The sequence below is a fragment of the Haematobia irritans genome, chromosome 3, assembly GCF_050003625.1.
Source record: "Haematobia irritans isolate KBUSLIRL chromosome 3, ASM5000362v1, whole genome shotgun sequence".
In the NCBI taxonomy this organism is placed as follows: domain Eukaryota; kingdom Metazoa; phylum Arthropoda; class Insecta; order Diptera; family Muscidae; genus Haematobia; species Haematobia irritans.
The window spans coordinates 59,304,738-59,448,916 of NC_134399.1; the positions used below are offsets into that span (position 1 = coordinate 59,304,738).

The 144,179-nt window shown below is 35.4% G+C and overlaps 1 protein-coding gene and 4 long non-coding RNA genes across 6 annotated transcripts in view; 3 read left to right on the plus strand and 2 right to left on the minus strand.

Moving 5' to 3' along the window:
- Positions 1-474: 474 nt before the first annotated feature.
- LOC142230124 (uncharacterized) lies at positions 475-74,933 on the minus strand. Its single transcript, XM_075300758.1, has 7 exons — positions 73,361-74,933; positions 24,236-25,710; positions 23,814-24,170; positions 9,557-9,758; positions 9,333-9,496; positions 7,135-9,259; positions 475-3,263 (listed from the first exon to the last, which is right to left on the minus strand). Exons 1-7 carry the CDS (start codon positions 74,830-74,832, stop codon positions 2,255-2,257), a joined length of 6,804 nt encoding a protein of 2,267 aa, XP_075156873.1. The 5' UTR covers positions 74,833-74,933; the 3' UTR covers positions 475-2,254.
- Positions 13,139-13,983, plus strand: LOC142228989 (uncharacterized). Its single transcript, XR_012720297.1, has 2 exons — positions 13,139-13,539; positions 13,599-13,983. It is a non-coding gene; the product is annotated as an uncharacterized LOC142228989 (long non-coding RNA).
- LOC142228990 (uncharacterized) lies at positions 13,561-14,212 on the minus strand. Its single transcript, XR_012720298.1, has 2 exons — positions 14,003-14,212; positions 13,561-13,947 (listed from the first exon to the last, which is right to left on the minus strand). It is a non-coding gene; the product is annotated as an uncharacterized LOC142228990 (long non-coding RNA).
- Positions 74,934-109,812: 34,879 nt separating the features above from the next.
- LOC142230488 (uncharacterized) overlaps positions 109,813-144,179 on the plus strand; it is a 224,281-nt gene continuing 189,914 nt past the window's right edge. For both annotated transcript variants that reach the window (XR_012720706.1, XR_012720705.1), the window contains exons 1-2: positions 109,813-110,206; positions 136,313-136,741. This is a non-coding gene — a long non-coding RNA (uncharacterized LOC142230488). The remainder of the gene's footprint in view (positions 110,207-136,312; positions 136,742-144,179) is intronic.
- LOC142230489 (uncharacterized) lies at positions 110,516-111,058 on the plus strand. The gene is made up of 2 exons (XR_012720707.1): positions 110,516-110,763; positions 110,827-111,058. It is a non-coding gene; the product is annotated as an uncharacterized LOC142230489 (long non-coding RNA).

A 144,179-nucleotide genomic window follows, 5' to 3' on the forward strand; every position in this document is an offset into this window, starting at 1 on the left:
TCTTTTTTTTTTATAAGAACTTGGCACAGTTTTTTTTGTTTTTTTTTTTTTTTGTATATATATTTACTTCTTATTATTACGTTATAACTTATACATTTCATTTTATTTCTATTGTTGTTATTAGTGATAATATTTTACATTATACATATACTTAGAGCACAACACAATGAATTTAATTGAAAATAATAACAAACAAACAAAAAAAAAATAATATTATAGGTTATAGGAAATATATATACAGAATAGATTTATATACGAGTATGACAAAAAAGGAACTAAGATTTTCTAAACGATTTTCATACATTTAATGTTTAACAAAAATTATCTCAAACAATAGGTTTTAAACTATTAATATATTGCAAAATAAATAACACATTTATACTGTCGTCTAAAATTAGACCCTAGATTTCTTGTTTCTTACATGTGAGAAATCAATTATTTTTTTAATCAAAATTTTTTTCTATGCCCAATTAAAACTGTGATTGATACTATTATTTTCGTGATTGAAGACATTTCAATTAAAAAATTAATTGGATCAATTAATTTCGTGATTGAATCAGAAAATTCCTTTTTTGTGTGTATGAAAAGTCCTTAAAGGAATGAAAACAAACCCAATCTCATTGGCTTCTTTTGTTTCCTTTATTGAATTCTTTAATTAGCAAGGACTTGAACAAGTCTTTACCCACGTCAATCAGATTCTTGGATACAGGATTTAAGACCTATAGAGGTTCAGATAAAAATACTATCTGTTATAATTGCGATGAGATTGAAGATGTTGGTAGAATGTCGAGACATGACGAACCATCAAAGGATTATAGTGGGGACCGTGGGTGAAATAGCGGATGCCATAATAATCCATTTTCGTATATCTGAGGTGGCCAATGTTGTCGTGTGTGACATTCTGACGCCAGCGAGATGATCTTGAGAGAATGGGAGCTGCTTCACCGATGGATCCAAGATGGGTGAGAGGACGTGTCTGGGCTAGGTTAGATATAGTGGCTAGGTTAGGTATAGTGGCAGCCCGATATTTCAGGCTCATTTAGACTATTCAGTCCCGAATGCTGCCCGATTCCATGTTAAGCTCAATGACGAGGGACCTCCTTTTTATAGCCGTGTCTGAACGGCGTTCCACATTGCAGTGAAACCACTTAGAGAAGCTTTGAAACCCTCAGAAATATCACCAGCATTACTGAGGTGGGATAATCCACCACTGAAAAACTTGTTGGTGTTTGGTCGAAACTGGGTTTGAACCCACGACCCTGTGTATGCAAGGTGGGCATGCTAACCATTGTACCACGGTGGCTCCCAGGACCCAGATACTGCGATCCTATTCCAATTGCCGAACCACAACACAATTCTGCAGGCAAACGAGCGTACCATAAGGGAATGTGTTAAATGTCTCGAAAATAACACAAGGCCACAAAACGTGAACATTTTCACAATAGCAATAGCACGGGAGATATATAAAGCGATATGGACCTAGGCAACGGTCGGAAGGGCGATGAAAATGGGGTGACCCAGATAGTATAAAGAATAGATAACTACTCAATGAGAGTAGGACGAAATTCAGGAGGAACGTGTGAATAATGACAGTTAAACTAGAATTGAGAGCACATCTCTGCTGAATGGCAGCTGCAGAAGTTGGTGCATGTGAGGCGTGTTTTGAGGATGATTAGACCTTGGACTGCAACCTTTGTTATTGTTCTGCCTTTACTAGACAAAGAGTAGACCATATCGGTGAAGAAGTTATTCAGGACCTGCCCCACCTTGGAAACAGGGACTGGAAGTAAATTAGGGAATTCGTTAGAATTCCTGGAATAAAATCAAAATACAATGTAAAGACGCAGTTAGAGCGACCAACAATCCGAATACTGGTTTAGATGTATGTCAGGCGACATGAGACAGGGCAACCTGAATCCTCTTTTTAACCTAAACTAACGTTTACACTAGACATAAAGTTTGCAATAAAATCTTTTTATAAATCTCAAGTATTAATTTTAGAAAAAAAGTTGAGATTTCATTGTGCACACCCATGCATCTACAATGAAAATAATCACAGGGTTGCAGAAAGTGAGGTGTTAGTACCAAAACCATAGTTATACACGACAGTGTATAATTAAAATTTCTCTAATATGAGAAATTTTCCCCGACTTTAATATTTTTACATGCAGGTTTTGTACAGAGAGACCAAAAATTATTTCTCTGGAAAATCCTCAATTTATATATAGGCCACATTTTCATCTTATATCCTTAACTAATAATAGGCCGGGAATGGATGATAATTAGAGGGATTGGAAGCATGATGATTCGCTGTGGGCAATACAGGAGCCCTTACACCCGGATGATAATTACTTGATGCCACCTGATGATAAGCACCGAAACCTCGAGCCATGTGACGATTTTGTGCAGATTCACCCAATAATCGCGATTGATCTGGTCCACCCAGTAGCCGATTATTTTGTTCCATTAACAAATGGGCAGTAGGATCCACCAATAGACGATGTTGATCGGCAGCATTTGATGCTGCCAATATGCGATGCTGCTCCACCGTTGACAGTAGACGATGATGTTCAAGACTCTCACGACTTTGATGTTGCATCTGTGACGATAGAAATGAGCGATTATTTCCCACTGACATATTTGTATTGGGCGTTAGATCTAATGAGGCCATTCGTAGCATATCATGATGCGGATGGTTGTAGGGCAATTGAGGTGGCGAGGGTACAACATAGTTGGCGGTGCGACTTAAATCCACCGAAGTAGCTTGATCATGATCCTGTTCACTCAACTGATCCGATAGCATACTGTGCATGGCCGATTGATGCTGTTGCATGGCCAATTGGCTGGGATGTTCCTGTTGCTGGTGTTGTGAGGATGCTGAACCACCCGACGATGCCGAATGATGTTGTTGAGTCTGTTGCGATTGCTGATTCTGTTCTCGTTCCGATAGAATATCGTAAATGTGATGATGATAACGACCTATGCCGGGCAAATTAGCTGAGCTATTGCTGGGCAATTGGAAATTGTGATGATAGTTGGATGCACTGACATTTGAACGGGATGACATATCAAGACCTTGTAAATCGGAAATGTCATTCGAACTGGCAGCAGTTGCTGCCGAGTTGGTGTTGCGATACTCCGAGGGTGAATCCATATTTTGATTGTTGTATTTTAAAGCTGTCGAATTGGCCAGACTTTCGTATTTCGAATACATCAAATCCATTTGAGATTGTGGGAATTTCATTCGCATATCTTGGCCAACACTGTGGAGGTGGGAGAGTAAGAAAAATAAGAGGAAAAAGTTAATTTTGTGTGTATTTTAAAATTAATAATACGAATGCATATTATATTGCAATACTACAATTAAAATAATGCATGCATGCGTTACTTGTGGTTAGGGTAATAGATAACCCAAAACCTCGTGTCTACTTTTACACGCAAAGAAAAAATTCGTTCTTCCCATATGAAATTTTAGACAATGGAGAAAAGTTCAAAAAATGTTTTTAATACCTTACAGGAAATTGTTGAAAATTACCACTATCGAACCTACCACTGGGCTGGTGTCAGTTTTCCACTTTGTAGCAATTTTTAATTTTTCTTTTGATTTATTGATTTCTATACTCCCTTGAGTATAGAATGTTGCAATTCGGATGCTGTAAATGAAACACGTTCCTAAAAGTTTGTCCCAGACTGGTTCATGAGGACCCGTCTATGGTGTAGTTCTACTAAGTTGTTCCAGGAGGCGCACTTTGAATTGGGTCCAAGTCATGTTCTAAAGTGTAAATTTACCCCGCCAATGACAAGTCAATGTTAAAGTGATCACTAGGGACAAGTCTCGTATCGGTCCTGGGATTGATCTATTTACCGTAGGTTAAAGACAAGCTTAATTTTTTTTAATATTCCGGTTAATCCTCGCAGAAATGTTGTTTTTTCACCAAACATAAAATGGTTGTCCGAGAAAATTATATGGTTGCGACAAACATGTTCATCATATACAAATAACATTTTGCTCTAGAAGGTGATCAAATACCTTTTCTGTGTGTACCATCACAATTACAAAAAAAAAATATTGTCGTAAGCACAAAGAATTCATGTCTTCAAAATACGTTTGCCATTTTTGCGTAGCATAAAGGGTGATACGGTCAAAATTTGGTCAATATAAACTTGACGTATTTCTTTCAATTTTGCATTTAAAAATCCTGAACACCCCTCATTTGGAAGGTGTGTGTGTAGAATGTTGCTCCTATTTTGATTTTGGAATTCACTCTTCAGTTGTCAAAATGCCGTCCAAGCAAGAAGAGCAGCGTATCAAAATTTAGCTCGCGCATCGTGAAAATCCGAGCTACTCGCACGCAAAGCTGGCATAATCGCTAAAAGTTGCCAAATCAACCGTTACAAATGTAATTAAAGTGTTTGTCGACAGCCAGGAAGTCTGGATCGGGGGGAAATCGAAATCCGGAAGCCGCTGAGACGACAAAGAGAGTTGCCGGTAGTTTCAAGCGAAACCCTAACCTCTCTCTCCGAGATGCCGCAAATATGCTGGGTGTATCGTCTACAACCGTGCATCGAGCCAAAAATCGAGCCGGACTATCAATTTACAAGAAGGTAGTGACTCCAAATCGCGATGATAAACAAAATACGACGGCCAAAGCGCGATCCCGGAGGCTGTACACGACGATGCTGACGAAGTTTGACTGCGTGGTAATGAACGACGAAACCTACGTCAAAGCCGACTACAAGCAGCTTCCGGGACAGGAGTTTTATACGGCAAAAGGAAGGGGAAAGGTAGCAGATACTTTCAAGCACATAAAACTGTCAAAGTTCGCAAAGAAATATCTGGTTTGGCAAGCCATCTGTACCTGTGGCTTGAAAAGCAGCATTTTCATAGCTTCCGGGACTGTCAACCAAGAAATTTACGTGAAAGAGTGTTTGAATAAACGTCTGCTGCCTTTCCTGAAGAAACACGGTTGTTCCGTACTGTTTTGGCCGGATTTGGCATCTTGCCATTACGGTAAAAAGGCCATGGAGTGGTACGCCGCCAACAACGTGCAGGTGGTTCCCAAGGACAAGAACTCTCCCAACACGCCAGAGCTCCGCCCAATTGAGAAATACTGGGCTATTGTCAAGCGAAACCTAAAGAAGACCAAAAAAACTGCTAAGGACGAGCAGCAGTTCAAGGCAAACTGGCTTTCTGCGGCGAAGAAGGTGGACAAGGTGGCTGTACAAAATCTGATGGCAGGTGTCAAGCGTGAGGCCCGGCAATTCGGATTTGGAAAAGCGAAAGCCTAACTGAATATTTTTCCAGAATTTTATACTAATTGAACTTTAAAAAGAAATTTAATTTGATTTTTTAAATAAACGATTTCACCGATTTACACGCGTTTTCCCTTGACCAAATTTTGACCGTATCACCCTTTACACTGAAAGAAGAGATTTCTTAGCTGAGGAACGAAATTCGAGAGATAAGTTGTTGTGAGAATATGTTAAGAAATATTTTGTAAGATAGCAAGAAAGAAAGAAAAATTTAAATAAAATCAACCTTTTCATCAACCTCCAAAAGAGCAGACCTCTTTTTTTCTTTTTTGGTTCTTCGAACCTTTCAAAAGTAATGATGAACCAGCGAAAAGTGTTCTACGTCAAAGAATAAAACGAGCAGATCCCAATCAATCCCACTACGACGAAAAAAGTGGAAAAATGAGAGAGAAAAAGTCAAGTAGGAGCAACGAGAAGAAGACGAACCGAAGCCGAAGAAGATAACGACGAAGAGAAATACGACGAATTGAGAACTAAACTACGAGAAGAAAGAAACGAATTTTCGAAGGTTAGGAGAACGAAACTGAACGAAACATAAAACATACGACACGAAGAGCGAATCAGGGTCGGAGAGACGAAAAAACGACGACCAGAAGTGCGAATTTGCGATAAGAAGAGCGAAGGAAAAATAACGGAGTGTGGAGCGATACTGCTACAAGAGATCAACGGGGAAGAAGTACGAAGAGGGAAACTTTAGGTTGCTATCATTTCTCAACCATTCATTTTATTGTTTATAAGCTTAAATATTTTGATGTGTAGTGTTGAGAAATAAAGTTATTCGTGAGGGAACTCCAGCGTGATAGTGTAATTGCTTTATATTTAGCAGTGTTGCATCGGGTCCAAAAATAAATAAACCGATAACAGCATCATGAATAAAAAAACGATAACAGCACCAGAAATGATAGGAAAAGTGAAAGCCAGATTTGATCGAAATCCACGTCGTGCTCGTGAGCTGATCGAGAGAATGGGTGCAACACATATTGAAAAACGAGCTTGGACTAAAGCCATTGAAGTTCGAAAATGTTAAAGAGCTCACCGATGCACAAAATAGCCAAGCAGAGCCGATGAGAGACCATTCCAAATTAAGCTGTTTGCCAAAAAAAAAATGATGTGGTTCATTTGGCAAAGAGGTTAGCTTAAAATGTACACTTTCGATTGGCTACCAGAACTCAAACGCCGCCGTATCGGCCAATGATCCCTTTTGTTTTAGGTTAGGTTAGGTGGCAGCCCGATGTATCAGGCTCACTTAGACTATTCAGTCCATTGTGATACCACATTGGTGAACTTCTCTCTTATCACTGAGTGCTGCCCGATTCCATGACAAGGGACCTCCTTTTGATAGCCGAGTCCAAACGGCGTTTCAGATTGCAGTGAAACCACTTAGAGAAGCTTTGAAATCCTCAGAAATGTCACCAGCATTACTGAGGTAGGATAATCCACCGCTGAAAAACTTTTTGGTGTTCGGTCGAAGCAGGAATCGAACCCACGACCTTGTGTATGCAAGGCGGGCATGCTAACCATTGCACCACGGTGGCTCCCTTTTATTTTAGACCGTGGGGTAAAAACAAATGCCGAATATTATCGTGAAAATTTCTATAGATAGTATTGAAGCCCTTGGTAGACAAACATTTCGACAGAATGAACAAACATTTCGGCAGGAAATACCAAATTGTCGATAATCTCAAGGCGGTGCTTCGCCGGGAACGGACATCTCAGTCACCCTCCAGAAGCTCAATTGGCGGGTTTATCAATGTATTAATCATAAATCCCATCACTCTCTTAATTAAATGTCATCTAATATCTTTTACATCTGATACTCACCTGTTCTGTGGCATTATACTATTCTCCTCATCACTCGACAGATGATGATGATGATTATGGCCCGTGGCCAAAACATGTCGCCTATCTGTCTCAGAATCTGCTCTGTGTTTATGCCGCATGACATCGCCATTATTGAAATTATAGCGTGGTATTGATGGTGATGATGCAGGTGATATGAGTTCATGTTCCGGATAAACACTACCCACACTGGGTGCATTGCGACGATGGACCATAGCTGCGGGAAGGGGTGATGAGGCTGATATGTTATTCGTACTACTATTGCCTCCCGTACTATTGGCACTGCTATTACTACCCGCCGTACCGGGACCACCGGGTGTGCCTCCATTGGAACCGGGATTATTACCAAACATGCCATAGTCTCGACCCGGCGAAATGGGTTGTGGTGTAGGCGGGGTACGATGCTGGGCAGCGGTGGGAAATCCATCTGTGTCATTGACCGATGAGTTTCCCATGTGCTGGCCACCTGGCGTCGAACCAGCATCCACATCCACTTCATTTTGATTGCTCCGCGGATTGGTAGGCGTCGAAGCACTGGGCGATATGTTACAAGAGTTAAGACTGTTGCCCGAGTTCGGAAACATTGGCAGTGGTGGAATTTGCATGGGGAAATTATTGAGATTTTTCATCATTTTCAATTCACTCTCCAGATTGTCCATTGGATTGGAGGCTGTGAAACGATTGGCTTCGCTGTCCACGTGGGAACTCATGGGACTGTCGGTGTTTATGTTACTCTCGGTGGGTACTTTCATGTCATTGTTCTCATTGTCGATCATATTACCGACCGAATTAAGGGCTGCCTCCACCAGCATGCTGGCCGAAGAAGAAGATCCGGTTGCAGTGCCACTCAGTCTTGCATTCGCATTATTGTAAAAAGAACTCATGAACGCTTGGGATTGTGTTAGAGAACTCATCGACATTGGGTCAGCCTCATTCTGGTTGTTGCCTTGGCCCGTGGGACCGGTTAGACCGGCATTCGGATTGGAGGCCGCAACAGAGGCTGCAGCCGCATTGGCAGCTGCTTCAACGGCCGCAGCATTATTTTGGGCATTATGATGGTATTGGGCCATTTGACCATTCGCCGCAGCATTGTTCGATTCGACTACGTCGAGGAAGGAGGTATTCTCATCTTCTTCTCGGTTATTGCCACCGTGATGATTGTGATTGGGATTGGCGGAGTTGATGAGACGCGATAGGAAATCCCGATTGGAGCCCATCAATTTGGTGGGATCTGGATCTGGATTACTCTGAGGCACAGCAAATGGTGGTAATGGCAGGTCATTGTCACTGCCCATACCACATGGATTGGCATTTGGATTCATGCCAGACGCTGACATTTCGTTCACAGCACAGTCTCTGTTCAAATGACGGTCATCGTCACTTATCCATTTTTTGCTGCCCTTACTCACAACCAAATTCTGACCCATGGCATTCATGCCAGGGTGATGGCGATAGCCGTTATTGTCATGGGTCATCTGAGGTCCTCCATGATGGCCATGGTGGCTTTGGTCATCATCGTCATCGTCTTCCTCATCATCATCCTCGTCGTGGCTCATGCCTCCGCCAGTACTGCCACCTCCCTGCTGCTGCTGCTGCTGTTGATGGTGATGATGGGCGGCAGCCATTCCCATGTGTTGAGGATTTAGTCCTGGCATCATATGCATTTTAGCCGTGGGATCTTCAGTTCCCACACCAGTCATGGCGGATACAGCAGCTGCCGCTGCCACCACCTGCTGCACTTGCTGCTGGGCAGTCAAACGTTGGGCCGTGGTGGTCAAGAAGGTTTCGACTAAACTTAGCTGAGCATTTTGCTTGCGACGCATTTGTTCCATGTGATGCTCTTGTTCCTGTGTGTCCAACAAATGGAAGTCTTTGGGTTTACGGCCACGTTTTCGGGGTGGTGGCTTCTCCCCAAATATACTGGAAATCTTAGAGGAGAGCAGAGAAAGATTGGGCTCATTGCGACACAGATCCTTTATGGATTTGCCAGACTTCTTAATGGCTTCGAAGATATTGTCATCGGAGAATTCGGCATCACTCTGTATGCTGGAACTCATAATGGAATTTTGATCTTCCAAACTCTTGCGTCGTCTGCGAGGAGCTTGTTCTGTAACAAAAATGGGGCAAAAGATAGTTTCATGAGTTGTTGTTTACCTGCTACACATGGATATTAAACTCACCAAGGAAATCAACTTTCATACCACCCGAATAGGCATCAAAGGTATAGGCCACACTACGCTCAATTTTGGGCATTTGTTCTTGGGTATAGTTATGGACCTTCTTGTAGTGGAACTGTAAACATTGTTTTGTGGTGAATGCAGCATTGCATTCCGCTTCAGCACATCTATGGGCGAAACAATGATTATTTCGAGAAATGTTACCACACTCCACAGGAGGAACTTACTTGAATGGCCTAACACCGGAATGAGTCAACATGTGAATCTTAAGATTGCTACGATTCTGAAAGAGCTTCTGACATCGTGGACAACTGACCACTGTGGAATTACGACTATGCACCTCCTTGGTATGACGCTGCAGTGCTGCTCGTGAGCCTAGAAGTTTGGAACATAATTTACACTGAAAATCTCGTAAAGAATCAGCCATATCTAAAATGAAAATTTTGGAATGAAGAAAATGAAATTTTGGATTGTGGTGATTTTGGTGTTGAACGAAATCATAAACTCAAGAGTCGAACGTTACGCTGCTAATGGAATCAACCAAAATAACTGAAGAAGACTTTCGTTTTGTGTTTTTTTTTTTGAGGCAGGTTAGATTAGTTGCGGGGGGTTAGTAGCGGTAGCATTTGGTTAGTTTTTGTTGTTGTTGCTTTTTTACATTATTTACGAATACATCTTCATGCGGTATTAGAAGTCCATTTGCTTCATTCTAAGATCAAAATCAAGAGACAAAAAAAATCGTTGATCCTCAGTTCTTCAAGCTGGGGCATCTGACGAGAACCCATAGAGACAGTCGAATAGCCGGGAAAGATTAGTTAGGTTTTCCATATTGCACTTCTCAGAGGTTACTAGTTTTCCTAAGAACTCTTATGGAGTACCTTTGAAGTTATTGAAACTCTCCCTATATACTCCATAAATATATGTACAAAAAGTCGTTAAAAGTGTTAGTTAAAGTTAATAAAATATTCAAATATTGAATGGACCTAATGCATTTTTTTGTAAAAAAATTCTAAAAACCTTAAGATTAGTAGACCATTTTTTGAAAGTTTTTTATTAATAAACAATTCGAATATTAAAATATTAGTGCCCCAATTCCAACTAACAGAAGCATTGGAAAAAAAAGAGAAATATTTTCGTCCTGCAGACTAATGCGAAATCCCAAGTCTGGATTACAATGAAGAACAGTAAAATATAACGAAAAATATATATAAACTACACTGAAAAAATGTCGTGAAGCCAAAGATTTCATGTCTTTCAAATACGAATGCAAATTTTGCTCAGCATAGAAGATGCATTTCTCGGATATTAAGTATTTTCCCAAAAGGCGATACACTTCCCAATGAATTCAAACTCACTAAGTTTTGTCCTTATTGTTAGGTGATTCGACTTAAAAATGAGCATATTTACATGAAATAAAATTTTGCCAATTTGTTTTTAATAATTCTGAAAAATTCTACTAATAATTATTACGAGATTTTTATAAACATCTTAAAATTTGAACTAAGTGGGCAGAAGTGCGATTAACTAAATTGAAGTTCAAAACTTATTTTAAATTACAAAGACAAAATCTTTGGAATTGGCCATGGTTATTTCAGTGTAACAGGTTGGCTGATTAGTCCGCCGTCTGACACATAGATGGCGTCGCTAGTATTAAATGCATATTATTTTTATATAGTACCAACCTTCAAATGATTCGTGTCAAAATTTGACGTCTGCAAGTCAATTAGTTTGTGAGATGGAGCGTCTTTTGTGAAGCAACTTTTGTTATTGTGAAAAAAATGGAAAAAAAGGAATTTCGTGTTTTGATGAAATACTGTTTTCTGAAGGGAAAAAATACGGTGGAAGCAAAAACTTGGCTTGATAATAAGTTTCCGGACTCTGCCCTAGGGAAATCAACAATAATTGATTAGTATGCAAAATTCAAGCGTGGTGAAATGAGCACGGAGGACGGTGAACGCAGTGGACGCCCGAAAGAGGTGGTTACCGACGAAAACATCAAAAAAACAAAATGATTTTGAATGACCGTAAAATGAAGTTGATCGAGATAGCAGAGGCCTTAAAGATATCAAAGGAACGTGTTGGTCATATCATTCATCAATATTTCGATATGCGGAAGCTCTGTGCAAAATGGGTGCCGCGCGAGCTCACATTTGACCAAAAACAACAATGTGTTGATGATTCTGAGCGGTGTTTGCTGCTGTTAACTCGTAATACACCCGAGTTTTTCCGTCGATATGTGACAATGGATGAAACATGGCTCCATCACTACACTCCTGAGTCCAATCGACAGTCGGCTGAGTGGACAGCGACCGGTGAACCGTGTCCGAAGCGTGGACAGACTCAAAAGTCCGCTGGTAAAGTAATGGCCTCTGTTTTTTGGGATGCGCATGGAATATTTTTTATCGATTATCTTGAGAAGGGAAAAACCATCAACAGTGACTATTATATGGCGTTATTGAAGCGTTTGAAGGTCGAAATCGCGGCAATACGGCCCCATATGAAGAAGAAAAAAGTGTTGTTCCACCAAGACAACGCATCGTACCACAAGTCATTGAGAACGATGGCAAAAATTCATGAATTGGGCTTCGAATTGCTTCCCCACCCACCGTATTCTCCAGATCTGGCCCCCAGCGATTTTTTCATGTTCTCAGACCTCAAAAGGATGCTCGCAGGGAAAAAATTTGGCTGCAATGAAGAGGTGATCGCCGAAACTGAGGCCTATTTTGAGGCAAAACCGAAGGAGTACTACCAAAATGGTATCAAAAAATTGGAAGGTCGTTATAATCGTTGTATCGCTCTTGGAGGGAACTATGTTGAATAATAAAAACGAATTTTGCCAAAAAAATGTGTTTTTCTTTGTTAGACCGGGGGCTTATCAGCCAACCTGTTAAAAATATTTTGAAGAACCTAAATCGCAACCCAATATATATTGAATTATGAAAACAAGTTGTAGTTTTGTTATGGCTGCATTTAGTCTTCACCATTTTAGAAAAATTCCATAAAATGTTAATTCGTCATTTTATGGTATTCTTCTAAGATGGTGAAGACTAAATGCAGCCATAACAAAATTGAGTTGAATTGAAACGACATACAAAGAACCCAACTCTCTCTGATTATTACTTACAATCTTGAAAATTTTCCATTGAATACACTTCTATGAAAGGAATCCTTGCCAACAGAATTGGGAATTATAATAAAGAGCAACGCAATTATACAAATTATCATTGATGATAAGAACAAAAATAAATAAAACCGATTTCTATGGGGTATGGAATAACTCAAAACTTCAAAAATTAATGGCCAATATCTGTGGTGGAGTATTGTATGCTAATGAGATAAGTGCATGAGTATTGGTATCAGGGCATAGAAATAATGAACCAAAAATTGAATGAATGAGCAAATACATGACTGTGATATTTCCAATTGGTCGTGGCTGATATAAATGAATTATCAATTATTGTTAGTAATTTGTTACATATATATATATATATGTTTATGTATATAAATATTAATAATTACATTACATTACAACAACGCAAAATGTTACACATACAATTAATTTATACATTATATACAAGATCTTCTAATTTGTTTATTTGATGCATTCTAATGTACTTAGGATTGCTGTAAAGGGTTAATGAAAAGAAAGTCTAAATGTCTATTCTTCTATTATTTTATAAACACTTAAACCACACTGAAAAAAAGTGAACCCTCCAGGGTATTAAAGCCAATTTATCTCCATTTTAGTACAGTGAAACCTCCCAAAAGTTGACACCCACGGTCGCTTAAATGTTGTCCACTTATCAGGGGGGTTACTCTGTATTGCGATACGAAAGCAAATGCGATGCGATAGTTAAATGCGTTAAGAGTACAATTCGGTACTCTGTATCACTTGCGCAAACGCTTTCGCAAAGTAAACTGAAAATATGGTAACGCTTTAGCAAAATAAAGCGAAAATATGACAACGCTGGCTGCACAATGTAAACAATAACGAAAATGATAAAAAGAAATGTCAAAAAAATTGTAAATAAAAACATTTTAAACAATCTTCCGTTCGGTGCGTGTTCTTTTAAAACTTGCTAATCGTTTATAACAAAAAAGTAATAATTATGGATTCGATAGCGTTATGGTTTGAAGAAAATTAACATGAACGAATTACAAGAAGAATTTTGCGAGATCGGTCAAATATACTCTACCTAAGTGACCACGGGTAAGAAAATGGAAACTCAAATTATGTGACAAACGTTTTCGAATATTTCATTTTTATAGATTTATACAAAATTTTCGTCTTAATAAAGATGCGTTTATGTATGTATTAAACGCTATTAAAGACGACCTCGTCGTTCCAAATAAATCCACAGCCATTCCAACTCCAATAAAAGTGGCCGCTGCTTTGAAATTGCTTGGACAAGGTGGTTATCAACACCAAATCGGCCAAGACCATCTTTTAGGACTATCAGAGCAATCTATGTCGCGCTGCTTAAAAGAAGTTTGCGAGGTGATTGAACGAATACTTTGTCCCAAGCACATACAATTTGAGGTAACTGCGGAAGAGACCATAAAGTCTACCAAAGTTTGGAACTGACGTTGCTGTGTCTGTAACTTTTTTGGTTTTTCCCTAAAACAATAAACAATTTAGATACAAATATAAAAATTTAATTGTGCTTACTTACATATTTGTTACTTTGCGATTGCTATTTTGTTTGCGCACGATTTTTGCGATCAACGAACGAGTTTGACATACGCTTTCGCATTATAGAGTGCGGTGATGCCAGATTTGCGAAAACTAGATGCGCAAGGTAGATACGAAAACGAATTACTGAGTACCAATTACTCGATTCGCGACAATTTTTCTTACGCATCGCAATACAGAGTAACCCCCCAGAGGTTAGTTTTAAAATTGATAATATAGCAAACGTTCATTTTTAAGAGGTCGGCCACCTTTTCAGAGTGCCAAAGTTTTGAGAGGTTTCATTGTACATGGTATGAGAAAATGTCCTTGACATTAATAATTTTTTTGAGTTAAATGAACTAAAAAGCGGAAAAGTTATAAGATTTGTTTGCAAAACAATCTTTAAGAAGTAAAAAAAATAATTATGTCTACTAAATGTTCATGAATTTGTCCAAAAACATTTACTTATTTTTGGGATGGCGGCGTTTGCAATTTACACTTTAGTTAAAATTTTCTAGAAATAACGTACATGATTGTAGTGCAGTGATCCGGAAAAAATCGTAACTGTTATAAAGAAATACTGGATAGGACTGGATAATAAATAAATCATAATCTGATTTAAATCTTCTACATTTACATTAGCGCATCAGTCCAAACTTCAGTATATTGGATTTAAATTTTATTTTAATTTGAATTGGTATTATTTTATTTAATTTATTATAATTTTTTTTTATTTTTTATTTATTTTAATTGTATTCTAATTTAATTTAATTTTGTTCTAATTTAATCTGATTTTATTTGATATTATAACATTGTGACGCAAAATTCTACTTTTTGTCCCCAAACAAAAAATCACTTATCCCAGCCGAAAGTACTCGATGAGAGGAGAAAAGTAATTTCTGGATTTTGCCAGATTAGTTGCCGTTCGTCTTTTATGAGGCACTAAATTTTTGTCGCCAAATTCGATTTTGAGCACTTTTTGCAATTTTCGTATGACCATAGCTCGAAAAATGCTGTGAATTTATTTCAAGAGCTACAACTTTACTGAATACCTCAAAAATAAATAAAGCATGTCCGTCTGTCTGTCTGTCAGTTGTAATCACACTACAGCCTTCAATAATCTTGAAATTTGGCACAGATTCGTTTTTTGTTTGCAGACAGGTCAAGTTCGAAGATGGGCTATATCGGTCCAAGTTTTGATATAAATAGTCCCCATATAAACCGATTTCCCGATTTGGGGTCTTGGGCTTATAAAAATCGTAGTTTTTATCCAATTGAAAATCTAGAGGTACTTGAGGACCATAAAAAGGTTTGCCGAAAATGGTGCCCATCGGTCCAGTTTTGATATAGTCCCCATATAGACCGATCTCCCGATTTTGCTTCTTGGGTTTCTAGAAACTGTATTTACTATTCGATTTTCCTGAAATTGGAAATCTAGATTTATTTTGGAACCATAAAGAGGTGTATCGAAAATGGTCTGTATCGGGCCATGGTTTGGTATAGCCCTCATATAGACCGATCTCCCGATTTTGCTTCTTGGGCGTCTCGAAACTGTATTTGCTATACAATTTGCCTGAAATTGAAAATCTAGAGGTATTTTAGGACCATAAAGAGGTGTGTCCAAAATGGGGGGTATCAGTCCATGTTTTGGTGTAAAGGGTGATACGGTCAAAATTTGGTCAATATAAACTTGGCGTATTTCTTTCAATTTTGCATTTAAACCTGAACACCCCTCATTTTGAAGGTGTGTGTGTGCAGAATGTTGTTCCTATTTTGATTTTGGAATTCACTCTTCAGTTGTCAAAATGCCGTCCAAGCAAGAAGAGCAGCGTATCAAAATTTTGCTTGCGCATCGCGAAAATCCGAGCTACTCCCACGCAAAGCTGGCAAAATCGCTAAAAGTTGCCAAATCAACCGTTACAAATGTAATTAAAGTGTTTGGGAAACGTTTGTCGACAGCCAGGAAGTCTGGATCGGGGGGAAATCGAAAACCGGAAGCCGCTGAGACGACAAAGAGAGTTGCCGGTAGTTTCAAGCGAAACCCTAACGTCTCTCTCCGAGATGCCGCAGATAAGCTGGGTGTATCGTCTACAACCGTGCATCGAGCCAAAAAACGGGCCGGACTATCGACTTACAAGAAGGTAGTGACTCCAAATCGCGATGATATACAAAATACGACGGCCAAAGCGCGATCCCAGTGGCTGTACACGACGATGCTGACGAAGTTTGACTTCGTGGTAATGGACGACGAAACCTACGTCAAAGCCGACTACAAGCAGCTTCCGGGACAGGAGTTTTATACGGCAAAAGGAAGGGGAAAGGTAGCAGATATTTTCAAGCACATAAAACTGTCAAAGTTCGCAAAGAAATATCTGGTTTGGCAAGCCATCTGTACCTGTGGCTTGAAAAGCAGCATTTTCATAGCTTCCGGGACTGTCAACCAAGAAATTAACGTGAAAGAGTGTTTGAATAAACGTCTGCTGCCTTTCCTGAAGAAACACGGTTGTTCCGTACTGTTTTGGCCGGATTTGGCATCTTGCCATTACGGTAAAAAGGCCATAGAGTGGTACGGTGGTTCCCAAGGACAAGAACCTTCCCAATACGCCAGAGCTCCGCCCAATTGAGAAATACTGGACTATTGTCAAGCGGAACCTAAAGAAGACAAAAAAAAAACTGCTAAGGACGAGCAGCAATTCAAGGCAAACTGGCTTTCTGCGGCGAAGAAGGTGGACAAGGTGGCTGTACAAAATCTGATGGCAGGTGTCAAGCGTGAGGCCCGGCAATTCGGATTTGGAAAAGCGAAAGCCTAACTGAATATTTTTCCTGAATTTTATACTAATTGAACTTGAAAAAGAAATTTAATTTGATTTTTTAAATAAACGATTTCACCGATTTACACGCGTTTTCCCTTGACCAAATTTTGACCGTATCACCCTTTAGCTCCCATATAACCGATCTCTTGATTTTACTTCTTGGGCTTATAGAATCCGTAGGTTTAACCCAATTTGCCTGAAATTAGAAATCTAGAGGTATTCTAGGAAAATAAGGAGATGTGCCGAAAATGATGATTATCGGACCATGTTTTGATATAGCCCCCATATAGACCGATCTCCCGAGTTTACTTCTTGGGCTTCTAGAATCCGTAGTTTTTATCCAATTTGCCTGAAATTTTAAATCTAGAGGTATACTAGGACCATAAAGACGTGTGTCGAAAATGGTGAGTACCGGTCCATGTTTTCATATAGACCGATCTCCCGATTTTACTTCTTGGGCTTCTAGAATCCGTAGTTTTTACCCAATTTACCTGAAATTGGAAATCTGGTGGTATTTTCGGAAAATAAAGAGATGTGCCGAAAATGGTGATTATCGGACCATGTTTCGATATAGCCCCCATATGGACCGATCTCCCGATGTTACTTCTTGGGCTTCTAGAATCCGTAGTTTTTATCCAATGTGCCTGATATTGGAAATCTAGAGGTATTCTAGGACCACAAAGAGTGTGCCGAACATATTGTGTATCGGTACAGTTTTTGTTTATAAACCTGCCCTCCGATTTGGGGTCTAGATTCTAAAACTACAATTAGATGAGCTGAATACTGTGTGTATCCTTCTATATTTTGGTATAGCCCCCATTACACCGAACTGCCGATTTAACTCCTAGGATTCTAGAAATTGTAGTTTTTATCCGATTTGCCACAAATTTAAAATATACTAGCATTTTAGACCCACAAAACAGTGTATATGATTTAGTTTTTATCGGTCCATTTGGTAAGGCCTCCATATAGATCGATTTCAGATCTTGAGGGTACAGAAAGTGCATTGATCATGAAATTTGCTTGAAACTGAATGTAAAATTTCTAGATTTTAATTCTCGTAATTAATTAAATAAGTGGGGTAAAAATCTACAGATTTTAGATTTTAAATCAAGGCGTTATTTCATCATTTTCTTGCACACTTACAAAAGATGTTTATGATTCCGCTAAAACTCCAACAAAAAATGGTTCTTATAAATCCAGAATCTGATCAAGTCTTCATAGATAAAATCCTTACATTTATCAGTGGGAAGCGTACTGGTTGAACTGATCTGCTTGGGAAAATATCTGTCATCAAACCCCCAGAAATTTTCAAAGGAAACTATTTTATTTGATTCATGGTGGTGGGTATTTAAGATTCGGCCCGGTCGAACTTACACTGTATATACTTGTTTTTTTTTTATTATTATACACAATCTCAATATTATCCAGCACGTTTGGCACAAAATTGGACGAACAATTTACCAAAAGAGACATTCCAATGTCCAAGAGCTCAAATCATCTATTTTGAGAGCATGGATCAATATGAATCCACAACTTTGCAAAAATCTTGTGTCTTCAATACTAAAAAGACTAGAAGCTGTAATATCTGCTAAAGGATATGCGACAAAATAATAATAATAATAGGATTTTGGAATAATCCGGTTAGATGTGTGGAATGAATTTCATATGTTTTGTTACATTTTTTAAATTTATATATTAAGAGTGACCGTTTTGTGCCTTTTTGCTTTATAATAGAATAACAAACAAAATTTCCTTTATTTTGGTGTAACAGAGATTTGATCAAATTAAACCTAACGTTGGTAGTGTCCGGTTAGACGTGTGAGTCACTGTATTCTAATTTTTGAGTTGTTAGTATCAAAAAAGCCGTTTTCGGTGAAAAAAAAAAAAAAACATAATAATAATCGGTTACTAAATGTTTTTCCACATCAAGCCCGTAACTTTTCTTTTCGAACTGCAATTCTTCGTTGCATATAAAATTGGGATAAATACTTAATACACAACCAATTGCAAATTATATGAATTATAGCTGAATCCTGAGTACATTCGAATGCATTATGTATTAGTTAATATTAAATACTACAGTCACAATTATTGTCCTACTCATACTGCACAAATTCAAATGTTGATATACAAGCTACATATTCTCAGTATGGGAAATTATGAAACATAGTATATGGATGTACTGATACCATTGTGAATTAAAGTTACACTTTAACCCTTTGTAACCGATTAGGTCAAGGAAATAAAATTAAAAATTTATTTCATAAAATTTCTATTTTAAATAAAATTTTCAAAAAAGTAAATCAACTAAGGCAAACATAAATATTAGTAAAATAAATAAAAAAAAAATATTTAATTTACACTTAATTGACATAAATTAAATTAAAGTAATCTATATAAATAAATATAAATTGAAGTAAATTAAATTTATTAAATCTTATTTATAACGTAAACTTATATTATAACCAATATTCCATACAATTCACTGACATTTTAATGACATAATTTGTTTGATATAAGAAGGTTTAATGTTTGTATTAATTATGGTTTTTAATATGGGGATCAGGAAATGTGATTAAAAATAAAATTTCTATTTTAAATTAAAATTTTAAAGAAAATTCTACAAATTAAAACATAAGTAAGCGTAAAATAAACATAAATTCAAATAAATCAATTAGTATTTAATTAAACTGAATTAATTTACATTTAATTAACACAAATTAAATTAAATAAATATAATTTTGAAGTATATAAATAAATATAATTGAAGTAAAAGAAGGTTTAAAGTTTACGTTAACTTTTTTGAATATGGGGATTAGAAAATAAGATTAAAACTTCATTTTATAAAATTTCTATTTTAACTCTATTTTTATACCCTGCGCCACACTGCGAAACTGGGTATTATAAGTTAGTGCATAAAGGGTGATACGGTCAAAATTTGGTCAAGGGAAAACGCGTGTAAATCGGTGAAATCGTTTATTTAAAAAATCAAATTAAATTTCTTTTTCAAGTTCAATTAGTATAAAATTCAGGAAAAATATTCAGTTAGGCTTTCGCTTTTCCAAATCCGAATTGCCGGGCCTCACGCTTGACACCTGCCATCAGATTTTGTACAGCCACCTTGTCCACCTTCTTCGCCGCAGAAAGCCAGTTTGCCTTGAACTGCTGCTCGTCCTTAGCAGTTTTTTTGGTCTTCTTTAGGTTCCGCTTGACAATAGCCCAGTATTTCTCAATTGGGCGGAGCTCTGGCGTGTTGGGAGGGTTCTTGTCCTTGGGAACCACCTGCACGTTGTTGGCGGCGTACCACTCCATGGCCTTTTTACCGTAATGGCAAGATGCCAAATCCGGCCAAAACAGCAGGAAAGGCAGCAGACGTTTATTCAAACACTCTTTCACGTAAATTTCTTGGTTGACAGTCCTGGAAGCTATGAAAATGCTGCTTTTCAAGCCACAGGTACAGATGGCTTGCCAAACCAGATATTTCTTTGCGAACTTTGACAGTTTTATGTGCTTGAAAATATCTGCTACCTTTCCCCTTCCTTTTGCCGTATAAAACTCCTGTCCCGGAAGCTGCTTGTAGTCGGCTTTGACGTAGGTTTCGTCGTCCATTACCACGAAGTCAAACTTCGTCAGCATCGTCGTGTACAGCCACCGGGATCGCGCTTTGGCCGTCGTATTTTGTTTATCATCGCGATTTGGAGTCACTACCTTCTTGTAAGTCGATAGTCCGGCTCGTTTTTTGGCTCGATGCACGGTTTTAGACGATACACCCAGCTTATTTTCGGCATCTCGGAGAGAGAGGTTTGGGTTTCGCTTGAAACTACCGGCAACTCTCTTTGTCGTCTCAGCGGCTTCCGGTTTTCGATTTCCCCCCGATCCAGACTTCCTGGCTTTCGACAAACGTTCTCCAAACACTTTAATTACATTTGTAACGGTTGATTTGGCAACTTTTAGCGATTATGCCAGCTTTGCGTGGGAGTAGCTCGGATTTTCGCGATGCGCGAGCTAAATTTTGATACGCTGCTCTTCTTGCTTGGACGGCATTTTGACAACTGAAGAGTGAATTCCAAAATCAAAATAGGAGCAACATTCTACACACACACCTTCAAAATGAGGGGTGTTCAGGTTTTTTAAATGCAAAATTGAAAGAAATACGTCAAGTTTATATTGACCAAATTTTGACCGTATCACCCTTTATGTTTGCAACACCCAAAAGGAAACGAGATAGACACATGGCGTCTTTACAATAATGCTGAGTCGATCTAGCCATGTCCGTCCGTCTGTGAACACATTTTTGTGATCAAAGTCTAGGTCGTAGTTTAAGTCAAATCGCCTTCAAATTTGGCACCTGTTTTGGGTCAGAATAGAACTCTATTGATTTTGGAAGAAATTGGTTCTGATTTAGATATATAGGAGTACAATTAGTAGTGTAGTCAAGTGTGCTTAATTTTATTGAAATCGGTTCAGATTTAGATATAACTCCCATATATATCTTTCGCCCGATTTTCCGTCACATGACCATAGAGGTGAAAGTTGTAGTCCGATTTACGTGAAATTTTGCACAGGGGGTAGAATTAAAATACTATGTATGCGTGTTAAATGTGGTTGAAATCGGTTCAGATATCTATATATATGTTTTTCCGATTTGGGCAAAAATGACCAAAATACCCACATTTTTCTTATAAAATCGCCTCTGCTAAGTCGAAAACTTGTTAAAGTGACTCAAATTTTCCTTTATTTCTAATACATATCTATCGACCGATAAATCATAAATACACTTTTGCGAAATTCCTCAAAATTGGTTGAGATTAAAATGTTTCCCATATTAATACCACCACTACTGTGGTACAGGGTATAATACGTTTGTGTATTTGTATGTAACGCCGAGAAGCAGTAGTCATAGACCCATCTTTTAATATACAGATCGGCTTAGAATTAAATTCTGAGTCGATATAGCGATGTCCGTCTGTCAGTCTGTCTGTCTGTTGATGTATGTTTGTGTGCAAAGTCCAGCTCGCAGTTTAAGTCCGATCGTCTTCAAATTTGGGATAGGGCTCTTTTTCGCCTCAAAGACGATCCCCATTGATTTTGGAAAAAGTCGGTTCAGATTTAGATATAGCTGCCATATATATTTAGAACCGATCTGGTCATAAATGACGTATTTATCAACCGATCTTCTTCCAATTTCGTATAATCGAATATTTTGTGAGCCTCGTAAATTTTGCAGAATATCAGTCAAATCGGTTCAGATTTAGATATAGCTCCCATATATAGCTTTCTCTCGATTTACACTCCTATGGCCCCTGAGGCCAATATTTTGTTCCGATTTACGTGCAATTTTGAAAAGAGAGTAGAATTAACATTACGAATATGTACACCGGATTCTCATATGACCACAGTGGCCAATTTTTTGCTCCTATTTAGTTGACATTTTGCACAGGGAGTAGAATTAGCATTGTAGCTATGCGTGCCAAATTTGGTTGAAATCGGTTCAGATTTAGATATATCTCCCATATATAGCCTTTGCCCGATTTACACTCATATGACCACAGAGACCAATTTTTAACTCCGATTTAGTTGAAATTTTGCACAGGGAGTAGAATTAGCATTGTAGCTATGCGTGCCAAATTTGGTTGAAATCGGTTTAGATTTAGATATAGCTCACATATATATGTTTTTCTGATTTCGACAAAACTGGTCAAAATACCAACATTTTCCTTGTATAATCGCCACTGCTTAGTCGAAAAGTTGTAAAAATGACTCTAATTTTCCTAAACTTCTAATACATATATATCGAGCGATAAATCATAAATAAACTTTTGCGAAGTTTCCTTAAAATTGCTTCAGATTTAAATGTTTCCCATATTTGTTTACTAACATTGTGTTCCACCCTAGTGCATTGGCCGACTTAAATTTTTAGTCTATAGATTTTGTAGAAGTCTATCAAATTCTGTCCAGATCGAGTGATATTTAAATGTATGTATTTGGGACAAACCTTTATATATAGCCCCCAACACATTTGACGGATGTGATCGAAAATTTATATCTACAAAGTGGTGCAGGGTATAATATAGTCGGTCCCGCCCGACTTTAGACTTTCCTTACTTGTTTTAATAGAATTCAACTAAGTTAAACATAAATAATAGTAAAATAAATATAAATCAATAAACTAAATAAAATAAATTAAATTACATTTAATTAACATGTACTAAATTAAGGTTAACTAGATAAATAAATATAAATTGATGTAAATTAAATTTATTGAAGGTTATTTATAAACAATTTATATATTAATGCACATATTCATAATAATTTACTGACAGTTTTTCGAAGGAATTTTTATGGTAATAATAGGTTTACGTTAACTTTTATGAATACGGGGGTAAGTAAAAAAAACTGAAAACTAAAATTATTAATTCATTGTATAGAATTCTTATTTTAAAATATATTTTTAATTTAAATATAAATAGATTAAATTGAATTATATTAGATAATTGAAGATATAGGCAAACCACAAGTAATTTCACGCAGAAATCCATTCGCCTTAATTTTCACCAAAAATTGAATTGAAATAATTCCGTTATGTTAATGAAAAAGTTTCGTTTACTAAATGTTAATGAACTTTTCTGTGAGTGCAGCATCGTATGACATGTGAGAAAACGAAGCGCATCGTTTTACTTAATCAAACTGTTTTTGTAAAATTTTCTTCTTCTTTCTTTTTGAATTAATTTCCAACCCACAATATTATCAGTACATCCTAATATCCTTAGCCTGCAGTTGCATGTATATTTGTGCATTAGTATGAGGTCCAATGTTAGTTATAATGTCTGATTTGGTCGACTACTACTTCACTATCTATGTCTAATGTTGCATACTGTCTTTTATACAATACGTGCTCTATATATACTATTACAATTACAGTTGTAGTTGTTGTTGCAAATGCAATCATACAATGCAGAAGTAGTAGTTGTTGTTGTTGCATTTGAAAAATCTTACCACTATGCATTCGACGAATGTGGGCTTTGAGTTTTTGTGGCCGATAGTATTTTCGACCACAAAAATCACAAATTGGCCGAGTTCGATTGGGATTGGCCGCACAGCCATAGGTTCGATGCATATCCAGATAGCTGATACGCAGGAAGAACTTGTTGCAAAACTGGCACTGATGGGCACCCTTGCCATCATGCTTCTCGGCAGCATGTTTCATGATGTTATCCTTGCCAAGGACGGCCTCACCACACACCTTACAATGATATTTGCGTATCGTCAGACTCATTGTGGGATCATGGAATATGGAACAGTGGGTACGATAGTACAATGGGTGTTCGAATTTCAAATTACAGCCACCACAATCTGAAACATAGGAGTAATACGGTTATGAACTACTCCCGATCGTTGGGGAAATGTCATCTACTTACTCGTCTTCTCCGCCCAATGTTTCTTACGCCACATGGTATTGCAGTCGTCACTCCAGTACAAGAGCTCCATGCCATTCTTTAGATCTCTACAAGTAACGAAAAATGCCTGAGATTCTATAAAAACCAAATTTACATTACGCTCATCATAGGTGGGGGCCGGTCTAATGTAGCGCAACCAATTCGACGAATTGGGATTGTCGCATAGTAGAAATTGCGATTTCTCTGCACCGGCTTCACAAATCTCAAAGATCCATTTCATGTCACTAGCTTCGCGTATTTCGGTCGCCTGAACCGATTGTCCCCTTAGGGGGCCCAGTTTGGTGAAGGCCCTTACTTCTGTACGAGCAAACACCCCTGTTACATGGGGCTCTACATTGTGCAGTTCAAACTCGGCTGGCACCGAAGCTTCTGCGAATGTTATCAGAGGTTTTGTCTCTAATTCGGAAAGTTGAGAGGACTCATCCATATCCTCGTCATCGTCACCGTGTAGATGTTTGGCCTGACGTTGGGCATCGGCTTTGAGTTTGGCCAGAGCTTCTAGATTTTTCCTTTCCAACCATTCGGCCAAATCGACAGCATCCGTTACCGTACCAATTGCTGTGCGCAGGGGACAAGCCTTGTAGTCATGACCCAGAGAACATTCTCGACATGATTGATGCGAACGGAATGCAATATCCAGTTCATCTTCTTCTTCGACAAAATTCTGTTCATTTTTCATTTCACGAGCCAACGCCTCTTCGTCCAATTCCTCCTCCTCTTCGTCATCTTCACTGCCCTCAAGTCCGCCACCACAGTCCTCATCTTCATCTATGTATGATGAAGGTGGTGGTGGTACGGAATTCTTTGACTTTTTACCTTTGACACGAACATGGAAGTTCGCATTAGGACCATTGTTGAGGCCATCAATACCATCTCCCATCATGGAGGATGTACCAGCGTCGTCTTCGTCATCTTCTTCGTCATCGCCAAAACCATCGCCCTTCTTAAGACACAAGGCCAGGGATTCCTTCGACTGGGATTTCTCCTCCAGTTCACTTTTGATTTTTTCAGCAATTCGGCAATCCAAAACTTCTGGCACCACATCACCCGTAGCATTATCATTGTTGGCTGTCGATGCTACTGCTGCAGCAGCTGCCGCGGCAGCCGCCATTTGTTTTTTCGCTTTTATTGTGAAATTGGTAAAGTTCTTCAGTTTGCTTAAGCCATTTAGGTTATCGTTGAATTGCACTCGCTTTTTGTATTTACGTTTCGTTGGTGGTGGTGCATCACCGGCCACACTGGGAGTCGCACTACTACTGCCACAACCTGCCATTGTGGCAGGCAGACTACTGTTGCTAATGGCCTGAGCGAGTGGACCATTTTCTCCAGTCTGACTATTGGTACTGGCGAAATCTTTGGCACTAAGATTGGGTTCTAGTTTGAAGTTACTATCAAACGATTTCGTTGGAGTTGTCGAAGCCGAGGGTGGTGGTAGGCTGCAAAAGGGCAAAATAGAGAAAATCGATTAGTTGTGCAAATATAGAAACAATTAAATTAGGACTATTGCAATTTAGTGAATAAGCAAAAGTGTTTGGATATATAATTCCGTATAGATAAGAATTTACTATGCAGTTCTTTTGGACCAGTAAGTTATATTGGTAATAATATTTAAAAATCCAAACTGATACTTCAAGGTAAAATATGTTATATTAATATCAAAAAATCTTTAAAACAAAAATGAAAAATCCTTATTGTAATAAACAGTTCCTGATTTTAAAGAAATCTGTCCTTAAGTTGTGTAAATTCCAAGTCCTAAACTCTAGAATGCAAAAGTCAAAGCGATGTTACCCATGGATTGTTTACTAACCCAGCAAAAAAAGCGTCGCCAAAAAAGTAATGAAAATCAAAATCCGGAAGTGGTGCAAAATTGACGCAGAAGCGATTAATTTAACATGGGCTTGTCATAGGACGGAGGTCCTCCATTTCAACAGCCGTTGCACTGAATTTGCATGACTTTTTTAGGTGTGATCCGAATTCAATGTTTTGGATGTAAATTGAAAAATTCTGTGATATTTTGTCAAATAAATAATTTTTATAATTTTGTATAATTTTTAATGGATTCTAACGCTTCTCGGAAACTCTCTGACCTCAAATATTTTCCAAAATTCACATTTTTTTCAGATTGGTTTTAGAATTTTTGCGAAAAAATTCAAATATTTTGTACCATTTTATGAATTCTTACTCTGTTTTTAACCTATTTGAAACAAAAAAAGATAAAATTATCCATTAAAAGTATGAAAAAACCAAGTTATAAAAAATTGAATTAAAAGAACATCCTTGGTAGTTAAAATAAAGAACATCATTGGGAGTGCATCTTCTGGAAGTGCTTTTAAAGTTGTGCCTTTGGAAGAACTTCCAAATTTTTTTGCTGGGAACGCATAGACATAGGAACATCGAGAAATTGGTTCAGCACCTCACCTTGTTATTTTTTCGAAATTTGAAATTCCACTTTCGGCTATTTAAAAGTGTGACAACTTTCAAGTTTAATGAATATTGAAAAGTCGACTTTGAACGTAACGACATTTGACTTTTTCTTGAAGTTTCAGCATAAAAGGAGTTGCATCCGCTTTCTTCTTTTTTTCGACTTTTTGGCACTACAAAAAGTCGATTTTGACTAACAAAAAAAAAAAAAAAATTACAATGGCCACACTGAAAAAAAGCATGCTCGGTTCCAAAGATTTTGTCTTTACACTAATAATTTGGTATTGTTTCCGAGCCAAAGAAGCGGAGAATTGAAGTAAGGATACTTTTAAGACAGAATTCCCTGTTTAAATTTAAGTTCTACGTACGTGTTCCTAGGCAGCAAATTTTAATTTAATAGTTTTTTCAGTTTTTTTCTTCATGTGCAATTAAAGTCTTTTAACCCTTTCACTATCAAATTAAACTTAATGCTAAAAACTTTCATGCTTCCTCTGTTTCTACTTGTACTAAGAGGATGTTGATAAAATATTGCAATTTGGAAGGCCTATCTCAATTATTTAGAAAGCTATATGTGTTTTTTCTGAACATTTAATTCTTGAATTGTGACCAAATGGCCATACGAAACTAAGCGCTATTTAGCCTGTAATATCTGTTGAAGTGTTGAAAAAAAAATCAAGAAAGAATCTGAAATAATTTAGGTTATGGGTTTTATATGAATATCCATTTAATAGAGACGTAAAGTAGAAAAATTGTCTCAAAATTGTTTTTTTTTTTTCGTTTATTGTCAAGAAATGTTATGAAAATACGTTTTAATGCCCAGCAATATGGAAAATATTTATAGCTTAGGTTAGGTTAGGTTATGTGGCAGCCCAATGTATCAGGCTCACTTAGACTATTCAGTCCATTGTGATACCACAGTGGTGAACTTCTCTCTTATCACTGAGTGCTGCCCGATTCCTTGTTAAGCTCAATGACAAGGCACCTCCTTTTTATAGGCGAGTCCGAACGGCGTTCCACATTCCAGTGAAACCACTTAGAGAAACCCTCAGAAATGTCACCAGTATTACTGAGGTGGCATAATTCACCGCTGAAAAACTTTTTGGTGTTCGGTCGTAGCAGGAATCGAACCCACGACCTTGCATACGGTGGGTTCGATCACCAGATTTCACCTCCGGAGCCTCTTGGAAGACCAAAATTCATCTGATTCAGTTGAAATTTGGTACGTGGTGTTAATATATGGCCTCAAACACCCATGCAAAAATTGGTCGAAATCGGTCCATAATTATATATAGCCCCCATATAAACCGATCCCCAGATTTGACCTCCGGAGCCCCTTGGAAGAGCAAAATTCATTCAATTGGGTTGAAATTTGGTACGTGATGTTAGTATATGGTATCCAACAACCATGCAGGAATTGGTTCATATCATGGGCATGCTAACCATTTATAGCTTATTTAGATAAAAGCTTCTACTTTAAAGTATCATCGAGAAATAAATCGAAACTAAGTGGGGAGTTAGAGTTTGGGGTCGTTTTGCGAATGTCCTCTGTAGTGGACATCGGTAGTGAAAGGGTTAAAAACGTGTTAACGGTAATATAAATTTTCAGACTTCACTTCAAGTAGAAATTATGCTATGTTTCAAGTAAAAATCGTCTTTAAAATAAAGTGTTGAAAAATGTCTCCTATTTTTTAAGACAATTTCTTTAATTTTGAAGATTTTTTTCACAATTATTAAAGACAAGTTGACCTTAGCCAAACAAAATTTTCTTTCATTTTAAGATACCTATTTTTAATGTGAATCACATAATTATAAGGAAAAAAACGACTTTATAGAAAAGTTCATCGTCTTTCGGGCAAGGAAAAAAACTTTCTATCAGAGAAATGTGTCTTCTAGGCTAAGCAAAAAACTCATTCGTATTTTAAGGACGTGAGATCTTTGGCCTCTTTGGCTTTTTCCAGTGCTATTACGAGGGATACCTTTTAATTGGCGGGATTGGCAAATCCCAATTTGCCCACTGACAACTCTATTGTTAGTTTTTACAATTTTTGGCTACTCGTACTCTGATCGTTTTGATATAAGAGCGCTATTAGCCAAAAAATGGAATTAAATCGTGAATATTTTTGTGCGATTATTTTTTACAACTTTCGATGTGGATTATGGTGGAATTACATACCATGCGATCATGCGCGCGTACGTTATATGCTTTTGTCAAAAAAAGTTAAAATGTTTGGAACTACAATTGTTTGAGTTACACGACAAAAGTAACGTATGCATATGACGCATAAAGTTGACGAACTTTTAACTTTTCAATGCGTCGGGTGCGTTGACAACATTAAACAACATGTAAACAAATCAAGAAACGAAAATAAATCTAAAATATTAACGAGAGATTATTGATTGAATTTAAAATACGTAATGTCCTATACTTTAAAAAGTGTGTGGAATACAAAAACAACAAAAAGCGCAGAGGCAAGAAATGTAATCAGCAAATTCATTAGTATTCCGACGCATTCTGTGTAACTCAATTGAAGAATCGTATTCGTCAACGCATTCAAATACAATGTACGCACGCATGATCGCATGGTATGTAATTCCACCTTTAGCACAACAGTACATCGGTTGAACTTAATTCAATTTTTTGGCAATGAAGCTCCGTCAAAGGCCAATGTTTAACGATGGTTGCAGTTCGCACCTAAATCAGTTCGCACCTAAAATCAGTTGTTGTTCCGGAAACCATTGATGCTGTGCGCCCACTGATATTGCAATATCGCCATGTGACCTATCGTAAGATTGAGACAACCTTAGGCATTATTGGGACCAGTATACATTCAATATTGTATAAACATTTGACCGTTAAAATAATATGTTCGCGTTGGATCTCACACAATTTGTCAATCGCTCTAAAATTGGATTGTATCGATTGATAGAAAGAAATGTTCCAAAAATACGATCACTGTGCTTCGAAACACGTCTATGACATCGTGACAGGTGATGAATCGTGGATTTACTCATACGAGTCCGAAAATAAACAGAAGTCGAAAATTCGAAGTAGAGTTTGAGACGTTGCAAAAGCGCATCTACAAACGGTTTTGGTGATTAATTTTTGTTTTTGTTCTCCAATACCGAAATATAAACGGCAAAGCTTGTAGACGATTTTGGAAAATACAAAACGTCGACTATGACTTGTGGGCTTATCGACTTTTTCTAGTCGAAACGTTGATTTTCGACTTTGGTATCCCAAAAATGTATCGCCACACGATACTGAAGTGAATGAAAAAGTATAAAGGAGTCTGTATGAAGCAGTTAATTGCAAAGGAAATGTAAATTATATTAAATTTTATACCCTCCACCATAGGATGGGGGTATATTAACTTTGTCATTCCGTTTGTAACACATCGAAATATTGCCCTAAGATCCCATAAAGTATATATATTCTGGGTCGTGGTGAAATTCTGAGTCGATCTGAGCATGTCCGTCCGTCTGTTGAAATCACGCTAACTTCCGAACGAAACAAGGTTAGGTTAGGTTAGGTTATGTGGCAGCCCGATGTATCAGGCTCACTTAGACTATTCAGTCCATTGTGATACCACAGTGGTAAACTTCTCTCTTATCACTGAGTGCTGCCCGATTCCATGTTAAGCTCAATGACAAGGGACTTAACATGGAATCGGGCAGCACTCAGTGATAAGAGAGAAGAACGAAACAAGCTATCGACTTGAAACTTGGCACAAGTATTTGTTATTGATGTAAGTCGGATGGTATTGCAAATGGGCCATATCGGTCCACTTTTACGTATAGCCCCCATATAAACGGACCCCCAAATTTGGCGTGCGGGGACTCTAAAAGAAGCTAATTTAATCCGATCCGGCTGAAATTTGATACATGGTGTAAGTATATGATCTCTAATAACTATGCAAAAATTGGTCAACATCGGTTCATAATTATATATAACCCCCATATAAACCGATCCCCCGATTTTGCTTGCGGAGCCTCTAAGAGAAGCAAATTTCATCCGATCCGGCTGAAATTTGGTACATGGTGTTAGTATATGGTCTCTAATGACCATGCTAAAATTGGTCCACATCGGTCCATAATTATATATAGCCCCCATATAAACCGATCACCAGATTTGACCTCCGGAGCCTCTTGGAAGGCCAAAATTCATCTGATTCAGTTGAAATTTGGTACGTGGTCGAAATCGGTCCATAATTATATATAGCCCCCATATAAACCGATCCCCAGATTTGACCTCCGGAGCCCCTTGGAAGAGCAAAATTCATCCAATTGGGTTGAAATTTGGTACGTGATGTTAGTATATGGTATCCAACAACCATGCAGGAATTGGTTCATATCAGTCCATAATTATATATAGCCCCCATATAAACCGATCCCCAGATTTGACCTACGGTGCCTTTTGGAAAAGCAAAATTCATCCGATCTGGTTGAAAGTTGGTACGTGGTGGTGGTATATGATATTTAACAGCCATGCCAAAAGTGGTCCATATCAGTCCATAATCATATATAGCCCCCATATAAACCAATCCCGAGATTTGGTGTTGGAGCCTCTTGGAGGAGCAAATTTCATCCGAGTCAGTTGAAATTTGGTACATTGTGTATATGGCCGTTAACAACCATGCCTAATTAGGTCCATATCGGTCTATAGTTATATATAGCCCTGAGATAAATCGATCCCCAATCACACAAAAATTGGTCCATATCAAATTCATAATTGTATATAGCCCCCATATAACCGACCCCCATATTTCAATTCTGGCTCCCTACGTACCGTGCAAAAGTCCATATCGATTCGTAATTATTTGTAGACTTACCTACACATACCTTTTTTGTCTAATATATACCACGTATGGACTAACAATATAGAAAACGATTTAAGATACCACAACCCAAGTAATTCGATTGTGGATGATAGTCTTTCGTAGAAGTTTCTACGCAATCCATGGTGGAGGATACATAAGATTCGGCCTGGCCGAACTTACGACCGTATATACTTGTTTTTTAATAATTTTAAAATATATATTTTTGGATTTGTTTTATTTTTTTATTCCTTTTCTTTCTGTGGATTTTCTTTAAATACACTATGGAATCATTTAAGACGCAGTTTACATTTAAATTACTGGGAAACAAGTTTACATTTATGAATATTTACCCCCTTTTTTATTATGTAAAATCACAATCACAGTCACAGCAAAATTGCAATCCATTATGAACATTTCAGTCACAATTGAATACTACAATTTCAAACTCAGCTTCATGTAGAAATTATATCGTGTTTCAAGTAAAAATTGTCTTCAAAATAATAGGCAGACATATCGTATTTTGGAATGTCTATTTATGTTATAGCTAATCATCAAATTTTTAAAGTTAATTTTTATAATAACGGAATTTTCCTTTTCGTACAGATAAGCATCACCTAATTCAAAAAGCCATCTGAAATATTTGGGTTTACTACAATATATTTTTTCAGTGTATTGCAAATATTTTATTTTTCCAGTGCATGTTCAAACGAAAAAAACATCCAGTTGAAAATGCGAGTTTCAGATACAAATACGTATACGAAAAAATCTGGTAAACACAGAAAGACACTTATTCCCCACATTCTCCTATCTTTGCCCATTTTCTTCTATGAGATAAGGACATAGCACACAACAGAACAGAATAGAACAGAATCTTTGACAATAAAACATTACACCCTTGTGAGTGTACATGGATGTATGTCTGTGTATGACTCAAAGTACTCTCGGGCGAATGATGCATTATCAACAAAGACAATACGAATACGCACCCATATGCCCACACAAGCATTAAAGAAAACCAAAAGCAGAACATGTCGCGTTATTTGCGTAAAAAGTTAAGTCGAATTTCGAAGGGGTTTCAGAATAATTTTCTAAAAAGGTACAATTCATAATAAGGATTGTAATCAGAGTCAAAGAGTCGATTTTCGATTTTTTGTAAAGGTGACTTTTCGATTTTCTTAAAATTTCAAAGAGTCGACGTTTTGACCTTTCGACTTTATCAGACAGAATTGGGAAAAAGTCGAGCTTTTGACTTTTTCAATTTTTTGAGAAAGGGTAGAACCCTATACTTTTTCATATTCATATTCCTAGCATGCCTGTACATCCCTATGGGAAATTGGTGCAAATTATCAATGATGTCCCAGGAATGATGCCGATGCAGTAGTCCTTAGTTTATAAAAGTACATATTTATTAATTTCTATACTCTTTTGATATAAAATTCTTATTGGATCTAAAAATTTATTGAACTACGATTGTTTAATAAGGTTGTTGTTTCTTTCTACAAAGAAAATATATCACCAAAATATTTCCAATTAAAATTTTAATTGAAGTTGAAAATTAAAACAATAACAACTAAATTTTTCAAATCAAATTAAAAAATTAATTCAGTTAACATCATGATTGATTTTTTTTACGTTTTTAATTAAATTATCAATAATCTCAATTAAAATGTAAATTAAAAATATTTCCAAAAATCATAATTGAACATTTTATTCGCAAGTAAGTAGTTTATAGATACATATTAGAATCATAAAATTTTTGAAAAGAAAGTGATTTCATGTAAATAATTATTATTAAATAATTAATAATACAATGAATAATTGATTACAGCATTTACAAAATTAATTAGTGTTTGCGACAAAAATCAATTAAATGTTTAATTGGCCGAATTAAAAAATGAATTGAAAATGCCAAGTAAATCAATAAATTTTTTGTCAACAATATTTTTAATTTCCAAAAAGTGCTGTGATTAATATTATCATTTTCGTGGTTGAAACAATTTATTTATTTATTTCCATTTATTTAAGCAATTCAAAGCCTTTAAAAGGCAGATTTAGCGAATAACAATGTTCCAGTCTAATTTTAATTAAAAACTTAATAGAGTCAAGTAATTTCGTGAGTAATTTCGAACAAAAATCTACATAGTGCGATTCAGGCGCTCAAATTAAAAAAGGTTCTAAAGTTGTTGTCCCCATGAACTCGCATATGGAGTGTCCAACTAAAGTGTCCCAGGACGTTTCCTTTGGTATGAGAGCAAGTCGTGTCGGAAAGTGTAAATTTACCCCCTGAATGACAACACCTAGTTGAAGTGGCCGATCCCTTCTCATACGAACTGGACAAGTCCCAGTTCTGGTCAATATGTAATGTGGTGATCCTGGGGTTGATCCATTTTCTGTAGTGTAAAAAGCGTCACTGGTCATGAAAGGTGGCACACTAATATTCTAAGAAAAGTGTCACACTTTTTCAAATAGAAACAAGTAAGGAAAGTCTAAAGTCGAGCGGGGCCGACTATATTATACCTTGCAACACTTTGTGCAAGGTATAATATATACCATATCACATCCGTCAAATGTGTTGGGGGCTATACATAAAGGTTTGTCCCAAATACATACATTTAAATATCACTCGATCTGGACAGAATTTGATAGAGTTCTACAAAATCTATAGACTCAAAATTTAAGTCGGCTAATGCACTAAGGTGGAACACAATGTTAGTAAAAAAAATATTGGAAACATTTAAATCCGAAGCAATTTTAAGGAAACTTCGCAAAAGTTTATTTATGATTTATCGCTCGATATATATGTATTAGAAGTTTAGGAAAATTAGAGTAATTTTTACAACTTTTCAACTAAACAGTGGCGATTTAACAAGGAAAATGTTGGTATTTTGACCATTTTTGTCGAAATCAGAAAAACATATATATGTGAGCTATATCTAAATCTGAACCGATTTCAATCAAATTTGGCACACATGACTATATTACTAATTGTACTCCTAGTGCAAAATTTCAACCAAATTGGGCCAAAACTCTGGCTTCTGGGGCCATATAAGTCCATATCGGGCGAAAAATATATATGGAAGCTATATCTAAATCTGAACCGATTTCAATCAAATTTGGCACACATGACTATACAACCAATTGTATTCCTTGTGCAGAATTTCAAGCTAATCGGGATAAAACTCTGGCTTCTGGGTCCATATAAATGTATATCGGGCGAAAGATATATATGGGAGCTATATCTAAATCTGAATCGATTTCAACCAAATTTGGGACGCATACAATGCTAAATCTACTCCCTGTGCAAAATTTCAACCAAATTGGGCCTAAACTCTGGCTTTTAGGACCATATTAGTCCATAGCGGGCGAAAGATATATATGGGAGCTATATCTAAATCTGAACCGATTTGAATCAAATTTTGCACAATTGACTATACGACTAAGTGTTATGTTTGTACAAAATTTCAAGCAAATCGGTATAAAACTCTGGCTGCTGGGTCCATATTAGTGCATATCGGGCGAAAGATATATATGGGAGCTATATCTAAATCTGAACCGATTTCTTCCAAAATCAATAGGGTTCTATTCTGACCCAAATTAGGAACATGTGTCAAATTTGAAGGCGATTGGACTTAAATTGCGACCTAGACTTTGATCACAAAAATGTGTTCACAGACAGACGGACATGGTTATATCGACTCAGGGACCCACCCTGAGCATTATTGCCAAAGACACCATGTGTCTATCTCGTCTCCTTTTGGGAGTTACAAACATATGCACTAACTTATAATACCCTGTTCCACAGTGTGGCGCAGGGTATAAAAATGACAGTATATCTGTGGTTTATAATGGAATTCTGAAAAAAGTTTCTTTCAGCTTAGATCCTCACAAATCTCACAACGATTTTGTCCCCACTTCATTGAAAATCACTCATTAAAATTTAATATTCAGGAGTAGAGGTGTGCGCGTGAGTGAAATTTCACTCACCCTCACGCATTTTCACGAACCAAAATGTTTATTTACGCACGCTCACACACGATAGATATGTTAGCCACTCACACTCACGCACGACATATTTGTTTCAGTCCCACATTGACGAGAGTTGCTTCAGATTTCGTTCACGACTCATTCACGCGTGTCACGACAATTTTGTGTCATCTCTATACAGGAGTATGAGGTTAGTGTAGAAAATTGTCTGTGCACACTTATATACGGTACATTTATCCACAGTGCGGTAAAACCGAAAATTGCTAACAAATATAATATTCGTCTCGCATACTCCATTATTTGTGAAGACACCGGATAATTTCCGTAATTTTAACGAGATTGTACTAAAAATCCTACAGTATAAATCAGGGCTGTGAGTCGGAGTCGAGCCAATTTTGCTCGACTCCGACTCCGACTCCGACTCCAGCATTTGTCATCAGCTCGACTCCGACTCCGGGTAATATTACTAAATCTAATTTTAATACCACTAATTTGTAGTTATATTGTGGGGGTACCGTAAGTGGATCGATATAAAGTATCGTATTTATTTATGTGTGCAAAAAAGGTCTTAATTTCACATTAGATGCCAATTGAACAGTATATTTCAAATTTAGGGCAATGTTTAATAAATAAAATAATGATATAAATACCCATCATAATATGAGAAGATACCAACAGTATATGTATTTGTGCACCAAAATTATTGATACTATCTCAAATCCTTTAAATTTGTTGCGAGCTATATAAAGGTTTATATTCCCATATGCATGCATTTGAAACTGAATCGATTTAGACAAAATTGTATATAAATACTTCTACAAAATCTATGTTCTTAAAATTTAAATCTAACGTTATGGGACGTAACACAATTTTAACGAAAAATAAAAATGCAAGGAAAGTCTAAATTCAGGCGGGCCGATTATAATATACTATGCAGAACTTTGTATTTAGATCTACATTTTGATAAAATTTCAAATCAGACTTCTACAAAACTCGTGCAATATTTGGGAAATATTTACAATTGTCTGGACAATTTCGCAAAAATGCATTTATGATTCATTCATTGAAAATTTTGAAAATTTGAGTCATTTCTACAAGTTTTCGACTTAGCAGCAATTTTTCCAAAATTGTATGCTCACTGAAAACAATTTTGGAAAAATTTTTGTCTAGTAAATAAAATTTTGCAAAATTTTCTATAGAAATAAAGTTTTGGCAAAATTTTCTATAGAAATCAAATTTTGACCAAATATATAGAAATAAAATGTTGAATAAAATTTTTATAGAAATAAAATTTGGCAAAATTTTTTATAGAAATAAAAGTTTGAAAAAATTATCAATAGAAATACAATAAAAAAAAAATTGTGTAGCAAATAAAATTTTGCAAAATTTTCTATAGAAATAAAATTTTGCAAAATATTCTATAGAAACAAAATTTTGACTAAATTTTCTTTAGAAATAAAATTTTAATTAAATTTTATATAGGAAAAAATATTTCTCTAGTAATAAAATTTTGAATACATTTTTTATAGCAGTGGGTATCAGTGAGCATCAGTACACGCAATAAAATAATTCTTTCCTCCCAAACGAAATTTTAGACAAACAAAGTTCGTTTCTCATTTGCTTTTCGCTGTAAGGATGTGTATTTGGAAGAAAAGTATATACTTTTTGTGATAAACGTTTATTCTTTTTCAGGATGTAAAAACAATTTCATAAAGACAAACTCAAAAAAAAACATTGTATTCTTGCTAATTGCATTTTCCCCCACATCCACGAGGTTTTTTAGTTCTTAACACCTTTTCCTGTAATACCAACAATGTAGAAGAAATTATGCGATTTTATAAATTTTTACAATGTTTTTTACCTTTCGCCTGGAGAATCGAACCGCGGACCATGCACTTTGTAAGCCAACACACTAACCACTGAGCTATGTACCTGTTATGGTCATCAATAGATAAATATCCATATAAGTTATATTTATATAGCATAGCTTGCGGCGCCCACGAACCGAATAAACAAAGTTTATTTAACAGAAACAAACATTTAGTTTGGCACCGTGGAGCAGTGGTGGCTACGTCCGACTTGCATGCCAAGGGTCGTGGGTTCGATCCCTGCTTCGACCAAAGTTTTTTTTGTTTTTTTTTGTTTACATATATTCCAGATATGTTCGGAAGATTCCGAGAAAATGTTCAACATTACATTGTAGTATAATGGACTGTGTTGTTGTTTCAAAAATAACTTTTTTTATTGAAAAAATAAAAATTTTGTAACAAACGAATTTTGTTGGTGATAAAAGTTTAAAATTTTCGAAGCAATTCAAAAAACACTAATAAAAGAAAAACGTTTTCGGTACACGTTTTCCAAACGTTTTTTTTTCGTTGCGTGTAAGAAAAAAAATTTGAGAAAATTTGCTATAGAAATAAAATTTGACAAATTTATCTTATAGAAATAAAATTTTGAAAAATTATCAATAAAATTACAATTTTAGAAAAATGTTCGTGTAGTAAATAAAATTCTGCAAAATATTCTACAGAAACAAAATGTTGACTACATTTTCTATAGAAATAAAATTTTGACCAAATTTTCTAGTAAAAAATCTATTACTATAAAATTAATTTTGACAAAATTTTCTATAAAAAACAACTTTGAAAAAATTTTCTGTCAATATTCCACATGTGTATATGGCCTCAAAATAAAATTAAAATAAAGATAATATCGATTGTTCGAAATATTTCAAATAAATTGATATGGGCATTAAAATGGATCGATCCAGCCCATATGCTAGTCTAACATTCTAGGAAACATAAAAAGATAGCCGTAATTGGAAGTTGATTTTCATTTACAAACATGCTGTACATAGATCGAATGAATAACGCAATGGAAACTAATTTGCGTAAAAACTTGCTTATTTAGTTACAAAAATGTGAAGTGTTTTAAAACAATTTGGTTTAGCCGGAGTCGGAGTCGAGCAAAATTTTTACGACTCCGATTCCAGCAAAATCTTCAGACTTCAGACGTAAAAACTTGCTTAGTTACAAAAATGTGAAGTGTTTTAAAAAAATTGGTTTAGCCGGAGTCGGAGTCGAGCAAAATTTTTACGACTCCGACTCTAGCAAAATCTTCAGACTCCGACTCCAAGACTCCGACTCCAAGACTCCGACTCCGCCTCCACAGCCCTGGTATAAATTAATGTAAATAACAAGTGGCACACGCGTTTAGAATAGTTTTTTTTTTTTTTTTTAAAGTGATATCGACTATACATACTCTTCGATTTACCATAATTCGATTTGGGCCAATATGGAAATTCGATTAGTTGATTTTAAAAAGTTTCAAAATAATGAAGTTAATAAAGACTATTGCTGGCAAAAAACACTGAAATACTCTCTGGGTCGTAACCTTAGTACAACTACAACAAAAACAACACCCGGAGTAACAGTGCCAGTGTGGTGTTTTCATTTTTGACTGCCACAACCATACGTTGTTCATAAAAATGCGTCAACATCGGTGTCCACGATAGCTTGGCATCACATAAATGGAGAAAGAAAAAGCTTAAAAAACACGAAGTATTTTTATTGGGTGGTATTTTACTTTTGTTGGTTTCTGCATCTCGGCTCTCGTATTTATTCGCATTGCAGCTAAACATTAGCATTGAGTGGTGGTAGTAAACCGGCATTTCTACTTATATTTAGTACTTTTCAGTATATTTTTTTTATATTTCTTTCGATTTTTCCAAGTATTTCTCAAAAATATTATGAACTAAACGAAGGTATAAAACACAAAGCATAAAAAAAATCTTCTTACAATTTCTAAAAAATAGTAACTCAGCAAAAACTCCTATCGCCTGTGCAATAATCAGTAACCATTTCGTCACCGCCACAATATGACTTTTAGATGAACATGTCATTGGAGGAAAGTACTTCCGTCGCAAGCATACAAACTCTTCAAAAATAAGAGCCTTATCATAAACATTCTCAAAAAGCATGAGCGTGTTGCTCTCTATCTGTAGTTTTAATTCTCTCTTAAAGTTTTGAATTCTCGGTCTTCTTCTACATCTGGCTTACCCTGAACACTGTTTATACACACAAAATATTATAATTTTTGAACTTACAATAAATTGTTGTTAAAGAAAATTTTTAAGTTCAACATAATTTTCGTTGATATAACAAAATTGGTTACTAATGTGACAAAATATTATTAAAATCGTAATTGTATTTACACATTACGTTATTAGTTAGCTCATATAAATGTAAAGCTGTTATGTTATGTTCTCTTTACCTATTTATTAGAAGAACTCGCGTTAGTCCACTTTGCAATTAATCTACCATTATGTACTTGGGGTATGCTTAAGCTTCTGGCACAGTATGTGTACGCGTTACGCCGAACTAACAAACATCCTAGTGTGTTTGTCATATAACATACACACATATGTATCTCTCACACACTCATACAATTTTCTTGTTTGACATATAAGAGGACCAGCAAAATATCAACAATATAAGAGGGTTAGATGTGTTTATATGCGTACATATGACTACAAATACATGAGTACACAATCGAGGTAAATAAACGAAAAGCAAAGACATTGAAAGTAAACACATACGTGCGTATGAAAATCACAGTAGTTTCAATGAAAACAAGTGAACACGCGACATGTTTATATCTTTGAAGTTTCACAATTCAAAACAACTTAAATTAGGAAATAACCAAAATTTTCAGGACAAGATTATAGAGCTAATATTTCAAGTACCGTGCTCACAAAACAGCGTTTCCGTGAAGATTGCTTGCGAACCAAAAATTCGCCCACTCCTTACATAAAATGCAGGACACTCGCCATTGAGTCATTATACTTCACGCCAATAGTTTTTGCAAAGTAGGTTAGGTTAAGTATAGTGACAACCCGATATTTCAGGCTCACTTAGACTATGCAGTCCATTGTGATACCACAGTGGTGAACTTGCAAAGTAACAGGTTGGCTGATAAGTCCCCGGTCTGACACATAGATGGCGTCGCTAGTATTAAATGCATATTATTTTTATATAGTACCAACCTTCAAATGATTCGTGTCAAAATTTGACGTCTGTAAGTCAATTAGTTTGTGAGATAGAGCGTCTTTTGTGAAGCAACTTTTGTTACTGTTTTCTGAAGGGAAAAAATACGGTGGAAGCAAAAACTTGACTTGATAATGAGTTTCCGGACTCTGCCCCAGGAAAATCAACAATAATTGATTGGTATGCAAAATTCAAGCGTGGTGAAATTAGCACGCAGGACGGTGAACGCAGTGGACGCCCGAAAGAGGTGGGTGCCGCGCGAGCTCACATTTGACCAAAAACAACAACGTGTTGATGATTCTGAGCCGTGTTTGCAGCTGTTAACTCGTAATACACCCGAGTTTTTCCGTCGATATGTGACAATGGATGAAACATGGCTTCATCACTACACTCCTGAGTTCAATCGACAGTCGGCTGAGTGGACAGCGACCGGTGAACCGTCTCCGAAGCGTGGAAAGACTCAAAAGTCCGCTGGCAAAGTAATGGCCTCTGTTTTTTGGGATGCGCATGGAATAATTTTTATCGATTATCTTGAGAAGGGAAAAACCATCAACAGTGACTATTATATGGCGTTATTGGAGCGTTTGAAGGTTGAAATCGCGGCAAAACGGCCCCATATGAAGAAGAAAAAAGTGTTGTTCCACCAAGACAACGCACCGTGCCACAAGTCATTGAGAACGATGGCAAAAATCCATGAATTGGGCTTCGAATTGCTTCCCCACCCACCGTATTCTCAAGATCTGGCCCCCAGCTACTTTTTCTTGTTCTCAGACCTCAAAAGGATGCTCGCAGGGAAAAAATTTGGCTGCAATGAAGAGGTGATCGCCGAAACTGAGGCTTATTTTGAGGCAAAACCGAAGGAGTACTACCAAAATGGTATCAAAAAATTCGAAGGTCGTTATAATCGTTGTATCGCTCTTGAAGGGAACTATGTTGAATAATAAAAACGAATTTTGACAACAAAATGAGATTTTCTTTGTTAGACCGGGGACTTATCAGCCAACCTTAGCTTATTAGGCAGCGACCCGTTAGAGCAGATATCAGGAGTGATATCTGACATCTTGGAAACAACAACATATCTAGTAAGCGGTTTAAGTATAGATGAGGCTTAGTGTCGTTGCAACCTTTGCAATTCTCCCATCGTACATCCGAGTTAAGGAACACAGAGTCCAAGGATTTTATTGGTTTATGCCAGCATTTGTTGGAACATAATGTCTCAGCCAATTTGCCACCTCTGTTATGGCAAATATTTCAGCCTGAAAAAAAAACTGCAGTGATTAGGTAATCGTTTCCAGGTCTTTAAAGTATACTCGGAAATCCAATTGCATATCCAATTTGGAGGCATCGGTGTATAAATCTAATAACGTTTATTCCCCGTCTGAGTCTGCGTGCGCCACGCATCACTGCTGTTTCTCGAAAAGAGATTTCGCCAAAGAGTAATCCACTACGTTTGGCACATATGTCATCGAACTGTGACCATTTGTTTTTCCCGACCACAGCGATAGCTCACGCAACCGCACAGCCATTGTTGTAGCTCACTGTTTGGCTAATATGTCTAAAGGCCATAGATGCAGTATGACATTAAGAAAATCTGTTCCTGTCTTACTGAATGCGCAGAGATGCAGAAGCACGCCATTCGTTGAACTTTATCTAAATTTGTCGGCTGCTGAAGTGACGGCCACCAGACCACAACATCATATAGCATTATAGGTGTAACCACTAGCCACGCTTAACCCTAATACTATGTTGGGGTCATTTGATGACCCAAATCGTATTTTTCAACACCGCATATCTTACTGTTCGAATATAATTAACAATTTCTATCACTCACTGCATTAATTGGTAACATAGGCTGAATTCATGCTGAGTAGTAAGAACTTTTAATTATAATCCAAAAGTAAGAAATTCGATGATGAAAAATACGACCTAATATCCAACGTAGTATAAGGGTTAACATAGCCAGGCTTAACCGTGGTAATTTTGCGTTCTTTGCAGTACATGACTAGTTCTGTCTTTGCAGGATTTACCCCTAGACCATTCTCCTTCACCCATTTCTCAGTAATCCATAGGGCTCTCTGCTCTATGGTGCTCTCTGCTAGGGCCACACCATCTGCGTATGTCACCACTTTTATCCTTTCTTTTTCCAGGGAAACCAAAAGGTTGTTTATAGCAACATTGCAAAGAACATGTGTTAGAACTGCTCCTTGGGGAGTACCTCTGATCACACACCTTTGAATGATTGCTTGGCCTAATGTCTCTTCGTTAGAATTTCGTCTAACAGCTTAAGTATCCCTGGATCAACATGCAGAGTTGTCAATTCATTGAATATTAACAAACGTTCATATAGTAAAGTATTGCTCATTGTTGTTATAAAGGGTGATTCTTTTGAGGTTAGGATTTTCATGCATTAGTATTTGACAGATCACGTGGGATTTCAGACATGGTGTCAAAGAGAAAGATGCTCAGTATGCTTTGACATTTCATCATGAATAGACTTACTAACGAGCCACAACGTCGAATTTTCAGTGAATGGGCCCTAGAAAAGTTGGCAGAAATCCGCTTTTTTATCGACAAATTTTGTTCAGCGATGAGGCTCATTTCTGGTTGAATGGCTACGTAAATAAGCAAAATTGCCGCATTTGGAGTGAAGAGCAACCAGAAGCCGTTCAAGAACTGCCCATGCATCCCGAAAAATGCACTGTTTGGTGTGGTTTGTACGCTGGTGGAATCATTGGACCGTATTTTTTCAAAGATGCTGTTGGACGCAACGTTACGGTGAATGGCGATCGCTATCGTTCGATGCTAACAAACTTTTTGTTGCCAAAAATGGAAGAACTGAACTTGGTTGACATGTGGTTTCAACAAGATGGCGCTACATGCCACACAGCTCGCGATTCTATGGCCATTTTGAGGGAAAACTTCGGAGAACAATTCATCTCAAGAAATGGACCGGTAAGTTGGCCACCAAGATCATGCGATTTGACGCCTTTAGACTATTTTTTGTGGGGCTACGTCAAGTCTAAAGTCTACAGAAATAAGCCAGCAACTATTCCAGCTTTGGAAGACAACATTTCCGAAGAAATTCGGGCTATTCCGGCCGAAATGCTCGAAAAAGTTGCCCAAAATTGGACTTTCCGAATGGACCACCTAAGACGCAGCCGCGGTCAACATTTAAATGAAATTATCTTCAAAAAGTAAATGTCATGGACCAATCTAACGTTTCAAATAAAGAACCGATGAGATTTTGCAAATTTTATGCGTGTTTTAAAAAAAAAAAGTTATCAAGCTCTTTACAAATCACCCTTTATTAAAACAAAAACAGATCAATTCAAAATACAAATTAAGGTCATTAGGGATAAAATACAAATTAAGGTAATTTCCTTTAATTTTATTGAACTGGGATAAGTCAAAGCGCAGTTATTAAAAATTTATTGTATGACCCCGATATTGTTCACTTTTCTCCATATTGTAAACTAAAAACAGTGGAGGTTTATAAAAATAGTGCAGTAATTAAAAGTATCTACACAATTATTCGAAATTCTCATACATATAGACATACATACATACATACATAAACATACCCTATGTACCTATTCAGGGAGATGGAAATTTACGAAAACCACATTGCGTAGGTTTGAAATCATCAGTAACGTGAACTAATCTCCAACATAATACTAAGTCATGTAATAGCATGTGAACAATAAGCTGGGTCGTCAAAGTTGCAGCAAGCTCATATTTCGAATATTATTTGTTTTTATTTTTTTCATTCTTCAGATTTCTAATATTTGCAATTTTTTGGGACTCAAAAATCATTACTAGATCACAGGAAAGTCATTGGTGAAAGTATTATAGTACAAAGAATTAAATTAATATTCTATTCAAGTATATTTTTTATATCCAATCAATTCTGTGATTTGTGGTTTAATTTTCAATTAAAAAATTATTTGGTTCAATTATTTTCGTGATTGAATATGATTTTTTTTCCTTTTTCTGCGTAGATACGAAAATAGTCTTCCATAGATAGGGTTTTGTTTAAGGTGTTCTGTAAAAAGAATTAGTTTTACGAATTACGAATTTTATGGGGGTGAAACAAATTTCGAATAAAATATATGCTAGCATGTTTCACCACATTTGTAAATAGAGATAAAAGAGGCCTGAAAACTATTTCGAAATAAATACAGCAGATGCCTGAAAGAGTATGACATCAACAACTTATGACAATCCCTGAAAATCTAAGTACCTCTGCATCCATTCTTCCCCGAACAAATTTCGATTTTGATGTTATTTGACCAATAAAAGTGACCCTCTGGTTTCGCTATGATAAGGAAGGATACAGAGAGCCCTCCAGATGGCTGAGAAATGGACGAAGAAGAATGGTCTACGGCTACATCTTGCGAAGACAGAACTAGTCATGTGCGGTTAAGTCCATATTTTAGGTGGTATTGAAATTTCCTTTGGTGAGGGTGCAAAACACCTTGGGGTTATATTAGACAGCAGGCTGAACTTTAAGCTTAATATTGCAGAAAGAGCTAGAAGAGCCACTGTAACCTTGTACTCGTGACAATAAAATTAATAGATAATAGGAAAAGAGTGGGGACTACACGTCCATTGGCTATACACGGTACTGGTTAGACCTATAATACTATAAGGTACGGTCGTAGATGTGCCAAGCGTAGTGGATTACACTCTTGCGAAACCGCCTTTCGACAATAAGTTTGAAACTCTAATTCCCAACAGTGAGGCGAGGAGGAGACAGACCTCGGGACAAGTGAGTTTCGGAGTATATTCTAATGTTTCAACATATTCTGACATTAATATATACTCAGACAGTCAAACTGCAATAAAATCCGTGAACGTTGTGTTCGTTAACTCGAAAAGGGGCATATACTGCCACAAATTTCTTAGCGAAATGGCTGAGCACCAACTTCATACTGCGTGAGAATGCTGTTAATATGGCGAATGTCCGATATCTTAGATTAGGTGGCAGCCCGATGTATCAGGCTCACTTAGACTATTCAGTCCATTGTGATACCACATTGGTGAACTTCTATCTTATCACTAAGTGCTGCCCGATTCCATGTTAAGCTCAATGACAAGGGACCTCCTTTTTATAGCCGAGTCCGAACGGCGTTCCACATTGCAGTGAAACCACTTAGAGAAGTTTTGAAACCCTCAGAAAACCAGCGTTGCCAATTTAGCTATTTTCCCGCTAGACTTGGCTTTTTGAAAGTCGTTTAGCGGGCAAAAATGCATTTATTTTTTCTAGCTTTTTTTCATAACCCTTATAGCGATTTTTAGCAGTTTTATTTTCGACATGTTTCCACGTATTTCCAAGCTCAATTGAAACATTAACAATGATTCCCTCCATTATGTGGGACATTTTTGCAGCAAATACACCTTGTTGTAATGTTTTTGACTTGTTTTTGGTGTCCTTATTATGTTATTATAATGTTCTCAAGTTATTATGTTATTACTAAGTTAAAAAATTAGGGGCCAAAGATTTCATGTCCTTAAACTACGAACGCGAATTTTGCTTAGCACAGCATTTGTGCATTTCTCTTATATAAAGTTTTTTCCATGTTCAAAAGCCGATAGACTTGTCAGTGAAGTCGTTTTGTTCTTAAATTTGTGGACTTTTTGTATCTTGACCGCAAAGCAAAAAGGCGTTCAAAAATAGAAGATGCTTTTCAATACTTTAATTTAAAGACATATTTTACTTGATACATAGAATATTTTCTACTTTAATTCGAGTCTGAATTTGAAAATTTAAGGTGTCGTCAGCACGTTTTTAAAGGACTTTGATAGCTCATGAAGAAAAAGCTGAAAAAAAAACAATAAATTCAAATTTGACTCGGAAAAAATGAAGGAAATAAAGATTTGACTATGGTAATATTCTTTTAACATAAAAACTACAATATCGTATTGACAGAATCAAAACATTATAAAACAAATCTGCAGATTGTGAATGGAATGGAATTACATTTACGAAAATTGGACAATAATAGATTTGTTTGCGTAATTTTCCAATAAAAGTTATTCAGTATAAACTTGACATTAAGAATGGGTTTTAATCTCTTGGATATTACACGAAAAGAAAAAAAAAAACGTTTGGAAAACGTGTACCGAAAACGTTTTTCTTTTGTTAGAGTTTTTTGAATTGCTTCGAAAAGTATACACTTTTATCACCAAAGAAAATTTTTATTTTTTCAATAAAAAAAGTAATTTTTTAACCAACAACACGGTCCATTTCGTTTATATCAAACACTGTTATTTTCTGACTTTAGGTCTTTAATAAGACACATTTTACAGTTCATAGTAAAAATTTAATATAGTAGAATGTAATGTTGAAAATTTTTTGGAATCTTCCGACCATATCTGGAATATATTTAAAAAAAAAAAAACTTTGCTCGAAGCAGGGATCGAACCCACGACCCTTGGCATGTAAGTCGGACGTAGCAATCACTGCTCCACGGTGCCCAACTAAATGTATTTTTCTGTTAAATAAACTTTGTTTAATCGAATCGTGGGCGCCGCAAGCTATGCAATATAAATATAACTTATATGGGTAATTGTCTATTGATGACAATAACGGTTACATAGCTCAGTGGATAGTGTGTTGGCTTACCAATTGCATGGTCCGCGGTTCGATTCTCCGTCCAGGCGAAAGGTAAAAAAAAATTTAAATTTATAAAATCGTACAATTTCTTCTACATTGTTTGTATTACAGAAAAAGGGTGCTAAGAACTAAAAAACTTCGTGGAAGTGAGAAAGATGTGAGGGAAAATTCAATTAGCCAGAAAAAAGTTTTTTTGAGTTAGTCTTTATGAAATTGTTTTTACATCCTGGAAAAGAATAAACGTTTATCAAAAAAATATATACTTTTCTTCCAAATACACTTCCTTTCAACGAAAAGCAAATGAGAAACGAACTTTGTTTGTCTAAAATTTCGTTTGGGAGGAAAGAATTATTTTTTTGCGTGTACTAGCAAAAATATAAACGATCACGAATTTGTCATTAAATAACGTGTTTTAAACCCGTGTTTTAAACCAAGCCTATTGATATTTTCTAAAACACTTCTCGTAACATTGTGCAATATATCGCACATTGGATTTGTTTATGATTAAAACCATCTGATAATTATGTGCGACCTCCTACAAGTTTTTATTGGGGGGAAAAAATGTTCTTTTTGGTGTAAACGAAGAACTTCCATTAAAAAATTATGATAGTAATCAAAATTTATCGAGGACGCATACGGAGTTAATATGACTTAGATATTGTTACAGTCTCACAGAATTACAATTAAAATGAATACAATTAAATTAGTTTCAATCAAAAAATGTGACTCTTGAGTTTTTTTCTAGCATTTTTTAGCTATTTTTGGGCAAACCTAGGGGTTTATTCTAAAACAATTCTGGCAACGCTGAACAACACTAAGGAAATAAAACCATATAAACTTAAACCTCACACTAGATGATATATTAGTGTTTTCAAGAAGTCAGATATCACTCCTGATATCTGTTATAACTGGTTGCTGTCTGATGGGCGAGTTTGCAAAAAAAAAAATCGTGAAATATAATGACCACTGCATGAGTGTTGACTAAAGCCGTTGCTTGAAATCGCCAGGTTGGGTCAATAGAACAAAATAATCGTGTTGGATCACCGGCAAAAATAGAAGTGTCTATAGACTGAATAATATAAGTGAGCATGAAATAAATCGGGCTCCCATTTTAACCTTAACCTACATATGTTTGTTTGTTGATTTGACGGTAAATAAGATTTTTTAGTTTTCTACAATGTGGTATTTTCTCAATGCGTATCAAACGTAACTTTGCCCGAATTGATTGTAAATTGTGAATTCACTCTAGTCACTCTAATATATACAAATAGCTATTTCAATGAACATTTCAATTGTATAACTTCACTGTCGCAAACTGAGTTAACTTTAGGTTAATAAATGGCTACATCGGAACTAAGTGAGAATGTTAACTCATTTGCCATGTAAAGACCTATTCATCATTAGCATAAAATGCCTTAATTATTATCACTATTATACTCTTTGATTTTTTCTATGATATCTCCATTTTTATCGAGAAGAATTGAGTATGAACAAAATACAACAGACTGACGATTGCACTGAAGAATTCAGTTAGCTAGGAGTCATGATGATGATCAGTTTGTAAAACATTAGAAATTCCTACAGGGCTACTTTTGCGCTAAAAATGAAATACACGAAATTTAATGCATACTTTCAGGCGTGTACTTAAGCGCTCTATTGCAGATCCCGCAATCTTTGGTGCATGCGTATACATACGTATGTATGTGTGTGTATGTATACACACTTATATGCACTTCATAGCTAATGCTATGAAACTGGATAATGATGTGATTGGGGATAATGATGATGTTGTTGTTGTTGTTCATAGGTTTACCATTTTAGTTGTAGTTGTTGTTGTTTCACTTTTCTTGTTACTAACTATGATTGCTTCTACAGTTACTGTAGCCACCATTGTCGATGATATGAATAACGATGATGACGTCGACAACGATGATGATTTTATTGTGGTAGTGGTTGAGCTGGTTACTTGCATACACTCAGTTTGTTATTGCTGTTGTGGCAGCTTCACTGATGAATTTCCTGTGCCATTCGTTTTTGTTTTTTTTTCTGTTGTTCTTCTAATGCAACGCCATTCTTCTATACGCTTGCATGTATGATTGAGCAGGCATTTGTTAGCGCCTACTATTATGGCACGATGATGTGAAATGAGAACAAGCATGATTTCTGGTCTACTGAGTCTGGTTTATTCTTACTCGTATGTGAAGGTAGAATAGTTAGTGAAACTTTTATTTCAAGTCTACAAGTGGTGCGTCTGAACGAAGCAATCTTTAAAAAGTGATGAGCTGTGATCAATAGGTGAGAACTTAGGTCGCATCAGGAGAACGCCAGGCCAAATACATCGAAAGTAACTACATCTGATAGTCCGCAACTCATCGCTAAAAGTTAGGAGAACTTGTGTTTTATTTTGTCCTGTTTTGCCCACACTCAAAACAGGTGAACCCACCAGCAAAAACTGTAGGCTACCTTTAGAAAATTTAATTAAACAAACGACGATATCACGCCTACATCACAAAAATAAGTAAACATTTTTCGACTAATTCAAGAAAATTGATAAGACATAATTAATATTTTTTCACTTGTTTGAAGGAAGAAATTGAAATTCAAAATTGCAAAAATTTCTTTAGGGTTATTCGTAGATCCAGATGGGTCCATTTGTGATAAAATTTAGAACGGATCCAACACATTTTGAGCTGGGACTAAACTCAAAGAGTGCAAGAGCTCACCGATACAAAAAAAAAACACGTTAGATTGGAGTTGGAGTTGCTGCGCTTGCACCAAAGTGGCCAGTTACTGAATTCGGTTTTCTCCGATAAGAAGCCATCCCACGTTGAGCAATTATTGAACAAACAAAAATTAATTGTACATGCCAAAGAGGTCAGCTGGAAATATACACTTTCGAGTTGTCACCAGAACTCTTGCGCCGTCCATGGTAATTGTTTGGGCCGCCTTAACGGCCGTTGGTCGCTCCCCACTCGAATTCATCGACCGTATGGCCTAGGGATGCCAGATTTTGAAGAGGCAAAAAGAGCACATTCAGCTTATAAAAAGAGCACATACGAAAAAAAGAGCACACTTTTTCAAATAAAATAAAAATATTTAATTCCAATTTATTGAAATATAATTCAGTTAAACATAACAAAAAGGTTCATAACATAAACAAAAAATAACCCACTTTCATCTCAAGCTAATTTTTTTTTTTAATACTTTGGAAGTCATTATACCCATCACCATAGAATGGTGACGGGGGTATAATAAGTTTGTCATTTCGTTTGTAACACATCGAAATATCGATTTCCGACTATATAAAGTATATATATTCTTGATCAGGGAGAAATTCTAAGACGATATAAGCATGTCCGTCTGTCTGTCTGGCTGTCTGTCGGTCTGTTGTAATCACGCTACAGTCTTCAATAATGAAGCAATCGTGCTGAAATTTTGCACATACTCTTTTGTCTGCAGGCAGGTCAAGTTTGAAGATGGGCTATATCGGTCCTGGTTTTGATATAGTCCCCATATAAACCAACCTCCCGATTTGGGGTCTTGGGCTTATAGAAATCGTAGTTTTTATTCAATTTACCTGAAATTGGAAATCTAAAGGTATTGTAGGACCACAAATACGTGTGCCAAAAATTGTGAGTATGGGACCGTATTTTGGTATAGCCCCCATATAGACCGATCTCCCGATTTTACTTCTTGGGCTTATAGAAACCGCAGTATTTATCCAATTTACCTGAAATTGGAAATCGAGAGGTACTTTGGAACCGTAAAGAGGTGTACCAAAAATGGTGAGCATCGGTCCATGGTTTGGTATGGTCCCCATATAAACCGACCTCCCGATTTGAGGTCTTGGACTTATAGAAACCGTTGTTTTTATCCAATTTGCCTGAAATTGTAAATAGTCTGGTATTTTAGGCTCACAAAAACGTGTATCGGATTAAGTTTTTATCGGTCCATTTGGTAATGCCTCCATATAGACCGACTTCACTTCTTGAGGGTGTAGAAGGCGCACTGACCATGAAAATTGCTTGAAACTCAATGTAATATTTCCAGATATTACTTCTCGGGTGAAAATCTACAGATTTCAGATTTCAAATCAAGACGTTATTTTATAATTTTCTTGCACACTTACAAGAGATTTTAATGATTCTTCCAAAACTCAAACAAAAATGGTTCTTATAAATCCAGAATCTGATATAGGTGAAATCTTTAAATTTATCTTTGGGAAGTGTCCTCAAGTCCTCAAGCCCTCCTGAAATTTCAAAGGAAACCCTAATATTTGGTTCATGGTGGTGGGTATTTAAGATTCGGCCCGGCCGAACTTGCTGCGTTATATACTTGTTTTTTGGTATTTTTGTGAAAAATGTTATTGAAATGTTATTGAGTTTGTTTACATTTAGAACAGAGTACAAAGTGAAGAAGCAACATCGGCGTGCTCTTCTTCGACTCTGATATATAAGGTAAAACACTATTTAATTAGAAAATAACGGCATAGGAAAATCTCGTAGTGTGACGTATTTCCAGTTTACTTTTACCATTTATTGAATCACATTGGAGTAATAATTGTTGTGATGCATGAAAAGAGCACAAAAAGAGTACTTAACTAAAAATAGAGCACTTTTGCGTGCTCTTTTGGCATATCTTGTTTTAAAAGCACTCTTTGTAAAAAAGAGCACATGTGCTCTTTAAAAAAGCACGTCTGGCATCCCTACTAGGGTCAAAATAAATGAAATGAAAAGAATATTATCGAAAATTTTCCTAAAGATAGATTTGAAGTCCTGGCAAGCAAATATTTCGGCCGCAGAAAGGAGGTTCCTCGTTTAATTTCTACCGTACAATGGCCCCCAATCAATCCGTTGAGCTTTTCCACTTAGGGCATTTTAGAGAGTAAGGTTGACACTAAAATTGTCGATCAATTCGCCGGGAATGGACCAACAAACCGCAGAGTCACATTCGTGCAGTTTGCGATGGTTTTGTCAGCCAATTGAAGGTTACCGGTAGCCAATGCGAACAAATCTAATCTGACTCTAAAATTTAATGTTATATCCGCAATTTTTTTGCTTTTGATTTGCTGGCCTAAAATTCGGCCATGCCGAATTATTTCCAAAAAAGTGATTTGGAACCACTATGCGGCGTGGATATCGATCAAACCTGGCTCATACTTTTCGCATCATTTCTGGAGTTATGTTTGTTCCATCCAGTAACTGCCCTCACTCTTATTTGCAATATCTGCTGATGGTTCTTCTTGTTCGTTGTACCGTTCCAATCTTTTATTATTCTCCTTGAACATAGGTAATATATTTTATTTCATGACTGCCCAGCGTTTGACCTGTACTCCCATTTCGATATTGTCTCGCCCTAATATTGGCCTCATTTTGAAACCGATTTCATTGAGATTTGTCATGTTACTCGTCCTCGTTTGTTTTGTTGTTTTATCAGTCCTGAAAATGCTTCTCTTTTCTTACATGACAGCGGTCACGGTTAATTGCAATAAGGAGAATGGGTCACATGTTTGTTTCTCGTTTGAGTTCAGAGATGGCTATGCTCATAAAGATTATGAGCAAATTCTATATCCAAATGGGTAGTCGCACGGACATAAAAGTAAACCTTTCCAAGTGAATCTCACCACACACACAAAAAAAAAATTTTCTGATTCAATCACGAAATTAATTGATCCAATTAATTTTTTAATTGAAATGTCTTCAATCACGAAAATGATAGTATCAATCACAGTTTTAATTGGGCATAGAAAAAATTCTTGATTAAAAAATTAATTGATTTCATTACCAAATTTCAATTAATTTTTTAATTGATTCAATTAAAAATTTAATTGATGTTGATTGCAAAACTCAATTAATTTTGTAATTAAAAAAGGTAACTATTTTCAATTACATTCTGAATTGGCTCAGAATTTTTATTTGGATTAACAATTGATTGTTTGAAAAAAAAAACAAATTTAAAAAAATGTTAATCACTTTTTTAACTGACATAGTCATCCGAATTTGAATAAAAGTTAATTGTATCAATTAAATTTTTAATTAAAAATTTTTAAATTTTCAATCATTGACTAAATTAACTTAATGTTTCTATCTTGATTAAAAAGTTAATTGTACCAATTAATTAATTAATTGAAAAAAATTTCAACTTCAATTAACTTTTTAATTGGAAATATTTTGGTGATATTTTTTTCTGTGCAGTAAGTTCTCTTGCATAGTGTTCCACTGTTCTTCGGTTTTAGTCCTTTCGAGCATACGTGGTTATCCTCATTCCCTGAACAATCTTGGGTGCATCAACAAATGTACACATGGACAATCACACTCATACATGGATGGAAATGCATTCATGCCATGAACATTTCACAAATCTCACAATATTTTAGCTATTGCCGATTTAAGATCCCACCACCCTTTCCCACTAGCGAACCGAGAAGGGACTTTTGCATGGCGTTTTCCTTTGCCAAGTAATTGCACTTGAATAATTTTTCACTTTTGGTTGGGTTTTGATTCTTCGTTGCTATCCTCCAATTTCCATCACATCACACCATACACCCCTCATGGGAGGGGGGTCACATAGTGAGCAGTGAGTAGTGAGTACCGTCACCACACTTTCGGCAAAAGAACAACGGACGAACTGATGAAGAAACGTGCAGCGGAACAACAAAAATTACCGAAAATCACAAAGGAAAAGTGTGTACGACGGCAAGCATTTGTTGCATAGGAGTATGTGGCGTTCGCCTGTGTGTGAGTGTGTGTGTTGGTGTTTATTGAAGCAGCAGGAGATGTTGTGCATCAAGGAGTGTGTATGAATGCATGAATGCATATACATGTGGTGCTGCCTCCTCTGGTGTTGTTGCTATTGCATTTGGGAAATGGATAAGGATTTGTTGTGTATTACTCCATGGCCATGGTATGCCAGAGAGGTCCTATGTGTGTGTGTGTGTGTTGGTTATGCACATTGCCACCAAACCCCCCTCATATGTGGGCTGTTGCGGGTGCCTATTTATTTTCCATTTTGACCAATGCAGGTTGCATTCTAGCATAACCCATTCTTTGTTGCCTCCTTTACCTCTTTTCCCGCATTTGAATGAATAATGTCCATGGTTCGTGGTACCACAAACCATGCAGGTGGGGGACTGAAATTTAAACGGGCAAGAATTCCAATATGACTCGGTACCACTATCGCGTACAAATGGTAAATATATGTGAATTTTGTAAAATCACTCACACACACACACACATCCATATCCACGAACACTTCATGTAGCCTTGTTATATGGTAACGTACAATATGTATGCTTCCATGGTGTGTGGATATGTGTGTGAGTGAGAGTGTGTATGTTGGTATATCCTTATCCTGTTTGCGTTGAAAGTGGCATGAAGAACGTTTACTTTGTTGTTATTGCAGGCTGGATGGCTGATGCCATTGCCGTTGTTGTTTTTGTTCACTTCTTTTCAGTGTTCGTTACGTTTGTGTTTTTATTTCCGCTTCCGCTAACATGGCAACATCATCAGTTAGTTGGCAATGCACAGTATGTCCATATCAGGCAAATTTCAAAATGTTGTCATTGGCAACGGCATCGAAGTTAACTTGAAATGTGAATGTCGTAGCCATAAGCAAAACCGTAACGAATGACCAGTGCTCAATCTTTGATTTGAACAGAATGAACAGACTATATGTATGTTTCTTATTGAACTCGACTAAATGTCTTCTTTGAGGTTATTGTCTAATGCCAGATATTGAGTACTTGGGAAGAATTTTTTATACCATTCACTATACACAGAAAAAATGTCCATTGGTAAAACGATGATATATTTAACTTATTTTTATTGAAAAAATTTTTATTTTGAAAAAAAAAAAATATAATAAAATATAATTTTATTATTTTGCAATTTTCGCAATTTTCCATATTCCAAGCATGTCTCCCACTAAACGTCCCAGCAAAAAAAATTGGTAGTTTTTCCTCAGTTACTTTTGAAGTACATCCAAAAATGCTCTTCTAGTGATTGACTTAATCTTATAAATAAAAAGCCATTGTTTAACGCATTTTTACCAATAAAATTAAATTTTATGAAAACTAGAAATTTCCCAAAAATATTGGCTAATATTATTCAAAAAGTCTTTACAATTAAAAATAACTTTAAATAAATAAATAAATTTTATTTTTGTAATTGTGTTTTTAATGAATTCCAAAATACTGAAATAGAATCACATCTGAAGAACTAATACGAAATCAAGCAGTGGATGCTCAAAAAGCTGACTTCCGTCCTATGACAAGCATATGTAAAATTCATTGCTACTTAGCCAATTTTGTACGACTTCCGGATCCAAAAAGAAAATGTTCATTGCTTTGGTGCACCCTCAAAAAAAATCGCTTTTGTAACATATGCCCCAAACACATTTTGCTTCAAGCATATATATTTTCAGGATTGCCCCAAACAAAATATTGTTTGTATCGTTCAAACATATTATGTTTCACATTGAGAATACACTGGTAGAAAAAAGTTTAATGAAATTTTCTTTGTGTGGATATATTTCTAAGGCGCCAATTGGTTACTTCCATTCTTTTACTTGCAGCATACTCTGTAGGTCTCTCTTTCTAAACACATATATGTTTATAGGCTATTTCTAAATTAATATATGTTTGCATTTTATGTCCCAAACATAATATGTTCTAACATATTAACATATATGTTCCAAACACGTTATGCAAGTTTATGAACATTATATGCTTTCACTTAAAAATATTGTGTTAAAAAATTTGAGTTTCAAACATATAATTTTTACACCCAAACATATGAAAAACAGTCTTTTTCGTCCGTGTGGATGCACTTTTTTTTCTGGAGTGGGTATAAAAAAACTAAATACATTTTCATATGATTTTCAAAAAATAATAAAAACAAGTAAGGAAAGTCTAAAGTCGGGCGGGGCCGACTATATTATACCCTTCACCACTTTGTAAGTCCACATTTTCGATACCATATCAAATCCGTCCAATGTGTTGGATGCTATATGAATCCATACACATATATTCTGTATATCTGAGCAGATCTTTACAGAGTTCTGCAATACTTATAGATTTTACATTTAAGTCGGCTAATGCGCTGAGGTGGAACACAATATTAGTAAAAAATATAGGAAACATTTAAATATGAACCAATTTTGAGGCAACTTCGCAAAAGTGTATTTATGATTTATCGGTCGATATATGTGTAATAGCGTAGTAGGAAAATTTGAGTCATTTTGATAAGTTTTCGACTTAGCAGTGGCGATTTGATAAGGAAAATGTAGGTATTTCGGCCAATTTTGCCTAAATAGGGAAAACATATATATGGAATCTATATCGAAATCTGAACCGATTACAATCAAATTTCACATGCATAGTTACTATGTTAAATCTACTCCCTGTGCAAAATTTCACGTAAATCGGATAACAACTTTGACCTCTGTGGTCATATGACGGAAAATCGGGCGAAAGATATATATGGGAGCTGTATCAAAATGTGAACCGATTTCAACCAAAATAAACACGCATATGCAGAACCTTAATTTTACTGCCTGTGCAAAGTTTCAAGTTCAATTCTACTTCCTCTGCAAAATTTTACGTAAATCAGAGAAGCACTTTTGCCTCTGTGGGCATATTAGTCCAAATCGGGCGAATGATATATGGGAGCTATATCTAAATCTGAATCGACTTCAACTAAATTTTGCACAATTAACGATACTATAAAACGTACTCCTTGTGCAAAATTTCAAGCAACTCAGGGCAAAACTCTGGCTTTTGAGGCCATATAAATCCAAATCGGACGAAAGATATATATGGAAGCTATATCTAAATCGGAACCGATTTTAACCAAATTAAGCACACTTAACGATACAATTTAACGTACTTGTTGTGTCAAATTTGAATCAAATCAGGGCAAAACTCTGGCTTTTGAAGCCATATAAGTCAAAATCGGATTAAAGATATATAGGGGAGCTATATCTAAATCTGAACCGATTTCAACTAAATTTGACACAATTAACGATACTATTAAATGTACTCGTTGTGCAAAATTTGAAGCAAATCAGGGCAAAACTCTGGCTTTTGAAGCCATATAAGTCAAAATCGGATGAAAGATATATAGGGGAGCTATATCTAAATCTGAACCGATTTAGCTGATATTTGGCGGTTTTTACGGGACTGACAAAACATTCAGATGTACAAAATTTGAAGAACGTCGGTTCATAAATACGTGAATTATGATCAAATCGGTGATAACTATATATGGCAGCTATATCTAAATCTGAACCGATTTTTTCCAAAATCAATAGCGATTGTCTTCTACCCGAAGAAAGACGTTATGTCAAATTTGAGGATGATCGGACTTAAATTGCGAGCTGTACTTTGTGCACAAAATTACATATACAGACAGACGGACGGACAGACAGACAGACAGACGGACATCGCTAAATCGACTCAGAATTTAATTCTAAGCCGATCGGTATACTAAAAGATGGGTCTATGACAATTATTTCTTGGCATTACATACAAATGTACAAACTTATTATACCCTGTACCACAGTAGTGGTGAAGGGTATAATGAACAGGTTCGAAGATGGGCTATATCAGTCCATGTTTCGATATAACCTCCATATAGACCGATTTTTGTGATTTGATTTACTAAGGCCATCAAAACGTCAATTTGTATACGATTTGCTGGAAATTTAAAATCCATTCGGTATATATTGGTCCATATTTCTATACAACCATCTTATAGACAGATCTCCCGATTTGTCTTGAGGGAATGGAAGCCGCAATTTTTATACGAAATGATTGAAATTTAAAATCTGGAGTTATGGACCCATACACTCAAAAAAAGTTAAAAGTGAGGAAAGAAAATGAAGGTTAATTTTAGAAATTTTTAACTAAACTGTATTACACATGCCGATATGAAAGAAAAGTAAATAGTTTTCGATAAAATTCAAAAAAATTTAGTACACATAATTACTCGTATTATATTTTTGCACTTCCCAGTAAAACAAAAAAATAGAAATGGACATAATTTTTACTTTACCAAAATTTTTAAGGTCATATATAAAAATCAGCAGTTGTACGTAGTTTTTGCTATAAATTTTAATTTTTAAAAATTTTCTGTGTAACACAGTACGGATATGTAACTTCACCAGAATTTTTAAAGGTGATGTATAAAAATTAGCAGTTGTACGTAGTTTTTGCAATAAATTTTAATCGGTATACGTTGAATTTTCTACAAAATATTTGCTAGTATTATTCATAACCTCTCTAAGTAGAGATAAAAGTAAAACAAAAAAAAATTTAAATATATTTGTTTTTTAGTTTTCCTTATTTTTTTTTTAATGAAATCCGAAATACTGAAATAGAATCTCATGACTTCCACCTTATGACAAGCCCATTGTTTTCCTTCAAAATACGACTCCGGAGTCGACTCCAGGTGGTGTATCTAAAACTCATTTTAACAGCATTCCAATTGTAATTTTAAGGTGTAGTGTTCCAAAAATATACCGATATAAGTATTCTATTTTGCCATATGTGTTTATATGTCCAAAAGAACTCTAATTTTAATTTTTGATACGACTCGGCGTCAAATCTCAGCATTTTAGGAATGTAAAGAACTCTACATTTTAATTTCAGGCCAATAAAATAAAATACGACACAAGACTATATAGAGACCACATCAAAACATGGGTAGATAACAACAATTTATAAAAACATATGATTTATAAATATGAATTTATAAAAACACAACATTTCAAAAAATAATTAGGCTTCCAGAAGCTTAAGAAGTAAAATCCTGGTATTGGTCTATATAGGCATTTTATAAAAAATAAATCTATATAAAAGAAGTAAGTAAAGTAGAAAGTCGGGCGGGGACGACTATATCATACCCTAAACCACTATTATAGAATTAGTAATCATAAGCATTTGTGGGGTAACATATAGGTCTGGGAGATAAACCGCAGTTGCATCTTTAAGAAAATTAAGGGGTACATGTCTATGGGTGCTTTGTGTCAATCTGACTATAGCTCATAGTCAATGTTGCCACGGAAAATGTTCGGTTTACCCTACAAGGAAAAAAAAAGTTCCCTAATTTCCCATACATTCCCAAACAATTTTCCCTACTATATTTTTCGTTAAATTTAAAAAAATTTATAAAACAAAAATGGTTCTAAGTACTTTATTATCTTAAAACATGAATATGCAACGTATATAACTTAGAATATAAATTTGTATTGCCACCACGGTTGCCACAGTTGGTAGAATTCTACCCAAATTAGTAATCTTTTTTGTTAAATCTCTATAAAAATAAAATTTTGGAAAAAGTTTCTATAAACAAATTTTTGTGAGAAATTTTTCTATAGAAATAAAATTTTGACAATAAATTCTATAGAAATAAAATTTTGAGAAAAAATTCCACAGAAATAAAATTTTGAGAAAATTTTTTATAGAAATAATATTTTGAAAAAAATTTCTATAGAAATGCAATTTTGACAAAATGTTCTATAGAAATAAACTGTTGACAAAATTTTCTACAGGAATAAAGTTTACCACACATTGTTAAAGATCAAGCCTTGCCGGCTTCTAATTTCCTCCTCTAGAGCCACCAAAATGTAAAAATTATTACAAATTGTGTTGAGTGAAAATGTCCTACATTGTGGCCCTACGTCCCTACAAGACGCTAAATATTAGAAAACCCCTACATATAGTGGATTTCCCCTACTTCTAGCAACACTGGCTGTGTTGATATTGCACCTACGGATTTAGTATGCCACTAATATTGAACCCATTATTAAAAAAGAGAAGATCGTTAAATTAGTGTGGGTAATAAATACAAATTTGTAAAAATCGAGCAATATTCTTATGTAAGAGCTACAAGTACGATCGGCTAGTACATCAAAATTTGAAATTTGAGTACCATTGGTTAATAAATAAGAGTACTATGGTCAAATTTGGGAAAATCGAGCGATGCATATATATGGAAGCTATATCTAAATCTGAACCAATTTGCATAATATTTTGCGGGTTTGATTAATACTACAAAAGGTTACCTTGTGCAAGATTTGAGTAAGATCAATTAAGAAATGAGGCCTGTATGGTCAAACATAAGGTTATTAGGGGCGAAGTTTTCAAAATCGGGTGATACATATATGGGAGCTATATCTACATCTGAACCGATTTCGATGAAATTTTGCACATATAATTAGTACTATAGAGGACTGGATCTAGCCAACTTTTAGCAAGATCGGTTAATAAATAAGGGTTCTATGGCCAAATTTGGGAAAATCGGGCTATACGTATATATGGGAGCTATATCTAAATCTGAACCGATTTCGATGATTTTTTGCACATATAGTTAGTGCTATAGAAGACTAAATTTAGCCAAATTTGGGTAAGATTGGTTGATAAATAAGGGTTTTATGGCCAAATTTAGAAATGAGAGCTATAGCTAAATCTGAACCGATTTCCATGATTTTTTTTGCACATATATTTATTGCTATAGAAGATTATATGTAGCTAACTTTGAGTAAGATCGGTTAATAAATAAAGGTTTTGTGGCCAAATTTGGGAAAATCGGGCGATACATATATATGAGAGTTATATCTAAATCTGAACCGATTTGGATGAAATTTTGCAGACTTGAAGGGCGATGGAAAAGATTACCTTTTGCCAAATTTGGTGACGATCCGTTTGAAAAAACGCGCAACGTGACCCCATTTGTCGAAATCGGGCGATACATATATGGGAGCTATATCTAAATTTGATCCGATTTCTTCCAAATTCAATAGCGTTCGTCCTTGTGCCCAAAAAACTCCCTGTACCAAATTTCATCAAAATCGGTTAATAATTGCGACCGGAATCCTGTGAACAACAAATACATGGACAGACGGACGGACGGACGGACACCAAGCGCTAGATCGACTCAGGGGGTGATTCTGAGTCGATCGGTATATATTTTATGGGGTCTAAAATCAATATTTCTGGTAGGCATATTTTTTGGCCGATCAAACTTATTATACCCTGACCACTATGTGGTTTAGGGTATAAAAACTTTCTATGAACTAACATTGGCTTAAGTTCCCTGGAGGGTTTCTAGTTTCTAAGGGTAGAAACCGAAATTTTCACTTGACTTGCCAAAAAGGGGTTTTTTTTTGGCCATATAAAGACTATTAAACATCAATTATATTTGTATGTATTTTAATGTAGCCCTCATATACTAAACTGCTCGTCTGACAGATGACAATTTTTTCAGTGACAGTTCTTTTTATTGTTTACAAGATTACAAAAGCATTTTGATCTACTGCATTCAGAAATAAAGTTATTCAAGGGTGATAGTGCGAACGCTTTATATTTGCCTGGAAACCCACATGGTCTAATGTGAATAAACCGTTTGTTTCTCGTACCATTGCTGGTTACCGTGGCACTGGTAGTGTTGCATTACATCCAAAAAGTGGACGACAAAAGCTAACAACACCATGTCGCAGTGATAGAAAACTTGCTTGTGAGCTGTATATATCGCGAAAACAGATGTAACACCTATTGAAAAACGAACTTGGACTAAAGTCATTTCAAAATTGCAAGACTTCATCGATGTACAAATATATGGAAAGAGGCAAGGAGTTGCACTAAAGTAGCCACACACTCAAAAAAAAAAATCGATTCTGTAACATATACCCCAAACACATTTAGCTTCAAGCATATATATTTTCAGGATTGGTGTAAATAAAATATTGTTTGTATTGTTCAAACATATGTTATTATGTTAGGGCATACACTGGTAGTAAAAAATGTTCTTTGTGTAGATATACTTTTAAGGCGCCAATTGGATACTTCCATTATTTTACTTGCAGCATACTCTCTAGGTCTATCTTTCTAAACACATATATGTTTATAGGCTATTTCCAAATTAATATATGTTTGTGTATAAGCATATTATATTTACAAACATTTTATGTCCCAAACATAATATGTTCTAATATATTAACATATATGTCCCAAACATGTTATGCTAGTTTGTGAACATTATATGCTTGCACTTCAAAATATTGTGTTAAAAAATTTGAGTTCCAAACATATAATTTTTACACCCAAACATATGAAAAACAGTCTTTTTCGTCCGTGCATCTACCGAATTTGGTTTTCTTTAATAAGACGCCATTCCAAATTGAGTAGTTTGTGAACAAACTATGAGGTTTATGTGGAAGCGTTATTTAAATTTATTTCTAACTTCCTACATTTGGCACGAAAAATGGGTGGATAAAATTACGAAACACCATAGCTACACCCTCAAAAAAATCGCTTCTGTAACATATACCCCAAACACATTTAGATTCAAGCATATTTATTTTCAGGATTGGTGCAAACAAAATATTGTTTGTATTATTCAAACATTACCTTAGGGCATATACTGGTAGAAAAAAAATTTTGAATGCAATTTTCTTTGTGTGGATATATTTTTAAGGCACCAATTGGTTACTTCTATTATTTTACTTGCAGCATACTCTCTTGGTCTCTCTTTCTAAACACATATATGTTAATAGGCTATATCTGAATTAATATATGTTTGCATCTAAGCATGTTATATTTACAAACATTTTATGTCCCAAACATAATATGTTCTAATATATTAACATATATGTCCCAAACATGTTATGCTAGTTTATGAACATTATATGCTTGCAAAATATTGTGTTAAGAAATTTGAGTTCCAAACATATAATTTTCACACTCAAACATTTGAAAAACAGTATTTTTTCGTCCGTGTAGATGGACTCAGGAAGCAAATTAAAGGCGATCAGTATGTAAAGGGTGATTTGTTAAGAGCTTGATAACTTTTTTTTTTAAAAAAACGCATAAAATTTGCAAAATCTCATCGGTTCTTTATTTGAAACGTTAGATTGGTCCATGACATTTACTTTTTGAAGATAATTTCATTTAAATGTTGACCGCGGCTGCGTCTTAGGTGGTCCATTCGGAAAGTCCAATTTTGGGCAACTTTTTCGAGCATTTCGGCCGGAATAGCCCGAATTTCTTCGGAAATGTTGTCTTCCAAAGCTGGAATAGTTGCTGGCTTATTTCTGTAGACTTTAGACTTGACGTAGCCCCACAAAAAATAGTCTAAAGGCGTCAAATCGCATGATCTTGGTGGCCAACTTACCGGTCCATTTCTTGAGATGAATTGTTCTCCGAAGTTTTCCCTCAAAATGGCCATAGAATCGCGAGCTGTGTGGCATGTAGCGTCATCTTGTTGAAACCACATGTCAACCAAGTTCAGTTCTTCCATTTTTGGCAACAAAAAGTTTGTTAGCATCGAACGATAGCGATCGCCATTCACCGTAACGTTGCGTCCAACAGCATCTTTGAAAAAATACGGTCCAATGATTCCACCAGCGTACAAACCACACCAAACAGTGCATTTTTCGGGATGCATGGGCAGTTCTTGAACGGCTTCTGGTTGCTCTTCACTCCAAATGCGGCAATTTTGCTTATTTACGTAGCCATTCAACCAGAAATGAGCCTCATCGCTGAACAAAATTTGTCGATAAAAAAGCGGATTTTCTGCCAACTTTTCTAGGGCCCATTCACTGAAAATTCGACGTTGTGGCAGATCGTTCGTCTATTCATGATGAAATGTCAAAGCATACTGAGCATCTTTCTCTTTGACACCATGTCTGAAATCCCACGTGATCTGTCAAATACTAATGCATGAAAATCCTAACCTCAAAAGAATCACCCCTTAAAATGGGATAGTTGGTGTATATTTCTGGTACATATTTAACTTATTTTTATTGCAACAAAATTATTTATTGCAAATTATTTTTTGCAAAATTTTCAATACAGGTGTACGAGTTTAGTAAATCTTTATGATTCATTTGTGTATAATATTTTCTCGTTTTTTTTTTTAGTTCATGTAACTAACATACGCAAAAAATTATTAGAATAAAGGAAATCTTCTCGAAACATAAAAATTCCAGGAAATAAAATAAATTTAAATTGGCTTTAGTGAAATAGAAGTTCACCTTTTTTTGAGTGAATGTATTTTCACACGCAAAAAAATGATTCTTTCCTCCTAAACGAAATTTTAGACAAACAAAGTTCGTTTCTCATTTGCTTTTCGTTGAAAGGAAGTGTATTTGGAAGAAAAGTATATACTTTTTGTGATAAACGTTTATTCTTTTCCAGGATGTAAAAACAATTTCATAAAGACTAACTCAAAAAAAATTCTTCTAGCAAATTGCATTTTCCCTCACATCTTTCTCACTTCCACGAAGTTTTTTAGTTCTTAGCACCTTTTTCTGTAATACAAACAATGTAAAGGGTGATTCTTTTGAGGTTAGGATTTTCATGCATTAGTATTTGACAGATCACGTGGGATTTCAGACATGGTGTCAAAGAGAAAGATGCTCAGTATGCTTTGACATTTCATCATGAATAGACTTACTAACGAGCCACAACGTCGAATTTTCAGTGAATGGGCCCTAGAAAAGTTGGCAGAAAATCCGCTTTTTTATCGACAAATTTTGTTCAGCGATGAGGCTCATTTCTGGTTGAATGGCTACGTAAATAAGCAAAATTGCCGCATTTGGAGTGAAGAGCAACCAGAAGCCGTTCAAGAACTGCCCATGCATCCCGAAAAATGCACTGTTTGGTGTGGTTTGTACGCTGGTGGAATCATTGGACCGTATTTTTTCAAAGATGCTGTTGGACGCAACGTTACGGTGAATGGCGATCGCTATCGTTCGATGCTAACAAACTTTTTGTTGCCAAAAATGGAAGAACTGAACTTGGTTGACATGTGGTTTCAACAAGATGGCGCTACATGCCACACAGCTCGCGATTCTATGGCCATTTTGAGGGAAAACTTCGGAGAACAATTCATCTCAAGAAATGGACCGGTAAGTTGGCCACCAAGATCATGCGATTTGACGCCTTTAGACTATTTTTTGTGGGGCTACGTCAAGTCTAAAGTCTACAGAAATAAGCCAGCAACTATTCCAGCTTTGGAAAGACAACATTTCCGAAGAAATTCGGGCTATTCCGGCCGAAATGCTTGAAAAAGTTGCCCAAAATTGGACTTTCCGAATGGACCACCTAAGACGCAGCCGCGGTCAACATTTAAATGAAATTATCTTCAAAAAGTAAATGTCATGGACCAATCTAACGTTTCAAATAAAGAACCGATGAGATTTTGCAAATTTTATGCGTTTTTTTTAAAAAAAAGTTATCAAGCTCTTAACAAATCACCCTTTAGAAGAAATTATACGATTTTATAAATTTTTAAAATTTTTTTACCTTTCGCCTGGACGGAGAATCGAACCGCGGACCATGCAATTTGTAAGCCAACACACTATCCACTGAGCTACGTAGCCGTTATTGTCATCAATAGACAATTACCCATATAAGTTATATTTATATTGCATAGCTTGCGGCGCCCACGAGCCGATTAAACAAAGTTTATTTAACAGAAAAATACATTTAGTTGGGCACCGTGGAGCAGTAGTTGCTACGTCCGACTTGCATGCCAAGGGTCGTGGGTTCGATCCCTGCTTCGACCAAAGTTTTTTTTTTTACATATATTCCAGATATGGTCGGAAGATTCCGAAAAAATGTTCAACATTACATTCTACTATATTAAATTTTTACTATGAACTGTAAAATGTGTCTTATTAAAAACCTAAAGTCAGAAAAGAACAGTGTTTGATATAAACGAAATGGACTGTGTTGTTGGTTCAAAAATAACTCTTTTTATTAAAAAATAAACATTTTGTAACAAACGTTTTTTTTGGTGATAAAAGTGTATACTTTTCGAAGCAATTCGAAAAACTCTAACAAAAGAAAAACGTTTTCGGTACACGTTTTCCAAACGTTTTTTTTTTCTTTGCGTGCATACAAAAGATACTTTCAAAAATAGGAAACCCCAAATTCATTCGAATTCTAGTGACTCCCTCATGTTTCGATATTCGGGATCGCAAATCGTAAAATTTTCGTTTTCCCGATATTTTCTTAATCCTAATACGTACAAACGTAAAAATTGGCAATATAGTTCTCCTTAATGAGAAGATCAAATTAGAATTGAATTTAAATCCGCGAGTATCCCTATTTTGACGCTGTGAGAGAAGTAAATTCTTGCGATTCCGAATTTCGGGACATGGGGTACTGTCTTTCTTTCGTATGGGGTTTCGTTCAATATACAGGAACAAGGCATAACTTCTATTCCGATCAGAACTAATTGAGAAGTTTATCACTGTGGTATCACAATAACTCGCGGGCTGTCATTATACCTTACCTAACGTATCTAAGCGACTTATCCTAGTATAAACATCATCAGCCGTATTGGGTCATCCACCTCATCAATCCGGTCAACCTTTCAGTCAGCAGTTGGAGTGCCGAATTGCTTATAGATTCAGAGATGGGAGGGTTTGTATATGTTATTGTCCTAGGGATAAAAACAACATCTCCTTCCCAAACTTTTCCGATTTGTTAATTAATCACACTGAAAAAAATATTGTCGTGAGGCCAAAAGCCACCATGAACTTAAAATAAGAACGCGAATTTTGCTTAGCAGAGAAGACGAATTTCTCCGATATAAAGTTTTTTCCTTGTTCAAAAGTCGATAAATTTTTCAATGAAGTCGTTTTGTTCTTATATTTAAGAGATTCCATTTTAAAATGGATATCATAATAGGAAAGAATTTTTTTTTGACTAAGGTCAACTTGACTTTAATAATTCAGAAAAATTCATTAAAATTAATGAAATCATCTTTAAATTTGTTGTCTTTTTGCATCTTGATTACAAAGAAAAAAAGTGTTCAAAAGTAGGACATATTTCTCAACACTTTGATTTAAAGATATTTTTACTTGAAACATAATTTCTATTTATTTATATAATAAATAAATAAAACATAATTTCTACTGGAAGTAAAGTCTGAATTTGGAAATTTAAGTTGTCGTTATCACGTTTTTAAAAGACTTTGGCAGAATATGCAGAAGAAAGCTGTAAAAACGAAAAATTACAATTTATTTCGTATCAAGAATCAAGTACGAGAAACTCTAATTTAAAAGGAAATTGTGTCCTAAACTGGGCTTCTTTGGTTCGGAATCAATGCCAAAATCATTAGTGTGAAGACAAAATCTTTGGAACAGGACATGCTTTTTTCAGTGCACATATCGATAGTACTACCTTCTCAAAGGAACTTACATGGAAGTGCAAATGCCTACCCAGCAAAAAAGCGTCGCAAAAAAGTTGTGAAAATGTCCTTTTTGCATCTGGAAGTGGTGCAAAATTGGGGTAGAAGCAATGAATTTTACTTGGGCTTATTATAGGACGGATGTCCACCATTTCAACAGCCGACACTTAATTTTTAATCACATAATTTGTACCATTTTATTAATTCGTACTCTGTTTAAACCAGGGCTGTGGAGTCGGAGTCTGAAGATTTTGCTGGAATCGGAGTCGTAAAAATTTTGCTCGACTCCGACTCCAGCTTATCTATTTTTTTTTAAACACTGCACATTTTTGTAACTAAAAAAGTTTTTATGTAAATTAGATTCCGTTGTGTTATTCATTCGACAATGTACGGTATGACTGTAAACGAAACGCAACCTCCAATTATGGAAATTATTTTATGTTTCCTAGAATGTTAGACTAGATGGGAATTGGACAGATGGGAATAAATCCACTTTAAAGCCCCCCACCATAAAAATTTGTTTGAATTATTTCGAACCAACGATTTTATTTTATTTTTTTTTTATTTTAAGAAAATTTTGTCACAATTTTACTTCTATAGAAAATTTTGTCAAAATTTTATTCCTATTGAAAATGTCAAAATTTTATTTCTACAGAAAATTTTGTAATTTTTTTCTATACAAAATTTTGTCAATTTTTTTTTTTCTATAAAAAATTTTGTCATTTTTTTCTATAGAAAATTATGTCAAAATTTTATTTCTATGGAACATTTTCTCAAAATTTTATTACTATAGAAAATTTGGTCAAAATTTTATTTCTTACTGATTTTATAGTGCAGTCAAGTGTGACTAAAGTTGGTTCAGATTTTGATAATCTTTTGCCCGATTTACATTCCTATGACTACAGAGGCCGAAATTGTTCTCCGATTTAGGACAACAGAGGTAGTAGAATTAAGAGTCTAATTATGCACTCCAAATTTGGTCACAATCAGTTTAGATCCACACCCAGAGAAGGAATATGATCACCTAGGTTAAAGTGGTAGCCCGATTAAGATTCAGGCTCACTTAGACTATTCAGTCCATTGTGATGATCACCTAAAATATGTGTCAAGAGCAAAATGTCATTTTTGGATGGTGACCATGTAACATTTTTATTGCAACCATGTTATTTTTTCGGAAATTATGTATATGTTTTCGGAAAACATGTTATGTTTGGCGAAACAACAACATTTTTGCGATAAACATGTAGCATGGTCACCGTGCAAAAATAACATTATGCTCTTGAAACATGTTTGAGGTGATCATATTCCTTCTCTGTGTGCATATATAACTCCCATATATATCTTTCGCCCGATATGCACTTATGGTATATGGCTCCAGCTAGAGTTTTAATCCAATGTACTTGAAATTTTGCACAGGGAGTAAAATTAAAATTTTGACTATGCATGCCAAATTTGGTTGAAATCGGTTCAGATTTAGATATAGCTCCCCCATATATCGTTCGCCCGATTTAGACTCCTATGATTTTCGTAGGTAAAAATTTTACTCCGATTTACTTGAAATTTTGGACAGAGAGTACAATTAGCATTTTAGAAATGTGTGCCAAATTTGGTCAAAATCAGCTCAGATTTGGACAAAGCCCCCATATATGTCGAATTCCGATTTGGGTAAAAATGGCCAAGATACCCACATTTTCCTTGTAACATCGGCACTGCTAAGCCGAAAACTGGTATAATTGACTAAAATTTTCCTATATTTCTAATACGTATCTAAAAATTGATAAATATTTCCCATATTTGTACCCTGCACCAAGGCATTGGCCGATTTAAATCTTAAGTCTAGTGATTTTGTAGAAGTCGGACAAAATTTTGAAGGATTTGAGATGGTATCAATAATTGAAGGTGTTGAAGGGTATACCACAATGAGCCCCGTCCAACTTCGAACTTTCGTTACTTGTTTTTAAATACATATAATGAAGAATGTTAGTATCTGCTCATATTGTGATGGGTATTTATATCATAATTTAATTTATTAAACATAGGACCCACATTGGGAGCCACCGTTGTGCAATGGTTAGCATGCCCGCCTTGGTCATGGGTTCGATTCCTGTTTCGACCGAACACCAAAAAGCTTTTCAGCGGAATGTCACCAGTAATGCTGGTGACATTTCTGAGGGTTTCAAAGCTTCTCTAAGTGGTTTCACTGCAATGTGGAACGCCGTTCGGACTCGGCTATAAAAAGGAGGTCCCTTGTCATTGAGCTTAACATGGAATCGGGCAGCACTCAGTGATAAGAGAGAAGTTCACCAATGAGGTATCACAATGGACTGAATAGTCTTAGTGAGCCCGATACATCGGGCTGCCACCTAACCTAACCTTGCCGGGTAACGGCACAGGTTGAAATCGATGATGAAGCGAAATTTTTTATTTTAATTTCATTGTCTTTTTCTTTTTAATTGATTTTCTCTGATCGGATGGAGGATCTTTCGATCTTGTGTTCGATCTTTGTGGTACAACTTCCGATTTATGTTGCCGGATAGTTATATGGATTAAATCGAGAAATTTCGCACAAATATTTATGCAAAATTTAAAGTATATCGGGTTTAAATTATGGATTAGTTTCTGATGTAAAATATATGTATATGACAGCTATATCTCAATCTTTCTCTATTCTTACCAAATTTTATAAGAATCTATTGTGGTCTAAAACAAATATTTGAGCCAAATATAGAGCCCCTAAATAGTCTGCTTTGACTTTCTATTAGCCAAAAATTCGATTGTTGACTTTTGCACCCTATAATGTACTACTCGGAGGACGAGAATATTTCGCTTCGAAGGTTGTGATCTACAGATTATAACTTATACAACGTTTGAACTATACTTTGATTCGTACAAATTGTATGTATCTGAATGGATTCTTATAACGTATCCAAACTTCGATCCTATTCGAATGGTGTACATTTGTCTCGAAAAGTTGTATGACGACATCACTGGACTAATAAAACTGTTATGCGGACGGCGGATAATGCTCGTATTTCGATTTCCAGATGCCCATATGGTCTTTTGAGTATAGTATAGTAGTCCGAGTTACCACTGTGCACCTTTGCCTTGCTAGCGTCATCATTATTGTCGCCATAGTCATTGCCATCACTATGGAACATGGAGCGTGTAATTTACAAGGCTTGTGAAGCAATCCATGTATATTTGCTGCATCGAAAACTGTGCGACAATGATCCACATCAAACGGACCCATATCCAAGCCAAGTATCCGGAATGGTGGAATGTTGTTATTTTTCACTTTTTCTTTGAATTTTCTCCACATGTTGAATTGCAAATGGGCCATATAGGACCTGTTTTAATTATGGTCCCCGTCCTCTTGGAAGAGCAAATTTAATCTGATGTGGTTGAAATTTCACGCATATGCTTTCTAACAACCGTGCAAAAAGTGGTCCATATCGCTCCATAATTATATATAGCCCCCATATAAATCGATCCACAGATTTGACTTCCGGAGCCTCTTAAATCTAATAAAAGTTAAGGGTTCTAGAAGCCAAAGAAATCAAATTGGAAGATCGGCTTATATGGAGCCTCTACCAATAAATTGGATCGATACACACCAAATTCAGTACATCTACTTTCGAATCTAAAATTCCCTTAGATGTATATTTTCAGGAAAATCGTATTACAATCGCGGCTTCTAGAAGCCCAAGAACTCAAATCAAGATATCGTTCTAAAGGGTGATACGGTCAAAATTTGGTCAATATAAACTTGACGTATTTCTTTCAATTTTGCATTTAAAAAACCTGAACACCCCTCATTTTGAAGGTGTGTGTGTGTAGAATGTTGCTCCTATTTTGATTTTGGAATTCACTCTTCAGTTGTCAAAATGCCGTCCAAGCAAGAAGAGCAGCGTATCAAAATTTTGCTCGCGCATCGTGAAAATCCGAGCTACTCGCACGCAAAGCTGGCATAATCGCTAAAAGTTGCCAAATCAACCGTTACAAATGTAATTAAAGTGTTTGGGGAACGTTTGTCGACAGCCAGGAAGTCTTGATCGGGGGGAAATCGAAAACCGGAAGCCGCTGAGACGACAAAGAGAGTTGCCGGTAGTTTCAAGCGAAACCCCCACCTCTCTCTCCGAGATGCCGCAAATAAGCTGGGTGTATCGTCTACAACCGTGCATCGAGCCAAAAAACGAGCTGGAATATCGACTTACAAGAAGGTAGTGACTCCAAATCGCGATGATAAACAAAATACGACGGCCAAAGCGCGATCCCGGAGGCTGTACACGACGATGCTGACGAAGTTTGACTGCGTGGTAATGGACGACGAAACCTACGTCAAAGCCGACTACAAGCAGCTTCCGGGACAGGAGTTTTATACGGCAAAAGGAAGGGAAAAGGTAGCAGATATTTTCAAGCACATAAAACTGTCAAAGTTCGCAAAGAAATATCTGGTTTGAGAAGCCATCTGTACCTGTGGCTTGAAAAGCAGCATTTTCATAGCTTTCGGGACTGTCAACCAAGAAATTTACGTGAAAGAGCCTTTCCTGAAGAAACACGGTTGTTCCGTACTGTTTTGGCCGGATTTGGCATCTTGCCATTACGGTAAAAAGGCCATGGAGTGGTACGCCGCCAACAACGTGCAGGTGGTTCCCAAGGACAAGAACCCTCCCAACACGCCAGAGCTCCGCCCAATTGAGAAATACTGGGCTATTGTCAAGCGGAACCTAAAGAAGACCAAAAAACTGCTAAGGGCGAGCGGCAGTTCAAGGCAAACTGGCTTTCAAGCGTGAGGCCCGGTAATTCGGATTTGGAAAAGCGAAAGCCTAACTGAATATTTTTCCTGAATTTTATACTAATTGAACTTGAAAAAGAAATTTAATTTGATTTTTTAAATAAACGATTTCACCGATTTACACGCGTTTTCCCTTGAGCAAATTTTGACCGTATCACCCTTTATATGGGGGCTATAACAAACATGGACCGATATACACCAATTTTACAAAAATCGGATGAAACTTACAAATAGGGGGTTGGTTTATATGCGAGGCACCGTGCTGCAATGATTAGCATGCCCGACTTACATACAAAGGGTCATTACCAGTTTCGACCAAACACCAAAAAGTTTTTCAGCGGTGGTTTATCCGCTCTCAATAATGCTGGTGTTATTTCTGAGTGTCCCTTGTCGTCGAGCTAAACATAGAATCAGCAGCCCTCAGTAATAAGAGATAAGTTCAACACTGAGGCATCACAACGGACTGACAAAGCGGGCTGCCACTATACTGAAGCTAACCTATGGGGGGATATATAAAAACACGGACCCATCTTCGAACTTAATCTGCCAGCAAACAAAACACGAATCGGACATGGCTATATCGTCTTAGAAAGTCTCCCTGATCAAGAATATATATCGAATTTTGCAGTCGCGGATTTCGATTTTTTGATGAGTTCTCAGCATAGGCATTGTAAGGTCGACTATTTGACTTTTAAAACATTTCGATAAGTCTGCTTTGGAATATTGAACTTTCCACTTTTCAAGCTTTAAAAATCGATTTTTGAATTTTCATCCCTATCTCAACACCAAAGGGTCTAAATCTAATTGCCTTTTTAATTAAAATTTGATTTTTTTAAAGTCGATTAGTCAGCAACTAAGTTTGCAAAAAATGTAGAGCCGATTAGTCGACTTCGAATATTACAAAAACTCGACTTTGTCTTTTAGACTTGTGTCTACAAATATTTAGAAATTTACGGCCCTCCGTTAAGGTCGCATGTCTTTGAAGCGAGGAGAATTTTCTTTAAAGTAAAGAAAAACATTTTTGATTTAAAGAAATAATTTTTAAAATAACTGAGACTCAGTCTAAAACATATTCTGAGAATTTGGTACTTATTTAATTCAATAAATTTTTCAATCAATTCAATGTAATGTAATGATTGGTGTAGGAAAGGAAGTGGAAAAATCTATAATATCTATTTATGATATACAATACCCAAGAGCCTGTACTTACTTTGCCAATCGTTCCGGATCATTGTCAGCCAAATTTAGAAGATACGCCACAAATTCCACATCGTTCTTGAACTGAAGACGCGTACGCATATACTCCCATTTCTCGGCATTCTTTGTGCCAATGTAGATGTTTTTGCTGAAATTTTGATGGCGATATTTCTTGCGTTCGGCAGCTGCATGAGCAAGACTAGCAGCATTGCCAGAGGTTGGTGGCCCACTAAGACTACCACCACCTAGGCCCCCTCCATTGGCTCCTCCAAGACCTCCAGCACCACTATTCGAACCACCACCAATTCCACTTAGACCTAGTCCACCACCGGCACCGCAGCCACCACCACCACTACCAACACCAAGACCTAAACCTGTGATTGCACTTAGGCCAGCATGACTGCCAGCATTGCTTAAACTGGCACTACTACTGCTCCGAATGATTTCGTTACAGTTGCTATTACTGGCATTGGAGTGACCATTATTCTGGCTGTGATTGTTAGCAGCGGCAGCTAGTGTCGATTCCAGCAAACTATTCACATTGCAATTGCTGTTGTTGGTATTGTAGAGCGGGGTGGTGTTCGATTCATTAGCCAGACCAGAGGCTAAACCATCAAGGTGGGTGGCGCCACTACCATCGCGGGCATTGCCATCAATATTGGCCGTGGCCGAAGTGTGATCTGACAGACCGTTCGCGGTATGCTGTTGGCTTGATTGCGATTGTGAACCTTGGGACGATGTGCATGAGGGGGCATTTAGGGCTGATGTTTGTCCAATGGAAGGCGGTTGTTGTGACTGCTGCTGGGCACTACCACCACCCCCACCACCGTTAGTGCCCATGGCGGCCATTAACAAGGCCTCTGAATTATGCGACTGTTGAACATTGGAGCCATTGGCATTGCCAATATTGCCTCCGGTGACTTCTGTATTGCCTCTGGTCTCATCATTGGTACTACTACCACTGGAGCTAGTACTGCTTGTGCTGCTATTGCTGTTATTATCCTCATCATCAGGAGGATTATTAATGCGCCCTCCACCATTAATGACCTCGTGCAATTGTTGGTGTTGTTGTTGTTGCAGCTGTTGATGTTGCTGCTGCTGTTGTTGTTTTTGTTGTTGCTGTTGTTGCCTTTGATTTTCAGTTGCATTATGTTCCTCATCATTAGGATCAGCTTCATCTTCACTGCTTGAAGCACTGCTATTGGAAGCACTACTGGATAAATGATTGGAATTCAGTTTTTGAGAATTGTTGTTGCTGGTGTTGTTGTTATTATGTTGATTGCTATGTGCGCCTGAGTTGTTGCTGTTGTTGGAGCTATTGTTGGATTTACTGCCATTGCCATTGGTATGACCAAGATTGCTGCTCTTCGCACTGCCACTATTTAGACCGACACGACTCAGAAAAGGGCCACGTGTTTCAACATCGGAATTATCGGAGCTATCATTAAAGTCGAACGCACTAAAATCGGCGTTCGACTTGGACATTTCGTATCTCTTTTGGCAGAGTTATTATCACAATTTTATCCGTTTCACCGTACGGGAAATCGTATACACTGGTTAACTTTATAATTTTCTTTGATTCGATTTCATTCTAGAAATTAAATGGATGTTATATAAAAAAACGAAAGATGAATTTAATTGTTTTACACTCAAAGAACTTTGTTAGTTAGACCTAACAGAAAAATCAAATCTGCTAAAAAGTCTGCTGAAAAAGGGAAACAGTCAATGTTTGCTCAATTATCCTTAAACAGTTTTCTAATTTGGCTGTAAAAAAATGTTACACCTGAGGCTAGTGTAACCCAAATAAAAACAATATATTTAGAATATATCTTTCTTAAAAAACTGGATTTTTTTTTAAATTAAATTATAACGGCAAACAAACGATCTTTGAAGATATCTTGCCACTCAGATATCTTATCATCAGTTCCATCTCTTGGGTAAAAATTTTAACTGTTTTACAAATTGTTTAAAATCTTATCAAACACCACCAACTGCTATTTTTTGCAGACTTTTTTCTATGAGTGTAACATTCCAAATCATTTGTGTTTTATTTTCATTTGGATACAATGTGAAAAAGTTAAACTACAGCGAAACATCTCTGACAGGGACACCCACGATCCCCAACGTTTTTTTTTCATATTTGGGAGGTGCACATAATTTGTGCAAATTGGAGAGATGTCGGCTTTTCAGAGTGTAAAGGTGTGAGAGGTTTCGCTGCATTAAACAAATATTCTTTGATCGTAACGAGTTCGAAATCCCAAACCTATTTCCATTCGACGTGTTTGCTTTTTATACCCTCCACCATAGGATGGGAGGTGTATTAACTTTGTCATTCCGTTTATAACACATCGAAATATTGCTCTAAGACCCCATAAAGTATATATATTCTGGGTTGTGGTGAAATTCTGAGCATGTCCGTCCGTCCGTCCGTCTGTTGACATCACGCTAACTTCCGAACGAAACAAGCTATCGAATTGAAACTTGGCACAAGTAGTTGTTGATTGATGTAGATTGGATGGTATTACAAATGGGCCATATCGGTCCACTTTTACATATAACCCCGATATAACCCGATCCCCAGATTTGGCTTGCGGAGCCTCTAAGAGAAGCATATTTCATCCGATCCGGCTGAAATTTATAACATAGTGTTGGTATATGGTCTCTAACAACCACACAAAAATTGCACATCGGTCCATAATTATATATAGCCCCCATATAAACCGATCCCCAGATTTGACCTCCGGAGCCCCTTAGAAGAGCAAAATTCACCCGATCCGGTTAAAACTTGGAACGTGGTGTTCGGTTCATATTTATATATAGCGTCCATATAAACCGATCCCCAGATTTGGCTTGCGGAGCCTCTAAGAGAAGCAAATTTTATCCGATCCGGTTGAAATTTGGAACATGTGTTAGTATATGGTATCTACCAACCATGCCAGAATTAGTCCATATCGGTCCATAATTATATATAGCACCCATATAAACGGACCCCCCAGATTTGGCTTGCGGAGCCTCTAAGAGAAGCAAATTTCATCCGATCCGGTTGAAATTTGGAACATGGTGTTAGTATATGGTATAGGGAGCCACCGTGGTGCAATGGTTAGCATGCCCGCCTTGCATACACAAGGTCGTGGGTTCGATTCCTGCTTCGACCGAACACCAAAAAGTTTTTCAGCGGTGGATTATCCCACCTCAGTAATGCTGGTGACATTTCTGAGGGTTTTAAAGCTTTTCTAAGTGGTTTCACCGCAATGTGGAACGCCGTTCGGACTCGGCTATAAAAAGGAGGTCCCTTGTCATTGAGCTTAACATGGAATCGGGCAGCACTCAGTGATAAGAGAGAAGTTCACCAATTTGGTATCACAATGGACTGAATAGTCTAAGTGAGCCTGATACATCGGGCTGCCACCTAACCTAACCTAACCTAGTATATGGTATCTAACAACCATGCCAGAATTAATCCATATCGGTCCATAATTATATATAGCCCCCATATAAACCGTTCTCCAGATTTGACCTCCGGAGCCTCTTGGAGGAACAAAATTCATCCGATCCGGTTCAAATTTGGAACGTGGTGTTAGTATATGGTATCTAACAACCATGCCATAATTAGTCCATATCGTTTCATAATTATATATAGCCCACATATAAACCGATCCCCAGATGGGCTTGCGGAGCCTCTAAGAGAAGCAAAATTCATCCGATCCGGTTCAAATTTGGAAAGTGGTGTTAGTATATGGCCGCTAACAACCATACCAAAATTGGTCCATATCGGTCTATAGTTAGGTTAGGTTAAAGTGGCAGCTCGATTAAGTTTCAGACTCACTTAGACTATTCAGTCCATTGTTATATATAGCCGATCCCCAATCATACACAAATTGGTCCATATCGGTTCATAATCATGGTTGACCCTCAAGCCAAAAATAATCTACCACAATTTTATTTCTATAGAAAATTTTGTCAAAATTTTATTTCTATGAAAAAATATTGACTTAATACAAAAGACTATGCAACCTACATTATAGAATACGGAATTTACACAATATTAAGAACAAATTTCTTTAAAAAAAAATTGATTGAACGACAGCTCACAATCTTCATTTTAAAAATTATGTTTTTCAAATGTTGGACACGAATCATTGAAATTTGCATCCCTCCGTAAAAGTCGTACGACCTTGGAGTAAGGCAAATTTCTTCTAAAATAAAAAAAAACCTTTTTGATTTAAAGAATCTTTAAATTAACTGGGTTATTGAATCTTTGGATTAAAGACAAAAAAGCTTCAAATGTACGCTAATACTTATTTTGAGGATATTTCACCTTTATTTTATCTTTATTTTTTGTTTCTTTTAGATTAACAATACATTTTTTGCTTTGCAATATCTGTTATAAATTGGACTGACATTTCGCACAAAGAGAACGAAAATTTCGAAAATGAGATCTGCATCTTAATCTTAGTTTTGTAGACCTAGATTCAAAGTTATACAGTTCACAAAAAATGTCTATATTTTAACCCATTACCTGCCATTGTACTCGCTTGAGTATAGAAAATTGCCAATGTTTAATATCGCATAACTTATAAATGAAATTAGGCAACGATTCGTTTTGTTCTGTTTTGGTTTTTTCTTTTTATATTTTTTAACTGAAGTTAAGTGTAAATATATAAATGAATGTAATGGGTTAAAGAATCAGTATCTGTGGCTTGGAATCAATACCAAAATCCTTAAAGGAAGGTCAAAATCTTTCAATTCAAGTAAACCTCGTTTTTTAGTGTTGTTACCACCCTAAAAGAGATCTTAACCTTCCTTAAATGATTTCGGTATTGGTCCGAGCCAAAGATGTCGCTTCCTTAAAATAAAGCAGAATAGAGTTATGTGGCTTTAAATCTATGCTCTATAAAATAAAGTTATAGAATTCATTTATCGAAATTTAATTTTTAAAAGAAAGACTGGAACTTATTTTAATTATTTTTTTTTTTATTTTGAAGAAAGTTGTCCTATGTTTTGTGTAAAGTGCGTGTCCTACAATTGAAGTTGCATAATCTTTCACATTAGGTCAATATTCTTTTCAGTGCAGAATATTGCAGCAAAAATTGGGAAACTATTCTACTAATGATTTAGGTATTTATCGCGAGCCAAAGTAGCAGAGAACTGCACAAAGGATATAATAAAGACGCAATTTAAGTTTAGCGTTTAGTGTTAACCTTCGTAAACGTGTCAACCACAAATTAAAATTCCAAATTAAATCTCTACTCAAGTATAAATTATGTAATGCTTTAAGTAAAAAACTTCTTCAAAATGAAATCTTGAAATACAAGTTCTATTTCTGAAGGCGTCTTCTTAGCTAAGCGAGAAACACCTTCCATAATATCGCTTTTAAGAGTCAGGACTTTTAATATCAGTTACTGATTTTTGCGTTTGTACATATTTATCATCATTTTAATTTAAAACAAGTAAGGAAAGTCTAAAGTCGGGCGGGGCCGACTATATTATACCCTGCACCACTTTGTAGATCTAAATTTTCGATACCATATCACATCCGTCAAATGTGTTGGGGGCTATATAAAGGGTGATTTGTTAAGAGCTTGATAACTTTTTTAAAAAAAAAAAACGCATAAAATTTGCAAAATCTCATCGGTTCTTTATTTGAAACGTTAGATTGGTCCATGACATTTACTTTTTGAAGATAATTTCATTTAAATGTTGACCGCGGCTGCGTCTTAGGTGGTCCATTCGGAAAGTCCAATTTTGGGCAACTTTTTCGAGCATTTCGGCCGGAATAGCCCGAATTTCTTCGGAAATGTTGTCTTCCAAAGCTGGAATAGTTGCTGGCTTATTTCTGTAGACTTTAGACTTGACGTAGCCCCACAAAAAATAGTCTAAAGGCGTCAAATCGCATGATCTTGGTGGCCAACTTACCGGTCCATTTCTTGAGATGAATTGTTCTCCGAAGTTTTCCCTCAAAATGGCCATAGAATCGCGAGCTGTGTGGCATGTAGCGCCATCTTGTTGAAACCACATGTCAACCAAGTTCAGTTCTTCCATTTTTGGCAACAAAAAGTTTGTTAGCATCGAACGATAGCGATCGCCATTCACCGTAACGTTGCGTCCAACAGCATCTTTGAAAAAATACGGTCCAATGATTCCACCAGCGTACAAACCACACCAAACAGTGCATTTTTCGGGATGCATGGGCAGTTCTTGAACGGCTTCTGGTTGCTCTTCACTCCAAATGCGGCAATTTTGCTTATTTACGTAGCCATTCAACCAGAAATGAGCCTCATCGCTGAACAAAATTTGTCGATAAAAAAGCGGATTTTCTGCCAACTTTTCTAGGGCCCATTCACTGAAAATTCGACGTTGTGGCAGATCGTAAGTCTATTCATGATGAAATGTCAAAGCATACTGAGCATCTTTCTCTTTGACACCATGTCTGAAATCCCACGTGATCTGTCAAATACTAATGCATGAAAATCCTAACCTCAAAAGAATCACCCTTTATAAAGGTTTATCCCAAATACATACATTTAAATATCACTCGATCTGGACAGAATTTGATAGACTTCTACAAAATCTATAGACTCAAAATTTAAGTCGTCTCATGCACTAGGGTGGAACACAATCTGAACCGATTTCAACCAAATTTGGCACGCATAGCTACAATGCTAATTCTACTCCCTGTGCAAAATTTCAATTAAATCGGAGTAAAAGATTGACCACTGTGGTCATATGAGTGTAAATCGGGCGAACGATATATATGGGAGCTATATCTAAATCTGAACCGGTTTCAATAAAATTTGGCAAAATTTCAACAAAATTGGCTTCTGGGACTGTATTAGTCCATATCGGTCGAAAGATATATATGGGAGCTATATCTAAATCTGAACCGATTTCAATAAAATTTGGCACACTTGACTATAGTACTAATTGTTCTTCTTGTGTAAAATTTTAAGCGAATTAGGGTGAAACTCTGGCTTCTGGGGCCATATAAGTCCATCTCGGGCGAAATATATATATATGGGAGCTATATCTAAATCTGAACCGATTTCTTCCAAAATCAATAGGGTTCACTGAAAAAACAGTGAACCCACCAGGAAAGATAACTTTCGATTAATTTTAGAAAATTTTGAATTTTTTTAGAAAATTTTAACTAAATAGTATTACAAGCGCTGGCATCACTCCGATATGGTAAAAATAAGTAAATATTTTTCGACAAATTCAAGAAAATTTATTAGACATAACTAAGTTTTTGCACTTGTTAAAGAAAATTTTCTAGTTTTAAGAGAAATCTTGGAGTTCAAAATTGCAAGAATGTCTTTAGTGCCATACGAAGTTCATGATGGACACATTTTTGGTAAAATTTACAAATTTAAGGAAATAATGAACTATTTTGTGAGAAATACGAAATTAGGAAACCTTTATGCTTTATTTTTGTATAATTTTTTCCTGTGTTTTAGTTCATTTAACTAACGTACGCAAAAAATTATTTGAGTAAAGTAAACTTTTTCCAAACATAATGATTCTATGAACTAATATAAAGTTAAATTGGCTTTAGTGAAATAGAGAGTTCACTTTTTTTTGAGTGTTCTATTCTGCGTCAAAACACATACTTGTGCCAAATTTGAAGTCGATTGGACTAAAACTACGATTGATTACAAAAATGTGTTCATGGACAGACACACAGACGGACATGCCTATATCGACTCAGGAGCCCACCCTGAGCATTTTTGCCAAAGACACCATGTGCCTATCTCGTCTCCTTCTGGGTGTTGCAAACATATGCACTAACTTATAATACCCTGTTCCACAGTGTGGCGCAGGGTATAAAAATATAATATTCAAAATTGTAAAAAATAACATCTGTAACATTTGTTTTATTTTTTTGCAAAAATAGTGGTTGTATCTTAAAAGATACAGTGCGCATTAAACTAAGGGCGTTTTCGTTTCGCAAAAAAATATGTTGCCCTGGTGTTACACTACTTTTTTCCTCATTGTATTTTCGCCCAAATGATAGTGTCAATCCAAAGTTATTATTAATTCATGATATTGGAAGGAATACAGGATCCAAAAGCTATGAAAGTGTCATTCATATTTTGCAGTCAATTTGGAGAATGTTGCACTTTTTTACCAATCGAAATCGCCATAAGTTTTTATACCCACAACCATAGAATGGTGACGGATATAATAAGTTTGTCATTCCGTTTGTAACACAACGAAATATCGATTTCCGACTATATAAAGTATATATATTCTTGATCAGGGAGAAATTCTAAGACGATAACCATGTCAGTCTGTCTGTCTGTCTGTTGTAATCACGCTACAGTCTTCAATAATGAAGCAATCGTGCTGAAAATTTGCACAAACTCGCCTTTTGTCTGCAGGCAGGTCAAGTTCGAAGATGGGCTATATCGGTCCAGGTTTTGATATATTCCCCATATAAACCGACATCTCGATTAGGGGTCTTCAGCTTATAGAAACCGTAGTTTTTATCCAATTCGTCTGAAATTGGAAATCTAGAGGTATTTTAGGACTATAAAGAGGTGTGCCAAAAATGGGGAGTATCGGTTCATGTTTTGGTATAGCCCTCATATAGACCGATCTCCCGATATTACTTCCCAGCAAAAAAAGCGTCGCCAAAAAAGTAGTGAAAATGTTCTTTTTGGATCCGGAAGTGGTGCAAACTTGGAGTAGAAGCGATGATTTTAACACGAGCTTGTCATAGGACGGATGTCCACCATTTCAGCAGCCGTTGCACTGAATTTGCATCACTTCTTAAGGTGTGATGCGAATCCAGTGATTTGGATGTGAATAAAGAAATTTTATTTATATTTTGACGAATAAATAATTTTTAAAATTTTTTTATGATTTTTAATGCATTATAACACTTGTCTGGAACGTTTGACATCAAATATTTTCAAAAATTTTCAATTTTTCTAGAAAGGATTTAGCATTTTTTTCGGCAAAATTTAAATGATTTTTCAATATTTTGGTAATTTTTAATCTGTTTTTAACCTACTTGAACCTAACCTAACCTAACCTAACTTCCTGTGCAGTTAAAATAAAGAACACCTTTGGGAGGACATTTTTAGAAGTGCTTTTAAAGTTGTGCCTTAAGAAGAACTTCCAAATTTTTTTGCTGGGTTCTTGGGCGTCTAGAAACTGTATTTTCTATCCGATTTGCTTGAAATTGAAAATCTAGAGGTATTTTAAGACCGCAAATAGGGGTGTCGAAACTGGGGAGTACGGGTTCATGTTTTGGAATTCAAACAAAATTGGTCCTTATAAATCCAGAATCTGGAGAATCTTTAAATTTATCTTCGGGAGGTGCACTGGTTGAATTGATCTGCTTGGGACAATATCTGTCATCTAACCCCCTGAAATCGTACATATATTATCAAGATACCCGCACCGACGAAGAGTTTTCAAAGGAAACTATTATATTTGATTCATGGTGGTGGGTATTTAAGATTCGGAACGGCCGAACTTACTACTGTATACACTTGTTGTTAAACAATTTGATTATAGGAGAGCATAGATAATAGAGCATTCCTTTTATTAGTGGTAAAAATTAATTATTCTCCAATTCTTAGGTTTTTGAATTATCGGGCAAAATTTAATATCAATTTTCTTTCAATTTTGGTTTCAGTTTACATAGAAGTACTACATATTTTTTAAGACTGCGCTGTAAAATCTTAAATGCAACAGACTTAATTTCTTAGAAATTTGTCAAAATCTTAAGACGTAAGAACTTTTTCTGGTTGTATCTTTAAAGATTCAGTGTTCATTTAAGATTTAATGTTATAATAAGTTATATTCAAATATTACAATAAGTTATTGTTATGAAGTGAATTTTAGAAATTTTAGGGACATGTAAGAGAGTAACATTTTTATTTAACGAAAAAGATATTATAACGAAAAAGAATAAATGTAGCCATTTATTCGATAAAAAATTTGTGGGCTAGTTATCAATTCATTCATTAGAGAGAATTCCTTTGATTTTAGAGATCCATTCGATTAAAAAAAAAAACTTTTCAGTTGAAATGAAAAGGTCTTATTTGATTTGAAAAATTTTGTATTTGCTTTAAATAAGGTTTCATTTGAAGGTGAAATGCTATATAAATTATATAATTTTGATTAGGGAGAAATTCTAAGACGTTCTAATGGCTCGGGTTTAGTTGTAGATTTTTGTGTTCACTGAAAAAATATCGTCGTAAGTCCAAAGATTTCATGTCTTTAAAATACAAATGTGAATTTTACTTAGTATAGAAGACGTATTAAGTTGTTTTTCCTTGTCCAAAGGTCGATAAACCTTTTATTGAAATTGCTTTGTTCTTATAGTTAAGTGATTTCACTTGAAAATTGGTAAAAAAAAAAAACAGAAAAAACAAGTAAGGAAAGTCTAAAGTCGGGCGGGGCCGACTATATTATACCCTGCACCACTTTGTAGATCTAAAATTTCGATACCATATCACATCCGTCAAATGTGTTGGGTGCTATATATAAAGGTTTGTCCCAAATATATACATTTAAACATCACTCGATCTGGACACAATTTGATAGACTTCTACAAAATCTATAGACTCAAAACTTAAGTCGGCTAATGCACTAGGGTGGAACACAACGTTAGTAAAAAATATGTGAAACATTTAAATCTGAAGCAATTTTAAGGAAACTTTATTTATGATTTATCGCTCGATATATATGTATTAGAAGTTTAGGAAAATTAGAGTCATTTTTACAACTTTTCGACTAAGCAGTGGCGATTTAACGAGGAAAATGTTGGTATTTTGACCATTTTTGTCGAAATCAGAAAAACATATATATGGGAGCTATATCTGAATCTGAACCGATATCAATCAAATTTGGCATACATGACTATATTACTAATTGTACTCCTAGTGCAAAATTTCAACCAAACTGGGCCAAAACTCTGGCTTCTGGGGCCATATAAGTCCATATCGGGCGAAAAATATATATGGGAGCTATATCTGAATCTGAACCGATTTCAATCAAATTTGGCACACATGACTATACTAACAATTGTACTCCTTATGCAAAATTTCAAGCTAATCGGGGTAAAACTCTGGCTTCTGGGTCCATATAAGTGCATATCGGGCGAAAGATATATATGGGAGCTATATCTAAATCTGAATCAATTTCAACCAAATTTGGCACGCATAGCTACAATGCTAAATCTACTCCCTGTGCAAAATTTCAACCAAAAATCTGGCTTTTAGGACCATATTAGTCCATATCGGGCGAAAGATATATATGGGAGCTATATCTAAATCTGAACCGATTTCAATCAAATTTTTAACACTTGACTGTACTACTAATTGTACTCCTAGTGCAAAATTTCAACCAAATTCGGCCAAAGATCTGGCTTCTGGGGCCATATAAGTCCATATCGGGCGAAAGATATATATGGGAGCTATATCTAAATCTGAACCGATTTTTGCACACTTGACTATACGACTAAGTGTTATGTTTGTACAAAATTTCAAGCAAATCGGTATAAACCTCTGGCTGCTGGGTCCATATTAGTGCATATCGGGCGATAGATATATATGGGAGCTATATCTAAATCTGAACCGATTTCTTCCAAAATCAATAGGGTTCTATTCTGACCCAAATTAGGAACATGTGCCAAATTTGAAGGCGATTGGACTTAAATTGCGACCTAGACTTTGATCACAAATATGTGTTCACAGACAGACGGACGGACAGACGGACATGGTTATATCGACTCAGGGGCCCACCCTGAGCATTATTGCCAAAGACACCATGTGTCTATCTCGTCTCCTTCTGGGTGTTACAAACATATGCACTAACTTATAATACCCTGTTCCACAGTGTGGCGCAGGGTATAAAAACGTATGAATTAAAGTTTCCTAGAATCAAGTACGCATATCTCAAATTTAAAAGAGAAAGTATCCCTACATCAAATCTCCGCTTCCTTGTTTCGGAATCAATACCAAAATCATTATTGTAAAGAAAAATTCTTTGGAACCGGTAATGCTGTGTTTTCAGTGTCAATAGATTGTTCCCATAAAAAGTTTATTTCTTTGATTTTTATATGAGTAAAGGCAGGTGGGCTTCTATTTATTATTCGTTAGAGACAAATTTGAAATTTAATTTCCTAAAATATCCTCTGCAAAGCGAATCCATCCTTTCGACCACCAAAAAAACACAAATGTATGGAATGATAAACTCTCAATAAAATCCTGACAATGACAATTTATTGATATCAATTTAACGATATCAATTATTATTAAATTGACCCAAACATAAAAGATGAATCAGTGCATCATTAATCGAACTTCAACCAATTCCGATATGCGGTTTTTGTTTTTGTTGTTGTTATTTGTGGTTTTTATCTTGACACTTGTTTTTGTTGTTTTTTGTTTTATATATTTTTTATAGATTTCACTTTGCTCTTTTGTATATTGGTATTGATTTAATTGCACATCTTTTTATTTTTGTTTGTTTTTGTTTATCACTTTTTATGATTTTCGCATTGTTGTTAATAAATATTATTAAGGATTATTCATTGTATACATGCACTTGCTCTCTAACATTGTCGCTCTCTTGTGTTTTTTTTTTTGGTGGCAGACATAAATTTCGGTACACTTTTTTCCCTTTGCTCTTCGCCGAATGACAATTGTGGTGAATTGTGTCTGTCACAATTTATTTATTTTTTGTTTGTTTTCATCTCTCTTTCGTCGCTAGTGCGTGTGTGTGTGTGTATGTGTTGTATTTGTCATATGAGGGGGTTGATATTTTTGGGTATTATTTTGTGGCCAAAAAATAGCCTTTGCTTACTTTCGTTTGTCAAATTTTTTGGTGGCAGAACGTAGCATATTTTTGGGGGCTGATTTCCTTGGGTGGTCCATGCACTCACATATGCCACACTAACACTAAAGGATGATTTGTTTACCTATGCAAACACCCATTCTCAAAGCTTGCCTCTCATACCGTCTCTCTCTCTCTCTCTCTCAGTCTCTTTGAATTCGCTTTAATTGAGAGAACTCTTCCTCTCAATTTAACAGATATAACCACATATAGAATTCTTATTGCCTTCTTGGGAATATTCTCTGGGTATGAAAAGAGCTATAAGGAAAAATAGACAAAGAGACTTTTTTATGGGATTTTCAATTTCGATACCGAGCGAGTGAGAGAGAAAAATGAAGGAAATTAATTTGTCTTCACTTAATTCTTTGGTGGGGTTTGTTGTTATTTTCATTTTCTCTTCTTCTTCTTCTTCTTAGCGTTTTTTTGTAGTAGATTCTCATTCAATTTGACATTCCGTGGTTATCATCATCACTGTTGTTTTTGTTGTTGTATGGCTGATTGTTGTTATTTTGTTTTACCGTCATTTCATTTTGTTTTTACTCACTCACTAACATCCAACAAACGGCGATTTTAGTTGAGTATTGGCTATATAGAGCGGTGTGTGTGTGTGTTTTGGTACCAGTGAGTGTATTTGCGTGTGCAAGGATAACAACAAGGAGTACACTTTAGTTGGTTGTGTATTTGGGCTTGTAATTGATTGCGTTTACTTTTTGTACTCATATTCGTTTTTCTCTATGTACACCACCCGCGACGATGTTTCATTTTCGCGGCGATAAGGCTTAACGCGACCGTTGAGGACTACTGATGCTATTGCGAAGACAAGAGTATTTGGTCTAGTGTTGGTGGCTGCTACTTGGTACTGAGTGTAGCCTGTCTGTGTATGCGTGTCTGTGCCTAAGAGTGCGTAAGAATGTATGAGTGTGTGTCGTTTGCAAAAATTTCTTTGTCGTCGTCCTGTGAAGAACTTTTTTTCCTTATCCAGTTTTCAATTCGATTTTCTAGTTTTTTCCCTTCTTATTTTCATATGGATGGAACACTCCCTTTGACGATAGGAAACTGTTTTTTTTTTTTTCGTTTTGGAGAAATATGGAATTATGGTTCTTATTGATTTCTAGGTTGTATTTCCATAATTGGATATAGAATTTTTCTTTCCATTCACATATTTAACATTAGACTCCTTTGGGGATTAGATCCAACGCCCATTTCCTGTTACCGGAAATGAAGCACATACAGAGTTAGAGGGGATCTAGAGTCTAGCTAGACTTTTCTAATTTTGGGATATTTTCATTGTGAGAAAAATCAAAAATTTTCCAAAATTTCTATGAATAGAAGCATCCCCGTTTAGTCAGACACAAACACACTAACACTCAGACCAGCCTTTCAACATTTTCCACGCATAGACACCAAGCCAAAATTTTCACTATTCGTTACGATTTTTTTTCGTCAGCACTGATTCTTTTTTTTTTTGTCGAAGACCATCTTGGAAATTCCATGCCGCTTTGTGGGCTTCAAATATTTAAACACTGCACTTTAGATATTTACCCGATTTTGGCTATTAATTTTTTCCCACTAATATATTTTTTTTTGATTATTTTCGTTTATTAATCAAATATTGTATTTTTGTGAGAAAAAAAATGTTGAGGAAAAAACTCTAGTTTTCCTTTATGGGGGTTTTCACCATTCACCGTGAATTTTTTCTTTCGGTATTTCGTGTCATTCGCCGTTTTCGCAGTCGTCGGAATGAAAAAGTTTTTTATTTATGGTTGGTTTGAAAGTTGCTGTCAGTATGTGCGAAACGAAAGTTTATTTGCCACCCAACCAATCGACCGACCGACCAACCATTCTCATTTGATGTCTCAGTCGCCAGGATTCATTTGCTCCCTCTTTTGCCATTTCGCCATAAACAACAAATGTACGATTTACTAACAACAAACACAACAACAGCAGTATTAGATATATGGCGTTGAAGAGGAACACATCGCTCGCTGTCAGTAGCTTATGCTGAGTCGAGACGTGTCGTGGTTACAGCTGTGACTGCTCCCCTTTCTCATTTTCTCGCGACGCGTTTGCTTTTCCTTGAGTTTTCCCATTGTGATGACGATGTCTTCTCTTTAGGTCCTTCATAAAAATCCTTATGGGCACACATAAAGCACCATTTCGCCTTATTTCTCCATTCGTGCTCATTTGTACTCTCTGGTCAGCCAAAAAACAACGTTCACGTACACTCGTCCACCCTCTCACCCATCAAAGAGGATTTGGGTTTTCTGTGTGTTGGTCATAAATCGAATTTTACTTTATGCGCCTGTGTTGTCTGTCCATTGGTCCATAGATTTTGAAAGCTGCTACAGTAGAGACTGGATATAATGAATTTTCTTAAATCCTTAAATAATTTTTGCATCGAAGAAAAAACAATTGGCTTAATATCCCAGCAAAAAAAGCGTCGCAAAAGAGTAATAAAAATGTTCTTTTTGGTTCCGGAAGTGGTGTAAAATTGACGCAGAAGCGATGAATTTAACATGGGCTTGTCATAGGACGGAAGTCCTCCATTTCAACAGTCGTTGCACTGAATTTGCATCACTTCTTTAGGTGTGATCCGAATTCAATGTTTTAGATGTAAATTAAAAAATTTTGTGATATAAAAATTTTGTCATATAAATAATTTTTATATTTTTTTATAATTTTTAATGGATTCTAACGCTTGTCGAAAACGTTTGACCTCAAATATTTTCAAAAATGCACAATTTTTTCAGATTGGATTTAGCATTTTTTTCGACAAAATTTAAATGATTTGTACCATTTTATGAATTATTCATCTGTTTTTAACCTATTTGAAACAAACAAAGTTAAAACTATCCGTTAAAAATATGAAAAAACCAAGTTATAAAAACTTGAATTTAAAGAACTTCGTGGGTAGTTAAAATACAGAACATCATTGGGAGTGCATCTTCTGGAAGTGCTTTTAAAGTTGTGCCTTTGGAAGAACTTCCAAATTTTTTTGCTGGGATGTAAAATCTAATTTTTAGGGCACGTAATTGACACAATATTGAGGAAACTTTTCTTTAAAATAAATAAATTTAAAATTAAAGAAGTAAAAGAATAGTCATAGTCTTTTCTGAAAAAAAAAAAGAAATTTTTTTCATTAACTTTAGGATACGGTTATACCACCTCATGCACCTCTGAGGAAGCAATTCAGCGAAAATTGCGAAATATCAGGACTGATGAATTGAATAAATAAATAATAAAACAAAAAGATCTCAAGCTTGGCAAAAATATAGAATATTATTCACGGTGAAAATTTTATGGAACCCAGATTTAAAGCTGGGCTGCTTACTAAAGAATTTCTTTACGTTAAGGAAGCCGCATCTATGGCTCGTAGCAATACCAAAATTCATATGTGAAGTTTTTGGATGCAAGTAACATACACATTTTTTTGTCTTAATGCTTATTAAATTGTTTTCACATCCTCTAAAAGATGTCAGCTTTTATCAATGCCTATGATATTTAAATCTGAATTCCATTATAATTCTCCCTGTGGAAGGCAAGCATTAAGTCATTCCAGGAAAATGGACTAAACTTTGTCGTAAGAATCTTTTCGTTTCGCCTGAATAGAATTCGAGAAAATCTTCTAAAGACATCTTAACATACTATGCGATTCACACCTTCTCGCGAAAAATTCTTTATTTGCATAAATTTAAAAGCATTGAGTGACAGCAAGTACTCGTATTAAATGCAAGCGAATGTCCTGAAACTTCTGTACTTGTTAAATATGGCGATTTCGGACATATTCTTATTTCATGGAATTAAGTAAAAACCAAGCAATTTAGATGAAAAATATATTGACCTTATATGAAATGTCGTGCAACCTAAATTTTAAAACACTTAACATTAAGGATATTTTTATACCCTGGGCCACACTGTGGAACAGGGTATTATAAGTTAGTGCATATGTTTGCAACACCCAGAAGGAGGCGAGATAGACACATGGTGTCTTTGGCAAAAATGCTCAGGGTGGGCTCTTGAGTCGATATAGCTATGTCCGTCTGTCCATGAACACATTTTGTAATCAAAGTGTAGGTCGCAGTTTTAGTCCAACATTTTCCTTGTAAAATCGCCATTGCTTAGTCGAAAAGTTGTAAAAATGACTCTAATTTTCCTAAACTTCTAATACATATATATCGAGCTATATATCATAAATAAACTTTTGCGAAGTTTCCTTAAAATTGCTTCAGATTTAAATGTTTCCCATATTTATACCCTGCGCCACACTGTGGAACAGGGTATTATAAGTTAGTGCATATGTTTGCAACACCCAGAAGGAGACGGGATAGACACATGGTGTCTTTGGCAAAAATGCTCTGTCCGTCTGTCCGTGAACACATTTTGTAATCAAAGTCTAGGTCGCAGGTTTAGTCCAATTGACTTCAAATTTGGCACAAGTGTGTGTTTTGGCTCAGAATAGAACCCTATTAATTTTGGAAGAAATCGGTCCAGATTATGGACTAATACGGTCCCCGAAGCCAGAGTTTTACCCCAATTTGGTTGAAATTTTGCACTAGGAATACAATTAGTAGTGTAGTCAAGTGTGCCAAATTTTATTGAAATCGGTTCAGATTTAGATATAGCTCCCATATACATCGTTCGCCCGATTTACACTCATATGACCACAGAGGCCAATTTTTTGCTCCGATTTAGTTTAAATTTTGCTCAGGGAGTAGAATTGACATTGTAGCTATGCGTGCCAAATTAGGTTGAAATCGGTTCAGATTTTGATATAGCTCCCATATATATCGTTCGCCCGATTTACACTTATATGACCACAGAGGCCAATTGTTTGCTCCGATTTAGTTGAAATTTTGCACAGGGATTAGAATTAGCATTGTAGCTATGCGTGCCAAATTTGGTTGAAATCGGTTCAGATTTAGATATATCTCCCATATATAGCTCTCGCCCGATTTACACTCATATGACCATAAAGGCCAATTTTTAACTCCGATTTAGTTGAAATTTTGCACAGGGAGTAGAATTAGCATTATAGCTATGCGTGCCATATTTGGTTGAAATCGGTTCAGATTTAGATATATCTCCCATATAGCTTTCGCCCGAATTACACTCATATGACTACAGAGGCAAATTTTTAACTCCGATTTAGTTGAAATTTTGCACAGGGAGTAGAATTAGCAGTATAGCTATGCGTGCCAAATTTGGTTGAAATCGGTTCAGATTTAGATATAGCTCCCATATATATATTTTTATGATTTCGACAAAAATGGTCAAAATACCAACATTTTCCTTGTAAAATCGCCAGTGCTTTTGTCGAAAAGTTTTAAAAATGACTCTAATTTTCCTAAACTTCTAATACATATATATCGAGTGATAAATCATAAATAAACTTTTGTGAAGTTTCCTTAAAATTGCTTTAGATTTAAATGTTTCCCATATTTTTTACTAAGATTGTGTTCCACCCTAGTGCATTAGCCGACTCAAATTTTGAGTCTATAGATTTTGTAGAAGTCTATTAAATTCTGTTCAGATCGAGTGATATTTAAATGTATGTATTTGGGAAAAACCTTTATATATAGCACCCAACACATTTGACGGATGTGATATGGTATCGAAAATTTAGGTCTACAAGGTGGTGCAGGGTATAATATTGTCGGCTTCGCCCGACTTTAGACTTTCCTTACTTAAATTGGGGTTATATGTAATTAAGACCGGTATGGACCAATTTCTGCATGGTTGTTAGAGACCATAAACTAACACCATGTACCAAATTTCAGCCGGATCGGATGACATTTGCTTCTCTTAGAGGCTCCGCAAGCCAAATCTGGGGATCGGTTTATATGGGGGCTAAATATAATTGTGAACCGATGTGGACCAATTTATGCAGGAATGTTAGAGACCATATACTAACACCACGTTCCACTTTTAAACCGGTTCGGATGAATATTGCTCCTCCAAGAGGCTCCGGAGTTCAAATCTGGTGATCGGTTTATATGGGGGATATATATAATTATGGACCGATGTGGACCAATTTTAGCATGGTTGTTAGAGATCATATACCGATCATATACCAAAACCATGTACCAAATTTCAGCCGGTTCGGATGAAATTTGCTTCTCTTTGAGGCTCCGCAAGCCAAATCTGGAGATCGGTTTATATGGGGGCTAAATATAATTGTGAACCGATGTGGACCAATTTTTGCATGGTTATTAGAGAACATATACCAACACCATGTACCAAATTTCAGCCGGTTCGGATGAAATTTGCTTCTCTCTGAAGCTCAGCAAGCCAAATCTGGAGATCGGTTGATATGGGGGCTATATATAATTATGGACCGATGTGGACCAATTTTTGCATGGTTATTAGAGAACATATACCAACACCATGTACCAAATTTCAGCCGGATCGGATGCAATTTGATTCTCTCTGAAGATCCGCAAGCCACGTATAGCCCCCATATAAACGGACCCTCAGACCGTTTATATGGGGGCTATACGTAAAAGTGGACCGATATGGCCATATACCATCCGACCTACATCAATAACAACTACTTGTGCCAAGTTTCAAGTCGATAGCTTGTATCGTTCGGAAGTTAACGTGATTTCAACAGACGGACGGACATGCTTAGATCGACTCAGAATTTCACCACAACCCGGAATATATATACTTTATGGGGTCTAACACCAATATTTCGATGTGTTACAAACGGAATGACAAAGTTAATATACTCCCCATCCTATGGTGGAGGGTATACAAATAATTGAGTTTTGCAATCAATATCAATTAAATTTTTAATTGAATCAATTAAAAAATTAATTGAAATTGCTGGTGAAATCAATAAATTTTTTAATCAAACTATTTTAATGCTGTGATTGATTCTATTATTTTCGTGATTGAAGACATTTCAATTAAAAAATTAATTGGATCAATTAATGATGTGATTGAATAAGAAAAAAAAATTGTGTGAAGGGAACTTCATAGGATTTGCACAAAAATAGGATATATGTTAGCATCTGTGGACGCGCTTGGTAAATAATGTTTGTGGAACAATTTCCATTTTTTTTTGCTGGGCTGGCAGGGACAATATCATTAATGCTAAGAAGTTTTGTTATCCGAGAGCAGTAAATACTCTCAAAAAAGAATTATTGTTATTGTTACAACAAGTATTTTCTTGTACACATATCGATGCCCTCATTCCAGAGTACGCTAAGTCGACTTAGCATGTTTTGATGGAGTTCGCTGTTTTTTATTCGGATTGATATGAATTGCATCCAAAGATCGAATTCATTGGACATTTCTATCAAAAGTTATGGATAATATTGTACTTAGCCTGTGACTAAAATTTTAAAAAATGTCCAATCCTAAAAGGGCAAAAAGCTTTGTTCGGTCTTAAGTGGTCTAAGTCATTGTTAGCCATGTCCTATTATCACTATTTTGAGTTCGTACATACTAAAAAAATGATTTCAAGACCGAAAATAAGGAAATTTCTATCTTATACGGGTTTGGAAAAATTTCAAAAAAACAAAACTTTGAACTTCTTTCCTGTAAAATTCTCTTTTTAGACTTAGGTACTTTTGAATGTAGACATCGATATGTCTGGTAGACATGTTGTTGGAATTCGAAGATATCCATATAACTTCGAAGTTATCCATATAACAATATTGTACACAGTGCAAGAAATGTTGCCAATTGACGCCTTTATCGTGTACCTCCTGTGCTCTGTGTCCTACTCGCGATACTTTACGGTTTGTTATGCTTTTCCGTTTACTGTTTGTATGCATGTGTGTTTGGGGTTTAGCGCGCATAAGCTCACATACACACACACGCACAGTGACACATGCTTGACTAGAATTGGCGAATTCATTATTGGAATGGAGAGCATGTAGTTTCTCCGACTTATTCTCCCTTTTTCCAATCTCTCACCACCGCTCATTTTCCTTTTAAGCTATTTCGATGTTAGATATAGACTGATTCCTGTTGTGGTGCCACAGTACCTTCAGTGGGGGTGGTTGGGCGCTTACGTCTGCTAGCTTCTGTTTCATTTAATTTTCCTGTTTTTCATGGTCCTTCCACTCTCTTTCAGGTCGATTTGTGTGTTTCGATGTTGGCCTTAAGGGTGATTTTTGTTTTGTTCGCTTCGTTTGCCATTCTGTGTGGTTGTCACGACTCCTGTTATTTCTGTTTTACTTTTTGCTAGATTTTATGGGGTCTTTGTCTACTGGTAGCTATAATGTTCCAAGCTACTCATAGAGACATATGCATGTTTCATTGGTGTTGTATTTCATCTCCTCTTTTGGGTGAAATTCTTTTAGTGATACTGTCCTTAAAATCTACTACAATATGCAATCATTTACAATTTCTATCCTTTACAGTGGGCATATGTGCGTTAGTATGAAAACATCTTAATAATATCTCGAACATGTTACAATATTGTACCGTTGTTTTAATTAATGCTATTTCGTTTCAAATATATATTGAATTAATTTATTCCACTAAACCAAATTTTGATTGCTTTTATTTATTTAGAATCAAATTAATTTAATTAACACTTTGAATACCGATGTCCACATAGAAGGACATTCGAAAACGACACCAAACTCTATTTCTCCAGTTAGCTTCGATTTATTTCTCTATGTTATTTTAAAGTAGAGGCCATAATCTAAATAAGCTATAAATATTTTCCATATTGGTGAGCACTATAATGCGTTTTTATGAACTTCTTTAACAATAAACGAAAAATACGAAATTTTGGCACCATTTTTGCACTGTACACTGAAAAAAATATTGACCTAATATGGAAGATGATGTAACATAAATTTTAGGACTCGAAATTTACGCAATGATAAGGACAAAATTCTTTAAAATAATGACATTTTAATTAAACGAAAGTTTATAATCCTTGCTTCAAAATTTTTTTTCATTAAATTTAGGACACAAATCTTGAAATTTTGCGTCCCTCTGTTGAAGTTGTAGACCTTGGAAGTAAGGCTACTGTTCCTTAAAATAAAGAAAAACATTTTTAATTTAAAGAAATCGTCTTTAACTCAACTGACATATTGCATTTTTAAATTTAAGATAAAAATGCTTCAAATATAGGCTAAGACTTGTTTTAAGGATTTTCATCTTTGGTTTAAAGTTTTTTTTTTTACATTAAGAAAACAGTTTTTACTTTGAAGTACTTGGCATAATTTGGATTTTAAATTGGAATTTGTTTTGTACATAAATACCTTTATTAATATATCACAAAAAGGGGATAAAAATTCGGTGAATGAGATCTGTATTCAATTTTAATTTTATCGATCCTAGATTTAAAGCCAGGGAGATCCGTAAAAATCTTTGGATTCAAGTAAACTTTTTTTTAGTGTATGTTTCTAGTAAATGGACATTCATACAGAAACTATGTATGATATTTCTCCAGGTTCTTTTTTGAATTTTTTTCCAACACTTCAAAAGATATTAAAGATCAAATAACGTTTATTTTCGAAAGGCCATTTGGTTACAATTCAAGTTTTCAGAATAAACTCATATAGCTCTTGAAGTAATTGAGGTAGACCCTTAATATTACAATTTTTGTTCCACATGCTGTTAGTACCAGGGTTGGCCTATCACAAACTGTGACATTTGCGACGGTATAATACGTCTGTCGCAAAAGTCGTAAACCTACTGTAGAAAACCTAATTTTGAATAGAAGAAATCCTGAACATTTTTCAATTTAGTTTGACAGCATTCGCTGTGAGTTTCTGTAGAAATTTGTGAAAGTTTTCCCACGGTTAAGCCTATTTTCTTAGGTGGTATCAAAATTCCCGTTGGTGAGTGTGCAAAATACCTTGGGATTATATTGGACAGGAGACTAAACTTAAAGCTAAGAAAGGACGAGAAAATCCACGGTTACCCTGTACTCGAGCAAAAGGCAATAGGGAAAATGTGGGGACTGAAACCGAAAATTGTGAACATTCCTAGGATTTGAAACTTCTTCGCACATACCATCGTCTTGGATATCATCGAATTCGCTGCTTAGCTGACGCGACTAAAGTATTTTGAGTTTGCGACTTTTGTTACTTTTTCTACATTTACGACGCATATGAGACGTTTACAACCTAAAAAAGTTTGATACAGACCATCTCTGGTTAGTACAAGTAAAATCAGAAGAAAAATTATAGTTTATAACATTAGGTTTATTTCGGTAGTGAAAGGGTCAAATACACTGAAATCAAGTAAGGAAAGTCTTAAGTCGGGCGGGGCCGACTATATTATACCCTACACCACTTTGTAGATCTAAATTTTCGATACCATATCACATCCGTCAAATGTGTTGGGGGCTATATATAAAGGTTTGTCCCAAATACATACATTTAAATATCACTCGATTTGGACAGAATTTGATAGACTTTTACAAAATCTATAGACTCAAAATTTAAGTTGGCTAATGCACTAGGGTGGAACACAATTTTAGTAAAAAAATATTGGAAACATTTAAATCTGAAGCAATTTTAAGGAAACTTCGCAAAAGTTTATTTATGATTTATCGCTCGATATATATGTATTAGAAGTTTAATAAAATTAGAGTCATTTTTACAACTTTTCGACTAAGCAGTGGCGATTTAACAAGGAAAATGTTGGTATTTTGACCATTTTTGTCGAAATCGGAAAAACATATATATGGGAGCTATATCTAAATCTGAACCGATGTCAACCAAATTTGCACGCATAACTACAATGCTGATTATACTCCCTGTGCAAAATTTCAACTAAATCGGAGTTAAAAATTGGCCTCTGTGGTCATATGAGTGTAAATCGTGCGAAAGCTATAATCGTTTATAACCAGTACCACAGTAGTGGGAAAGGGTATAAATATGGGAAACATTTAAATCTGAAGCAATTTTAAGGAAACTTCGCAAAAGTTTATTTATGATTTATCGCTCGATATATATGTATTAGAAGTTTTGGAAAATTAGAGTCATTTTTACAACTTTTCGACTAAGCAGTGGCGATTTTACAAGGAAAATGTTGGTATTTTGACCATTTTTGTCGAAATCAGAAAAACTATATCTAAATCTGAACCGATTTCAACCAAATTTGGCACGCATAGTAACAATGCTAATTCTACTCCCTGTGCAAAATTTCAACTAAATCGGAGCAAAAAATTGGCCTCTGTGGTCATATGAGTGTAAATCGGGCGAAAGCTATATATGGGAGCTATATCTAAATCTGAACCGATTTCAACCAAATTTACCAAGCCTTGGGAGAATGTAAATTCTACTCTCTGTGCAAAATTTAACGAAAATCGGTAGTAAACTTTGGGCTCTGTGGTCATATTAGTGTAAATCGGGTAAAATATATATATGGGAGCTATATCTAAATCTGAACCGATTTGGCTGATATTTGGCAAGTTTTTCGAGACTCATAAAATATTCGGATGTACGGAATTTGAGGAAGATCGGTTGATATACACGCCAATTATGACCAGATCGGTGTAAAATATATATGGCAGCTATATCTAAATCTGAACCGAAAATCAATAGGGATCGTCTTTGAGCCGAAACAGGACCCCATACCAAATTTTAGGACAATCAGACTAAAACTTCGGGCTGTACTTTGCACACAAAAATACACCAACAGACAGACAGACGGACAGACAGACAGACAGACAGACAGACGGACATCGCTAAATCGACTCAGAATTTAATTCTAAGCCGATCCGTATACTAAAAGGTTGGTCTATGATTACTCCTTCTTGGCGTTACATACAAATGCACAAACTTATTATACCCTATACCACAGTAGTGGTGAAGGGTATAAATATAGGTTCCAAATTTGGTACAAAGGTTTTTCCTTCATCAAAGGTCGATAAACTTTCCAATGAAACCATTTTGTCCTCAGACTTAGGAGATTCGACTTTAAAATGGATGTGTTGACATGAAAAAGTAAGTAAAATTGAAATCAGATCAATTTATCGTATAAAATCGAGAACAAATCTTTAAAATCCTTAAATTGGAAGTGTCTCCGACGACTTCATTTTAAAGATCGTTTTTAGATGTAACACAGTAAATACAATTTACATTCTGTCTGTCTGAATTTCTAAATTCAACTTGTGGTTGAGAATATTTTAATGCTTTCTCAGTGGTATTCTTCACACACTCAAAAAGAAAAAAAAATCCATAAAACAGTTCGCTTTGTTTGTGCACTGAAAAATATATTGACCGAATACAAATGATTATGCAAATTATGTAAATTTCATTAAGGACAAATTTCTTTAAAATAAAGAAATTGTAATTCAAATAATTTTATAAAGCCTTAATTTAAAACTAGGAAGCTCCCTAAAAGGTGTCTTTATTTCAAAGAAGCAAAGCAATGTCTTTGGCTCGGAATCAATACCAAAATCCTTAAGAGAAGGGCAAAATCTTTGGATCCAAGTAAACTTTTTTTTAAGAGTACCGAAAAGAATTCCGTAGTTAAACTAACGCTACACACAAAAAAAGTATCAATTAATTTTCTTGTCAATACAATTAAAAATTTGTTTAAATTTGAGCTAACAACGTAATTTGTTTAACATAAAAATTTTCTTTAACAACAATTTATTGTAAGTTCAAAAATTGTAATATTATTTTGTGTGTAAATTTAACTAATTTTTATTGCAAAAAAATATTTGTTTGTAGTTAAATTTTATTATTTGGTTGGAAATTTTCCACAGCCCAATTAAAACAAGTATATACGGCCGTAAGTTCGGCCAGGCCGAAGCTTATGTACCCTCCACCATGGATTGCGTAGAAACTTCCACTGAAGACTGTCATCCACAATCGAATTACTTGGGTTGCGGTAACACTTGCCGATGGCAAGGTATCTTAAAACTTCCTAACACCGTCTTCTAGATTACAAGGTAGTCCATACGTAGTATATATTAAACTAAAAAAGGCCGATAAAATACGTATATAATTAAGTTTAAAGTTTCAATAGAAATAAAATGTTGACAAAATAAAATTTTGACAACATTTTCTATAGAAGTAAAATTTGGAAAAAATTTTCTATAGAAATAAAATTTGGAAAAAAATTTCTATAGAAATAAAATGTTGACAAAATTTTCTATAGAAATAAAATGTTGACAAAATTTTCTATATAAATACAATTTTTACAAAATTTTCTATAGAAATAAAATTTTGACAAAATTTTCTATAGAAATAAAATTTTAACAAAATTTTCTATAGAAATAACATTTTGACAATGTTTTTCATAAAAATAAAATTTTTGTAGATTATTTTTGGCTCGAGTGGCAACCATGAATATGAACCGCTATGGACCAATTTTTGTGTGATTGGGGATCGGCTATATATAACTATAGACCGATATGGATATTAGCGGCCTTATACTAACACCACGCTGCAAATTTCAACCGGATCGGATGTTTGGTCCTCCAAGAGGCTCCGGAGATCAAATATGGGGAACAGTTTATATGGGGGCTATATATAATTATGGACCGATATGGAGCAATTCTTGCGGGTTTGTTAGAGACCACATTCTAACACCATGTTCCAAATTTCAACCGGATCGGATGAATTTTGCCCCTCCAAGAGGCTCCGGAGGACAAATCGATTTATATGGGGGCTATATATAATTATGGCCCGATATGGACCAATTTTTGCATTGTCATTAGAGAACATATACCAATACCATGTACCAAATTTCAGCCGGATCGGATGAAATTTTCGTTTCTTAGAGGCTCCGCAATCCAAATCAGGGGATCGGCTTATATGGGGGCTATATATAATTATGGACCGATAGGGACCAATTCTTGCATGGTTGTTAGAGACCATATACTAACACCACGTATCAAATTTCAACCGGATCGGATGAATTTTGCTCCTCTAAGAGGCTCCGGAGGTCAAATCTGGGGATCGGTTTATATGGGGGCTATATATAATTATGGGCCGATGTGGACCAATTTTTGCATGGTCATTAGAGAACATATACCAACACCATGTACCAAATTTCAACCGGATCGGATGAAATTTGCTTCTCTTAGAGCAATCGCAAGCCAAATTTGGGGGTCCGTTAATATGGGGGCTATACGTAAAAGTGGACCGATATGAACCAATTTTGGCATGGTTGTTAGAGACCATATACTAACACCATGTACCAAATTTCAGCCGGATCCGATAAAATTTGCTTCTCTTAGAACAATCGCAAGCCAAATTTGGAGGTCCGTTTATATGGGGGCTATACGTAAAAGTGGACCGATATGGACCAATTTTTGCATGGTTGTTAGAGACCATATACTAACACCATGTAACAAATTTCAGCCGGATCGGATGAAATTTGCTTTTCTTAGAGCAATCGCAAGCCAAATTTGGGGGTCCGTTTATATGGGGGCTATACGTAAAAGTGGACCGATATGGCCCATTTGCAATACCATCCGACCTACATCAATAACAACTACTTGTGCCATGTTTCAAGTCGATAGCTTGTTTCGTTCGGAAGTTAGCGTGATTTCAACAGACGGACGGACGGACATGCTCAGATCGACTCAGAATTTCACCACGACCAAGAATATATATACTTTAATATTTCGATGTGTTACAAACGGAATGACAAAGTTAATACACCCCCATCCTATGGTGGAGGGTATAAAAATGCGAAAATATAGCGCTTCACTTTGTTTCTGTTCCGAACTACGCCATTTTCAATATAGCCATTATTGAGAACAGGAGCTTTGAAGCAGAAAAAACTTATAGAATTCTATTGACTCTTAGCGCCATCTACTGGCTTGTCATTTTCTTCTCTCAAAAAAAGGTTTATGACCTTGAGTGAAGTTTGTGTAATATCACAATGTTATTACACCGTTAATTGAAGCTCCATTGTAAGCTTACGTGATGGCAACTGGGTGTTTCAATTTCCGCTAGAGCGTATTACTTTTCACATCTAGATGTCGTTGTCTCTAACTATCTCTCGAAGCTGAATTTAACTTATTCAGCAATTGTTGCTTACCACAGGGTTGTATTTGTCTAGACGCACATGGTCGCTCACACTAAAAGCTTGGAGGGATTATATCTAACGACTATAAACATAACTGAAGTTTTGGCAAAAGAGTGCAAAATGCCAGTCAGTAGTAATGACATTAGGAGAAAATCAGACAATGCGCAAAACATAAAGAAAAATAACACGACACCAACAACAACAAAACAACACAGAACAATAAAGTAAAACAAACGGAAAAAGTTACTGTAGGTATGACAGAACAAAGCACACACACACACACACACACACACACACACACATACGCACATACACTTGTTAGTTAGAAGAAGACGAGAATAAGAGAATAACTGACACACAGAATTATCGTTGAAGAGTCTATCGTGGTGTTATCGTACAAAACAAAACTTCGTTGTCTCAAATGAGTCAATATGGAGAAAAACTAAATAAAATATCATAGAAAATGATAAAAGTGAATCGAAGATTAAAAAAAAAAAAAATAAAACCAACAAAAATGTGCGTGAAGTTATTAAAATGAAGTGAAGTGCATTTGATTGAAATAAAAAGCAAAACAAAATACATTCGAATGGAGTAAGACCATTTTCTATGATGAAACAAAAGTGAAGGGAATAGACCACCTCAACAGATTGTCTATTAGAATAGAGTTAAAGGGAGAGAATGAAAAAATTCTAGTGAATAAAAATATGCATGGCCATGTTTTGTAAAAAAGAAAAAAAAACAAAGGATATTTTGTATCATTTGGTATCAACTAAAGGATGACCCCCTCCAAAGGTTTGCCATCGTCACAGTTTATTCGCAAATTTATTTGAGCATTATGTCACATAGTTTTCCATTATCGTTCTGCCTGGTGCGTTATGTGTGTGGAGTGAAAATTCCATTTGGCTTAAACACTACCAGTTGTCAATAACTCAATTAACGTTAATACACCAAACGAAAGTGAGGGGAATGGGGGTGGACCATATGACAGCATGCTCTAGCGCCGTGGTGGCCAACATATTATTAGGTTTTGAGGACATATCACCACGACATAATGGACCTTAAATCACATGGTCAAGGTGTTCATACTTCAATCAACAAGTCAGGGGGGAAACGTAATGTAAATACGCAATGGGGGACCGCTTAGCAGAAAGAATTATCGAAGGAACTAAGTTGGGGTTCCCACACAAGGCCGGGGGCCCTTTCACGTATCAATTATTTGTGATATGAAAATATCTATATATATTTCCATATCTTTTCGTTACAATACACTTATGCTAACACTGAAAACAAACTATTTTGGTATTGATTCCCAGCCAAAGAAGCAAAAAATTACCATGACGATACATATGAGATGCAATTCAATTCAGAATTTACGTTTTGCTTACTTGATATTGGGACACAAACCTCAAATTATTTACGTTTTTTGTCTGTTTGCAGGACTAGACTAACATGTTGACCCCTTTCCCGTAGGTATTTTTTAGAATTATTAAAGGACCAAATGCTTTCAATGAATAGTTTATAAAGTCTTAATTGAGTTTTAAAAATATTATTGATTGGCAAATTTTTGAATTGAAACAAAAATCAGTCATAAAAATTAATAGTATCAATTAATTTTTAAATTGCTTTTTAATTAATGTTTTAATTGATACTATTATTAATTGTATCAATTATTTTCGTGATTGAAGACAACAAATATTTGTGTGTGTGTGTGTTTCACCTTAAGCATATTATTCCAGTTTCTAAACATTTGTTAAGCAATCAATTATCTACAAAGAAATGGAAAGAAAATTTTATGAGATTTGATCTAATTGTTAGGTGTGCAACCCCTAGTTTAGTTAGAACATATTATGTTTGGCACATTAAATTTTTGTTAAATATAATGTCTCTGGATGCAAAGATATATTAATTTAGAAATTTCGTATAATTTCGTATATATATAATATATTTAGAAACGTCAGAAAGGGAACTTGGGATTTGGCTGGGGATAAAGTTGAAGTTTGGGATTTTTTCTGCGTATATTACAGCTCCATATGATTTGTCATAGAAAGTATAGCAGTAAAGTACAGTAAGACTTATATGTCCCTCTGTATGAATTCATTTAAGTTGGGCTAATTGCGTTCCTGTTTATAACCACATCTTCAAATTTATGTATTTTGTTCTTTTACGAAGAAAAGTTCTTACAAATTTTTCATAGTTTGTAAGAAAAAATTTCGTACTTTTTATGAAGAAATTTCATACTTCTTACGAAACAATTTCGTTTTTTTTTATACCCTCCACCATAGGATGGTGAGTATATTAACTTTGTCATTCCGTTTGTAACACATCGAAATATTGCTCTAAGACCCCATAAAGTATATATATTCTGGGTCGTGGTGAAATTCTGAGTCGATCTGAGCATGTCCGTCCGTCCGTCCGTCCGTCCGTCTGTTGAAATCACGCTAACTTCCGAACGAAACAAGCTCTCGACTTGAAACTTGGCACAAGTAGTTGTTATTGATGTAGGTCGGATGGTATTGCAAATAGGCCATATCGGTCCACTTTTACGTATAGCCCCCATATAAAGGGACCGTCAGATTTGGCTTGTGGAGCCTCTAACAGAAGCATATTTCATCCGATCTTGCTGAAATTTGGTACATGGTGTTGGAATATGGTCTCTAACAACCATGCAAAAATTGGTCCACATCGGTCCATAATTATGTATAGCCTCCATATAAACCGATCCCCAGATTTGGTTTACGGAGCCTCAAAGAGAAGCAAATTTCATCCGATCCGGCTGAAATTTTGTACATGGTGTTGGTATATGGTCTCTAACAACCATGCCAAAATTGGTCCACATCGGTCCATAATTATATATAGCCCCCATATAAACCGATCCCCAGATTTGGCTTGTGGAGCCTCAAAGAGAAGCAAATTTCATCCGATCCGGCTGAAATTTTGTACATGGTGTTGGTATATGGTCTCTAACAACCATGCAAAAATTGGTCCACATCGGTCCATAATTATATATAGCCCCCATATAAACCGATCCCCAGATTTGGCTTGCGGAGCATCAAAGAGAAGCAAATTTCCTCCGATCCGGCTGATATTTTGTTACATGATGTTGGTATATGGTCTCTAATAACCATGCAAAAATTGGTCCATATCGGTCCATAATTATATATAGCCCCCATATAAACCGTTCTCCAGATTTGTCCTCCGGAGCCTCTTGGAGGAGCAAAATTCATCAGATCCGGTTCAAATTTGGAACGTGGTGTTAGTATATGGGCGCTAACAACCATACCAAAATTGCTCCATATCGGTCTATAGTTATACATAGCCGATCTCCAATCACACAAAAGTGGTCCATATCGGTTCACAATCATGGTTGCCACTCGAGCCAAAAATAATCTACCAAAATTTTATTTCTATAGAAAATTTTGTTCATATTTTATTTCTATAAAATATTTTGTCAACATTTTATTTCTAAAGAAAATTTTGTCAAAATTTTATTTCTATAGAAAATGTTGTCAAAATTGTATGTCTATAGAAAATTTTGTCAAACTGAATTATATATTTATTTTTTTTTTATTATATTTTATTTATTATATATTTGATCGATCTTTTTTGATTTAATATATACCACGTATGGACTTACATACAATTTAGAAGACGGTGTTAGGAGGTCTTAAGATACCTTGCCATCGGCAAGCGTTACCGCACCTTAAGTAATTCGATTGTGGATGGCAGTGTTTAGAAGAAGTTTCTACGCAATCCATGGTGGAGGGTACATAAGCTTCGGCCTGGCCGAACTTACGGCCGTATATACTTGTTTTTTATGAAATTGTTTCGTACTTTTTAGGAAAATATTTCATACCTTTTATGAAATTTTTACGTACTTCTAATGAAAGAATTTCGTACTTGTTATGAAAAACTTTTGTACTTTTTGTGAAAAATGTTCGAACTTTTAGAACAAAATTTTATAGTCCAAAGTGCATTTGGTTGTAGTAACAAGTTTGAAAAATGTCATCACTACTTTACATCTTAAGTTTTTGAAAACAGCACTCACATCGATGATGTGACGGTGGCAAAAGAAAAGAGAAATGTTTGTACAAAGATTTTTTTAGGCAAAGGCCAACTATCCTAAGGTTCGAGTGTCAATTTGGGTTTAGTGAACTACCCGAATTTATTCTGATAATTCTGAAACGTGCGTCCATCCAACCATCTTGCAGTCTATATGACTTTGTCCAAATAAATTTGACAAACATTCTTTTCCTCTGTTGGCTAAGCTACTCTTGTAGTTTAGTCAACGCAATGGTTTTAAAAGTGAGATCAAAACAACAAATATGTTTTTGAATAACTTTTAGTTTGGTTGCTTCACTTTTATTCATAACATGCTGTCACCCAAATGAGAAGTAGCATAGACATGCATTAAAAAATTGAATAAAGGAATACACTCAAGCACATTATCAAAGACAATTTTATGTCGCGAACGTAAATTTTTCAACTTCAATGAAACTTCTTCGTTATGTCAAAGAAAATGTTTCGTACTTTTTATGAAGAGATTTTAATGCAGACTGTTTCGTAAACTATTCGCAAACAATTTGTAAAAACTTATTCACAAAAGTTATGCAATTTGAAGAAAGTTTCGTTAAAAGTACGAACTTTTTACGAAGAAAAGTTAATGTAGAATATTTCTAGTTTAACTTAAAACTAGAAGTGCCCATATGTAATAGGTACTTTTAGTTAATGTGGTATCTCAATGGGCTGAATAGTCCAAGTTAGCCTGAAACTTAATGGAGCTGCCACTTTAACCTAACGCAGCAAAAAAGTTTGGAAGTTCTTCCAAAGACACAAGCCCTTCCAGAAGATGCACTCCCAATGATGTTCTTTATTTTAACTACCCAGGAAGTTATTTTAATTCAATGTTTTATAACTTGTTTTTTTTCATATTACTTTTAATGTGTAATGTTAACTGTTTTTGTTTTAAATAGGTTAAAAACAGAGTAAGAATTCATTAAATAGTACAAATCATTAAAATTTTGTCGAACAAAATGCTAAATCCAATCCGAAAAAATTGTAAATTTTTGAAAATATTTGAGGTCACACGTTTCCGTCAAGCGTTAGAACCCATTAAAAATTATAAAAAAACAAGTGAGGAAAGTCTAAAGTCGGGCGGGGCCGACTATATTATACCCTGCACCACTTTGTAGATCTAAATTTTCGATACCATATCACATCCGTCAAATGTGTTGGGGGCTATATATAAAGGCTTGTCCCAAATACATACATTTAAATATCACTCGATCTGGACAGAATTTGATAGACTTCTACAAAATCTATAGACTCAAAATTTAAGTGGGCTAATGCACTAGGGTGGAACACAATGTTAGTAAAAAAATATGGGAAACATTTAAATCTGAAGCAATTTAAAAGAAACTTCGCAAAAGTTTATTTATGATTTATCGCTCGATATATATGTATTAGAAGTTTAGGAAAATTAGAGTCATTTTTACAACTTTTCGACTAAGCAGTGGCGATTTAACAAGGAAAATGTTGGTATTTTGACCATTTTTGTCGAAATCAGAAAAACATATATATGGGAGCTATATCTAAATCTGAACCGATTTCAACCAAATTTGGTACGCATAGCAACAATGCTAATTTTACTCCCTGTGCAAGATTTCAACTAAATCGGACCAAAAAATAGGCCTCTGTGGTCATATGAGTGTAAATCGGTCGAAAGCTATATATTGGAGCTATATCTAAATCTGAGCCGATTTCAACCAAATTTGGCACGCATAGGTACAATGCTAATTTTACTCCCTGTGCAAAATTGCAACTAAATCGGAGCAAAAAATTAGCCTCTGTGGTCATATGAGTGTAAATCGGGCGAAAGCTATATATGGGAGCTATATCTAAAACTGAACCGATTTCAACCAAATTTGGCACGCATAGCTACAATGCTAATTCTACTCCCTGTGCAAAATTTCAACCACAGTGGGGTAAAACTCTGGCTTCTGGGACCGTATTAGTCCATATCGGGCGAAAGATATATATGGGAGCTATATCTAAATCTCAACCGATTTCAATCAAATTTTGCACACTTGACTATACTAACAATTGTACTCCTTGTGCAAAGTTTCAAGCTAATCGGAATAAAACTCTGGCTTCTGGGTCCATATAAGTGCACATCGGGCGAAAGATATATATGGGAGCTATATCTAAATCTGAATCGATTTCAACCAAATTACGCACGCATAGCTACAATGCTAAATCTAATCCCTGTGCAAAATTTCAACCAAATTGGGCCAAAACTCTGGCTTTTAGGACCCTATTAGTCCATATCGGGCGAAAGATATATATGGGAGCTATATCTAAATCTGAACTGATTTCAATAAAATTTTGTACACTTGACTATACTACTAATTGTACTCCTAGTGCAAAATTTCAACCTAATTCGGCCATAAATCTGGCTTCTGGGGCCATATAAGTCCATATCGGCCGAAAGATATATATGGGAGCTATATCTAAATCTGAACCGATTTCAATAAAATTTTGCACACTTGACTATACGACTAAGTGTTATGTTTGTACAAAATTTCAAGCAAATCGGAATGAAACTCTGGCAGCTGGGTCCATATTAGTGCATATCGGGCGAATAATATATATGGGAGCTATATCTAAATCTGAACTGATTTCTTCCAAAATCAATAGGGTTCTATTCTGACCCAAATTAGGAACATGTGCCAAATTTGAAGGCGATTGGACTTAAATTGCGACCTAGACTTTGATCACAAAAATGTGTTCACAGACAGACGGACGGACGGACAGACGGACAGACGGACATGGTTATATCGACTCAGGGACCCACCCTGAGCATTATTGCCAAAGACACCATGTGTCTATCTCGTCTCCTTCTGGGTGTTACAAACATATGCACCAACTTATAATACCCTGTTCCACAGTGTGGCGTAGGGTATAATTATAAAAATTATTTATTTCACAAAATATCACAGAATTTTTTTAATTTACATCCAAAATATTGAATTCACACCTAAAGAAGTGATGCAAATTCAGTGCAACGGTTGTTGAAATGTCCTTCCGTCCTATGACAAGCCCATGTTAAATTCATCGCTTCTGCGTCAATTTTGCACCACTCCCGGATCCAAAAAGAAAATTTTCATTACTTTTTTGGCGACGTTTCATTCAGGAAGAATAGTTAATGAAAAATTCTTCATAAAATTCGGTGTACTCGGTAGTTTTTATTGCAAAACAGACTGTTGACTACCTGGCTGATTTATTGCAATCCTTACCTCTTATAGAATTCTATAAGTTTTATATACATAAAATAATCGTCCATATTGGTGACCATAAAACCGACTAGCCGATTTTACTAAATGTTCAAAAAATTCAATAATCGATTGATAGATTTTTAAGATGGCTTTTCTGATCTTTTTGGGCCTGATTACGCTCTTGTATATCCAATGTGTCATCCTTGGTTTCATGTTAAATTACGAGTCTACCGCAGTTCTGTAATGCCCAACATCGGTAATCTTTCTCAGTCCTCTTTTTAGAATATCGCCTCCAATTAAGTATTTTTCCTTAGGTTAGGTTAGGTGGCAGCCCGATGTATCAGACTCACTTAGACTATTCAGTCCATTGTGATACCACATTGGTGAACTTCTCTCTTATCACTGAGTGCTGCCCGATTCCGTGTTAAGCCCAATGACAGGGGACCTCCTTTTTATAGCAGAGTCCGAACGGCGTTCCACATTGCAGTGAAACCACTTAAAGAAGCTTTTAAACCCTCAGAAATGTGACCAGCATTGCTGAGGTGGGATAATCCACCGCTGAAAAACTTTTTGGTGTTCGGTCGAAGCAGGAATCGAACCCACGACCTTGTGTATGCAAGGCGGCATGCTAACCATTGCACCATGATGGCTATGGGAGCCACCGGTTCTTAAACTACTCGTTATATAATGATTTTGCATAAATTGAGTGTCTTATACAATGCACGATTACTTTTAGTCCGATATCTACCTTTAGTGTCAAGTTTCCAAAAAAAAAATTATTTGAGTGTCATGTTAATATCAGGAAGTATTTCGTAGACCCCGAGTTGAGAAAGGATTCATTTGATATGGAAAAAGATTCAATTTATTTGAGAATGGATCTATTTGAATTGAAAAAGGTTTCATTTGTTTTGCAAAAAAGTTTTATTTGAATTCCATGTGACCTTCCTCAATTAGAATCTAATTTAGGCACATAGGGAGAATGCAACAACTAACGGATTCCTAAACACAAGTCCTGTCATAGTTGATGTCCTGTACATAAGGTTTGCCCACACAGCTTGTTGGAGTAGAAAAAGAGTAAATGTCAAAAAAGTGGACAGAAAGCTTCAAACAGCAATCTACACAAAACCCAAATAAATAGGAAGAGAGAGAGAGAGAGAAAGAGAAAGGAAACACAATGTATTGCACTAAGAGCCATAATAGCCATTTGACAAAAGAAGAGAAAGCTTTCGAATGTGAAAGCTTATTCAGCTGTGCAATGCACATCACGTGTGCATGTATATGAGAGTATGCGAGATAGATATCCTTAATCAAGGAGAATGCATTCATTTTGACAATATTTTTTTCCTTGAGCCTTTAGTCCTTCATTGTACTCCTTAGAAAACGTATTCGAACGCGCTAGCAGTGAAAACCTTGTTGCATAAAGTGTGAATGCCATAAGAGAAATAAAAGAAAATTAAAGAAAAAAAATTAATTGAAAAAGAAAATTTCAGAAAAAGTGCAAAAAAATATTCAAAATGGAAATAATCAAATAAAACGAGCATTTGATGAGAAACCAAGAAACGATTGCCGTTGTGTTTTTTTTTCTTCCTGTGTGTGAAAACCAAAACATAAAATAATCTATCAAAGAATATTGTTGAGCAAAAAGCGTTGGAAGGAAGAGTGTGAGACAACATAGAAGAAGAAGAAGAAACGAGAAAAATTCCAGAATAGAAAATCGGATAAAAAAGAATTTCTTCTTATTTTCTTTTTTGGCCTGTTGTTGAACGAACGAAGTATGACCAAAAAAAAAAACACAAACAAATTTTGTTAATGTTTTTATACTCATCTTCCAAGTCGTCGAACACGACGTTGAGATGGGATTTTCTTTGCCATTATTATTGTTATTGTTGCTGTAGTTGTTGTTGTTGTGTGGTATGTGTGCGTGCGTGTAATGTTGTTGTAATACGACTATTTGTTATGCGTGCCGTACAAAAGCGTGCTTAGTACTCGCAAATGCAAACATACACACTCGCACTCATTTACTCACGCACGCCAATACCCTCTTACTTTAATGTACACTCATAGATTCCCACCCGACCAAAGTGCCGAGAAATGGCGAAGGTTCGCTAAAGCGAACATTTTTCGAAATAAATTAACGCGCACATTATTCGAGAAAAGTTCGATAATAGAAAAATTTCGAACGTGTTTTGTCGAACTAATAACGAATATTTTTCGGCTTATTTGTTGGTGTTCCGGCATGTTTGTTTTTGACAAAGACAGAGATTAAAAAGTCATTTCAGTTTAAGAAATTGTTAAGTGCGGGTGAAGTGTGTTAGCGAATATAAAAGAGGTAAGTAATTTATTTATATATCTTTTAAAAAACTACCAATTTTCTTTCTTGTTTAATTTGCAGATGTATCCAGGAAAATGTTACTCATTGGTTAATATCCTTTTCAATGGCATAGCCACGACCGGTTTAATAACAAATTCCGGCAATGAAGTCAATGCAGTGCCTTAAATCACTTTAAATATATATTCCTAAATATAAATATTTTAAGTATTTTGTTCGCAACACTAATATCTATATTATTTTGTATTATAACTATCTATATTGTGTTGTAATAAAATAAAAACAAACTTGAAAATTTTCATTTACTACACAACTTATAATGGGAACAAAATGGGAATAAAACAGTATAGAAACCCTTCGAAAGCGGAATGATATCGAATACGAAAACGAATTCGAGATAGATTCGTTAACGATCAATTATAGATATCGCGAAACCTTCTTTAACGAATCACTAGCAAGCCTTCGAAAACGAAGAGTTTGCTGGCAGTAACAGCACGACAGATGAACGTTTTTCGAAATTTTTTCGAACCATTCTCGATATCGTTTTCGATAGTTTTCTTCGAGAAAAAACCGACAATATTTCTATATCGAATACGATAACGAACGTTGTGGTCAGGTGGGTTTGCTCAAACACACACACTCACACACATATACTTTATCTTACTCACATATGGGAAACCAGCAAAATCAGCGATATCTTTTCTTATTTCCGTTTTTGAGTTTTAGACAAAAATTAACGACCACAAAGACTAACTGAAGTAAATTATGCATATTAGGGTGTAACCGATAGACGTTTGAATGTTTTAATTTAAATCATAATATAATAAAACCGGGTAGCTGACGCAAAGTGTTACCAAATAAAATAATCATATCATATAACCATATAGTTTTTGTATGTTTTATTGTTTTGCCACACAAAAAAAAAAAATCGATCGTTAACATTATGATAAATTAAAACATACTTTATTGCAAAAAATATGTGGTTTTAGTTTAATTTTATTCTATTTTTTTTTTCAAAATCAATGCATTATTTAATACATTCCTTAATTTTTTAACCCAAGTAAGCCTCAAAAATTTTAATGAAATAAACATAGACATCAACGTAGAAATAGGATCAAGAAAATTTTCGCATGATTCAAAAAAAAAAAAAATAAATAAAAACAAGTAAGGAAAGTCTAAAGTCGGGAGGGGCCGACTATATTATACCCTGCACCACTTTGTAGATCAACATTTTCGATACCATATCACATCCGTCAAATGTGTTGAGGGCTATATATAAAGGTTTGTCTCAAATACATACATTTAAATATCACTCGATCTGGACAGAATTTGATAGACTTCTACAAAATTTATAGACTCAAAATTTAAGTCGGGTAATGCACTAGGGTGGAACACAATGTTAGTTAAAACAAGTAAGTAAAGTCTAAAGTCGGGCGGGGCCGACTATCTTATACCCTTCACCCCTATGTAGGCCAAAAATTGTGTTACCATCGCAACTACTTCACATTTGCTGGAAGCTATATAAAGGAGACAATTTTTTTACTTCTACAAAATCTTTAGAATTAAAATTTGAGTCGGCTAACGCTATCCAGTTAATTGGAGGAAACTTCCATTGAAAATGGGTCTAAAATGTGTAACAATCTACCATATTTCCCAACTCTGGTGTACGTATACACGCAAAAAAATAATTCTTTCCTCCCAAACGAAATTTTAGACAAACACAGTTCGTTTCTCATTTTCTTTTCGCTGTAAGGAAGTGTATTTGGAAGAAAAGTATATACCTTTTGTGATAAACGTTTATTTTTTTCCAGGATGTAAAACCAATTTCATTAAGACAAACTCAAAAAAAAAACATTGTTTTCTTGCTAATTGCATTTTCCCTCACATCTTTCTCACATCCACGAGGCTTTTTAGTTCCTAACACCTTTTCCTGTAATACCAACAATGTAGAAGAAATTATACGATTTTATAAATTTTTAAATTTTTTTTTACCTTTCACCTGGACGGAGAATCGAACCGCGGACCATGCACTTTGTAAGCCAACACACTAACCACTGAGCTATGTGCCTGTTATGGTCATCAATAGATAAATATCCATATAAGTTATATTTATATAGCATAGCTTGCGGCGCCCACGAACCGAATAAACAAAGTTTATTTAAGAGAAACAAATATTTAGTTTGGCACCGTGGAGCAGTGGTTGCTACGTCTGACTTGCATGCCAAGGGTCGTGGGTTCGATCCCTGCTTCGACCAAAGTTTTTTTTTTTTTTTTTTTTTTTACATATATTGTAGATATGCTCGGAAGATTCCGAAAAAATGTTCAACATTACATTGTAGTATATTAAATTTTGTACTGTAAAATGTGTCTTATTAAAGACCTAAAGTCAGAAAAGAACAGTGTTTGATATAAACGAAATGGGCTGTGTTGTTGTTTCAAAAATAACTTTTTTTTATTGAAAAAATAAAAAAATTTGTAACAAACGAATTTTTTTGGTGATAAAAGTTTAAAATTTTCGAAGCAATTCAAAAAACTCTAACAAAAGAAAAACGTTTTCGGTACACGTTTTCCAAACGTTTTTTTTCTTTGCGTATATGTATATGGGAGCCGAATTTGACTAAATTTGACATGTATAATTAGAATAATAATTCTGCTATCTATGCGAAATTTCACGTAAATGGGTGTACAACATAACTTTGGCCCCCTGGCCATATCTAAATCTGAACCGATTTCAACCAAATTTGGCACAATTACCGATACTACTAAACGTACGCCTTGTGCCAAATTTGAAGCAAATAACGTCAAAACCCTAGATTTATTTTGAGGCCAAATAAGTTCAAATCGGACGAAAGATATATGGGAGCTATATCTAAATCTGAATCGATTTTGACCATATTTGGCACATACAATAGTATCGTTAAAAGTACCGCTTGTGCAAAATTTGAAGTAAGTCAGGGCAAAACTCTGGCTTTTGAGACCATATAAGTCCAAATCAGGCGAAAGATATATATGTGAGCTATATCTAAATCTGAACCGATTTTAACAAAATTTGACACCCTCAACGATACTATTAAACGTACCCCTTGTGCAAAATTTGAAGCAAATCACGGCAAAACTCTGGCTTTTGTGGCCATATAAGTTTCAATCAAATTTACCAAGCATTGGTAGAATGTCAATACTACACCCTCAGAAAAAATCGCTTCTCTAACATATGTTCCAAACATATTTTGCAGGAAGCACATATATTAGTGGATACTGCCGAAACATTAATATGTTTGTTTTATGTGAACATATATGTTGTGAAGCATTTTGAGCCCAAAAATATTATATGCTTGGAAGAATTTTCCCAAAGAAGATTGTGCTCATTCCCTCACATAATTTTCACTTCCACGAATTTTTTTAGTTCTTGGCACCTTTTTCTGTAATACAAATAATGTTGAAGAAATTATTCAATTTTATAATTTTACCTTTCGCCTGGACTGAGAATCGAACCGGGAACCATGCAATTTGTAAGCCAACACACTAGCACTGGGCTACGTAGCTGTTATAGTTACCAATAGACGAATATCGTTATAAGTTACATTTATATAGCATAGTTTGCAGCGGCCACGAGCCGATGCAAACAAAACATTATTCAACAGAAACATATATTTGTTGGCCACGTGGAGCAGTGGTTAGCATGTCCGCCGTGCATGCAAAAGGTCCTGGGTTCAATCTCTACTCCGACCGAACACCAATTTTTTTTTAATGTTTGTATTTATATTTTTATATTATTAAATGAAATTTTTACAATGAAACTTCGAAATGTGTGTTATTAAAGATTTACAGTCAGAAAAGAACAGTGCTTGATATAAACGAAATGGACTGAGCTTTTGGTTAATTTTTTTTATTGCAAAAATAACAATTTTGTAGCAAAAAACTGTTTTTGGTATAAAAGCTTGAAATGTTGGAAGGAATTCAAAAACTCTAACAAAAGAAGAACGTGGAGTCGAGTATAAACATACATAAATAATTTTATAATATACACATAAATTTAGTTAGCCGTGAACAGTTTTTTACTAGCATTTAACACCATTTGAAATGCATTTAAAACTTATCGTGTTTTGTACTTAATTTCATTTATACCCTTAAGGCCGGTATTAAGTTGGCATTATCGTTCTAAAATGACCCTGTTTTGCCTTTTACTTTTCTTTAATAATTAATTTTAAAGAAAATAACCTTTTTCAATTTTTTAGCAAAACTCGAACTTAATGCCCGCTTCCGAATGTCTATTCTCTTTACACGAGTATTCAAGTTAAATAATATTTAGACTTTCCGAAACAACATACAAGCAGTTTCACAGAAATTGCTCTCTTTTGATTCTCTCGCTGTGTTATGTTGATACCTCTCGTCAACTCTCTCGGTTTCCATCTCTATTTCTTTCTCTATACTCTCTCTCTATCGCTCTCTGAATAAAATATCACAACATATATATGTTTACTCGAAATTTGTAAATTTATATATGTTTACATTCACACATATTATTTTTATGAAACATTCATGCCCCAAACATAATATATTCTAACATATTAACATATGTGTCCCAAACATTTAGTGTTAGTTTAGGAACATTACATGTTTGCACTTAAATATATTGTGTTTAAAAATTGTGCCCGAAACACATTTTGTTTATATCGGAACATATGAAAAACATTTTTTTCTAACAGTGTACCCTCTGTGCAAAATTTCACGAAGATCGGTAGTAAACTTTGGCCTCTGTGGTCATATTAGTCTAAATCTGAACCGATTTGGCTGATATTTTGCAAGATTTTGGAGATTCATAAAATATTTGGATGTACGGTATTTCAAGAAAATCGGTTGATAAACACGCTAACTATGACCACATCGGAGATAGATATATATGGCAGCTATATCTAAATCTGAACCGATTTTTTCCAAAACCAATAGCGATTGTCTCTGTCCCAAGAAACGGCCCTATGCCAAATTTGAGGACGATCGGACTTAAATTGCGAGCTGTACTTTGTGCACAAAATTACATATACAGACGGACGGACGGACAGACAGACAGACAGACAGACGGACATCGCTAAATCGACTCAGAATTTAATTCTAAGCCGATCGGTATACTAAAAGATGGGTCTATGACCACTATTTCTTGGCGTTACATACAAATGCACAAACTTATTATACCCTGTACCACAGTAGTGGTGAAGGGTATAAAAATATGGGAAACATTTAAATCTGAAGCAATTTTAAGGAAACTTCGCAAAAGTTTATTTATGATTTATCACTCGATATATATGTATTAGAAGTTTAGGAAAATTAGAGTCATTTTTACAACTTTTCGACTAAGCAGTGGCGATTTTACAAGGAAAATGTTGGTATTTTGACCATTTTTGTCGAAATCATAAAAACATATATATGGGAGCTATATCTAAATCTGAACCGATTTCAATCAAATTTGGCACACATGACTATATTACTAATTGTCTCCTAGTGCAAAATTTCAACCAAATTGGGCTAAAACTCTGGCTTCTGAGGCCACATAAGTCCATATCGGGCGAAAAATATATATGGAAGCTATATCTAAATCTGAACCGATTTCAGTCAAATTTGTCACACATGACTATACTATTAATAGTACTCCTTGTGCAAAATTTCAAGCTAATCGGGATAAAACTCTGGCTTCTGGGTCCATATAAGTTCATATCGGGCGAAAGATATATATGGGAACTATATCTATATCTAAATCTGAATCGATTTCAACCAAATTTGGCACGCATAACTACAATGCTAAATCTACTCCCTGTGCAAAATTTCAACCAAATTGAGCCAAAACTCTGGCTTTTAGGACCATATTAGTCCATATCGGGCGAAATATATATATATATATATATATATATATATATATATATATATATATATATATATATATATATATATATATATATATATATATATATATATATATATATATATATATATATATATATATATATATATATATATATATATATATATATATATATATATATATATATATATATATATATATGGGAGCTATATCTAAATCTGAACCGATTTCAATCAAATTTTGCACACTTGACTATACTACTAATTGTACTCCTAGTGCAAAATTTCAACCAAATTCGGCCAAAAATCTGGCTTCTGGGGCCATATAAGTCCATATCGGGCGAAAGATATATATGGGAGCTATATCTAAATCTGAACCGATTTCAATCAAATTTTGCACACTTGACTATACGACTAAGTGTTATGTTTGCACAAAATTTCAAGCAAATCGGTATAAACTCTGGCTGCTGGGTCCATATTAGTGCATATCGGACGAAAGATATATATGGGAGCTATATCTAAATCTGAACCGATTTCTTCCAAAATCAATAGGGTTCTATTCTGACCCAAATTAGGAACATGTGCCAAATTTGAAGGCGATTGGACTTAAATTGCGACCTAGACTTTGATCACAAAAATGTGTTCACAGACAAACGGACGGACGGACGGACAGACGGACAGATGGACATGGTTATATCGACTCGGGGACCCACCCTGAGCATTATTGCCAAAGAAACCATGTATCTATCTCGTCTCCTTCTGGGTGTTACAAACATATGCACTAACTTATAATACCCTGTTCCACAGTGTGGCGCAGGGTATAAAAAACAATAGCAAGAATTAATAAAATGGTACAAATCATTAAAATTTTATTGAAAAAAAATGCTAAATCCAATCTAGATAATTTGCGATTTTTGAGCATATTTGAGGTCAAACTTTTCAGACAAGCTATAGAATGCATTAAAAATAATAAAAATTATTTATTTCGCAAAACATAACAAAATTTTTTAATTCACATCCAAAACATTTGATGGAAATCCAGTGCAACGGCCGTTGACATTCGTCCTATGACAATCCCATGTTAAATTCAGCGCTTCTGCGCCAATTTTGTACCACTTCCGTATAATGTTCAATACTTGTTTGCACGTCATTACATTTGCCTGATTTTGATAACGAATTGTGTGTATCCCAAAACGTGGAATAAAAATTAGCTAAATTTTTGCACGAAATACTTCATTTTTCCTACAGAGCACCTTCCTTTTGTTCTGTGTATAAACGACGAAAATGTTTAGCAATACTTCAAACATCAGAATCCATTAATTTTTGACGATTGATCTGAGGTTGCGATTGATCCTTTAGTTGCACATTTTCTACTCCCCCGAACTGTCAATTTCTGAAACTGATTTTCAATGGAATGGAAATAAAAATATTGCTAAATTTGTTTAGACCTAATTTAAAAAGGCTATTTCACAAGTCTATATAAAAAAATTGCTATAAGTTAATCAAATTCTTATTTTTATACCCACCACCATGGAATGGTGATGGGGGTAAAATAACTTTGTCATTTGTATATATATTTTTGATCAAGGAGATATGTATATTTTTCCAAGTCGATATAACCATGTCCGGTCTTCAATAATGAAATCTAGAGGTGCTTTGAGTGCATAAATAAGTGTGCCGAATATTTTGTGATTTTGTCCACATTTTAATATAGCCCCCATATAGCCCGATCTCCCGATTTGACTGCTTGAGCGTATAGACATCCGAATTTTTATCCGATTTGCCCGAAATTCAATATCTATAGATATTTTGGGTTCATAAGCAAGTGTGCGGAAGATGGTGTGTATCGGTTTATGTTTCGGTATAGCCCCAATTATCGCTCGATCTCTGGTTTGACTTCTTGGGCTTCTAGACACCGCAATTTTTATCCTATTTGCCTGAAATGCAAAATGTTAAGGTATTTTAGTTCCGTAAATAGCTAAAAAGGTGTAGATCGATCCATGTTTTGGTATAGCCCTCATGTGTTAAGTTTCCCGATTTCCACATTGGTATACACACTGAAAAAAAATATTTACGTGATATTAAAGATTACGCAACTTAAATTTTAGGATGCGAAGCTTACAAAATATTAAGGACAAATTTCTTTAAAATAATGAAATTTTAATTAAAATAAAGTTTATAATCTTTGCTTCAAATATTTTTATCATTAAATTTAGAACACAAATTTTGTAAATTCGCATCCCTCCCGTTAAGTCCCATGTCTTTGAAGTAAAGCTAATTTTCCTTAAATTAAAGACACACATTTTTAATTGAAAGAAATTGTCCTTAAATTAACTGAAATATTAAAAGTTTAGATTTAAGATAAAAACGCTTCAAATATAGGCTATGACTTATTTTGAGGATTTAGCGTCTTTGGTTTAAATTTTTTTTTTGGAATTAAGAAAACATTTTTATACCCTCCACCATAGGATGGGGGGTATATTAAGTTTGTCATTCCGTTTGTAACACTTCGAAATATTCCTCTAAGACCCCATAAAGTATATATTCTGGGTCGTGGTGAAATTCCGAGTCGATCTGAGCATGTCCGTCCGTCTTTTGAAATCACGCTAACTTCCGAACGAAACAAGCTATCGACTTGAAACTTGGCACAAGTAGTTGTTATTGATGTAGGTCGGATGGTATTGCAAATGGGCCATATCGGTCCACTTTTACGTATAGCCCCCATATAAACGGACCCCCAAATTTGGCTTGGCTTTGGCTTCATCCGATCCGGCTGAAATTTGGTACATGGTGTTAGTATATGGTCTCTAACAACCATGTAAAAATTGGTCCACATCGGTCCATAATTATATATAGCCCCCATATAAACCGATACCCCGATTTGGCTTGCGAGGCCTCTAAGAGAAGCAAATTTCATCTGAACCGGCTGAAATTTGGTACATGGTGTTAGTATATGGACTCTAACAACCATGCAGAAATTGGTCCACATCGGTCCATAATTATATATAGCCCCCATATAAACCGATCCCCCGATTTGGCTTGCGGGGCCTCTAAGAAACGAAAATTTCATCCGATCCCGCTGAAATTTGGTACATGGTGTTGGTATATGTTCTCTAATGACCATGCAAAAATTGGTCCATGTCGGTTCATAATTATATATAGCCCCCATATAAATCGATTCCCAGATTTGTTCTCCGGAGCCTCTTGGAGGAGCAAAATTCATCCGATCCGGTTGAAATTTGCAACGTTGTGTTAGTATAAGGCCGCTAATATCCATGCCAAAATTGGTCCATATCGGTCTATAGTTATATATAGCCGATCGCCAATCACACAAAAATTGGTCCATATCGGTTCATATTCACTCGAGCCAAAAATAATCTACCTAAATTTTATTTTTATGGAAATCATTGTCAAAATGTTATTTCTATAGAAAATTTTGTCAAAATTTTATTTCTATAGACAATTTTTTCCAAATTTTATTTCTATAGAAAATTTTTTCCAAATTATACTTCTATAGAAAATGTTATCAAAATTTTATTTTGTCAAAATTTTATATCTATAGATACTTTAAACTTAATTATAAATGTATTTAATCGGCCTTTTTGAGTTTAATATATACTACGTATGGACTTTCTTGTAATTTAGAAGACGGTGTTAGGAAGTTTTAAGATACCTTGCCATCGGCAAGTGTTACCGCAACCCAAGTAATTCGATTGTGGATGACAGTTTTCAGTAGAAGTTTCTACGCAATCCATGGTGGAGGGTACATAAGCTTCGGCCTGGCCGAACTTACGGCCGTATATACTTGTTTTTTTTTTTTTGGAATTAAGAAAACATTTTTTACCTTGAAGTATCCGTTATAATTTAGATTTTTTAAATTTGTTTGTACGTGAGTGCATTTATTGCTAAACTGCGAAAAGACAATGAAAATTTGATAAATGAGATCTGTATCCTAAAGTTAAATTTAAGCCAGATAGGTCGCAAAAAATAGCTTAATTTTCATGAAGCCGCATCTTTGGCTCGGAATCAATACCAAAACCCTTTAGGGAAGGTCAAAATCTTTAGATCCAAGTACTTTTTTTTGAATGCACTGTCTCAAACAATTGTTCGTACACCAAACTGGTGAAAATATATTTCATCATATCTCAGAAATTAGATAATTTGATTTTATTCAATCTCTTTTGGGGGTTATTTCGTTTGTAACGAATCGAAATATTGATCTCAAACAAAGTCTATCTACCGATGTCCGTCTGTTGAAATCACGCTAGGTTAGGTTAAGTAAAGTGGTAGCACGTTATTTTAGGTTCACTTAGACTATTCGGTCCATTGTGATATTATAAATGGTGAACTTTAATCAATGACTGCTGGTCGATTCTATGATTAGCTTAATCATACAAAGGACCTCATTTTTACAGCCGAGTGCGAACGGCGTTTCACTGTGTCAAATCACTTAGACCAGCTGTGAAACTGTCAGAAATGTCAAAGGTGATAATCCACAGTTAATCAACTTTTTGGTGATTGGTTGAAGCTGGGATTAAACCTAATTCCCGAATGAAACATGCTGTCGGCTTGAAACTTGGCAAAAGTATTTGCTAATGATATCAGTTTTATGGTATTGCACATGGGTTATATCAGACAGGTATAGCCCCCATATAAGACGATCCGATCCGCATGAAATTGGTGCACACTGTCAGTACATGCCATTTAACTACCACACTGAAAAAAATATTGTCGTGAGGTCAAAGATTTCACGTCTTTAAAATTCGAATGCAAATTTTGCTTAGCATAGACGACGCAATTCTCTAATATAATTTTTTTTTCATTGTCCAGAAGTCAATAAACTTTTCAACTTATTGTCCTTATAATTAAGTGATTTGACTTCAAAATGGGTATCATAACATGAAAGAAAAGATTTTTGGGCTAAGGTCAACTTGACTTTAATAATTCAAAAAAAAAAACAAGTATATACGGCCGTAAGTTCGGCCAGGCCGAAGCTTATGTACCCTCCATCATGGATTGCGTAGAAACTTCATCTAAACACTGCCATCCACAATCGAATTACTTAAGTTGCGGTAACGTTTGCCGATGGCAAGGTATCTTAAAACCTCCTAACACCATCTTCTAAATTGTATGTAAGTCCATACGTGGTATATATTAAATCAAAAAAGATCGATCCAACACGTATATAATTCAGTTTGACAAAGAAGACATAAAATTTTGACAAAATTTTTTACAGAAATAAAATTTTAACAAAATTTTCTATAGAAATAAAAATTTTGACAAAATTTTCTATAGAAAGAAAATTTTGACAAAAATTTCTACAGAAATAAAATTTTAACAAAATTTTCTATAGAAATAAACTTTTGACAAAATTTTCTATAGAAATTAAATCTTGGTAGATTATTTTTGGCTCGAGTGGCAACCATGATTATGAACCGAATAAAATTTGCACAAAATTTTCTATAGAAATAAAATTTTGACAAAATTTTCTATAGAAATAAAATTTTGACAATGATGAAAATTTTATTATGAACCGAATAAAATTTTAACAAAATTTTCTCTAGAAATAAAATTTTGACAAAATTTTCCATAGAAATAAAATTTTGACAAAATTTTCTATAGGAATAAAATTTTGGTAAATTATTTTTGGCTCTAGTGGCAACCATGATTATGAACCGATATGGACCAATTTTTGTGTGATTGGACCAATTTTGGTATGGTTGTTAGCGACCATATACTAACACCACGTGCCTAATTTGAACCGGATCGGATGAATTTTTCTCCTCCAAGAGGCTCCGGAGGTCAAATCTGGAGAATGTTTTATATGGGGGCCATATATAATTATGGACCGATATGGACCACTTCTGGCACGGTTGTTAAAGATCATATACTAACACCATGTTACAAATTACAACCGGATTGGATGAAATTTGCTTCTCTTGGAGACTTCGCAAGCCAAATCTGGGGATCGGTTTATATGGGGGCTATATATAATTATGGACCGATGTGGACCAATTTTTGCATGATTGTTAGAGACCATATACCAACACCATGTACCAAATTTCAGCCAGATCGGATGAAATATGCTTCTCTTAGAGGCTCCACAAGCCAAATCTGGGGATCGGTTTATATGGGGGCTATATATAATTAAGGACCGATATGGACCAATTTTTGCATGGTTGTTAGAGACCATATACCAACATCATGTACCAAATTTCTGCCGGTTCGGATGAAATTTTCTTCTCTTTGAGGCTCCGCAAGCCAAATCTGGGGATCGGTTTATATGGGGGCTATATATAATTATGGACCGATGTGAACCAATTTTTGCATGGTTGTTAGAGACCATATACCAACACCATGTACCAAATTTCAGCCGGATCGGATGAAATTTGCTTCTCTTTTAGGCTCCGCAAGCCAAATCTTGGGATCGGTTTATATGGGGGCTATATATAATTATTGACCGATATGGACCAATTTTTGCATGGTTGTTAGAGACCATATGCCAACACCATATACCAAATTTCAGCCGGATCGGATGAAATATGCTTCTGTTAGAGGCTCCACAAGCCAAATCTGAGGGTCCCTTTATATGGGGGCTATACGTAAAAGTGGACCGATATGGCCCATTTTCAATACCGACCTACATCGATAACAACTACTTGTGCCAAGTTTCAAGTCGATAGCTTGTTTCGTTCGGAAGTTAGCGTGATTTCAACAGACGGACGGACGGACGGACATGCTTAGATCGACTCAGAATTTCACCACGACCCAGAATATATATACTTTATGGGGTCTTAGAGCAATATTTCGATGTGTTACAAACGGAATGACAAAGTTAATATACCCCCATCCTATGATGGAGGGTATAAAAAAAAATTCTTTAAAATGTCCTATATTTGAAAATCATTCAAATATAGGACATGTTTTTAGACACTTTATTTCAAAGAGGTTTTTTACTTGAAACATAGCATAATTTCTACTGGAGTCTGAATTTGGAAAATAAAGTTTTCGTTAACTCGTTTTTAAAGGCCTTTGCTAGCATATCAAGAAAAAAATCTGAAAAAACGAAAAATTAAAATTTACTTCCTAGAAGCAAGTACACAAAACCCAAATTTAAAAGAGAATATTTTTATACCGTATGTACACCCAAAGAAAAAATATTTTTCTCCGGAACTAAATTCTAGACAAACGAAATTTCCCTTTCTTTTAAAGTATTTTCTTTTAGGGCAAATAAATACGAATATCCCCAGATAAGTGATTCAACGATTGTCTCAGATATTTTTTTTTAGTTGCTGTGAAAGAAAATTGTTTAGTGTTAAAAGAAAACTTTGCTTGTCTAAAATTTCGTTCCTCGGAAGAGAAAACTCATCTTTCTGTGTCGTCACCACTGTAATTTTGTTGTTGCAATTTCAATGTGAATTGCCTGAAAACTTAAACCTGGCATTAGTCAGTAAGATTATATAGGAGGTCTGCACAAAATTCTGCTTACAACAAGCCCAGCAGAACATATTTTAAACAAGTTGATTGGTCGACTGAAAAAACAGTGAAGCTAAAGGGTGATACGGTCAAAATGTGGTCAAGGGAAAACGCGTGTAAATCGGTGAAATCGTTTATTTAAAAAATCAAATTAAATTTCTTTTTCAAGTTCAATTAGTATAAAATTCAGGAAAAATTTTCAGTTAGGCTTTCGCTTTTCCAAATCCGAATTGCCGGGCCTCACGCTTGACACCTGCCATCAGATTTTGTACAGCCACCTTGTCCACCTTCTTCGCCGCAGAAAGCCAGTTTGCCTTGAACTGCTGCTCGTCCTTAGCAGTTTTTTTGGTCTTCTTTAGGTTCCGCTTGACAATAGCCCAGTATTTCTCAATTGGGCGGAGCTCTGGCGTGTTGGGAGGGTTCTTGTCCTTGGGAACCACCTGCACGTTGTTGGCGGCGTACCACTCCATGGCCTTTTTACCGTAATGGCAAGATGCCAAATCCGGCCAAAACAGTACGGAACAACCGTGTTTCTTCAGGAAAGGCAGCAGACGTTTATTCAAACACTCTTTCACGTAAATTTCTTGGTTGACAGTCCCGGAAGCTATGAAAATGCTAATTTTCAAGCCACACGTACAGATGGCTTGCCAAACCAGATATTTCTTTGCGAACTTTGACAGTTTTATGTGCATGAAAATATCTGCTACCTTTCCCCTTCCTTTTGCCGTATAAAACTCCTTTCCCGGAAGCTGCTTGTAGTCGGCTTTGACGTAGGTTTCGTCGTCCATTAACACGCAGTCAAACTTCGTCAGCATCGTCGTGTACAGCCTCCGGGATCGCGCTTTGGCCGTCGTATTTTGTTTATCATCGCGATTTGGAGTCACTACCTTCTTGTAAGTCGATAGTCCGGCTCGTTTTTTGGCTCGATGCACGGTTGTAGACGATACACCCAGCTTATTTGCGGCATCTCGGAGAGAGAGGTTAGGGTTTCGCTTGAAACTACCGGCAACTCTCTTTGCCGTCTCAGCGGCTTCCGGTTTTCGATTTCCCCCCGATCGAGACTTCCTGGCTGTCGACAAACGTTCCCCAAACACTTTAATTACATTTGTAACGGTTGATTTGCCAACTTTTAGCGATTTTGCCAGCTTTGCGTGCGAGTAGCTCGGTTTTCGCGATGCGCGAGCAAAATTTTGATACGCTGCTCTTCTTGCTTGGACGGCATTTTGACAACTGAAGAGTGAATTCCAAAATCAAATTAGGAGCAACAGTCTACACACACACACCTTCAAAATGAGGGGTGTTCAGGTTTTTTAAATGCAAAATTGAAAGAAATACGTCAAGTTTATATTGACCAAATTTTGACCGTATCACCCTTTACCAGAATGAAAAATTTTGGTTACTTTTAGAAATTTTAGATTATTTTTAGAAAATTTTAACTAAACAGTATTACAAACGCCAACATCACGCCGATATCATAAAAATAAGTAAATATTGTTCGACAAATTCAAGAAAATTTATTAGACATAAATAAATTTTTTCACTTGTTGAAGAGAATTTTATAGTTTGGATGACAAAATTAGAGTTTCAGTTTGCGTCGTGTTTTTTGGAACGTATCTGCGACGTAAAGCGAGGTCTAGCTGTATATCTGGAAAGGATGTACAACTCAATACAAATTAATTGATAATCTGGAAAAGATGTAAAACTCAATAAAAATGTATTTATGCCAGAAAATTTTTTCAGAAAACTGAAAAAAACGAACAAACAAAAACCAATGTTGCTTAGAAACGTTGCCTAGCAAATTTTTGAGTTTGTATTCCTATTTACAGACCCCTTACGCAGTAAGTGGAAGTCGTAAGCACTGGTTGTCCCACTACGAACCAACTAGATGACTATGTAATAGCTTTTATTTGTTTAAGTTTTGATGGAATTACATTCTGTTCGATTTTTCAATGCTGAGGTATAAGTAGTAGCATTGTCAACAATATGTGTGTTTACATACAACGTACTTACTTAATCTTTCAAATTTTTCAAGAACATAATCGATCTTTTGGTAAGGGGTTTGAATTTTTACCACTGGGAATGTCTTTAGTGTCATACGAAGTTCAAGATGAACAAAATTGTAGTAAAATTTACAAAATTAAATAAATAATGTACTATTTTGTGAGAAGGAAGAATTTAGTAAATCTTTATGCTTCATTTGTGTATAATTTTTCCCCATTTTTTTAGTCCATTTAACTATCGTACGCAAAAAAAAAACACATTAGAGGAAAGGAAACATTCTTCAAACCAAGGATGTTAATGAAAAAATACTAAAAATGAATAAAAAATTACATCGATCTTTGCGTACGATAGAGACCGCAATTCTCATCGATCTTTTGATTTTATTTCTTAAGCATACTTATTCTATGGAGGTACTTCGGAATAGTTTTACAAACCATTGTATACCAGGTATACCGGTATTAAGTGAGCGTCACGATACAAATGTCTTGTCATCGAGCCCTTTTTGTTTTGTTTGTTTTCTATGACATCTGTGAAAAATATTTAGTATATATCAAGTCATTGGACAGACAAAATCTTTTTTTTTTCATCGTGTTAAAAGTCAACGATTGAACTCTGTTGGGTGTGTCACATAGGGTTGTCTGGCTTCATTCATAGGTCTCTTATCGCTTGATCAACTGTTATAGTTGCATAAATGTCTGGCCACAATTGTGTGTTCATTGGTTTAAAAGCAAACTAGAGCCAACCAGCCCTAGTTCTAAGATGGATATCTATCAGTTTCTCCAGAGTCTTACAAAAAATTAGGAATAGAATTATTGAACGGAAATATTTCGAGAGGGGTTTCCCTTTTGAGATATAAAAACCACTTAGTGCCCGCAAGTTTCCTTTAATAAGTTGATACAGCCTATGTTTTCATCAGGTCGACTTGGATAGAACCCAAGCCCACCTCGTCTTCACAATACGCCCACAGTACAAATTTCCTATTTGTCACAGATACGTCCTCAATTTCAGATGCCTGCTCATGAATTCCGCAGCACTCAATGTTAGCAATTATCTACATTTTTCATACCACTCTAATAAGTACCCAGCGGCGGGAATCGCTCTTCATAAGGCCTTTTAAAAGGCATTTATTTGCAGACACAAGACATTGGCTTGCCATTACATATTCATTGATTTTTTACATAGGGTGTCATAGCCGGCCAAGCTCTCCGACTTTAACTTACAGCATAAGGGCTAATATAAGGTCATTATTTTAAGGCCTTTTAGTAATTGCCTCAAATAAGTTTTTTTATAATGTGTGATAAAATAAGGCCTTTTTTAATGTATACATCAAAAGGCTTTATGAAGCATATATATATAGTGGCCTGTTAATAGGAGTTTAAAATAATGCCAATTTAATGCCTTGTTATGAAGGCTGTTTCAGAGGCCTTGTTTATATACCTTATATAGGACCTACTCCAAATTTCATATATAAATAAGAAAACCAAAATTTGTGCAGAATTCTTTTTATTTTATTTTGTACTATATAAAATTGTAATATAAAAAATAAATCACCTTCTTCATAGGAACTGATTTCGTATTGGACGTCTGATTTCCACATATTGAACAGAACATTGGCTTTCATGGTAGAAGTTGCCGTTAAATAAATAACTAAAATTATTATAAAATTGTTATTATAATGTAATTTAATATTCGTCAAAAATTATATACTTACCGCGTATTTGACACTTCAGCTACTTAAAAAAAACAAACACCGCGACTTGCTCCAACGAAATCACAAACCCGAATGAAGAAGCACGTGTTGCTTTAAATTGTGCAAAAATATTTTTATTCTTAACTTTAGGTTACTTATAAACTTACGGCATAAGGGCTTATCAAAGGTCTATATGATTAAAGAAGTGCGCATATGAGAACATGACTTGTTTTTTTAAAGCCGTTATATTGTTTGCGACTCGTCGAAAAACTTATAAATTGGCTTACGGCATAAGGACTTTTCAAATGTCTCGTAAATTATAAGAGCTTGCTATGAGAAAATGAGTTGCTTTTTATACCCACCATCATAGAATGGTGACCGGGGTATAAAAAGTTTGTCATTCCGTTTGTAACACATCGAAATATCGATTTCCGACTATATAAAGTATATATATTCTTGAAATTTCTAAGACGATATAACGATGTCCGTCTGTTTGTCTGTCTGTCTGTTGTAATCACGCTACAGTCTTCAATAATGAAGCAATCGTGCTGAAATTTTGCACAAACTCTTTTGTCTGCAGGCAGGTCAAGTTCGAAGATGGGCTATATCGGTCCAGGTTTTGATAATCCCCATATAAACCGACCTCCCTATTTGGGGTCTTGGGCTTAAAGAAATCGTAGTTTTTATCCAATTTGCCTGAAATTCGAAATCTAGAGGTATTTTATGACCATAAAGAGGTGTGTCGAAAATGCTCCGTATCTGTCCATGTTTTGGTATAGCCCCCATATAGACCGATCTCCCGATTTTACTTCTTGGGCTTCTAGAATCCGAAGTTTTTATCCTATTTGCCTGAAATTGGAAATCTAGAGGTATTGTAGGACCACAAATACGTGTGCCAAAAATTGTGAATATCGGTCCATGTTTTGGTATGGTACCCATATAAAACGACCTCCCGATTTGGGGTCTTGGGCTTATAGAAACCGTAGTTTTTACCCAATTTGTCTGAAATTGGAAATCTAGAGGTATTTTAGGACCATAAAGAGGTGTGCCGAAAATGGTGAGTATCGGTCCATATTTTGGTATAGCCCCCATATTGACCGATTTCCCGATTTTACTTCTTGGGCTTCTAGAATCCGAAGTTTTTATACTATTTGCCTGCAATTGGAAATCTAGATGTATTTTCAGGTCATAAAGAGGTGTGCCGAAAACGGTGAGTATCGGTCCATATTTCAGTATAGCCCCCATAAGAACGATCTCCCGATTTAACCGTAGTTTTTATCTAATTTGCCTGAAATTGTAAATATTCTGGTATTTTAGGCTCACAAAAACGTGTGTCGGATTAAGTTTTTATCGGTCCATTTGGTAATGCCTCCATATAGACCGACTTCACTTCTTGAGGGTGTAGAAGGCGCACTGATCATGAAAATTGCTTGAAACTCAATGTAAAATTTCCATATTTTACTTCTACAGATTTAAGATTTCAAATCAAGACGTTATTTTATAATTTTCTTGCACACTTACAAGAGATGTTAATGATTCCTCTAAAACTCAAACAAAAATGGTTCTTATAAATCCAGAATCTGATATAGTCTTCATAGATAAAATCTTTTAAATGTACTGGTTGAACTGCTCTACTTGATCTGTCATCAAACCTCCCTGAAATTTCAAAGTAAACTATATTATTTGATTCATGGTGGTGGGTATTTAAGATTCGGCCCGGCCGAACTTACTGCTGTATATACTTGTTAAATATCGTTTTATTTTGCCTCGTTGCAAGAACACATTGTAATTCACAATACCAAACAAGGCGTATTAGGAGTTCTTTAAAATGTGTCTTTAAACACATGTCCCAGATAAGCCATTTCAAAAGGCCTCGACAAGTATGCTATGAGAAAATTATTGCCTCTAAAATAAGGGCTCCGTGAATGCTTTAAATCGAAAGTGCTCTCGATTTACGCCGCTGGGTAGATCTATACTCACACACACATACGCCTATACCATTAAAATTCCTTTACATACACTAGCATACAGGCCCATATGGAAGGCCATTCGGCCGATATATTTTTTTTTGTATTTACTTTGCTCTATATTTACACACAAGTGTGCCTGTGTGTATGTCGATGTTTGTGTTTACGCATTTTATGGCGCCTCTCGAAACAACAAAACCAACAACATGAGAGTAAACTTGGTTTATTCTAAGTTACATGAACCCCCTCATGCTCTTCGGTGTTAATTTGAAGAGATGAGGAGAACAAAAAATCCTATAAAATCATAAACTATTACTAGCATAAAGCAACGCAACAACAAGAACAACAACATTAGTAATAATAACAGTATCTATATTTTTGTACATACTATATTTCCTATATTTGAAAACAAATACAAAAAACTACACAATGTACATTACGGTTGGTCGTTTAGAATGGAGAAACCATTGATAGTTAATTTCAGGAAAAGAAATTAAACTTTGAAGTTTTATTGCACTTAGAGCACGTAGCTTGAAGTCCAGTTTCAATCAAATGGAGAATGGAAACGAAACATAATAAGGTGACAGAGAGGGAGTGTATGGTTGACTAAGGGTATAACCAAAGCGATAGACGGTAGGCGAAACATTTTTCCGTGACGATCAAATAACCCAACTTTGGCGGCAAAAATTTTCTCTTTTTTGTTATCGAGTGTCTTAATGTCAATATAGCATGATTCTTCAATATTTAAAATTGAAGTTGAAGAAAAAATAATTTCCACGTGGCCAGGCAACAACAATGCCAAGTGGTGAGTTCAAAAAGTTGATAAGTCATGGCAACACTATACAATTTTCCGCCAAAGAATTAGATTAATGGCCTGTTCCTGTATATCGAACGAAAGCTTTCTTTCGTATTCCAAACGAAAGAAAATTGATTTTTGTTCTTTTATTTCGAAAGGCAAGTCACTTCATATTTTGTTGTCGAGTAATAAACGAACATATACAATAAGTGTCAAGAAAAAAGTAAAAGCATTGTTAACATTTGAATGAATTCTCAGGCCAAAAATTTGAAAATACTCATTTTTAATAATCAATGTATTCTCATACAAACGAATCGAACTTTCAAAAATAGAAAAACCCAAATTCATTCGAATTCGAGTGACTGCCTTTCTTTCGAACTGGTTTTCGTTCGATATACAGGAACAGGGCATAAACTTTAATTTGGCAACGTGCAGCTAGCGATTACAGTATTCCGTCACCGATTATGAGCTTCCCAATGCAAGAAATGCATGTAAACAAGTGTTCGCCTATCGCTGTGGTTATATTTAAACACTAAATCGACTTGCGAAATTCATAATTTTTTTTCGAATTTTTCTCATTTTTCAAACTGTATATCGATGTCCACATTCCAAAGTACGCTAAGTCTAAAAAGTGATTTTTACCGGAAACAAGTTCAAAGTTTTGTTTTTTGAAGTTTCTCAATATCCGTATGAGATAGAAATTCCTTTATTTTCGGTCTTAAAATCATATTTTTTATAATTTTTTTTAGTATGTACGAACTCAAAATAGTGATAATAGAACATGGCTAAAAATGACTTAGACCACTTTAGACCGAATAAAGCGTTTGCCCTCTTTGGATTGAACATTTTTTAAAACTTTAGTCACAGGCTAAGTAAATTATTAACCATAACTTTTGATAGAAATGTCCAATAAATTCGAACTTTTGACAGGATGCAATTCACATCAATCCGAAGAAAAAACAGCGAACTCCATCAAACATGCCAAGTCGACTTAGCGTACTCTGGGCATCGATATGTAGTTTGCGAATTTGAAATTTAAACTGAGAATAGCATACCCAAATATAATAGAATTTAAAGATGATTTCATTAATAATGGAGAATTTTTGAGATCCTCAGTTTAATGGATTTTTTATGTAGACCCATTTTAAAATCGATGCATCCAAATCTACAAAGAAAAAAGTCCGTTTTTAAACCAACGCTCAATATGAACTTGTATTTATTGGAATTTCTTTTTTATTTGTTCTCCAGTCCAATGAAATTTTGTTTATGTCTCTAAAATTTTATGAACTAAATATAAGCATAACTTTTAACGACCGTACAAATAAGTTCAATGCCAACTAAAGCAGAAGAAAATTTTCATACACTTCCCACAAATAGTAACAATGAAATACGACGTGGTTAATATGGTTGCTTTCGATATTTCGAGAATATCAAAACCAAATATTAATTATCGAAAATCGCGTTGTTGTTTTTCTATTTATTCCCCATTAAGATCTATATACTTTTGACGTTCATGAAATTCGTCTTGGAGTGAACTACGACCTTGGTTTAATTCATCATTGATAAACACTGAAAAATAATCGCATGCAAATGTTTAATTTCATTTTCGTGGCGAGATGAATCTTAAGTTGCTGTAAACAATACCAATAGTGCTCGTATGTCCAAAAATTCTGTGTGCGTAGAAACGCAAAAATGCAAAACAAGGTTACCTTATCCCACCACTACCATGGTGCAATGGTTAGCTTGCCCGCCTTTCATACGAACACCAAAAAGTTTCCAGCGGTGGATTATCCCACCTCAGTCATGCTGGTTGCATTTCTAAGTGTTTCACAGCTTCTCCAAGTGGTTTCACTGCAATGTGGAACGCCGTTCGGACTCGGCTATAACGAGGAGGTCCCTTGTCATTGAGCTTAACATGGAATCGGGCAGCACTCAGTGATAAGAGAGAAGTTCACCACTGTGGTATCACAATGGACTGAATACTCTAACTGAGCCTAATACATCGGGCTGCCACCTAACCTACCTTATCCCGAAATATAAAATGCAATTTTGCACCAATTATTTATTTTCTTTAATTTTAGTTCATTTTTGCTTTTATGAGAAATATCAGTTTAACTTCTTGGCCAGTCAAACTGACGATACATACATCGTTACACCTGACAACATGGCTCCGGTTACTATCAGGTTGCCACTCGTACCAAAAATAACACTAGTTTACAAAATAAAATTTTTCATGTACATTTGATGAGATATGACTTTTCTTATGTATTTTGATCTGCTGAATTCGAAAATGTTTTTTTAACATTTTTTTATGAATAGTTTTTGAGATATCCCGTTATTTTAGTTTTTCGCTCTTTTTTCACTAAACAAATTATATCTCGAGTTAGAAGTGTCCGATTATATCGTTGATACTTAAATTAAAAGTATTGAAATGACGAATCGCGTATAATTGGATCTGTGATAAGTTAAGTGGTTCAAAAAATATTGAATTTTATTTCATTAGAAAATTTTGTCAAAATTTTATTTCTATAGAAATTTTGTCAAAATTTTATTTCTATAGAAAATTTTGTCAAAATTTTATTTCTATAGAAAATTTTGTCAAAATTTTATTTCTATATAAATTTTGTCAAAATTTTATTTCTATAGAAAATTATGTCAAAATTTTATTTCTATAGAAATGTTTGTCAACATTAGAGGTGTGCACGTGAGTAATATTTTACTCACGCTCACGCACACTCACGACGGAAAAATCTTACTCACGCACACTCACGCACGATATTGTTTGGTAGGACTCACGCTCACGCACACTCACGAAAAGAAAATTTGTATTCACGCACGAAAATGTCGTGACTCACGAAAAATACCGTGACTCACGAAAAATATCGTGACTCACGAAAAATTTAGTGACTCACGAACAATTTTTTGAGTAATTTACCTTAGCGACGCGTCTGAAAACATGAGCATTATTAAAATCGAGAGCATTATTACACTCTTAACATCCCAGGTGTCACTAAAATTGTAAATGAATTTAACTCTTAAGCGTTTTTTGTTGGTGATCAGGATTATTTTCGTGAGCGTAAATCTTTACTCACGCACACTCACGAAGATAATATTTTCGTGACTCACGCTCACGCACGACATTTTGGTTTGTAATCACGCTCACGCACACTCACGCCGGTGCCATGAGCGTGACTCACAACTCACGCGTGAGTCACGAAAATTTTCGTGAGTCACGACAATTTCGTGTCACGTGCACACCTCTAGTCAACATTTTATTTCTATAGAAATTTTTTTAACATTTTATTTCTATAGAAAATTTTATTTCTATAGAAAATTTTGTCAAAATTTATGATTGATTGTAGGTGAAAAGTTCACAAATTTGGCAAAAAATACAATAATTATTACTAATTTTTATACCCTCCACCATAGGATGGGGGGTATATTAACTTTGTCATTCCGTTTATAACACATCGAAATATTGCTCTAAGACCCCATAAAGTATATATTCCGGGTCGTGGTGAAACTCTGAATCGATCTGAGCATGTCCGTCCGTCCGTCTGTTGAAATCACGCTAACTTCCGAACGAAACAAGCTATCGACTTGAAACTTGGCACAAGTAGTTGTTATTGATGTAGGTCGGATGGTATTGCAAATGGACCATATCGGTCCACTTTTACGTATAGCCCCCATATATCGGTCCACTTTTACGTATAGCCCCCATATCGGTCCACTTTTACGTATAGCCCCCATATAAACGGACCCCCAAATTTGGCTTGCAGATCCTCTAAGAGAAGCAAATTTCATCCGATCCGGCTCAAATTTGGTACATGGTGTTAGCATATGGTCTTTAACAACTACGCAAAAATTGGTCCACATCGGTGCATAATTATATATAGGCCCCATATAAACCGATCCCCAGATTTGACCTCCGGAGCCCCTTGGAAGAGCAAAATTCATCCGATTCGGTTGAAATTTGGTACGTGATGTTAGTATATGGTATCAACAACCATGCCTGAATTGGTTCATATCAGTCCATAATTATATATAGCCCCCATATAAACCGATCCCCAGATTTGACCTCTGGTGCCTTTTGGAGAAGCACAATTCATCCGATCTGGGTGAAATTTGGTACATGATGGTAGTATATGGTATCCAACAACCATGCAAAAATTGGTCCACATCGGTCAGTAATTATATATAGCCCCCATATAAACCGATCCCCCGATTTGGTTTGTGGAGCCTCTATGAGAAGCAAATTTCGTCCAATCCGGCTAAAATTTGGTACATGGTGTTAGTATATGGTCTCTAACAACCATGCAAAAATTGGTCCACATCGGTGCATAATTATATAACATATAGCCCCCATATAAACCGATCACCAGATTTGACCTCCGGGGCCTCTTGAAAGACCAAAATTCATCTGATTCAGTTGATATTTTGTACGTGGTGTTAATATATGGCCTCAAACACCCATGCAAAAAATGGTCGAAATCGGTCCATATTTATATATAGCCCCCATATAAACCGATCCCCATTTTTGACCTTCGGAGCCCCTTGGAAGAGCAAAATTAATCCGATTCGGTTGAAATTTGGTACGTGATGTTAGTATATGGTATCCAACAACCATGAAGGAATTGGTTCATATCAGTCTATAATTATATATAACCCTCATATAAACCGATCCCCAGATTTGACCTCCGGTGCCTTTTGGAGATGCAAAATTCATCCGATCTGGTTGAAATTTGGTACGTGGTGGTAGTATATGATATTTAACAACCATGCCAAAAGTGGTCCATATTAGTTCATAATCATATATAGCCCTCATATAAACCGATCCCGAGATGTGGTTTTGGAGCCTCTTGGTGGAGCAAATTTCAACCGTGTCAGTTGAAATTTGGTACATTGAGCTATTATATGGCCGTTAACAACCATGCCCTCAGATAAATCGATTTCCAATCACACAAAAATTGGTCCATATCAAGTTCATAATTGTATATAGCCCCCATATAAGCGACCCCCATATATCAATTCTGGCTCTCTACGTACCGTGCAAAAAGTCCATATCGATTCGTAATTATTTGTAGACTTACCTATACATAACCTTACCTGTTTAATATATACCACGTATGGACTAACTAACAATTTAGAAAACGATGTTAAGAAATTTTAATATACCACAACCCAATTAATTCGATTGTGGATGACAGTTTTCAGTAGAAGTTTCTACGCAATCCATGGTGGAGGGTACATAAGATTCGGCCTGGCCGAACTTACGGCCGTATATACTTGTTTTCTATTTAAATCAATATTTTTAATTAATTGGCGGCTATATTTGAGTCGAGATGATTCGACATAATCGGCTGCGCGTCGACTGGCAAAAATGGTCGGCGACGGTTAAAATCGCTGGTGCGACACTGTCCCAATACAATGTCTTTGGTAGTACTGGAGACAGACGACACCAACCACATCTACTGCCAAATCTTGGTAATCATATGACTTACAGTTAATGCACGACATTGTATTAATTGTCAAAATTAGGCCAGTGTTATCAATTCTAACATTTAAAACTTGTTTTACTAGCTACCAATAAATTCAAAGATATCTAAATATTCCATTCTTGACCTACCCTAATGTACAAATTTATATGTATTCGTAGAAAATATTTATGTAAATGGAAAATAATCGAAAATTATGTTCAGTTGAACAAACAAAACAAATTATAATTTCAATAGTACTAATAAAAATAATTGTCTTTTTTTCTTTCAGAATGTGGATGCAAATCTAAATCAGTTTAAATTAATAAAGCAACAAAAAAAATCTCCAACACTTGAAAATTAATAAAGAAACGTAGAACAAAAAAATCTAATAAAAAACGAAAACAGAATCGAAAACAAAACGTTTAAATGATGAACTAAAAAAAACAAAAAGGAAATGGAAACGGTCGTATCTTCAATCAATTGTCAAGTATTGAGAATGCTTTCCAAGTTAAAATACTAAAAACTAAAATCGTTCGTGTGTACTGTGCGGGTTTGTGTAATTCGTAATTCGAGAAAACAAAAATAGTGAAATTATTAAAACTAAAAACAAAAAAATCGAAAACCTTCATAGTGTCTGAAGAGGAAGCAGTAACAATCAAATTTTCAGCAAAACAGGAAATCAATGCAAAAATGTGTCGCTTACTTAGTTCCAGTAAATGTGAGCATCGTAGTTAGTTACATAACGTTTTTTGTTCATTTGAATTAACCCCAGTTAAAGTTGAATGTAGTATACAGTCCATTAAATCCATCCTGCCTATAATCACCATTCACATCAATGTCCAAAGTAAAATAAATATTAGATATATTTTTATGTTAATTTCTAGATTAAAATCCACGCACGCCGAGAAGAAACATGGTCACATTTGAAGAGCAAAATTTTATGATTGATTATGTTCTTTTACAAGACAAGTCTATTGTCATTGTGTTCGGTTTGTAATGAAAATGAATGGTCGTCACGAATATGTTATGATCTTAGGTTAGGTTAGGTTAGGTTAGGTTAGGTGGCAGCCGATCAGGCTCACTTAGACTATTCAGTCCATTGTGATATCACATTGGTGAACTTCTCTCTTATCACTGAGTGCTGCCCGATTCCATGTTAAGCTCAATGACAAGGGACCTCCTTTTTATAGCCGAGTCCGAAGGGCGTTCCACATTGCAGTGAAACCACTTAGAGAAGCTTTGAAACCCTCAGAAATGTCTCCAGCATTACTGAGGTGGGATAATCCAGCGCTGAAAAATTTTTTGGTGTTCGGTCGAAGCAGGAATCGAACCCACGACCTTGTGTATGCAAGGCGGGCATGCTAACCATTGCACCACGTTGGCTCCCGCGATCTTGAATGCAAGAAGTTCTTGTTTTATAAGAACATGATTATCAACAAAGAATGTTATGATCTCGAAAAATGTTTGTACTCAGCTCCATATTGTCGAAAACGGTATTATAAGTTAGTGAATATGTTTGCCACACCCAGAAGGAGACGTGATATACTCATGGTGTCTTTGGCAATAATGCTGAGGGCCGGCCCGTGATAGGATTTAGACATATCCGTCCGTCTTTCTGTCTGTATACACATTTTTGTGATCAAAATCCAGGTCGCAATTTTAACACAATCGCCTTCAAGTTTGCCACAAGTATGTGTTTTGGAAGAAATCGGTTCAGATTCTGGTATAGCCGCATATAACAGGTGGGCTGATAAGTCACCGGTCTAACAAAAACCAATTTACTCCCATATGACCACAGAGCTCAAAGTTTTATTCCGATTTACATGAAAGTCGAAATTTTCAATGAAAATGAATATTCTTACTATGCATGCCAAATTTGGTTGAAATCGTTCCAGATTTAGACACAGAGGCCAAAACTTAATTTATTTATTTTATGAATAAAAATGTTTTTTTTTTTGCAGAAATAATTTTTTTTTTTGGTTATGATTTCTGCGAATAAGGGCGAATTTTATTACTGACCCAGCTAAAAAATTTGCAAGTTATTTAGTTTTGACTGCACTGTTATAAGTAATTTTAATTTCTTTTTTGTTTATAGAAAATATTATAACGAAATTATTTTTGTAAAATAACTTAAATAATAAACCTTTCAAAGACCATGATATTAACAATCATAATTTTTTGTCTTAAAAATCGTTTCACAATGACACAAAAGATTCTTTATTCAATCATAAAATGCTTACAAAAGAATTCAAGAACTTTTGTGACCATGTTCATAATAGGCTTTTTTTTCGTGTATCTATGACATAACAACTTTGTAATCCACACAAAGTGGGCGTGTGTTTGTGTCAATTTATTCTCAACTCTTTTTTGTGGTTTCCATACAAATCGAAAACAAACATTATAGATTTAAGTTTAAAATCATTGTCATTTTCAGATCTTTTTCCATTCCAATTTCCTTTTCCTAAAATTCTTAATCCTCTATTAAGGTTTGCGCAAGTGCATTCCAGCGGTAAAATAACAGTGAATCGAAGGCATATATTATAATAAATGGTAGGATCTAATAAGAACATTTAAAATAATTTCAATGCAGTTTGGCAAGAACAACGTTTGGACTCTCCGTTTGGACTTTTCATCCGATCCGGCTGAAATTTGGTACATGGTCTTAGTATATGGTCTCTAACAACTATGCAAAAATTGGTCTACATCGGTCAATAATTATATATAGCCCCCATATAAACCGATCCCCCGATTTGGCTTGCGGGGCTTGCCTCTAAGAGAAGCAAATTTCATCCGATCCGGCTGAAATTTGGTACATGGTGTTAGTATATGGTCTCTAACAACCATGCAAAAATTGGTCCACATCGGTGCATAATTATATATAGCTCCATATAAACCGATCGCCAGATTTGACCTCCGGAGCCTCTTGGAAGACCAAAATTCATCTGATTCAGTTGATATTTGGTATGTGGTGTTAATATATGGCCTCAAACACCCATGCAAAAATTGGTCGAAATCGGTCCATAATTATGTATAGCCCCCATATAAACCGATCCCCAGATTTGACCTCCGGAGCCCCTTGGAAGAGCAAAATTCATCGAATTCGGTTGAAATTTGGTACGTGATGTTACTATATGGTATCCAACAACCATGCATGAATTGGTTCATATCAGTCCATAATTATATATAGCGCCCATATAAACCGGTGCCTTGTGGAGAAGCAAAATTCATCCGATCTGTATGAAATTTGGTACGTGGTGATCGTATATGATATTTAACAACCATGCCAAAAGTGGTCCATATCAGTCCATAATCATATATGGGGGTTATATATATAATATTAATATCGGGGTTATTTATATAAACCGATCCCGAGATTTGGTTTTGGAGCCTCTTGGAGGAGTAAATTTCCTCCGAGTCAGTTGAAATTTGGTACATTGTGGTAGTATATGACCGTTAACAACCATGCCTAACTAGGTCCATATCGGTCTATAGTTATATATAGCCCTCAGATAAATCGATCCCCAATCACACAAAAATTGGTCCATATCAAGTTCATAGTTGTATATAGCCCCCATATAAGCGACCCCCATATTTCAATTCTGGCTCCCTACGTACCGTGCAAAAGTCCATATCGATTCGTAATTATTTGTAGAGTTACATTCCTTTTTGTCTAATATATACCACGTGTGGACTAACTCACAATTTAGAAAACGATTTAAGATACCACAACCCAAGTAATTCGATTGTGTATAACAGTCTTTCGTAGAAGTTTCTACGCAATCCATGGTGGAGGGTACATAAGATTCGGCCTGGCCGAACTTACGGCCGTTTATACTTGTTATAATTTTATATGATTTTTTAATGGAATCTAACGCTTGTCTGAAATATTTTCAAAATTTCGCAATTTTTCTAGAATAAATGGAGCCACCGTGGTGCAATGGTTAGCATGCCCGCCTTGCATACACAAGGTCGTGGGTTCAATTCCTGCTTCGACCGAACACCAAAAGTTTTTCAGCAGTGGATTATCCCACCTCAGTAATGCTGGTGACATTTCTGAGGGTTTCAAAGCTTCTCTAAGTGGTTTCACTGGAATGTGGAACGCCATTCGGACTCGGCTATAAAAAGGAGGTCCCTTGTCATTGAGCTTAACATGGAATCGGGCAGCACTCAATGACAAGAGAGAAGTTCACCAATATGGTATCACAATGGACTGAATAGTCTAAGTGAGCCTGATACATCGGGTTGCCACCTAACCTAACGCGTTTTCAAATTGTTGAATCTGTGAACATTTTTGTGGCCAAAATCGTATGTACAACGTGTGGTCATGCTAAATACTAACCACTTAAAAATAAATAACCCCGATATTAATACGACAATGTGAAATACTATATTTTCTTACTATTTTTATAAGGAAAAGGCATTCTCAAAGCAAATAACACGTAAATGGTTATAAAAAACTTAACAAAAGTATTTTTCGAAGGTTAGCATTTTCTTTTAATGAAAAGACATTTTTGTATAATGAAAAGGCATTGGTAAATACAAAATTTTTTAAGAGATGTACAAAATAAACGGTTCTAAAAACGTATACTGTACGAATTGTTATCAAAAACTAAGTATTTTACGAAGGTTTACGACGTTTTTGACCTATGGTAAAATACGTCATAAATGTATGTCAATTACCTTACAGTTTACGACAGACCTTCTCCGGCAATAAGGATTTCAAAGTTTCCCGCAAAAAATCTGCCATTTGTCAAAATAATTGCGATATAAAAGTTTTTAACTTACCTGCTTCCATCTTTTGAAAATATTTATTCAAATCACAAGATTTCTTTTGTTTTGTTTTTATTTGGAAAAACTTTTTGGAGTTCGGTCGAAGCAGGAATCGAACCCACGACCTTGTGTATGCAAGGCGGGCGTGCAAACCATTGCACCACGGTGGCTCCCAATTTCCACATGGTACTTAGAGGCTCAAGAATTTAATATAAAAGCTACATATATAACATATACTTATGAACCGATACGAATCAATTTTGGCATGATTATTACAAAACTTATTGCACCAAAATTCAACCAGATCTGATGGAAAATGGCCCTCTAAGAAATTCTGGTAATTAAATCTGTACACCCTCAAAAAAAAATCGCTTCTTTAACATATGTTCCAAACATATTTTGCAGGAAGCACATCTATTATTGGATACTGCCGAAACATTAATATGTTTGTTTTATGTGAACATATTATATGTTTGGAAGCATTTTGAGCCCAAAAATATTATATGCTTGGAAGAATTTTTCCCAAAGACGATTGTGCTTATTGCCCAACATACTCGTAATTTTCAATTCCACGAAATATTTTAGTTCTTGGCACCTTTTTCTGTAATACAAATAATGTTGAAGAAATTATTCACTTTTATAATTTTTTTAAATTTTACCTTCCATACAGTTTGTAAGCCAACACACTATCCACTGGACTACGTAGCTGTTATAGTCACCAGTAGATATTTAACAGAAACATACATTTCTTTGCCACGTGGAGCAGTGGTTAGCATGTCTGCCTTGGATGCAAAGGGTCGTGGGTTCAATCCCTGCTCCGACCGAACACTTTTTTTTTTTTAATTTACACATTTATATTTATACTTTATTAAATTTTTATAATGAAACTTCGAAATGTGGGTATTTAATCATTTTACTGTCCCAACTCTAAAAAGAGTATACACGCTCACAAAAAATCGCTTCTGTAACATATACTCCCAAACATATTTTGCTTCAAGCATATAAAATTTTGAGTATTGCCCAAACATTTATATGTTTGATCTCTTCCAATATATAATATGTTTGAAAGCATATTAGTCTAAACAATATATGTTTGGGTACTCTAAGTTCCAAACATTTTGTATTTTTGCATCCAAATTCAATAATGTTGTCTTCCAAAAAACAATATGTTATTATGTGAACATATAATATGTTTGGAAGCATTTTGCACCCAAAAATATTATATGCTTAAAAAAAATTCTCCCAAACAATATTGTGCTCAAAATTTTATTTATTTATTTATATATTTACAATCACAATGAATTATGAAAATAAACAGGTAATATAGGTGCTAACAACATAGGTTTTCGACCTGAATGCTCAAAATGTTGTTTCTGCCCAATTGTATATTCCCCCACATCTTTCTCACTTCCACGAGATTTTTTAGTTCTTAGCACCTTTTTCTGTAATACAAACATTGTAGAAGAAATTATTCAATTGTATGATTTTTTTTATTTTAATTTTACCTTTTGCCGGACGGGGATTCGAACAGCGGACCACACAGTTTGTAAGGATCAAAGAAGTAACAGATCAATTGCCCAAGGAAAAATAAAATGTTAATTTTGTAATAACAAGCAACAACCACCAACTTAATTCAATATCGCTCCCTGTTAAATAGCGCTCCAAGCTACTAAACACATATATGTTTATAGGCTATTTCTAAATTAATATATGTTTGCATCCAAGCATATTATATTTACAAACATTTTATGTCCCAAACATAATATGTTCTAACATATTAACATATATGTCCCAAACATGTTATGCTAGTTTATGAACATTATATGCTTGCACTCAAAAATATTGTGTTTAAAAATTTGTGTTCCAAACATATAATGTTTATAGCCAAACATATGAAAAACAGCCTTTTTCATCCGTGTAGTACCCTTTCGTTATTTTTATGGAGACCCCTGATTTCTTTTAACGAACCAAGAAAAAAATTGTGCCCATAATGCCAAAATGATAAACAAAACACATGTCCACACATACATAAAATGCTGCTCTCAAGGCGAAAACGTATGCTGTTTGTTTTTCAAATGTCTATTCTCTTGGTTCGGAATGTCCATTCTCTTTATTCAAATTAAATAATATTTAGACTTAAGCATATCAAATTTTTGGCCTTATCATAAATCAGTTTTCCGAAACCACATAAAAGCGGTTTCACAGAAATTGTTCTCTTTTGATTCTTTCGCTGTGTTATGTTGATATCTTTCGTCAACTCTCCCGGTTTCTATCTCTATTTCCTTCTCTATACTCTCTCTGTCGCTTTGAATAAAATATCACAACATATGTATGTTTAGTCGAAATTTGTAAATATATATAAGTTTGCATTCACACATATGATTTTTATGAAACATTCATGCCCCAAACATAATATATTCTAACATATTAACATAGATGTCCCAAACATTTAGTGTTAGTTTAGGAACATTACATGTTTGCACTTAAATATATTGTGTTTTAAAATTGTGCCCGAAACACATTTTGTTTATATCGGAACATATGAAAAGCATATTTTTCTAACAATGTAGATGGGTTTATATTGCGACTAGAGCCAATTTTTGCAAACGTATGGTATGAAATTTGGGGATCGGTTTATGCGGGGAAACCTATGGTTGATCTGCAATACAACCCGACCTATATCAATAAAAACTACTTGTGCCAAGTTTCAAGTCGATAGCTTGTTTCGTTCGGAAGTTAGTGTGATGTAAACAGACGGACCGACTTCGCTAGATCAACACAAAATATCACCAAGACTCAGAATATACGCTATACGTTCAATCGCAATTCTAAATGCCCTGCTGATGGCTATCTTACAGCGATAGGGTCCCTACTTTATCCATTTCACACCTTTTGATGTGGTAATTTTGATTTCCATTTACTTCCTCTATTTGTTTACAAAATTCCCAATACATCCTTTCCATATACACTAACTTGCATATTATCATTAACAATCATCACAATCATCTCATTGTCACTCTTCATATTATCCTTGTATATACAGATAAGCATATAAATTAAAAATGTGAAAATTATTTAAATGGGACATTATCAAGTACAACATAGATTTTCCATTAACATTGATAAATAATTTTATTTGTGCATTTCTGATTAATGGAATTTGTTAAATTAGGTGTTAATTTTAATGCATGTGTTTCACATTCCATTGTAATTCAATATTAAAACAATACAGAATAGTAGAAATAAACCTCAAGTGTGCGATTGTTGTTTAATGTTTTATGTATTCATCATTTGTTTTATGTGAAAACACATTTTTTTCTCAAAACCGCTACGCTCATGTTGAGGAAAAACATGATTTTTTCTTTTTGGTTTATGTTTCTAACAAA

Excerpts from the sequence above, each read along its gene's own strand:
- LOC142230124 (XM_075300758.1), bottom strand. The coding sequence starts at position 74,832 with ATGTCCAAGTCGAACGCCGATTTTAGTGCGTTCGACTTTAATGATAGC. Across the intron at positions 9,759-23,813 it reads CATTCGTCGAATGCATAGTG|ATATGGCTGATTCTTTACGA; the intron begins GTAAGATTTTTC and ends TTTTCATTTTAG. Across the intron at positions 9,260-9,332 it reads TATGAAAGTTGATTTCCTTG|AACAAGCTCCTCGCAGACGA; the intron begins GTGAGTTTAATA and ends TTTTTGTTACAG.